This window comes from Rhipicephalus microplus, chromosome 1 (assembly GCF_043290135.1).
Source record: "Rhipicephalus microplus isolate Deutch F79 chromosome 1, USDA_Rmic, whole genome shotgun sequence".
In the NCBI taxonomy this organism is placed as follows: domain Eukaryota; kingdom Metazoa; phylum Arthropoda; class Arachnida; order Ixodida; family Ixodidae; genus Rhipicephalus; species Rhipicephalus microplus.
Window position 1 is genome coordinate 157,491,886 of NC_134700.1, and position 144,179 is coordinate 157,636,064.

The window sequence follows — 144,179 nt, forward strand, 5'->3', positions numbered from 1 at the left end:
ACGTGTTGTGCCTGGATTTTCTTGTCCAGAATCTCGAGCTTTCTATCTACATTTATCATTACTTGCTCTATAACTGTCGGTATAACTTCCTTTAATGTTTCTTTCAGCATCGACGACGTAATCATTGAGTCACCTCCTGCATTCGGTTGCGTCTGCGATTTCTGGCCACTCTGGGTGGGTATAGAGTTTTGTTGCGGGTGCTGCGTTTGTTGCTTTTTTAGTTCCCTATTTTCGCGTTCTAGGTCACCTATTCTCACCCGCATTATCTCTAACTCACGTTCTAAGCACGTGAGTTGTGGTGTTTGGTGTGAGTGTTGGGAGGCTTTTGCTGCCCAGCTCACCTGGTTCTTCTCTTCCTTTTTCTGCGCCTTCTTGCCCTTGTGCTGTTGTTGCTTTGCTTGGGCCTGCTTGTGGCCACCATTCCTGGAGTTGGAGCAGTCTCGAGAGCCGGACCTGGATCGGGATGCAGATCGAGATCTGGATCGGGAACTGGAACGGGCCCTGCTTGGCGGTGCAGAGTCCTCGCGGTCTGTGCTGAACCAGCGTCTCTTGAGTATGCCAGTGGTTTTTGGTGTGCTGTGTTGGTGCGACAGCAGCGACCGGCCCTTTTGAGGGACGCGTTTGAGTTTCTTGGTGCACTCCGATGCCGCCGTGGGATGGCGTCCGCCGCACAGGGCACATTCCGGATCGCAAGTGTGGTCCTCAGGTGGGTCTCTTAGGCGACAGTTACTGCACGCCTTTGTCATTGGTGTGGGACAAACATCCGTCCTATGTCCCTGGCTCTTGCAGAGTTTACAGTACTGCCGTGTGGGTTGATAAGGCACGCACGGCATTTCGCCACCGTAATAATACACGAAGCGCGGCAGTATTGGTCCATCGAACGTGATCACTGCAGTTTGTGACTGTCCGAGCATGCGGGCTTGAACAATTGTCACTCCTTGAGTGCGCACTCGGAGATGGCTCAGAAGTTCAGCTTCTGGCGTTTCGCGTTCTAATCCATGTACCACTCCTTTCAGGTATCCAGCAGGAGTAGATATGTAGGTGTTCACGGGATAGTTGGTGCCATTGAGCTCCAGTGTCTTTATCTTCAAGATCCTTTCTGCTACATCTTCGTACGGAGTGCTTGCAATAATTATGTTTGATCCGTTGCGAAGGCGAAGCAGAAATTTGTGGCTGTTACAGGCCTCCGGGTCACCGCTCGCAAGTTCTATCGCTCGCGCAACCTGGTATGCTTTCAGTTCCTTCACAACTAACCCTGGTCTGGGCCGCATGATAATCTTCATATCGTTTTTGGGCAGCGGCGCCGCGCGCGTTCGTCGCCGGCCCCTTTCAGATGCTCTTCCGCGTTGCTCTTCTGCAAGCGTTCTAGCGCCGGAGCTGTTGCTCTCAGTTTCGCCTCGAGCAACGCTGTCATCACTCGCGGCGCGTTCTTGTTTTCTGATGCGTTTTCGCTGTCGCAATGACATAGCTACCTGCCACTGACCATTCTTGGCTTCGTCATCGCGTTCCTCCGCAGAGTCTTTTTCCTTGTTCTCGGCGTCGCTAGTAGATTCCCCTTGTAGCACCTCGTCAGGTGAAAGGAAATCTTCGTTGGCGTCCACCGCAGAGCTCACTTGGGTTTCGATGTCTTGGTCATCCATGTCCATAAGTGCCTGGGCTAGTTCCGGGTCGTTGTCCGTTGGGGTTCGGGCAGGTGCAACGCAACGCGTCGGCCGAGAGCTGGCTGCCAGGACTCCGCGTTCCGCTTCGCCGCGAGGCTTAGCGTGGCGGGTTGGCATGCTCTGCCGAAGGTCTTCACTTCCCAGAGGAAACCGGGATCGCTTGTCCAAAAAGGTGGTGTCAGCGTGTACCTGACGTCTTCCTGCACAATTCCCGTAGTTTTACTGGTAGTCACATGATTTTAACCGCTGCTAGGTACGATGATTGACGGAGCCGATGTGAATGCGTGTGCACTCCTCGGCGCCACCTGGCGGTCTCCCACAGTCGCCGAAGTTCACTAAAAAATGCTTCGCCTTTAAAAGTGAAAGAAAAGAAATAATACAATTTTTTAATAACTGAGGTGTAATCATCATATCCAATTTCATGTTATGACTACTCAAATATGTTTTTCATACATTCATGTTATGCCATACCAAGTTTGGTATTGATACCATTATCGAAATGGCCAGGAGAGCTAATAGTCATTGGCGGCTAGATAAGTAGATAGATACGCTCAAATTCGCCGAAGTTCGCTAAAAAATGCTTCGCCTTTAAAAGTGAAAGAAAAGAAATAATACAATTTTTGAATAACTGAGGTGTAATCATTAGATCCAATACTTCTGAAGTAAAAGAAGTGTAGTATGTAAATACTAAATGTAAGATTGTTTAGTAAAAATTGAGAGCTGACAAATGGCTCGGCAAGGTAATCTTCTTGTGTCACATAGAACTTCGCAAGGGGCCCCGCAGACGTCACTGTCACTGAGTCCTAATAAAGAAGCCCCAAAGGGCAAAATATTCGAAGTAGTAAGTGAAATTTACATTGTTTTTATTAAAATTTTGAATCATTTTTGTCCTTGTAAATGCGAAGCATTTCTTGGAGAATTTCGGCGACTTTGAGCGTATCTATGTATCTGTCTAACCGCTTACGTTTGGGTGCTCTCGTGGTCACCCCCTTAGTTTGGCGTGAACCAAAATTGGATAATTGATATGTGGGGTTTAACGTCCCAAAACCTTCATATGAATATGAGAGACGCCGTAGTGGAGGGCTCCGGAAATTTCGAACACCTGGGGTTCTTTGACGTGCCCCCAAATCTGAGCACACGGGCCTACAACATTTCCGCCTCCATCAGAAATGCAGCCGCTGCAGCCGGAATTCGATCCCGCAACCTGCGGGTCTGCAGCCGAGTACCTTAGCCACTAGACTACCGCGGTGGAGCATGAACCAAAACTAGCATGGTAGGGTAAGATGGTTTGACGAATATGACGCGCTGGTCAAGACATAAATATCGTCACAATCCCATCGCGTACCTCGTCAAACACTTCCCGCCAGACAGTGGCACATACTCACGGGGCGGGGGGGGGGTGCCGCTGGTAAGCGTCTAAGTGCCACAGGTGACTGACACTTATGCCCAGTTCACACTGAAACATCCGCTTTCTAGAGCGACCGAAATTCCCCTGCCGCCGAAACGCAGCGTTGTTCGCACTGGACGCGCTCCGCGCCGCCGAATATGCCTCTACTACGGGGCGAATGCGGGATGGATGCGCTGTCACCCGGCTGTTGTCGCGGCTCGCAAACGCTACTACGCTATCCGGTTGTGTATACTTCGACAATTCTCGTACGCAAGAAGCAAGAAAAAACAGTACGGCTTACTTTGCTGGCAAGTGGCTGTCTTGTAATGCACGAAGAGCAGAAAAATCACCGACGCCAGCGGCATTGGTGAGTTTGTTTAGCTCTGCAAGACCGCAACAAGCTCGGTCACGCCAACAGCAAGCTCGGTAACCTCTTTCACGAAATACGGAGGCGAAGTAGGCACAGAGTAGCTTAAACTCCCGTCGGTTTCGACATTCCGTTACGTGCACTGCGGCATAACAAGTGAGTAGGGCTTGGCCGCCATTTTTAAAAATTCCTTGACTAGCGCTGCTATTGGTCCGTGGTGACCGATTCGGCGGCAGACACCGCAAAAATTGGTCCGAGAGCCATCGGCGCGGAGAGGGCCCTTTCGGCAGAACTCATCGCCGCCGAACCGGATTCGGAGCACTTTCGGCAGCCGGAATGCTCAGTGTGAACGCGGCCTTAGTATCTACCAAGGAACGCCGAGAACAGAAGTGGGCAATTTTAACGCGCGAGCGTTAAGCAATACCCGACATCGGTAGCGTCGACCCAACGAAGGCATAGAATAAATGTCAGTGTTAAGAAAAAACCCGACATGGGCAGCGTTGGCCACCCGACGAATGCAAATAATAAATTACAGTGTTCCAGCAGGAATCGAAACCAAGCATTCTGCGTGGCAGTCAAGCATTCTACCACAGAGCTATGCCGGGTCTCGAAACTAGTTTTGAAATAGACGCTAATCTTCGTGAAACGTTAATGGCGGTTGCAGTGCTGCCTACCCAATTTTGTAAACATTACACTTGTACTCCTTTGATACAGCCGTGACGTTGGGTTAACCCCAATTGTGGTGAGGTGCCATGCGCTGAAACTGATTTTCGTAGCAGTGTCAAGGGCCAACATCTTCGCGAGCATCAGCGCTTCATATCAGCTTCTCGTGTTCCTAAAACACATTTTAATCTGACATCCTTGTGCAAGTGAAAAACTGGTCATATAAACATCTGCAACTCTTCAACACACATGTTCTCTTCAACATATTTCTCTGCGTGCAACATTTGTACATATATTTAGCATCATTTCATGGCGTGTCGCTCAATAAAAAAAATGCAACACAGTCACGTTCCCTTCACGTGCTTCGCATAAAGCTGATTATCGGGTACGTGGGATCTGCCTAATTTTTATTTTTAAAACAGTGGCATGTGAGAAGAAAAAGGTCGACATTTTCAGGTTTGTTACAGCTTGAGCACAGAGGCTACGGCACCAGACCAAACCTGTTTAAGTAGAAATTAAAAGGTGGTACACGGCATCGTAATTTTGGTACTCTTCAACCCATAGGTAGAAGAATAAGAAGCTAATAGGCGAACAATAATAAGCAGAATTGATCTCAATATTACACTTTATTAACCAATCTCTTGGAGTTGGTATAAGAAAACAACAAAAATGAAGGCTTGTGGCACACACAGTCTGAAGGATTGGCTGATGACCATCTAGTTTAAAATTTATGAAATATGTTGTCTTCTGGGTTGATGAACAAGAAATTGACGAAGAAAAGGAAAATATGGAACGTCATAATAAAAGATTAAATAAAATATAAATATGAGAAGGAATAGCCACAAAACATAAACGAAAGAATAGAAATTTTAAACGCTGCCTTTTCTCTGAGAGACGCAAAAATAGTTAGAACTAACAGACAAGAAAGGCAACAAAATTATTGCGCAAATAAATCATCCGATGCTCTTTTCGTCAGAGCATTACATTCACGCTCTCTATGAAAACCTCCAAATGAACCTATTTGAAATAGAACACTGGCTTATTCCTAGTTCTCTAAACGCGAACAAGATTGAAATATAAGTATTTCCTGTAAAAGACCTAGTACATATATATCTCCCATACAAAACTGATACCATTCTACAAGTTGAAAGCATTAAAAACTAGGAACGGTATATGACAGCTGTTTAGTGTGGCGAAACCACGTTCAATATATTGCTGCAAAGGGTGTTTGGGCAGTCGGCCTATCATGAAGGATGAGCAACAGGAGATCAGGAATGCACAGATTGATTGATATGTGGGGTTTAACGCCCCAAAACCACAATCTGATTATGAGAGACGCTGTAGTGAAGTGGTCCGGAAAGTTTGACCACCTGGTGTTCTTTTTAACGTGCTCCCAAAGCTGAGCACACGGGGCTTAGAACATTTCCGAATCCAATGGAGATGCAGCCGCCGCCGTCGGGATTCGATTCCGCGACCTGCGGGTCAGCAGCCGAGTACCTTAGCCACTAGACTACCGCGGTGGGGCAGGAATGCACAGAGCCTCGTTAATATTAACATATTGCATCTATGTCAAGCCGGTTTTGAAACTTGGATGCGCCCTATACTCCGGGGTGCCTCCCTATAAGCTGCGTCCTCTCGTTCTTCTGGAGAAGCAGGCACTAAGCATATGCTTAGAACTACCTAAATTTGTAGCAAATAACGTTTCATATAGGGAAGCTACAATTCCCTCACTACTCACCAGATTCAAAAATTGGCTGTGAAAACGTGCTTAAGGGCATTTGAGTCTCCTATAAGGCGTAAGGAAACAGTTTTCGTTGCGCAACCTGGTTGACTTTTTTATTGTCATTGGCCAAAGTTTCACACATCTCAACTAAAGTTCGTATGGTCGCTTCTCAACCCACTGTCCACGCAAATTTGAGAGGTTCTTCCAATTCGTAGCTCTACAAGGTATCTCCAAATATACTTTGATCACATTTTCGCTAATAGTGCTAAACACCTACCGAGTAATATGTTGAGAGCTGCATTACAGGACTACCAGCTAGGAATGCAAGAGCAGGTCACCATTGTGACGGACGCTTCATAGAGAGAAGAAAAGAGTACCATCGGTATATTCTGTCCTGTTCAAGACTGCATGGTCCTTTTCTTTCCAAATTCCAGATTTCACACCTATCTTTACTGCAGAATTTTAGCTGTAGAATTGGCCCTTCGAAAACTGCCATAATCAGTGAATTCCTCCGTAATAATAAGGGATCCTTTGTCGGTCTGCAGAGTGCTCACGGCATCCGGCGATTCGAAAGCACAAGGTGAATTCAACTCTCATGTACCGAATCACTTAACTCAGGTGCGATTAGTATGGGTGCCGGTGCATACAGGCGTAACTCTAAATGAAGCAGCTGATGCACTAGCGAGAGCGGCGTTAGACGGACCAGCTATCAATATTACCCCTACAACAGATTTTATAGTAGCGGTTAATATTCGGAAGGAAATGATGATGCGAGAATGCTCTACTTCATCTCTGAGAAATTCCCCGGAGTTCAACCTTCTATTGACACCTTTGAAACCTTCCTCATGTCAATACCGATGCCTGGAAGCTTTGATCACTCGATTGCGCTGTCGTATTCCTTCATTAAATCATTAGTTGTTTAGAGCAAGCTTTACTCCCTCCCTGCGTTGTTCTTTTTGATGAGAAGAGGAAACTGTGAAAACACTTTTTCATCTCTTGTTAAATAAATAAGAAGGGTATCACCAGAAATACCACTACGAATTCTTGGATTAGCTTTGACAATGACAAATTTACTATCCCTAGGTGCATACCCTTGGGTACAGCAACGGGAAAGTGTGCGAAGCCATGCAAGATTTTATTGAACAGTCGAAGAGATTTACTCAATAACTTCAACACCAAAAGGTTCTCAGTTAACCAATGTAGGCTACAGGAAACGTTTCTTTGATATTAATCATTTATTTTTTGTTCAGCAGAAACTATTTTATCAATGTTTTTCTCAAGAATAGTTTGCAAAAAATTAATATTGTGGTATAATTTTTCGCTGGTATTTTAAAATATATAATCCTTTTTTGTTAAGCTAACCGATTCTTGGCCGATCCCCCAGAATGAATGGTTGGTTAGTTGGTTCCTCAACATCTTGCCTTGCCTTTTCAATTGATTCACTTCTTGAAAGGAAGGGCTGAATTCATTAGGTCATATAGGTAATAATTTAAAGGTGTTGGATTGTTTAAGAAACAAAAAAACCTTGCAAACGATAACAGAATAAACACATGCAAAGAGAAAAGTTTATACATTAAACAACTGAATTTATCTATGTTTAACATTCTGTTCTTTTTGTGTCGCAACGTTAGGATCTACGTCTTTATCTACATCTACCGTCTTTATAAGTGTTTATTCCTATTGACCGAGTGTTGCACACCTTTGTGTGTTGTGTCATGCAGTGTACTTGTTCCGAAGGTCGCTTATATTACAGGCAACCCTGACGCACATTTATAGTGCGGCCACTAAGGCGGCTTCCGGCAGGTAACTGAAGAACAAACAAAAACGTACAAATTTTACTTCTACTTTTGATCGAAACAACAACAAAAGGAGAAACGGAAAAGGTATCAAAGAAGAAGAAGAAGACGTTTCTTTCGCTGCCATGAGCCACTTTTTAGGCGACCAAACGAAACAAAACAATGAGTGGAAAACAACCTCGTCATCACCTGATGGACCAAAGATGCCGGTGAGTGCTCATGGAACTCCTACAGGGCCAATCAGTGCAGCTGAAGATGCTGCAACAGAGGACCTCAAGCCGGTGGGCCGTTCCTTTCTGTCACCAACCAAAACCATAGTGTCCCCGAGCCTCCAGCCTGTTGCTTCCGCTAAAGGCTTAGAGCCATCTGTCGACTCCAACGGGCCACCAAGAATAGTTCAGCCCCGCACATCGGAACCGGTAACCGTAGCTCCACCCCGTGCACTTGTGGAAGCTCCTGGGAAGCTCAACACGTACAAAAACTGGCGTGTAAGTATGCACACTGATTTTTGGCAGCATAACGTACTTTGAATGCAGAACACGACAGGACACGTATGAGGAGGCATTGGTGTACACTTCTATGACAAGCCCTTCTGCGAAATTATAATAAGTAGAGAAAGAAGTAGGTAAGAAAAAGTTGGCAACGCGTTCGCAGCGGAAAGCAACAACTTATGCACTTGTTCGACAGACGCGCAACTGTTGTAGAGACGTGAAGACCTGTGCTACGTGTAGACTTGTGCGGCGGCCTTCATTGATTCAGGTATATATAGAAATAGCAGTTTTAGAATATATTGGCACTGTGCCCTAAATGGTCTGTCCATTTCAGTGCCCCATATTATTTTCAATCCGACAAGCACAAGGGGGGGTGAAAGTCTGCCAGCACGTGGAGACATCCCATGCTGGCGGAATAATATATGCTTTGCATGTTTTGGAGAATGTCCACTACAGACGATCAGTTGCGTTTTCTGACGACTACATTAAAAAGTGACACAGGACCCGTTTAGCATTCATGCTTACAGTTCTGTATGTGCGAGTATCGACAAACTATTTAAAGTACTGAACACGAGGTGGCGGTGACCTACGGCGCTTCATGCCGCAAACATGCGACGTAATCTCATCTACCACTAAATGCAATTTTCTGCCCACCTGAAATCGCTACAGCTGCAGAACTTTATCCCGTGGCTGCTACATGCAATCCTTCTGGACATTAAAAGTGGTACACTCTTTACAAATCCTGGCTGGAATACACGCCTGCAGGGAGGAAATCCAGTCAAATTACGGTTGCTTCTATATATATGTACACACTCAGTTTGTTACGTGGCTCCGTAGCCATGTCTCTGAGGTGGCGGCGCTGTTTAGAGTGGCCTTCAGAATAACCGTAACAGAAATTATCCAGAATTTTAAGTCATATTTTTCCTGGCTAGGCATGACCTGCCATAACGCGTGACAGCCCGTAGGGCAGCCTATTTGTATGCGGCCTTAATCAGGTTGTTGAAGAAAAGCAAACTAATTAGAAAACGGGCACTAGCAGATTCGCACAAAGCTGTGACATTAACCTACAAATTAGACACATCACTGGAATCTAACTCGCAACCGCATGCATTCAAAGCACACACCTTACCCATAGCATCATATCACCGCATGGTTGATTGTAGTTTTGCGGGGGTATACATCAACCAGTGCAGTACGAAACGCCATTCCAAGGAACGGCGTTAGAAAAAACTAGTTCCTTTTGGGAAGACCGAAGGAACGCCGCCGTTTCATTCCGAATACGTGAACTGTAACGGCAGCGCGTTACATATATGACGGAATGTCAGGGAGAATGACGATCTTTTATAAACGTTCTACGGCTTGCAACTGGCGCACGCGCGCACGCAGCACACCACGCAGAGCAGGTAATTTTATTATTTTCATTTATTTGATACTGTCAACCCCGTGCTTGGGGTCATTACAGGGAGGGTGTCACATAATACATAGTATTCACACAATAAAGCAGTATTGAATAACACATAGGACTAACAGATGAATAATTATCATCAGGAAAAGAAGGAACAAACAGCAGTGACTATGCCAAATAAAAATCGAGAAACAAATGCTTGCACCAGAAGTTAGCAACTATCACTGCATAGGAAGCTGTCTAAAGCGTCTTTAAAGTTGAATGGCGTCGTTTGTTGCACAACCAAATCAGGTAATCTATTCCACATTTCCATTACCTCTGAAAAAAAAGGAGTAGCGGAGAGCATTCGTGCGTGTGAAATTGCGTTGAATAGCTCTGAGCTCTGCTATCATTACGACAATCACATTGCCTTCCAGGTGGCTGAAGATATTTACACAGTCTCTTGACCCCTCTTTCTTTCCTACGCATGAGCACCAAAATCTTTAAATCGAGAACAATAACGTAAACGAGGTGACGTAGATTTACAAGGGTATTGCATATAGTTAGTTGGCACCTAAGTATATCTTATTCGTGGAGAGAAACTCAACAGGAGGTACAAAAGGAGGGCAGACAAGAGAGGACGGCCTTGTGAACCATTTCGTTCCTCGTTCCCAGTTTCATTGTTCGAACCACTGCAATCTTGCACTTCATAGAACACGATTTCCACTTGACATTTCAGGTACCTGCATCATCTGGTCTTTCACCATTGCCCCTTCCCGGAGATGAGCCGACCACCAAAGTCACGCAAGGTGGCCAGCCAGTTCCCGATGGCGGTCGCAAAGTTGGTGGTTTTAAGATGACAAACTCCAGGGACGTCGCTATCGAACGTGCCATGGAAGCAACGCCTGCCACCCACAAAGACTGGGTGCCGTTTATACACCTCTACTTCTGCGTGCTTTTTATAATCGTCATGATCCTCGTTCTTTATTTAGCTATCGCCATTAAGCAGGGTTCCGAGGTGACGACGTCGGCTCCCACCAATCTGCCGAGCTACTACTCCGCGAGGCCATTGCCGAACGTCACCGGCGACGAGTATCAGCACACAGGAGAAGAAGGCTTAACGTTGAAATCCGAAGTGGCGCCTGTAAGTGTTGTGGTCGTTGTGGAAGAAGGAGACGAAGCTAGCGTCAGGTTTGTCAGTGACGATAAGGACAATCATGATGTAATGACGCAACTGAGACAAAAGAACCAGGAGGCCACAGCCACAGTATCTGAGAAAAATGTGACAGACGTTCATGACACCGAGCCAGAGTTGAAAAGCTTCGAAACTCTGATGCCACGTCTCTGTCCCGAGTTTGAAAGTACAGCCACCAAAACCCATTCGAACGTAGAGTTGATTCATGTGGCCGATGGCAACACGAGTCTCTCTTAGGGGATGCTAAGTCAGCCATTTCAACCAGACGTCGTGCTTTTTTTTACCAAAAGTACCCCGCTATCTCATTTACTGATTCGACCATTTCAAAAAAAACGTTCTGCTTCGGGTGATTCTGAAAGTTACCGGTTGCTAAAGGACCGTTACTTTGCAAAATACAGCACCGACAGTGTTTAGAGACGAGAACCGGAGAATCGCTTGTATTGTTTATTTGTACACGTCCTATACTTCAACAGCTCTCTCAAATCAGCGCTGAGATCACATGTTGTCGTGATGAACACCTATATGTGTTACCTAATCAGCACCTTCATGGTTTCAAGAACTTATAGGAATTTTCTGGTGTCGAATCGCACCTCTCTTTATTCTATCATACTGAAATTTCGAAAGCTGGCGATTTCATTTATTAGCTTCGCAACTGCACCTCGAAGATTTCCGCAGTTTGTTGATTTCGAAGTTGAATGCATACCGAATGTTGGCGGGCAGAACCATCTCGTTACGTTAATTTCAGATTTATATTTCATTGTTGAGGGACCTGGGTAAGCAAAAAAAAACAAGAATAAAAGATGGATGAAGAAAGCCGCCTCACGCGCGTCCAGTTTTTTCCATGCACTGGTGTTTGCTACGCTGGGGCAAGCTATATGGATAAAAAGAGCGAACTGTTAAGGAGCGTCATCTAAGAATACGTATTGACGCCTCTTTTTGTCATTGAAAGACGCATAGGCGAGTTGCTGCAGCCCTTATCACCATGGAATCGCTGAGCATGGCATCTGTGCTCCTAGCATGACGCTGATAAGTCCGTTGAGAAAGCCTACGAAGTCCTGTAGAAGACATTAGGGGACACTTTGTGGCAAGGACCACACGTTGAATAGTTGGCTAAGCAGGGTACATTGGAGTCATTGTTGGCAAACGTTGTGTTATAGATCTGATATGTAAAGATAGTATCCGATTTAGAATTAAATTCGCGTTTAATGGTAGAACAGAGATCACAAACATTGAGATCCCGCAGCCACACGGATCACATTTTATGGCCGCGGCATCCAATGATTCCAATCCGCAAGCCTGATTTGCCGTGCTAATATGAATAGTATCGCTTGTCTGAAGAAGTCGTAGCCCTGACATTTTCTGTGTATTCATTCATTCATTATCAGCCTGACTACGTCCACTGCAGGACAAAGGCCTCTCCCATGTTCCGCCAGTTAACCCGGTCCTGTGCTTGCTGCTGCCAATTTATACCAGCAAACTTCTTAATCTCATCTGCCCACCTAACCTTCTGTCTCCCCCTAACCCGCTTCCCTTCTCTGGGAATCCAGTCAGTTACCCTTAATGACCAGCGGTTATCCTGTCTACGCGCTACATGCCCTGCCCATGTCCATTTCTTCTTCTTGATTTCAGCTATGATATCCTTAACCCCCGTTTGTTCCCTAATCCACTCTGCTCTCTTCTTGTCTCTTAAGGTTACACCTACCATTTTTCTTTCCATTGCTCGCTGCGTCGTCCTCAATTTAAGCTGAACCCTCTTTCTAAGTCTCCAGGTTTCTGCTCCGTAGCTAAGTACCAGCAAGATACAGCTGTTATATACCTTCCTCTTGAGGGATAGTGGCAATCTACCTGTCATAATTTGAGAGTGCTTGCCGAATGTGCTCCACCCCATTCTTATTCTTCTAGTTACTTCAATCTCGTGGTTCGGCTCTGCGGTTATTACCTGCCCTAAGTAGACATAGTCTTTTACAACTTCAAGTGCACTATTACCTATCTCGAAGCGCTGCTCCTTGCCGAGGTTGTTGTACATTACTTTCGTTTTCTGCAGATCAATTTTAAGACCCACCTTTTTGTGTATTACTTAACGGAAATGGTGCAGCTTCATTATTAATATTTTGCTTTGTGGCCATACGTGCTTTGCATGCGCATGCTTACATATACCGAGCATTGATTGATTGATATGTGGCGTTTAACGTCCCAAAACCACCATATGATTATGAGAGACGCCGCAGTGGAGGGCTCCGGAAATTTCGACCACCTGGGGTTCTTTAACGTGCACCCAAATCTGAGCACACAAGCCTAAAACATTTCCGCCTCCATCGGCATATACCGAGCAGCTTACCTCAAATTATTAGGGCACAAGCTACCGCGCGGTGTTACAGTGCCCCGTAAATCTGAAAAATGTACTTTGATATTTGACACCATAACTCGGGCTAACACCCCAGGCTGTCGAAATTTCCGGTGGCGTGGTTTTGAGACGTTGAACCCTAACAAATATTCATGCTATAGAATTGAAGAGCTCGTTTCGCAGAAATTCTTCGGTCGGCATCAGTGTCTGCATGGGCGCCGTTGTTTGTGAGCAAAAAATCATCTTAAGCGCGGCCTAAAAATTCAAAGACGCAAATAAAATAAATTGTGGGTAGAAGTCAGGATCGTACATATGCCGCTTTCGTGGCAAGCAGGCGTTCTACCACACAGTCATGCGCCTGCTCAGATACACAGTTAAAGTAACTTCCTCTGCTTGGAAATGCAAGAAAAACAGCCTTCATGTTTTATGGACACGCGTCATACAGGCTTCAAACTGAAACTGGTAATATCGCAGTAATATTGCTTGGTAGAAGCGTACATTGCCATCGGCCGTCAGAACATGTCATCATAACCACTTAATGGTTTAGAGCCAGCCACCGATAACAAAACACACACACGCTACTGCGCAGATTCTCTTAGGACCATGTGGTGGCTCCATAGCAAGTTCGAAGAAATTTCACGTGCATAAGTGCTCGCGATCTAAAGCATGCCACCCGTTATACATAATGCAGCCATCTGTGAATGCTTCCTAGACACAAGCAGCTTTCACCTTTATGAATTACATTGCAGTAATCTACAATTTGAACTGTTTGTGTAACATCAAACAATTGAAGTACGCACTAAGTCGTTGAGGCACGCACTAGGGACAAGATATTGCTATCGCATCCAACACTTGAAGATGTAGATTAGGATCCCCCAACTTTCTCTCTCACGCGTATACCTTTTTCTTAATTTAAAAAAAAACACAGGTGATCCTTCCGTCAAAAGAATTGGTTTAGCCAGAAAATAAAATGTATCTTTTTAGAAGTAGTTGAATGTAGAGTTTCATCTTCAGTGACACCTATTTAGCATGACACTGCGTAAAAAGGAAAGAATTGGCAGATCCCACATACAGTGGAAATTGCTGATTTGCGAAGCACGAATGAGGAAGGTTGATATGTCACTTTAAAATCAGCACAGCATTACAAAGCGGGGGTAAATTATGCCGTATATGACTTTCATGTCATGATTATCACGTTTTTACGGGCCATTTATTTTCGTCATCAATCACGTCCTTTGATACGAAATTTGGTATATGTAGTGCTAGCGAAATGGCCGTGAGCGGGCTATGAGCATAGCTTATAGTCAAGTTTTACATGGCACGAATATCATTATTATCATTTTTGGACGTGTCACATACCTTCGTCGTCCATTAAAGTACCGTAATACTAAACTGTACCGTAATACTAATGTGAAGCTAGTGAAACGGCGGCGCGCACACGTAACATTGACGCGTGCGCACGCTGCGCGCCGGGACGCTACTCTAGCAAAATGCGAGAACTCCATAGTCCAACCACGGACGCCTGGAACGACGTTACCCGGACAGCACCGCGTCTGTTTAGCTTCGTAACGGAAGGACGCAAAGCGTGCTCAAACGCGCATGCGTCAAAGCAACGCAGCGTGCCGTGCGCCTGCGAGTATATGCCAGGCTAATCGGCGCCTGGCGTGGAGTCGCCGGCGTGACGCGACGAAACTAACGCCGACGTGCACGCGCGCCGGGTCACGTAGAAGTCTTTTGGCACCTTGAGTGTGGCACGAATCATGTTTTTACATGACACACATCTCATTATTATCATGTTTGTACCAGTCACATACCTTCGCCACACATTCAAGTGATGTAATACCAAATTTGGCATATACGAACCCAGCGAAACGGCCGCGAGCACATCATAAGTGTGGCATGTAGTCATGTTGTTACATGACACGCATGTCATGATTATCATGCTTGGACGTGTTAGTTACATGTCATCCGTTGACGTAACCTAATACCAAATTTGGTACATGTAAAGCTAGCGTAATGGCCGCGAGCGCATCATGGGCGTAGCATGTAGTCATGTTCTTACATAACACGCATCTCATGATTATCATGTTTGCATCAGTCACATACCTTCGTCATCCATTCCCGTCCCGTAATACCCAATTCGGTGCATGTGAACCTAGCGAAACGACCACGAGCGCATCATGAGTGTGGCATGTAGTCATGTTGTTACATGACATGCGTCTCATGATTATCATGTTTGCATCAGTCATATACCTTCGTCATCCATTCACGTCATGTAATACCAAATGTGGTGTATGTGAATAGGGAAAGGACAGCAAGTGTACCATGATCATGGAGCTAAGTCATGAATCATGACTTACATGGTTTAGATGACAAGCATGTCATGATTTCTACGTTAGGGTTTGTCACTTGTGTTCGCAGTGCAGTCATTTCATATCATGCCGATTTTGCAACATCTCATGTGAACGAAACCACCGCAAGAGCAACAAGACCATGAAATGTAAATCATGACATTCATGACATGACATGACAGTCATGTTATGACTAGACAGTTATACTCGCCATACAATCATGTTATGCCATGCCGAATTCTGTATTTATAGCACAAACGGAACGGCCAGGAGAGCTAAAAGCCGTAGGCGGATAGATAGATAGATAGATAGATAGATAGATAGATAGATAGATAGATAGATAGATAGATAGATAGATAGATAGATAGATAGATAGATAGATAGATAGATAGATAGATTTTTACATTGAACAAAGTATTGAACAGAGTCGAGCGTTGCGGTTGGTGGAGAAAGTGCAGCGACAGAGAAGTGTGTTGGGAGTGGGCGAAGGAGCCGACAGGTGCGTGTGCTGGGGCGAGCGTGCTGCGTGTGACGGTGAGAGTGACCTCAGGGTGCATCTGCGACAGAAGCGTGTGAGGGGAGCGTGATGTGAATGTGCAGCTGCGGCTTCACCCCCTTGGCAGAGCTCCAACAACTGTGACGAGGAGAACACGTCGCGGCACGTTCGTACAGACGCACGTACGTACGGCATGGCACGCGTGGGCCAAAAGCTGCTGCGCATTTAAAATTGAACACAAAAGGCACTAAAAACGGTGATGTTGTGTTTCTGACTTGCCTTCGTTCTTTTGAGCTGCCACTGTAAGACATCCATATATCATGAAACATAAACACAGAAGGCACTAAAAACGGTGATGTGTTTCTGACTTGCCTTCGTTCTTTTGAGCTGCCACTGTAAGACATCCATATATCATGAAACCCAGAGCACTTTGAATCAGATGAGATTGATAATAACACCGTAGTATAGCAGTGCTACTACATATGTCGGAAGTTTCATTGTTGAATACAAAAGGGGTGGGTGGAATTCCCCAGATGAGCTCTAGAATATCTGTCGAACATTATGTAAAACTGCTATGATGCTTCTGGCCATTTGCTTTCGACAGAGGCGCCAGCGTGGCAGCGCGTTTCTTTCTTCAACTAAACCCGTTACCACACCATCGACCATTTTTGGTTCCGTAGTTGTCCACCGCCACTCCCACCAGTGTCCTCAATATCACTAGAATTGAAAAAATCGCAGCATATGCATAGCGTGAATGATAATGAGTGGGGTGAAGCGTTCATTCGTCCGTGTGTCCGAACGTGCGAGTGGGCTGATGGACGCATGGATGGACGGACGAACGGAAGCATGGATGGACAAACGCATTAGCGGACGTTCTTCCAGCACCCGCGTCGACGCCTGTTTCAACCGGGTGAACGCCTTGAGCACCACTGCTGCTTCGCATCCCATCACGGTTTCCTTCAGGGAGATGGTGAAAATTTTTCCACTTTCTCGCTATAATGTTACGTGCACCGACCCGCCCAACTGTCGATTCAAACGCATGTACGGGGGTATCGTTTCATTGTTCTTTTTGCTGCCTAAACGATATTGACTTATAACGAAAATGTGAATTTAATGCTTGTCAAAAGAGATATACCAGATAAGAATGAAAGAATAACGACGTACATTTAAAACACATTGACTCATCTTTACATATTAGTGTTAGCACGACTACTTCCACTTTCAATCACTCGAGCCCACTGTGTCGTGTCGCAATTGTGTACGTAACTTTGCGTTTAAATACAGATCATCGCCACCTCACTAACTAATACTTTTATGAACTTTATATGGCGAAGCAGACAGCCTACTAGTGAGCACATGCGAGAAACCGGGTTTGTTCTACATCAGTGCTACAATGTTTATGTGCAGATATCACGCGTACTGTTAAGGGGAACACTAGCGTAGCCGCCATACTTGGATTTAAATCTTGCAAAATCACAGTGGCTCAAGTTTACGTAAAACCACCGGTGATCGAGAGTTTCACTCCTTTTGCCAGACTTGGGCCATGCATGAACATTTTTTTTATCGACGCGCTGTTCGAGGGTCAGGAAATGAACGGTGCCCCTTGTAGTGTTTCATCTAATAGTGGACCGCTCTTGCTGTAAATTTGGGTGCTTTGTTATTGCAATATATGCCATTGAATTATTCACTACAATATCAATAAGAACCAACACACAGTGATACCAGTATTCTACATATATACATCACAAGTAGAAGGAGGGAGGGGGGGGGAAGCCACTGTTCTGGCTCAGTTTGTAGAGCATCGGACGCGTTATTTCAAGGTTGTAGGTTCGGTCTCTTCCAACGACAAGTCATTTTTGTCCACTTCTCTTTCTCCCCATTCGCATTGATGTGACAACTTATAAGATACCCTCTACATTCATTGACCTGTCGTATTTCTCAATAATACTGCGTCTATCAAAAACAAAAACAAGCTTGTAAGTTGGCACTTCTAAACCACGATATCAAAAACACGTTTATCAATTATTTATCAATTAACTCATTTGATACGATGCAAAGACACTTTACCGGGTGACGACTGAATCTAAACTTTGCTGTAAGCTTTGAAGATCAGTGTACATGTCTACGCTCAGAAAATATCGCTTGTTTTTTGTAGTTGTCCGGTCCCGCCCAATGCGCTGAAACAACACGTCAAAAGTACACATTAAAAACTGCCGCATCTACGTTTTTATTGCTGTTGTTGGCAGGATATTACGTATGTACAAGTATGCTCCTCGCCGTTGGGTCTGGCTATAAATGAAAGACGTGGATCTATCTCTTCAGCTTTAGCCTGGTTATATACCCAGAGAGGTCGCAGATGGGTTGTTCGTCCGTCGTAGTGCTGCAGCGGCTGCCTCGCTCACTTGCTTGCGCGTCACACTGAGGAAGATTTGCTCTAGTGAAGTGTCGGTGATATAGAAGTCCTGCAGCTTGAAGTGCTTCTTTATCCTTGCCATGCGGGTGAACATCTCGCTCCAGAGCATCTGAATCCGGGATACCCGGAACTCAAGCAGTCCCTGCACTCCAGAAAAGAAGCGATGCGGCTCTTTGAGGTTCGATACTATTGGCACAAAAGTGCTCCCGTTTCTGATTTTGTGTCAATGACCCATTCGTTACACGCCTAACAATTGCCTAGCACAGGTTGTGCCGAGATATCTCGGAAAGTTCTCGAATGATTTAGAATCCTGCGATAAGATTACGCGCACATTGCTAATGATAGAGTTTATCCTAGGATTAATGCAGCAACCAACAAGGCTCCGGGCATATTTCAGGTCACAAGCATAAATGCCGACCTGCTTTACAGGCATTTATGCTTGTGAATTCAAAATACATTATGGTTGTGCACCGTGTCGAAGGCATAACGCCGCCGATATTTCCTCGCGAGCATACGTCGATCCCAAACCCGACATTGATGTCGACCAGTGACATTGATGTCGACCAGAAACCTCGGTTTTCATGACACATAGTGCACAGCAGTGTAAACGCTACTCATTTCTATGGGTCGCGTGCCCCCTTCTGGCATTTGTGTACATGAAATGTCGCTACCATCGATTGCATACCAGGCGTCTGCCACTAGCTCCTTCGCTTCCTCCGTTGCCGCCGCAACAAAGTGATCCTGCTACCCTTCCCCTAGTTCTCTTTTACTTCACTGTACGCCTTACAGCTAATTAGATCACTAGACGATCGATGAGTTTGCGCGCCGTTACGCATTCAGTATCAATATTTTTCTTGGCACAAGTTCACCAATTATTGTTTTTTCCAACGTCACAATCACGTGGCATTATCTGATTCATACAATCTTTAAAAGCGCTCCTTCATGACAAAATGGTTTTTAAAGAATATGAAATATAAAACAACGCATTTTCGTTAGAAGCATTTTGTATTGCGCGGCAGAATCTTAAAATTGCATTAGGGGTCAAAACGTGCAATTTTACAATGTACGCAGCTGCGCCAGTACCCGTGCAACCTTACAGACTTATTATCAGGTATTTCGGAAAATTTAAAATAAAATAAATATGTCGTAGAAGGCACTTCGAAGCAGAGTTTGCTGTAGGCATTCTAGGATACTTTGGAACAGTCAGTCATACACCTTCAAGTATTTATTTCCTGGAAGTGTGGTTGAAGCGAAGCTATACGGCGTTCTCCAGCTTTTCTGCATGAACGCATGTACAGCTGTCAGCACCTTTAACTTGAACGCTCCGGCACATGTCCTCAGCTTGCTTGGACTGAGATCAACGCCACCAAGCGTTGAAAATGATATGTTTGCTGCAGCTAAGGACAGGTGTAGCGCGCGAATGTTTCACTGAGCTTCATCGATTTACCAAGTCCCGGATCACTCGCCAGCGGCCCGCAGACGCCTCGGCTCATAGGCGGCTACGTCACATGCACGTGATCTTAAAGTCCCGAACGAGCCCGATCGGCCTCGGGCCATCTGCGCGCTTCATGCTGGCTGCATCCGCTGTGGCATCTGCTATGCCAGGCTATGCCGTCTGCTGCCTCCATAGCTGTGACAGAGGCCACAACGCCGACCCCATTCCCACCTAAGCAGCAGTTAGGTAGTGAATAATACCTATTTATGCTGTGATGCAACTTACTGTAAGTGAACTACTCGAGCACGTGTGCATCATTGACCAGTCCAGTAGTTCTACCGCTGTTTCTATTAGCGAGTATAACGCATGTTTGCCCGACTTTCGAGAATACGCACATCCTCGACGTGGCTCAGAACACCGATGACAAGAACTGTGTGCGCACACAATGCGAAATCCAGAAACATGCAGGAAGCGGACAGGAAAGCAAAGAGAGAGCAAGAGCACGTCAAACATTTCTGTGTCTAGCTTAAGGTGGCCGCACTGGCATGCGCCCCGCGCAGTCGGCTGCCAGCTGCCTGAAAGAAAACGTTTGGACGGTTCGGGGCCGCCCGCAGGCCGCCAGGCATGCGAAAAAGTGAACATGCGCCCGAGCGATCCCGGACCAGTGGGCGGAGATTCCAGTTCGTCCTCAAGAAAAACGAATGCGGCGCTGGCGTCCGGGGCCGTACGCAGCCGTCCGGGATGTGTAAATCGATTAAGCTCACTATTACCTTGCTGTTTTCAGTCTGCCTGACCAGCGGGTCGAATGCATTCACTTCACATTCTGTTTTCGCCACGTTTCGCTCGTGTCTCTGTTATCTAGTGCACCCATGGCGTTCGTTGTCTTATATTTTTCTCGACAATGAACCATTGCGTGCGACAGGTCACGCACTTTTCGTGCTGGAAAGAATGCCATGGGCATGTGATAACGTGGCCACGAGCGATACGTGGCGAAAATGGCATGCTGAGTGCATTCGACCCGCTGGTCAGGCAGACTGGAAACAGAAATTTACTAGTGAAACAGACGCGCGCTGCATCTATCCTTAACTGCAGGAAGCATATCACTTTCAACGCTTGGTGACGTTGACTTCTAAGCGAGTCGAGGCCACGCGTCGGAGCGTTCAGATTAAAGGTGCTGAGGGCTGTACAAGCGTGATAGGGTAGTTTGTGGTCCTTAAGTTTCATCCTTGACTACCTTGCTACGAAGTTCCGCAAGAGTTCCACGCACATATTTTTTGTACTCATAGAGAATGTCAAGCGGAACCTTATTCTGACGGTGGCATAGCCACAACAAATTAGGTTTACCAATTTTATGCTCTCATCCTCGTCACCACGATCACAATGAAATGGCGGCAAGTTCTCCTTGTACAGTTCACTTGAGCCCGCATGAAATTAGAAGTGGGGCTCCTTAGTGTCTAGCAATCCCAACATAAATGACTAGGAGCTTGAAAGGGTAACTCTAGACATTGTTTTAACGAAACTTGCCTCGTAGCTGTGCATAAGCTCCACGTCTTGGAAATTCTTCCTGACTTCCCGGGACACATCTCGCTGATACAAGATGTCTTGTTTGCGGTCCGGGTATGTTTTCACGGTGATAGTGTAGCCCAGGCCGAACTTTTGTTTCAGGTGTGCCAGCGAACCCAGTCACTGCAGCCTTCCGTCTCCAAGAATGGCAATGCGATTGCATAGAAACTCCACATCTGCGAGGCTACAGATGACAGAGTTCAGAGCCCATTATTCATTACAGCGAAACAAGAATATTGCTTCGTAAATATACAGAAAAGTCACAGTTTCGCCGCAAGAGGGAATCAGTGAATGAAATATCAGCAAATTAGACTGTCATAGGAAAACAGCCTAACCACTCGCTTAGTTACTAAGCATGGGTGCTACAGTAAACGAGGTGACCTTCGTGTGGTCTGTGGCTTCAATGCCCTGCGCGTCTATGTAGGGCGTGTTACCACCACCTTGCGGGTGGTAGCGAATAAGCCTCTGCCACGGCTTAATCCTCTTCGCAGTGTATTGTGAGGGCAGCTCAGAACTGGCAATTGCTCCATGTGTGCAGTTCTATTTGTGCCCTACGTTATATCTACTTAGCGAGTTTTGAACAGATCGTCTTTTTAGTCCGCCAACACAAAATGCTTCCCTGAAGCTTCGACAGCAACTGTGGTGTCTCGTAATTGTTTTTCGCATTGTAGGTAAAACGAATATTTGGGCTTCATTTCAGTTTACATTAAATAAGTTTGTGCACGGCCTTAAAAAGAAAAGAAGAGAAAGGGCTAGTGGCCCATTGTTAAAAACACTCGCTATATTGAACCACAGAAACCCGCAGGCAGAGCTTAGCCGCAGAAAAAAAAATATTTTTATTTATTACTAAAGCAAAAGGCATATACGTCATCAAACATGAAACTTCAACAGCGTCCCGCGTTGGCAGTGTCAAGACGATTCCTACAAAAATATAACCACGCGATGACGTCACACGTGATGGGTCCAATCCCCCATAGGGTTAAGTTTAGGAAACTCTATGCATTCCCACCTAAGTTCCTTGGCGAGCATAATGTCCGAGATCACCCACATTTTGTCATTATGACTTAACTAGGTCATCGAATGGTGCCGTCATTGCATGACATCATCGTTTGGGCAAAGGTGGGTCAATCATGGAGGCAGTGTTAAACCAGGTGGGTGGCTCCCATCTTTGAGGCAGTGCATAACTGCGTTTAGTGCGCTAATCACTTGGCGGGCGGTGGGACTGGTTTAATTAATTGACTGAGAAGAAAAAGATTGCTTCTGCCTTTCTGTAGGGCCAGCTGTATACATAAAGGACGCCGTGAACGATTTCCTTTCTGTGCGCAAGCTGTGGATGAAGCCGGATTTCGCAACATCGCCAGCTGCACAAGTTAATTCTATTCACCTTAAGTTCGTCGGCAAGAATACTTAAAATAATTTCGGTGACATTTTCGCCGGCGTTTTGCTGACATCATTTCTGTGAGAAAAAAAACGACTTCGAAAAAAATCGCTGAACGCTGGCGCAAAGCGCTTCCGTTTTCAAAGATGTTGACTTTCGTTGGTTAGTCTACTCGATTTCGCCATGTATGGGTTAGCTCGAGTCTCTTACCTGTGAGATGAGAGCACAATGAAAATCTTTGTGCGCCTCTGCAGGGAGCTGATGTAGTTGACGATTCGCTTCCGTGAAAGGATTCCTATTCCGGAGTAAGGCTCGTCCAGCAGGAGCATCCTCGGCATGCCGATGAGCGACACGCACAGGCACAGCTTGCGCCGGTTCCCTGCGCTGCACATGCACGGGGCAGTAACGCATGTAGGCACCTGCACACTTTCATAAGCAGGCTTAGTGCTATGTTAAAGACATATTCTTCACCAGTCGGGAAGTTGCGAGTCGAGCCGCTCTGTCTATATTGTTTCTTAAGGAAACAATAAATTAATGAGGTGCTTTTGGCCAAACTATTGGGCACGAAAAACAATAGATTTCAGTCTGCAGTCGGACGAAAATTTCACGAGGTCGGCTGCATTTAAAAAGAAACAGCTTGGAGAACGCTTGAGCCTCGCTCTCAAAAGAACAACGCGATAGGCAAACTGGATTCCCCTGACCACTGCCTTCTCAAACGCTGTGCTAGCAGTGTGGCAGTTTGGGCTAGCTGGTATGACATGACGATAGCTTTAGCGTGAGAACAGAACGACAAAAAAGAGACAAGAAGGGCACGAAGGACACGAGCGCTCGTGTCCTTCTTGTCGCTTTGTCGTCGTTGTGTTCTCGCGCTATAACTATCGTCGTGCTGTGCTAGCATCGGTTCTCGGCTCATGCCAGAACCATGCTATAAGAAAATGAATGACTATGCGTGTAACGTTGGCTGATTCAAAGTATCCTTTAAGGTATACAGCCAGTTCAGTTGTTGGACCTCCATTACGCCATAAATTATGCCTCTTGCAAACATAGAAGGGCCCACTATGCTTCCGTAAAGCGACACGCGAACCTACGCAGCTGTATATTCGCTTCGTATTCACGCACTCGGCTGTTCGCGTTTCACTTTATGCCACTAGTAAATATATTGGCCACATACTGCGCCATATTTAGGGGCTGTAAATATTGGAATAATTCAATTTTCAGAGATCAATGCAGCTTACACAAAGGAATTACGAATTTCCCCTGAATAGTTGGCAAGCTGTATCATTCATTACAGAACAGGATCACCCAAATTTGTTCCAACACCTCATGTCTTGCTACCAGCTGCAAAAAGGCACTTTGATCACAGCCCTAATTTAGCCGGCATACTGACCTACATTTTCCCAATTATAGGTTATGCACATTAACTTGGCTGAAAGTAAGCTTCGCTTCTCTCTAATTCACGAAACAGAGTGGCAGAAGTGTAAATACAACTGAATATGTATGCGCAGTAACAATGAAGTTCAGGTAAAGGGCCAGTGGCAGAAAAATTAACTAGATATTTAGTGTTGTGACGGGCAGATAGAAAAAAGCGTCGCAGAAGAAACCTGCAGGAAGGAAACAGGCAGTGTCATGATTGGCTGAACAGTATGATCTTATGTTTACGCCAATTATTGCTTGTTTCACCGAAATCCATGTGTCCGCATCGGAGTCGGTGGTGCCTTCGTGTATTGTGAGGTGAAAATTGGCATTTTACGACCGTAAGAATTCAAGATACAGGCAAATAACTAATATACGATCTTCGGTATGAGTGAACATAGAAACCCGGCCTGCTGCATAGCAGGCAGATGTTCTACCATTGCAGTGCTAATGTCATTTTCGTAAGAAAAAGCTATAAGTATTTAGAGAGAGGAGTCTTCTTAACGCATGTAATATATTGCATCTGAATTGTAGAATAACTTCGAGATGCGAATCCCGGCTGCGGCGGCTGCATTTCCGATAGAGGCGGAAATGTTGTAGGCCCGTGTACTCAGATTTGGGTGAACGTTAAAGAACCCCAGGTGGTCTAAATTTCCGGAGCCCTCCACTACGGCGTCTTTCATAATTATATAGTGGTTTTGGGACGTTAAACCCCACATATCAATCAATCAATAACTTCGAGGTGTCTAAATATTTGACTTGCGCAGCGAGCGAGTGGTTTACACCAGTGAACCCAGCACAGAGTGTGCAGCTCGGCAGGTACACTCGCCACCTCATACAAACGCATACCGGCACATTAATTTAAAAAAGAATGAAGGATTAGATTTAGTGGAAATTTCACAGCGGCACTTGCAGTTCCATTTACCTTCAAACAGAATATGTTACGACCACAAATGTTCCTTTTCTTGCGGTGCAACTGAATGCGATCAGCGCAGAGCCCAGTTAAGCTGTCGCATTCTGCTCTTGATGTTGAAGCTCAAGCAACGCCCAAGTTTTTATTTCTTTCTAAGAGCGTGAGTACTCGACCACGTGACGTAAGTATAACACAATCGAGTGCCGTATTTTGCGAAAATTGTGCCTACCTATACGTGCCGACTAGATGATCTCCGATGTCATTCAGATTGAAAATCTCCAGCAACGCCTCCACGTATTCTCCGGTGATCGGAATCCCACGCAACCGGATGTACAGCATCAATGTCTCGATGCCCGTCAGAGCATCCAGCAGGGCGTTGATTTGCGGGCAGTAGCCGAGGTGGCTCTGAAACTGTTGGCACGAGAAATAGCGTGAGTGACTTTGACGCACAAACCCACATTCTTGAACGTACATCTGCATAGCGCTGTTCAACGATAGTTGCGAAGCAAACGGATGAAGTTATGTGCCCTGAATACTAAATTACTGCAAGTGTGCTATGCCTTAGTGCAAATAAAACGAAAAAAACGCATCAACTGCCGTAGGCCAGTTGATGCGTTTCAAGTAATATTTTTACTAGAATAAAGGTGCATATGAAAAACTTCATAAAAGTGAAGGAAGGAAGTTTGGAGAGCTTGTTTTTGTTAACACGAAAATATGTAATCCCTAGGTCCCTCCACTGGCGTGTTTCTGTCATGAAGGTGATGTTATGAAAATAATGTACTGACACATTTCAAAAAAGAAATGACAGCATATGACCGGGATGAATGATAGAGAATGGGGCGAAGCTGGATCTGCACACCACTGCCGCTTCGCTTGGGCCTCCCGTTGTCGTACGCTGGGATCTTGTCGGCACTGCCTCACAGCTTCACGGCACGCTTCTGCCTCACGCACTCGCACATCGGGGTTCTGTCTCCGAGCGCGAGCCGCCGCCGCCTTGCGCGCACGCCGCTCTGCAACCTTGCCCATCCGCCGACCTTCTCAAAACGCACGTGTGCCAAAACGGCTTTTGCTTTGCTACACCACGCCCCCTAGCGTACGGCACCGCCGACAAACACGCGATCGCTAGCGTCTTCGTGTAACGTCATTCCTATTTTCTCGCGCGCTCGCACATCGCGCCTTGCGCGTATGATACTTTTTTCGGCAAACCATGAATCATCCACTGGCCGCGTCCATCCGTCGTCTGGCTGTCTGTGTTTCTGACGCATACAAGGAAGAATGAACGGACGCATGTACGAATCTATGAACGGACGGACGCATGGATGTACGCGCGAGAGGATGGATGGGCGCATGAACAGACGGATGGACGCACGGACGAACACAGAGCTTGAGGCTTGGACGGATGGATGGACGGACGCACAGATGAACGCATGGATGAACGCATGGGAGGATGAACGGTCCCACGGACGGACGGACGTAAGGACGCACAGACGCATGGACAGATGCACGAATAAACGGACGTACGGATGAACGGATGGATGCATGGCCGGACGGAAGCGCGTACGAAAGCGCGAAAGGAAGTGCGGACGGACTCATGGACGCTTCGCCCCACTCATCATCACTCACTCCATGGATATGCTGCGATTTTTATTATTTATCATATTACAAGTAACGTCCTTTAGTATCGTACCATTTTCATTTTTCAGCGTATATGCATTTCGTTCAGTGTACAAGTACCGCCCACTACGGCCTATTCAAGTACTTACGAGAGGTGGCTACATAGGATTACGATGGGACGCTTACCCCACGCTTTAAGGAGCTTCTCTCCTAAAATAAAAATGAGAGCACAAGGCACTGTTGCGGAGCATCAAACCAGCGACCGTATACGATTTGCAGCGTACGACGCTAACCACTCGGCCACAGTGCGTACGTTGTCAAGCTTGCAAATGGGAAGCCCTTTAGTAGACCTTGGAGCTCTGACTTCGGCCAGTTTTTGTCGTCAGTAGCGCGACGCGCTCGCGTTGGGCGCGCTAAGCTTGTCACCTCTTGTGTTTTGTTGAGCGCCGCCTGCACAGAGCGTGGTCTGTCCAGCACATGCGATTATGAGACTCGTGATACGGGAGGACACAAAGGTCATTTCTTTTGGTGCCGCGGCCGGGTTTACGAAAAGAGCACGCTGTTCCCACACGAAGAATCACAAATTGAGGCAGCTATTCACGGTTGCTCCGTGTAAAATTGTGTGTTCGTTTCGTGCGTGTTTCTCTCTGTTTGAACAACGCGTTTCAAGTGTCCATCTGCGAAAGCTGGTCGTCCACATTTGCCCTGTGCATGCTCATTTCATGAGTGCTTTTTGTGGAGGAGGGCGCTGCGAATTTCAAGCTTCTTGCCATTCTACGCGGGACTTTGCGATTCGTTGCTGTAGCATTCATTCATTCACACCTTAGCGAAATAATGCACATTAAACACTCAACTACCTCTGTGATGACATGTCTCACTTTTGTGTTATACCGATTCCTAGAAAGATGGATCAGCCATGCTTTTTGACGAAATTCTGATGAAAACCACCGAATAATGGAACCAATGATTTTACAATGGCGTTAACGGTGCTGTTTGAGGTGAACTTTATAGGTTGTGACAAAGATGCGGGAAAACATGTGGACGAAGAGACAACTTGCTACCGGCTGGGTGGAAAGTTGTCACTTGGCCGTTAGTGCTCTGTCCTCTTGTGTCGGTCAGCTCAGCTTCTTTTTTTTGTATTCCGTAATGCGCTACACCTGTTCAAGTACAAACAACTGACTTGCTCAAACTTTAGCACTTGTGGACCGAGCTGGAACCTATGGATTACGCACCCAATGCTCTAATTCATTGTGTTACAGTGGCACTTAGTGTGTTCGGGGGAAGAGGGGTATAAATTTGCATGCACACCCTGGGAGTGTTGCCGCTTGCAGCCATGATGGTGAGGTTGAGGCCCTAGTTTTCCAGCGTGCATCACTTAGAAAGTGGACATTTTATTGAATGGGCAGCCGACCTATCAATAAGGCTTCGCATTCTGCATCACATCTGCTGAAACGCGACCCGCGCTATGACCCTCCTTGGCATCTTTATCTCCTATAGTTTCAATTTTATAAAGGTTGTGCCAAACGAAGAAACGAACTGAAGGCAAGCAGATTGGGCAAGTCGATGAGGTTTCATAATAAAAATTTCAAACCGTACCTCAACACAACAGACAGGAAAGAAGAAACATACACGGCGCAGAAATTGCAACTCCAAGTTCACGTTGCATGTTCAGCGCCGTTTGTGTATCTTCTTTTCTGTCGCCTGGGTTAAATAGCTGCTATATATTTTTATCGCGAAATAAACGAGCCATCCAAGTTATGCTCATTTATTCATCGCAAGAATCCCACTCCGGCAGAATTTAGGCCCTCAGGTAGAATGGTAAATTTTAATGAAAGCTCGGCTACCCATTCGTAAAAATTATCACGGGATTCGATCCCTCAACCTACTCGAGCACTCGAGCACCGTGGAGGGTTTACAGACTGGATAGATGCGCACATTCTTTGCAAATAATTATATTCATTGCCCTGATTCTGCCACCTTGCTTCTCACATTGTTTGGCAACATTGTGTGTGTCAAGTCATTCAGAACCAAGCGACGGAAGTGATGGAACCGACGTACCACTAAAGCGTCCGCATTCTGCAAGACAACAAGCACACGTGTTTGGTCAGCGCTTAGTTGGTTGGCCGTGCGAATTTCCGCGCAATCTCAGTGTGCTTGCGATGAGCGCCAAGTGTCGCACTGTGGGCGACGAATGAATACCTTTGGCAGTACAATCGCAAAACATTCGCAACAAACTATTACCGTGGCTTGTACTTTATTGACCCTACCAATGCAGAGTTAAACCCCATTATCTGCAAGTTTATGCATTCTTCCCATAGCGATCATAAACAGCTTTTTCCCATGCCCAAAGTTTTAGATCTGGCTTTTGTCCGACCGCTGCGGCTACACAATTGGGCCTTTAGGATTGCTTGGGCAGCAATGTCATCTAGCGACGAAATACACAACCTGGAGAGCCCATAACTGAGCAGGTTGTAAAGGGGGTTTATTGAAGGACTGAGCAAGCGGGTGGTAGCTCTAAAGGAACGCAGGCGAACCCAGGTGACGGTGCTTGATCGCCAATCTCGTGCCTTTTTCTTGTGTTGATATAGCTGAGCTGATGGTATCAACGTATTTATTATTCACTACAATTACCCCCGGCGAAAAAGTTGAAGCCATCCTGGCAATCTAACACGTGGAGACAAGCGGGTCAAAGTAGGGCTTCAGATGGTTTACGTGAACGATATCACGTCCACGCCGACGACGGTCGCTCGGTGGCATGAGGGGTTCAATGGCGTAGTTCACAGGTGAAGTACGCTCGACCACGCGGTAGGGACCTTGATAATTAGAGAGTAGCTTGGGTGATACACCAGGGGCGCAGGGCGGTACATGAAGCCATACAAGTGCTCCAGGAACGAACGTTGGTGCAGAACGATGGTCGTCGTCACGGGTCTCCTTCTGGCGCTGTTGGTCGGATGTAATAAACCGCTTGGCTAGCTTGCGGCACTCTTCTGCGTAACGAGCGGCTTACGAGACAGGCTTGCATTCGGAGGGATCTGGCGAGTATGGCAGTAAAGTGTCGATGGTGTGCGATGGTTGGCGACCGTACAGGAGAAAAACTGGGGGAAAACCCGGTAGTCACTTGCGTAGCGGTGTTATACGCGTATGTCACAAATGGGAGAACGAGGTCCCAGTTTGTTTGATCAGAAGCGACATGCGCAGCGAGCATGTCCCCCAGAGTACGATTAAACCGCTTAGTCAAGCCGTTCGTCTGTGGCTGGTAGGCTGTACTCTTCTGGTGAACAATACGGCACTGTTGAAGAAGTGCTTGTATTACATCGGAGAGGAAAACACGCCCTCGGTTACTGAGGAGTTCTCGAGGAGGACCATGACGAAGCAAAAAACGATTGAGTATGAAAGTTGCGACGTCTTGTGCTGCAGCTGTGGGGAGAGCAGCAGTTTCAGCCTACCGTGTTAGATGATCCACTGCCACGATAGCCCATCGGTTGCCTGCCGTTGTTAATGGTAGTGGTCTGTAGAAGTCAATTCCTACACGGTCGAATGGGCGGTCTGGGCATGGAATTGGCTGCAATGAACCTGTTGTAGGATGTGGCGGGTTTTTCCGCCGCTGACATTCGTGGCAGCCGCGAATGGACTGGCGGACGAAGGCAAACATTCCGCGCCAGTAATACCTTTTCGTAGGCGCTCGTAGGTCTTGAAAACACCAGCGTGAGCACATTGCGGGTCGGAATGAAACGACGCGCAGATGGTAGAGCGCAGCATTCGGGGAATGATTAGTAGCCATTTCCTACCATCTGCTGAATAGTTGCACTGGTACAAAAGGCCATCCCGAATACTGAAGTGCGGAGTCTGGCGGCGAAGGGTTCGAGTGGTTGGAAGTGTCGGTGCCTCGGATAACGCGTCAAGAAGCGAAGCGATCCATGGGTCATTGCGTTGTGCAGAAGAGATGGTGTCCTCGTCAAGAGCTGACAACGTGTTGTCCGAGGAAACAGATGCAATGTCTGGGGATAGGGGAAATTGTGACAATGCATCAGCATCGGTATGCTTGTGGCCGGAACAATATACAACGCGAATGTAATATTCTTGAAGCCGAAGAGCCCAACGGGCAAGACGACCTGATGGGTCCTTAAGCGAAGATAACCAGCATAACGCGTGGTGGTCCGTTACTACATCAAAAGCTCGGCCATAAAGGTATGGGCGGAACTTGACAAGCGCCTAAACGATCGCCAAGCATTCCTTCTTGGTGGCGCTGTAGTTTGCTTCAGCCTTGGTGAGAGTTCTGCTGGCGTAGGCGACGACATACTCGGCGAATCCAGGCTTGCGTTGCGCGAGAGTCGCACCGAGGCCGACACCACTGGCGTCGGTGTGGACCTCAGTTGCTGCCGTAGGATCGAAGTGACGCAGTATTGGTGGCGAACTGAGGAAACGACGAAAAATACAGAAGGCTTGGTCACACTCAGAAGACCATGACGAAATATCAGTGGTGTTCCCTATAAGTTCGGTCAAAGGCGCAGTGAGAGAGGCGAAGTTGCGCGCGAACCGGCGAAAGTAGGAGCATAACCCCACGAAGCTCCGTAACTGCTTCATAGTCGTTGGTTTGGGGAAGTCGGCGACAGCACGCAACTTAGCCGGGTCTGGAAGTATACCGTCCTTTGATACGACGTGCCCGAGAATCGTAAGTTGCCGAGCAGCGAAGTGACACTTCTTGAGGTTGAGTTGGAGCTGATCATTCTTCAGGCACGTTAGGGCGTGTTTGAGGCGCTCGAGATGTGTTCCAAAGTCTGGCGCAAAGACGACAATATCGTCGAGATAGCAGAGACAGATTCGCCATTTCAAACCCTGAAGAACCGAGTCCATCATGCGCTCGAAGGTGGCAGGCACATTGCAGAGGCCGAAGGGCATGACATTAACCTCATACAGACCGTCCGGTGTCACGAAGGCTGTTTTTGGTCGATCGGCATCTGCAAAAGGGACCTGCCAGTACGCTGTGCGCAAATCTAATGATGAAAAAAACCCGGCCCCTTGTAAAGTATCAAGGGCATCGTCAAAATGGGCAAATGATACACGTCTCTTCGAGTGATCTTATTTAGGCGCCGGTAATCTACGTAGAAGCGAACGGAACCATCCGTTTTTTTAACGAGCACTACAGGTGAGGCCCATGGACTTTGTGAAGGTTGAATGACGCCGTGTTGCAGCATATCGTTCACCTGTTCGGTAATAACTAGGCGTTCCGCCGCAGACACACCGTATGGTCACTGTCGTAGTGGCGCATGGGAACCGGTATCGATGTAATGTAGAGTGGTAGAAGTGCGGCCAAGAGAAGGTTGAACAACATCGAAAGATTGACGGTACTGGTACAGCAGTTGGAGGAGTTCAGAGAGTTCAGATGGTGACAGTCCGTCTGCGATCGCCGAATCAAACACTTTCGAAGCCTGTAGATCAGAGTGGTTAAGAGCACTGACGGCGGCTAGGTCATTTTGGGATGATTCTTGCGGCACGGTAAAAATTTGTCCGTTATCAATGGGCTGTACGCATTCAAGAATTTCCGCCTTTAAACAGTTTGATGGTATGCGGGAAGGGATTGGTAAGGCAGAGAGCTCTGGCTCCATTAGAAATTGAGAGGGCTGAATAAGGGAGCAGAAGTGGTTTCCGACTTAGAAAGAGGTTTGATGGCTCAAAAATTGCTACTTCATCACGCATGCCGTCGGAGACCACAGGGAGCAAAACAGCTGTTGTCGGTGGAATGTCAGTGTCCTCTTTGACAACTACCTTGTGCGCGGCTTGATTAGTGCGGTCGTAGAGCTGGTCGAACAACGGAAGCAGTTCAAGTTCGGAACGGGCACAATCTACAACGGCACGATTACGCGATAGCAAATCCCAGCCTAGTATGATGTCATGAGAGCACGAGGAAAGGACGATAAACTCAACAATGTAGTGGTCCTCCGCAATTGTGAGTCGGGCAGTGCAGGCGGCTATAGGTTGAACAGGTTCTCCATTTGCTGCACGTAAGGACATCATATCAAGTGGCGTGGTCACCTTTCGGAGCTTGCGGCAACGTTTGGCGTCTATAACAGACACAGCGGCACCGGTATCCACAAGAGCGTATGCATGGGCGCCGTCTACAAAAACTTCGACGATATTTGACGGCAAGGTGCAAGGACTTGAACATTTCGATAGCGCAGTTCTTGCCCCTTGAAGTGCGACGGCTAGTTTCCCTCATTTTGAGGGGCTGGTGTGGACGCATGGGTGACAAGGAGCATCGATTGGGTGAAGGTGAGCGACGAGACGAAGTTGCCGGATAGTCACGGGAAGACGTGTTTGATTGACGATACGAACTTTCATAACCAAAAGAGGGTCAGTCCATGTAGTTTCTTCGTGGTTGGACGTCTGTGTAGGCGGGCACGCGACGACGGCAGTACCGGAAGATATGGCCAGGGCCGCCGCACGCAAAACAGATCGGCCGGTTATCGCGCGTTCGCCAGGCATTTGCAGCGAGGGGTGCCGCCCACGCGGCATACGGCTGAGTCGAGGCTGTGGTAGTGAGGGGAGGAGCCCATGCGACGCAAGACTGAGTAGGAGCGGTGACATGCGGCAGTCCATTGAACGGCGAGGGCTGGTGTGGCTGCTGCCTCTTTACTGCATCAGCATAAGTAAGAGGCACGGCGACAACTCGCTGCTGAAAGGGCACTGGCGTAGCCTCGGCAATCTGGTCCTGAAGTGTATGTCGGAGCATGGGAGCTAACGGTGTCGGTGGTTGCTCTTGCTGCTGCTGCGGGAGCTCTTGGCGCTGACAAAACGGCAGGAGGGAAAGCTGACGTGCGACCTCCTCACGCACAAAGTCTTTCATTAGTGCTAGAAGGCGGGAATGGTCAGGTACGACGTCCAGTGCAGCGAGTGATTGGTTAGGTTGAAATGGACGACGGGTGAGAGCTCGTTGCCGTCGCAATTCGTCGTAGTTCTGGCACGGAGTTACCACTTCAGACACCGTGCCAGGAGACTTCGCAAGGAGCATTTGAAAGACGTCGTCATCAACACCTTTCATAATGTGCTGGATCTGGGCACTTTCGCTTATTGAATCATCGTCGCGCCTGCAGAGATCGAGTATATCTTCGATATAGGCGGTAAACGTTTCGCCAGGCTTTGTACCCGTGAGCGCAGGCGTTGTTTGGCGCGCAACTTCCGCACGGCAGGGCGACCGAAAACCGAGGATATTGCCTGCTTGAAAGTGGCCCAGTTTTCGAATTCGGATTCATGGTTTGTGTACCACATTTTCGCCACATTAGCCAAGTAAAAGTTGACGGTGCTCAACTTAGAAGCGTCGTCCCACCTGTTTGGTCCACTGACTTTTTCGTAGGAGGACAGCCAGTCCTCGACGTCCTGGTCTTCGGCGCCCGAAAAGATCGGGGGGTCTCGCTGGTGAACCGGGCCGGGGCAAGTAGCGGCCGCGAGAGGTGCTATCTGTTGGGCAGCGTTAACTTGCATGGTCGACGGCAGGGGGCGGGATCGGAGTTACAGGTTGTAGGTGATGCAGTTACCCAGCACGATCCACCAATTGTAAAGGGGGTTTATTGAAGGACTCAGCAAGCGGGTGGTAGCTCTAAAGGAACGCAGGCGAACCCAGGTGACGCTGCTTGATCGCCTATCTCGTGCCTTTTTCTTGTGTTGATGATAGCTGAGCTGATGGTATGAACGCCTTTCTTATTCACTATAAGGTATACTTTATCTAAGAGGATTGGCGATTCCAGTTGGTCACCAACTGTGTCCGAATCTCAGTTGACCTTGTCCGACGTCTAATTGGCACGTCTAATTCAATAAGGTTGAGAGCTGAGCAAGTTGGTAACTGATAGTTATACCATATGGTTTAGAAGCCCACTTTTTTATGGGACAAAATTGACAAGAAAGACACCACACTTGTGGCGAATGTCGTGTCTTTTCTCTTTTGTCTCTAAAAAATGGCAGCATATCTACGGAGTGAATGATGGAGCGTGGGGCGAAGCATCCGTCCGTCCCTTCGTTCTTGCTTCCGTCCGTTCATGCGTGTGTTTGTGTTGCCGCCCGTGCGTCCATCCGCCCGTCCGTGCGTGCGTCTATTAGTGCATCCACACGTCCATCTGTGCGTCCGTGAATGCGTTCGTTCATGCTTCCCCTCCTGCGTCCGTCCATGCGTCTATCCGTCCATGCAGCCATCTGTGCGTCCGTCCGTGCACCTGTCTGTGTGTCGGTTCGTCCACCTATTCAACACTCCTAGTACCACCATCTCGCATCTTCTCGTCATATATTCGTCATATAGAAGCACCGCCATCCAGCAGACATTCCAAGGACTGAACGAGAGGAGGCACACACACACTTTCTTACTGCTTGCGCTTCATGTCTACTTCCCACTTTTAACCACCTCGAGTTCATGGTATATACTAGTTCACTGTATTCATTGCACTACGGCCCAACGCTCACTAAACCTTTCTAAAACCAAGGAGGTTACGCCCAACGAGTATAACGTAGCAACCCTTTTTTGTCAGATAGTGTTCAATGTACATGCCAATGGCTGCTAAGGGGAAATGAGAGAGAGGAGAATTCGGCTTTTAGTTAACGCGCACACTGCGCATTTTTTTTGTTCAAGAACGCACAAAAGAAATCTCCCACCGGCACCACCTTGGAGGTTGAAATGTAAGACTGGTTACACACTACTACTACTACGGCTACGAGGGACGAACGGGCGCCGCTATAAGGAGCTTCGCCCCTAAAAACGCGCTACTTAACCATACGGTATAGTGGTACGTGTGTTGCGGCGTGGTCACCTTTCAATTGAGCGTTTGCTCTACGCTTCTTTCAAAGGTTTCATACTCCGCGCTGCGGGATGTTGCGATAGTTCCGCTTTTTACCATATTTTACGGGACAAATAGAAAGTACTGCTTGGTTAAGTTTCTTTTGGTGGGGCATTTCCATGCCTACTAGAAGCTATTGTTAAACTTACCGAGTATTTCTACTATCAGGCCTGTGACAGGAGCGTCTCAGGAACGCAGAATAACTGCGACTACGACTTGGTCAAAAATTGCCTGAGTTCACCTTTGACGCGACTGAACGCTACATTGTGCAGCTATGTGCAGCCAGATGCCCAGCGTCATCAACCTACCTAGTACACAATACGCACGACGGACACGCCACCAATGTATGCATCACCCTCCTGCGGCAGGATTTCGCCCGTAAGTATCTTGAAGGTGGTGGTCTTTCCAGCACCATTGACTCCGAGAAGGGCGAAGCACTCGCCCGAGCGCACGCTGAAGCTCAGGCCCTGCATCAGCGCAGATGACGTTCGAAATTGGTTTCATGCAGCAGTCCTTGTGAACATTCAATGCATATTCATACTATTTGTTCCCTTATTCAATGCGTAGCACCCTGACCTTGCAATTGCAGCGAGTAAGAGTGTCCTAATAAAAAAAAATTCTCACCTCAAGTGCACGTTGCCTGACACAAGTATGAGGCTGTGAATGCAACGAAATTTTTTATTACAGTTGACTTGTTCCTTGTTCAAGGAACCTTGCTCAAGGTAAAGCCTTGTTTTTTTTACGTCCACCCATTCTAAGCTAGTCAAGTGAAGCATCGCTTTTTCCTGTCTAAAGGCAATTCTAACTGGCTCTTGTCACCACCAGATAGAGTGCAGTTTCTCGCTCTAAGTTTACCGCCTTCAACAAGCAGGCTTTTAATCCCCTGCTAACTTCTATTGTCGAGGCTCTCCTAACGTCACTAAGATTTCCTGATAAGACACAAAGCAACAGCTAACTCAACAAGCCTCATTCTAGCAAGGCTGTTATTCTCCACGTACACGAAGTTTCCCATAGGCTAAAGAAGGTCGCTGGAAAAGGTGCTGGTTCCGGTGCGTGACACCACTGATCGTCTGCGCAGCGCATCGAATTGCGCGCGGCGGCGGCGCAGTATTATTGCGCATGCGCAGACCAGCCTCACGCAAATTTGGCTCAGCGACGCCATTGTACCTAACGCTACAAAATAGTGTAAGTGTTGCGTTCTGCGCACGCGACAAGCTCGCTGGCCTATGTCGTAGGGTCAACAGTGAAGGACCTAAGAAAGAAGCAGGCACTAAGAAACATGCTATGTGCCATGTTGAATGTGTTTTAGCAATTTTCTACAAGATATTATTTACTTGTGGACCAAGATGGAAAACTGGGCTAGTCCGGGTGTTTCGCGCTGTTAACCACGATGAATACTTGTGGACATTGGCCAAACAGGGCGATGCATGAATGATTCGTTCAGGGAGCACGCTAACTTTCTAAAAGGTTTCCTTCCCAGCCACTTGGCAGATCATTGTAATAGGTCTTGTTGTCAGCCAATTCTTGACAAGTGTTTGATCACGCGGGATATAAAAATCGGCGCGAGCACAAGATTAGTGATGCCTTCTATATTCAACAACTTGGTGCTTCCTGTGTTAGCGTACCCTCAATTTTTCTTAACTGCTATGAAATTAGTTATCTGGGGTCCACTTATATGACTGGTTGTTGATAACGTAGGCCGTATGGTGCATGTATTCTGCTTATGGTGCGTGGTTATGTACAGATTCTGTTTTCTATATATTGTAGATAGCTTGCAGTAAACTTTGGTTGTTTGTTCAGGGCTCTGTTCTTGTCTCTTCTTTCCCTTCTTGTCGTTTGCGCTGTTAAACACTTTCTACGTCTACCACACCTTCAAGAACTTAGCCAAGATGTATTATATTTGCTTTTTTTCTATTGTAATACTGCACTTTCTATGAATGTCTGAGTAATGAATACTAACTACACAAAAGGTATGTTTTGAGGAAATAATATTATGAGACCTCTTAAGCTGCTAAACATTACAAGAAAAATTAGAAATTTCGCAGAATCGTCATTTTCGTCTATATTGAGACGTGATTTTCACTGTCGAGTGTTTCAAATAAATATGACCTTCAAACCTAAAAAAAAGAAAAAAGAGGTATTTTCATATCCCAATTGTTATCATTACATATTTTTGTTTTAAGGAAGAAAATAAGTTTTGAACTTTCCCATTGGTGAAAATAGGGAGTTTCAAGGCGGCAGCTGTCGTATGACCAAATGGGAAGATAGGCGCCAATAAGATTGCTAAAAAAATATTTTCTTCCTTAAAACAAAAAACGTAATGATGGTATAGGAGAACTGTTTTTTTTTCTTACAATTTATGTATAAAGGTAATTTTTAGTTGAGCCACCACATGGTGTAAATTGCATCCTAATATGGACAAAAAAAAATTACGATTTGCCCCGCCGCGGTGGTCTAGTGGCTAAGGTACTCGGCTGCTGACCCGCAGGTCGCGGGTTCGATTCCCGGCTGCGGCGGCTGCATTTCCGATGGAGGCGGAAATGTTGTAGGCCCGTGTACTCAGATTTGGGTGCACGTTAAAGAACCCCAGGTGGTCAAAATTTCCGGAGCCCTCCACTACGGCGTCTCTCATAATCAGAAGTGGTTTTGGGACGTTAAACCCCACAAATCAAAAATTACGATTTTGTAGAATTTATGATTTTTTCTCATAAAGTTTACCAACTTGAGAGGACTCAAATATTTTTTCCTCAAAATATACTTTGCGTGGAGTAAGTATTTACTACTCAGACATTCATACAAACTGCAGTACTCCAATGAAAAAAATGCAAACATAACACGTTTTGGATAAATTTTTAGAAGCATATGTGCCAGTATAATTGCAATATTATTACTGAGCTTCAAACACTTTCCACAAGAATCTTTACTCATCATCATCATCATCATGATCATCATCATCAGCCTGTTTACGTCCACTGCAGGACAAAGGCCTCTCCCATGTTCCGCCAGTTAACCCGGTCCTGTGCTTGCTGTTGCCAATTTATACCCGCAAACTTCTTAATCTCATCTGCCCACCTAACCTTCTGTCTCCCCCTACCCCGCTTCCCTTCTCTGGGAATCCAGTTGGTGACCCTTAATGACCAGCGGTTATCCTGTCTACGTGCTACATGCCCGGCCTATGTCCATTTCCTCTTCCTTATTGCAGCTATGATATCCTTAACTCCCGTTTGTCCCCTAATCCACTCTGCTCTCTTCTTGTCTCTTAAGGTTACACCTACCATTTTTCTTTCCACTGCTCGCTGCGTCGTCTTCAATTTAAGTTGAACCCTCTTTGTGAGTCTCCAGGTTTCTGCTCCGTAGCTAAGTACCGGCAAGATACAGCTGTTATATACCTTCCTCTTGAGGGACAGTGGCAATCTACTTGTCATAATTTGAGAGTGCCTGCCGAATGTGCTCCACCCCATTCTTATTCTTCTAGTTACTTCAATCTCGTGGTTAGGCTCTGTGGTTATTACGTGCCCTAAGTAGACATAGTCTTTTACAACTTCAAGTGCACTATTACCTATCGCAAAGCGCTGTTCCTTTCCGAGGTTGTTGTACATTACTTTCGTTTTCTGCAGATTAATTTTAAGACCCACCTTTCTGCTCTCCTTGTCTAACTCCATAATGATGAGTTGCAATTCGTCCCCTGAGTTACTCAGCAATGCAATGTCATCGGCGAAGCGCAGGTTACTGAGGTACTCTCCATTAACTCTTATCCTTAACTGTTCCCATTCTAGGCTTCTGAAAACGTCCTGTAAGCACGCAGTGAATAGCATTGGGGAGATTGTGTCCCCCTGCCTTACACCCTTCTTTATTGGTATTCTGTTGCTTTCTTTATGAAGCACTATGGTAGCAGTTGATCCCCTGTAGATTTCTTCCAGAATGTTTGTATATATTTCATCTACGCCCTGATTTCGCAGTGTCTGCATGACGGCTGATAATTCTACTGAATCAAACGCCTTCTCGTAATCTATGAAGGCTATGTATAGTGGTTGGTTATACTATGAGCATTTCTCTATTACCTGATTGATAGTATGAATGTGGTCAATTGTTGAGTAGCCTGTTCTAAATCCTGCTTGTTTCTTTGGTTGATTGAATTCTAATGTTTTCTTCACTCTGCTAGCAATTACCTTTGTAAATAGCTTGTATACTACAGAGAGCAAGCTGATCGGCCTGTAATTCTTCAAGTCCTTGTCATCTCCTTTCTTATGTATTAAGATGATGTTAGCGTTCTTCCAAGACTCTGGTACTTTTCCTGTCAGGAGACACCTCGTAAATAGAGTGGCTAGTTTTTCTAACACAATCTGTCCTCCATCTTTCAGCAGATCTGATGTTACCCGATCCTCACCAGCAGCTTTGCCTCTGTGCATACTCTCCAAAGCTTTTCTGACTTCTTCTATCATTACCGGTGGGGTGTCGTCTGGGTTTCTGCTAGTTCTTATAGTATTAAGGTCGTGGTTGTCTCGGCTACTGTACAGATCTCTGTAAAACTCCTCCGCTATTTTAACTATCCTATCCATATTGGTAGTTATTTTGCCTTCTTTGTCCCTTAGTGCATACATCCGCCTTTTGCATATCCCAAGTTTCCTCTTCACTGCTTTGACGCTTCTTCCGTTTTTCAGAGCGTGCTCTATTCTCTCCATGTTATACCTTCTTACATCGCATATTTACGTCTAATAATCAACTTCGAAAGCTCTGCCAGTTCTATTTTGTCTGTTGAACTTGACACTTTCATGATTTGACGCTTCTTAGTTAGGTTCTTCGTTTCCTGGGAAAGCTTGCCGGTGTCCGGTCTAGCTACCCTGCCTCCAACTTCCACTGCACACTCCGTGATGATACTCGTCAGATTATCATTCATTGTATCTAGGCTAAGGTTGGTTTCCTCGCTAAGAGCAGAGTACCTGTTCTGCAGTGACACTCTGAATTCTTGTACTTTCTCTCTCAGTGCTAGCTCATTGATTGACTTCTTGCGTATCAGTTTCTGTCGTTCCTTCTTCAAGTCTAGGCGGATTCGAGCCCGTACCATTCTATGGTCACTGCATCTTACCTTGCCAACCACTTCCACATCCTGCACGACTCCTGCGTGTGCAGTCATTAGAAAGTCTATTTCGTTCTTATTTACGCCATTAGGGCTCCTCCATGTCCACTTGCGGTTTTCTCGTTTTCGGTAGAAGGTATTCAAAATACGCAGATTATTGCGTTCTGCGAATTCTACTGGTATCTCTCCTCTTGCGTTTCTAGTGCCGATGCCGTAATCTCCTACTGCCTGGTCTCCAGCCTGCTTCTTCCCTACCTTTGCATTAAAGTCGCCCATTACTATAGTATACTGTGTTTTCACCTTACTCATTGCCGATTTCACGTATTCATAGAAGCTTTCAACTGAAGCGTCATCATTGCTGGATGTAGGCGCGTAAGCCGGTACTACCTTCATTTTGTATCTTTTATTCAGTTTAATTACAATGCCTACCACCCTTTCATTAATGCTATAGTAATCCTCTATGTTGCCAGCTATGTTTCTGTGAATTAGGAACCCTACTCCCAGTTCTCTTCTGTCTGCCAAGCCCCGATAGCAAATGACGTGCCCATTCTGTAGCACAGTATAGGCCTCATCTGTCCTCCTAACCTCACTCAGCCCTATTATATCCCATTTAATGCCTTCCAGCTCCTCGAATAATACAGCTAGACTTCCCTCACTAGATAACGTTCTAACGTTAAACGTTGCTAAGTTCAAGTTCCAATGGTGGCCTGTCCGTATCCAGAGATTCCTAGCACCCTCTGCTGCTTTGCAGATCTGACCGCCGCCGTGGTCAGTTGCTCCGCAGCTGGTGGGGCCTGAGGGCCGTGAGTTAATTGACGAATGTCTACGCGAGGGGGTGGCCAGATACTGCACCAGGGTGGCCAATCCTTCTCTGGTGAGATCATCGGTGCGTGCCGGCTTTAAGCCAGACAAAATTTGGTATAGAACGTACATTTAAAATCAATTTTTTCATAAACAACACCCAAACGACATTCCGGAAAGTTCCGAAGGCAACCACGTGACCAAACATTTTTTCTGTCCGAAATATCCTACCGATTCACTGCTTTCAATACAGTTAATTAGCACAATAATTTTCGTATGCATTTGAGATGGTCGCCAAAATGGCTGGGCTTTTGGCATAAAATCACCCTAACAGCTTGTCGTGAACACAGAAAAAGGTCCTATGCTTATTCAGCACTTTATTTACCAAGAAATATAATGAAAGTGCCTCCTTTCAGGCACTGTATAACGCTGCTTTTTTCACAGTTCTAAGGCGGCTGCACGTGCTATTGTTTACATGTGCAGCAGCGGCATTCATATCTAATAGAACTCGCTGTTGGGATAGTTGGTGCATGTTTACATTAAATATTAGTTAATTTTGCGCCAAAATGATGACCACACAAACAAAGAAAACACATAAACAGGATGGGCACTCATTTGTAATTGTTTATTTCTTGAGGAAACAGGCTGATATAAACCCACTTTTTGCCAACGCATGTGCAACCTACTTGGGCCGTCCCTTACCTAATGGCGCTATAGGACACATGAACGCTAGATACCGTGCTTCCAGCTCATACACGATGAGGAAAGTTTTGCTAACGCAATTGATACCCCGTTTCTTTTGTGAAAGCCCTTCCACATTGCTCTGGGTGTGAATCCACATGAAGTGACATGCGCTCTTGAACGGGCACCGTCGTTATTCTTTGCCGTAAGGGCGTGTTCCCTCGCTCGATCATTGACGCAGTGCCTTGTCGTCTGGCTAACATGTCTCTTTCTGCACGATAGGGGTATTTTGTAAACCACTTCAGTGGCAGACTACTTGAATAACCACGCATTCTTCTTTTTACAGCCTTTCAGCTGCTCAGCATGATTTCCAGCGATGCACCGGCACAACTATGCTAGTTTGTTTGGGACACGAACTCCATCAGTACTTCATGCCGCCTCGCCACCTTGTTAAGGTTGTGTGTAAGAATATATGCTATATTAGGAATATATGGTACAAACAGCTGCTAGTGAGCACCCGTCCTGTCCATGTGTTTTCTTTGTGCGGTCGTTGTTTCGTCGCGAAATTGACTATTCAATTCAGGCATTCTTGTCTATTTACAGCACATGTTTAATGTCTGTAGCACAATATTACATGCTATTTTCGTATTCATATTTGCATGTTCAAGAGAACAGCAGCCGCGCCAATTGTGTCAATTGATACAATTTCCTAATTTTGCACAAAACCATTATGAAATGCCCAACCAGCCTCAATTCTTTCTCAGTATTGTTAATTTTATCAAGAAACATAAAATCCATTATTCAACGTAAGTTGTGCATCACCATCCAATTTTTATTGTGTGCAGTTTAATGTCCTAAAGCCACCACTTGATTACGAGACGCTTTAGGGGAGGGCTCCAGAAATTTCGGCCGCCTGGGGCTCTTGAGCACCCAAATCTAGGCAAATGGGCCTTCAGCAATTTCGCCTGCATAAAAAGTGCAGCTGAGTACCTTGGTAACTAAACCATCGAGGCGGGTCATCATCATCCAATCTAATACAGATGCTCCAACCGTAATTATAACTTTTATTTGACTATAATCTAACCTTGCAGCAAAAGAAGAGTAGAACTGTTTAAAAGAAAGTTCTCCCCCCCCCCCTTTTTATGACCTCCATAACGCTTTTTAAGTCGCTTTTGCCAGAGTGCGCTTTCGCTCTGCGGAAAAGTGCTTTATGATTTGGAAGTGGCTACTAATACTCGCTGTCACAGGACACAAAATATTTTCCCCTCTATTACTCTGCCATGCAGATGCCATTCAATAACGAGTACTAGTATGAGTGCTGGCCGTCTTTCAGAGTGATTTATGAGGTTTTTGCAGCCTTAAGCAACGATAAAAAAAATGTATGACACTTTTTTTTTCTTTTCGCCACCTACTTGAGCGCCACCACCTTTACAAATATCAGGAATTTCTGGGTCGCCTGTCAAACAGTTTGACAAGCTCGGCAAATACTACTGTGAGTTTTACCCCCGTATTTTAGAACGTCCCTTCACTAAATGCTTCACCTTGACTTGAGAAAATTAATTCCAGCGCAGTCTCTAGGCAGAGCAAGTCACCCAATATCAGGGATAATCTGCAGCGATTCTCGAGAAACGTAGCGTCATTTTTTTGATAAGCGGTGGGGCTGTGCTCGGATAGTTCAAGTGAAGGACAAGATTCGAGTCGAGGAGTGTTCGTAAATCGGGAGGTAGCATTGTTTGCACTGTGGGACAGTTCAAGAGTGCTTTTATTAAAATAGCTGCGCTCTCGTATATTTTGAATGTATTAGCGGATATAAAATAATTTGTACATATAATTTTCTTTTTGTGTGATTCAGTCTAATTTGTTGTACTACTGTAAATTAGGAGCCCCACCGCGCTGGTCTAGGGGCTATGGTACTCGGCTGCTGACCCCCAGGTCGCGGGATCGAATCACGGCTGCGGTGGCTGCACTTCCGATGGAGGCAGAAACGCTGTAGGTCTGTGTGCTCAGATTTGGGTGCATGTTAAAGAACCCCAGGTGGTCAAAATTTCCGGAGCCCTCCACTACGACGTTTCTCACAACCATATGGTAATTTTGGGACGCTAAACTGCACATATCAATCAATGCTGTAAATTTGGAGTTTAAGGCTAAAAAATTCTGCGTTTGTTTTTCCTGAAACCGGCTCCAAATTTAAATTTTTTCCCTGGAAAAGCAAAATATGATGCTCCAAAATATTGCTTCATATGATAGCTTGGCTGCTCTACCTCTGCTAGCTGTAAGTAGTTAATTTTTCACCCCGCTTTTGTGTGTCCATTTTATGTTCCTTGATGTTTCATTGTTTCAGGGGGACATAATATGTGATGCGCTTGAAATTTTACATATTTAAATCAATTATTCTGCATGGTTAGTATCTAGTGACACTGTTAAGCTATTGTAATTTTGCCTATTGTTTTCACTCCTGATTATTGTTTTTCCAGTATTTTGAATGTCTGAACACACAAGAGTTATTGTGAAATGGAAATGCCATTTTAAGACTGATTTGTCATTACATTCATTAGAATACCACTAGCCTTGCATAATATGCATAACGCATGCCACAACTCATGCAAACTGTGGCGTATCGATGAGCCAATTGTAGTGTGCATTGATATCACGAGTGTTGAAGATTGGGCGAGTTGGTTCGTCGTACTTGAACTGGCTTAGCGCATTACGGGGAAGAAGAAACGGCCGAGCAGACCGACACAAGAGGACAGAAGGCCCGTTTACATTGACCCGACAAGGGCGCGTTGAGTCGAAATAAACAGGTTTTCTAGACTCGCCCTCCCCATGTATAAGCGGACGCGTCGGGGCGGAGAGTCGTCGTGGCGAGTCCCGTCAACCCGGAGACAGGGGGTAGGTTCACCGAACTCGCTGCGCTCAGAAAGGCATGTATAACCGGTCGCGCTGAGTTGACGGCTCGTGACCTCTCCCGCCAGTCGCCGTCTCCGCTTCCCCTGTCCCCATCACTCCGACGTTGCTCTTTCTCTGTCGGCCGGCACGCGCGGTACGCGCGGAGGACATCGTTTTGTTATGCGGTAAATGCAGATCACTTTGACGTTTAAATCTTGCTTGGCACGTCCTACGAGAGCTTGTTGGTTATCGTTCTCGCGACCGGCTATTTTGCTCTGCCCGTAGCAGGAAATCGGCTTGTGCGCCAGATATCTCAAATACGTGCACATGAACGCTTTAATAAAGTTTCTCGTCACCTCGCCATCAGAATGAATTAGCGTAAATTCACAGAATTGTCTACTAATGCACAGCATTCCAAATCCGCTTGCATTTATTTTGCGTTCTTCACAGCCAGGTTCGACTATTAAAAGGCAAATACTTTCGGGTATTTTATTCTTTGTAAGTTTTGTTTTGGGTTTTTTTGCAAGTCGTGTAAATTGACTTTATCACGAAAATTAAGTGCCTTCACCAATACATGTAATTTTCCCGAGAGGAAAAGCATAGTCCAGGGTTGGTTTCGTTCTTTTTAATTCGTGTTTCATGAATCCCTGAATGGACTTAGGCATTTCGAAAGTTTTTTCGGGTTTAGTGTTCGGGTTTTGGAGGAGATGAGGCTCGTTCCACGCCAAATATCCCAGACAGTACGCTAGACCATCTACGATTACACTCTAAAAAGTAATGGTTGGTCACTTTACTACACTATTCATTTTTGGAACCAATTTTCTAAAGAAAATTTCAATTTCTTAAACATGGCGGCAGTTAGGTTGCGACGAAACTTCGAAAAAGTGAAATATTATACGCAGCACGGTAAAACAATTCTAGTCGGTAGCAAAAGAACCGCATTTCCTTGTTAAAACGCATTCACCACTAGTGTATGTTAATGTGCTTTGCGGGGAAGCAATGCAGTGTTCTTGACCAAAATCAGAAATTTTCACAGCTTTTCAACTTTTCCAGAGACAACGCAGCTGCATAGCTTGCTTGCATTGTTGACGATGAATGGGGGAAAAACACGAGTCGCGAAGACAGTAGTTTGGAAGCGCTGGCACATGAACTTTGAAAAATTTGCAATATTGTTCATGTTCAGGCACTTATCGGTCTGTGTGGTGCTCCATATAAAAATTATACACTTTGGATCATTTCAAAGGGTGCAGAAGAAACGATATTTATTTTTGTAAGTTTAATACGAATCTTTGTTTTACGCGAGAAAATATTATTTATATTCGTTCATCGCGGTGGCGGCGCGACAACTGCGTAAACAACCGCAGCCCACAGCGGCGAGAGCACAGGCTTGGAGGAGCGGAAACCGGTACCGGAAGACGGGCTTTCGGCTCGCCTCGACGCAAAGCGTCGCTGCGATCACCACTCACCTCACCTCGTCCGTGCGAGTTCATGTAAACTCGGGCGCGTCGAGGTAAGCTGAACCCGCCACTCAACTCAGCCCGCCCCCGTCGCGTCTATGTACACGGGGCTAGAGTGCTATGTCCTCTTGTGTCGGTCTGCTCGGCCGTTTCTTCTTCCCCGTAATGCGCTGTACCAGTTCAAGTGGGTTGATATATTATTTCAGTATATAGGAGAAATAAAGCATGCAGCATTGCACTACTCTTCCTGCTGTTGGTGTGCTTCACTGCATTGTGCTTTTGTGCTGCATTGAAGCGTGTTCAAATTAGTTCTTCATATTTAAGTGCAAATAAAGGCTCTTCTGTTGCACTTTGATATGCATGCATCGGTCGTTAGAGCTCCATGCCGTACCATTGACGTGGGATTTTCGGTCTTCTTTTGTAGCAAATGGCATTCTGCTCTGCACAGCTGAAAAGGGCTTTTGATTAAGGTACAATTTATCTCTGAAGCCTGTATGTGCTGTGTCTAATAAAATAAAGCTTGATTTCATTTTGCACTATGGCATGACTTTGTGAACGTTCTGTTATGTGTGACAGCTCATTTTGTATGATGCCTTAGCATTCAGCTAGGATTACATGTTATATGTGAGAGCCTTATATGCAGTGCTTCATATATGCACCATAAAAACAGTGCTAGGGCCAGGATTACCACCCGGCGGCAGGAGCCACTACAATAGGACATCTGCACATGAAAGGTCTAGCTAAAGGGTAAGCTTTCACGTGTTTCTAGAAGGGCCTACCGGAAAGGGGTAACTTTGGAATTATGGTATTTTTCGCAGGGGTGTTGGGGCATTATTCAGCATGAACACCCCCGCAACCTTTTTGCTGTTTGAGCGAATTACACCCTACACTACTTTTGTTTTTCAAGAGTGTTAGGGTGTCATAGCAATATTACACCCTTACGCTCTTAAGATTACTTGGGTGTACAACGCTTTTACACCCTCACTCCCTTAAGGCCATTTGGGTGTACATTTGCTTTTACACCCCAAAAAATGTTTGTGCCATAGGGTGTAAATTTGAAAATCCACCCACGGTATAGGTGTAGTCCTGTTTGATACACCCATTTCGTGGAGTGTAGGGGTGTCAATAATAGACACTATAAAACACCTATATGGGTGTAATTTCGTTTACAGTCTTTTCTACGAATTTACCTCACCCATAAACCACGAGGTTGCTAAGGATGAGACGAGTAAGCACTCAAGATATTGTGCAATCACATAAAATATTGTCTCAGCGACGAGATGATATAAAAAAAGTAGCATAACTTTCATATCCACTGAAGTACGTAATACGCGAATCCCACTAGTCGAACCGCCGTTAGCGGGGCTTTTATGAAGGCCAGAGGCAATCGTTCGGTTCGATTACCGTACTGCAACGCTTTATTTTTGGTCGCAACAGGTCGATTCAGACCCAACAGGTCGAACAGACCCTAACCCTTAGTAGAGTACTTGTTAAAAAGGTAACAACTTTTTCTTAACACGTCACGTCTGCTGATCAGAGTGCAGTTTGGCATCACTGGCAAGCAGAATAATAAGGCCCAAATCGTCGTTTAACAAATAATTTTAATGCAGCTAACCTCATTATTACTTCATTTGGGCCATGAGTGCAACTCCATTTCGTTGTCACGTGAAATGGCAAAATATTGTTCACGAACTTCTTGCTTAATAAACACTTATAAAAATTTTATTCAACCTGCAGTTCCAATTGTAACGTTGCAAGTCTCAATGACGATGCGGCAAGATAAGCCCCAAAGCTAAACTCGTTGACTCATAAGTTGAGCTCTGAGTTGGTTCAAGTCGTAAGACAATTACGAAAGCTCCTTGACCGAAACGTGACAAATACTGCTTATATTTGTACGTTCTACAGTCTTTTACACGCAATTGTTTGGGCGGTACTTAGCAATTACAATAGCTTTTGTGTAAGCGTTGAAACCTAACGTTGTTGCATCCGATACATTACTTGTGTTAACAGCTGAGCGCTCAGTGCAGGCTGAAGTTCGTGGCACCAAGTTTCCACTATAGAACGATGTTCACCTGTAACACAATGTGGCCTTCCAGGTAACTGTTAACCTTGTGGAGGCGGTACACCACCATGGCCGGCTGCGTGCTGTCTGGAACCTGGGACGGCATGTTTGGTTGCTGCTTAGCCTGCAACTGGGTCTGTGATTTGGAAGGCTGGTTTGTCAACGTCTGTGGAATTAGCGAAGGTGTCACCGGATTCTGGACAAGATTCGCTACAAGTTTGTCTTCATCCACAACATCCGTGTCCTCGTGGTGCTTGACGGCCGGCTGCAAGTACGATTGAAATCGTAAAGAAAGAAAGAAAAAAGCCAAATTATCTGAAGAAAAAAACAACCTTCAGCTGCATTCGAGTTCAAGTGAAAAACATTTAGCTGCCTAAAATAAAGATGTATTGTGTGCAATAGGATATCAAAAAGCAAAATTTTAAATAAATTTGTCATTGGGTTGCCATGGTTAGCAGCTACTGATTCGTGCAATGACGTTTCCGTTTGGTTGCTATTACCTTTGTTTCTGCAAAACAATTGTTTCTTACAAGAATGGTATGTTCACTGTGAGATTGTTCTTAGTGTACCGATTGATTTAAAGCGTAATCAACCATCCTATGTCTATTGTTGCTATAGCTGCTTTGTTTTTCACAGCTGTTGTCATCACTAATGTCGTTTACTCTTAATTTCATCTGTGTGCACCCTGGCGTGCTCATACAATGGCCACAGGAGAGCTCATAAATATCAGCAAATGGACATTCTTACGTTGTGTGAGATGCGAAAAGGCTTAATTAAACCGAAAAGAACGACTGATTTGCCGGTTCAAAATTTTGCTCGTGTTATTGATTTATTCATTACTGGTTCCCGGCATAATGTTTCTAGACCCGTCAGTGTAGCTTATATGAAACCTGAAATCACGTAAGCGATGAAATGCTAATTTGGTACAATAAGGAAGCATCTCGGCTCCTTTACATGCGGGCAGTTTCTGCACAAGTGAGATGTGTCGAAGTTTCATATTCCACGCTGCATGTGTGCTCACAAGCTCAGTTCGGAATAGCAGAGATCTATAATTATGAGAGTACAACTTGCGTCAAGGGTATATGAATCATTCGGAAAGTCTTGCCATTTGAATCTTTGTCTCTGCAGAACATAACACAAAATGGCCTGTATTGCCGCCATATGCGCGCTTCCAGGTCAGATTGTAGTAATATTTTAGTAAGCTCCCCAGGTTTCTAATATTACTGCGTCATAATACATACTGCCTACGATTTAAGTGGGGTAGCACAGCGCTGCCAAGATGGGTTCTTGCATGTACATGAGTCCCTGCAGCGTGACATACATTCTATATCTCTGTGGACAAAAAATTCTGCAGATTCAACGCACCCAGTCAGCACTCGCTTGCAGCCAACCTCCTAACCATCAGCTCTTTTCTAGCAACGCTGCAATCCGCATGATAAGAAGTGTCTTCTTGGACCACTTCCACATACTTTCTTGCTCCAGTGCATCGGGCCCGTGATGTCGACAATTTTTGACCGAGGTTCTCTCAGATGCTTACCTTAGCACAGTTGTAACCGGAAGTGAAGTATAGACCAAAAGGGCAGGCACGAAGTGATAGACGCGAAGCACGTACACGAAGTGGAAGAACTACTGAACCAAAAGGCTGAAAATGGACATATGCTGTTGACAATGGAAGTTGTTAAAAGTGGCGTAGCGGAATTTCGGTGTCATGAACCAACCACCTAGTTGGCATCGGTAGACCGGCGGCAGTGTGACCATGATTTGGCATGCGGCCCCCATGCGATAATTATGACCAGCGTGCTTCATGTCTGCTTAGTCACAGTTTGTTACCAGCGTTGGCAAGCTTCCACTCCCAAAAACGGAGACAGCGCCATTTCCACGAAATGAATAATGGCCAGTCAGTGAAGCTCTGGGCATCGTATGTGTGAGTAACCATACGTTACCCGAGCATCTATTCATGTAATGTAAGTCAAGATACATCAGTGAATTATTATATAAATGTAAATTTATTTCGCCTTCTTGTTGTATTAGGTCATTCAAGGAGGATTCGGTTAATTGCTAGAGTGTACAGTGCATGAAAGCGAATACGAGAACGCGCCATCTTATTGGTGCCAAGATGTGTGTATGGCGAAAGTGTTTCATTATTCAGAGTGTTTAGTACCCTTCTATGGGAGAGCAAAGGCCGTCCCACTGCTGCTGGCAGAGGTCCGCAAAACATGTGTGTTTAGAACACGTGGTTAACGATTTAGACTACTCGGTACTCTATACTATTTAAATATCGAAACTTATATACGGAATGACGGAAAATATGAGAAATTAATGAGGGATGTATAGTTCTCGACGTGTGCTTTTGTGTGGCAGGTTTGTTTGAGAAGCCTCGACATTTAGGCAATATTTACAAGAGATCAACTCTTCTTGATAGGTTATTTTCACTGGTAACAGCGATCTTTTACCTTGCCATCCATCGTGAACGTTTTTTCTTTAGTTTCACATATGTTTTGACTATAGCAGCGATTGCATGCTACGACCACAACAGAAGACAAGCCCAGGTCTAAGGAGCTTCATCCCTGAAAAATGCAGGCGCCTCTAATCATGGGCGCTGCTGACCGGCAGTTAAACTTCTCGTGGTGTTCAAGGGCCTTGCTGTGTTTTCGTGGTCGACCTTCCGTTTGATCGTGGTGCGGAAGTGGATCTCGGAACTCGCGTCACAAAAATCTCGCGATTCAGATCTGCCTTGTCCGGTGTTTCGAAAATCCCAGCTGCTCATAACAAAAAACCGTCCGCTTCATTAATGAAGTCCTTAAATACATTGACGTTATTTAAGGGCGAGCGGTACTTGGCCAACATATTAAGCAAACTTATACTGTGATACAACGTGTATTATAGTTAATCCTTACTTCTAGCCAGCATCATAACCTTCGTTCCAGTTTTGTGTTCTACGAGATTTCTGATTATTCTCAAAACCGCAAGCCCACGCCCAACCTGAAGTGCTTGGAGTGAGAACACGAGCTTTGCTCGGTACTCATGCCACTAATGAACAGTTTTGAGAACTTCTAGCGTAACGCACCCGACAGAAAGCCATCCATATGTACCTTGGAGAGCGATAATCCTCCGATGGCCCCTTGCTCTGCAGGCGGGACTAGGAGGCGCAGATTGTTTTCGTCCTCGGGCGCAGTCAAGTGTCGGTCGAGTTGGCGCAGCAAGTAGTAGTCGGCGTACACTAGCAGAATGAAAAGCAGCGGCCCTTCCAGAAACAGGGTGAGCACCTCGTAAAAAGCAGAGTACGAGTGCACGTCCAAAGGGCTGATTGCGTAACGATAAGAATCAGGGTCAGCGATGTCTGCACGCATAGCAAAAGACATTCAGTATGTTAAAAGATTTGTTTAGCTATCCTTAGCCAGCACCTCCTCGAAAAAATTGAGGAGGCGCTGCCTTAGCTTATTTTTCTGACGGTGGCTCAAGGCCAAAAGCAAAGCGTGTTTAGAAATAAATATGTATCAATTTAGAGCACTTGGTACTTTACCATGAGAGAGCATAAAACCGTCTCCATTGTAATGAACTTGTACCTATCCAAAGCGTGTTTAAAAGTAGAGGTTACCCTTCAGAGTACTATGTACTTTACTATGGAAGAGCATAAATCCATCCGCTCACATCCGTTCGTTCAAGATTTAGGTGGTGGCATCGTCGTACTAGGAAGCAGCTAGTGCCAGCAGCCCTACAGAAGCGACCCTCAGAAGGGTGCCTGTCGTACGTGAATATGCATGCATTATTTTTAATTGCCTCATGCTCTCTCAATTGTGGGCTTATAAATTATAAGCGTTTGTATATGCAGATTATGCAAATTGCTAACTGATTTGAACGCATGTCAACCAATCGTGGCCAAAAACTCACATTCAAGGCCAGCACCGAAACGTGAGTCTTGGGTCACGATTAGGTGCAGTTGCCGTCGTGTTTAATGTGAATAAAGAAGAAAATCACAGCATATTCATGGAGAGAATATTGATGTGTGTGGTGAAGTGAAGCGTCCACCGGTACACCCGCGCTTCGATCCATCCATTTGTTCTTGCTTACGTCCGTCTGTGCGTCTGTTCGTCCATCTATGCATCCGTCCATCCGTATATGCATCCGTCCATTCGTCTGTGCGTCCGTGCTTGCGTCTGTGCGTTCCTTCGTGCGCCTGTCCATCCATACGTCTCTCCGTCCATGCGTCCATTTGAGTGTCCATTGGTCCGTTTGTCCTCCGTGCGTCCGTCCATGCGTCCTTCCATGCGTTCGTCTGTGCGTCTGTCCATCCTTGCGTCCGTTCGTCCACCCATGCGTTCATCCCTGCGACCGTTTGTACGTCCATCCGTACGTACGTCCATCCGTACGTACGTGCACCCGTAACCTGCGTTCGTCCATGCGTCCATCCGTGCGTAAAGCAGACAGACAGACAGACAGACAGACAGACAGACAGACAGACAGACAGACAGACAGACAGACAGACAGACAGACAGACAGACAGACAGACAGACAGACAGACAGACAGACAGACAGACAGACAGACAGACAGGCAGACAGACAGACAGAACGACAGATGACGCATGGACGCGGCCAGTAGAGGGTTCATGGTTTCGCGATGAAACCCTCCGAAGATTCGCTCCACTCATCATCATTCACTCTGTGGATATGCTGTGAGGTGGTTACTACATACATGCATACATACAGGAGACCGACCTACGCCTTAAGGAACTTGACCCCTAAAAAGACAGGAAGAAATAGAAAATCACAGCCCGAGCACTCCATACAAACGGTTAACCAGCGAAAGCTGAAACTCGCAGCCCCTGTGTTTAGCAATGGGTTCAACCCGACGTGACGTTAAAGAGCTTCACAATTACTGGTCATGTGTTCGTGCTCCTTAATGAGATTCGGTACACTTTTCACTCGGATTCATCACAGTGTCTATCGCACGTGCGGCATATAGTGTCTCGCACGATTATGGTCATGGTGGCATGTAATTAATTGTTAAATGCGTTACGCTATGAGTTAACCACAGTGGTTGTTCTTGAACAACAGCTGGTCACAGACGTCACAGCCGAAGCCAATGTGCCGCAGTAGAAACTCCCGCCGAAAGCGGCGCTTGGAGCAGTGAACGTGTTCCTGCTATCATCACATTGACACCGAAACATCACGTTGTTGCAAGCATCTGACATCGCGAGCCAAGTCGACCGGATGTTTCAAGAGAAACGGTTGGACGTGGGCTTGGCACCACGGCTGCAACGATGTCACTCGGAACCTAGCCAATGGCGCACGTGATTGCAAACAGCATAACTGATACTACAGCCAACGGAGGACGCTTGTGACCCCACTTCCAGATGACTTCTCATTTCTCCTAGCCATATATACAGCTTTCGATGCAAAAAAGTTGTATTTGAGGCACGCACTTGACAAGCTTAGCTTCTTAAATTTTCCGCTAGTAAAGGGTTCTTCAAACGTTTGTTTTCTTTACAAAAACTTTTTTGCACAGTGTACGTTCCAAAATGCGCAAACAAAAGGCAAGACATATACTTTATTTATGCGTGACGTGCGAAATCTCTTACGCTTGCAGCACTGCAGCAGTGACATCTTGAAGGCGACAGACTTTTCTTGGCAGGCAGTCTCGAGGTCCTCTCCACCACGTTGGCACACCGCGTTCTCGGTGGCCAACTGCAGCACTTTCGTCATGCCACGTGAGTACGAGTAGGAAGGCAGAAGCCGCGCCATTTGGAGTATCGTCTCGATGAAGACCACGAGTGGGATGTTGTTCAGCGTTTCCGCGTAGTGCTCCATAAACACGGCACCCGTGCAGCAAAGTGACGCTGGACATGAACGATAGACAGATATGAGCATTCTTGATTAACCGGTTCGACGTGAACAATTTGTTTTCACACAATATGTGTGTAATTACGAGGGTGAGAAAATTTACCCTGTCAGAGAACACCATGATTAAAAAGCTGTGGTTATTTACAAAGTCAGTATGCCAAACAACAACAAAAGAAAACAGAAATATAAAAAAGCTTGAAAAGTAAGTCTGGAATCCACACGTTTTCCGTGATCATGCACAGTATGCACATTTGCTGGCCTTCGATCATACGCGAACAATTATGTGCCGGCTTAACCCTGTCATAGAGGCACTTTTGTTTGGTGGTGAGGCGAGATCGACAGTATTCACTGTTACGGTGACGATACAAATACCACTGATACCCAAACAGCCCATCACTTTAACTCAGGCTGGTGAGGCCGACGGAGACGCACGCCAGCTGCACGATATCACTGCGTCTGTTTTGTGCCGCAAATGTTGGCGCGGCGCACTCATCGAAAATGTGAACCCTTTTGGCACCAAAAGATCGGTTCGTGTCTTCGCAGGCGACCAAAAAAATACTTTTCAGAAGCGGAAAATTCTGTTTTCTGAAACCACGCAGACACATAAATCACCTCGGTCACTTCGCAGTCGTGTCTGTGGCATAGACCACACCTTGATACCCACACCAAATCACCATCGTCTTCCACTGGTCGTATTGTTAGTGTGTATTTTAGGATAAAAAGGCCTAACAGCTGATAAGAACGTCTCAAAAATTGCGGCCATTGGTAATCATGAGAAAAAATCAAATCACACACTTTCTTCGCAGTCGGCTAGCTTAACCGGATTTCCTGGCAAAATATGGCCGCTGGTTGGTGGATTCATTTTTTATTAATTAATACTGTCAACCCTCGATTGAGGGTCATAACAGGAAGGAAGTACAATATGAGTACAAACAGAACACCTAAAAAACCACTAAGCAATAAACACAGGAAAACAGAATGGGCAGTACTTCAACCATTACCAAAATAAGCATCAATTTCTCTGTCAAAAGTGCGCACATCAGTACTATTAATAACATGTTGGGGTAAAGAATTCCGATGTTCTATAGCATCCGGGAAAAATGACCACCGAAAGATGTCAGTGTGAGCGCTGAAAGGTTCAATGGGGTTCATAAATTTCTTTTCATAAAAAAAGGTTCATAAATTCTTGTCTATATATAGAGAAGCCTAAATGAAAGAGAACTGGTTTCACGTTATTTGTGCATGGGCACGGGGCACACCATGTTCTTCTCAAAGTATAGTAAAGCTCGCATCTTCAATCATATGCAAGTTTTTTTAGCATGAAGAGAATAATCAGAAGCAGCATGAACGTTCTCGTGAACCCATGGCACACTTCAAATCAAAAGAGTGTTGATGGATTAGTTGAAGCTTAACTGTGCCTGATTTGTGAAATAAAATTAAACTGAGGCTAGCTTTGCCCCATACATTGCGGCAGTGCAAAGCGAATTGCCTACTCACATATTATAAACGTAGAGATGGCAAGTGCTGAGAACCCGAATCCAGGGTTGTCGAAACAGAAGGAACATATGTAGATGAACGGTAGCGCAGCGTAGCCATGCAGTATATTCAATATAAAGATGAGTTCTGCAAGCCGAGGAAAGAGAAATCAAGGGGACACCACTGATTGGTACTTGTTGGAGGATGCGCCGCAATACCCCGGGAAGTTATTTAAACCGAGAGACGAGAGCAATTTGATATGTGTGCTTACAGTAAAGGCCGCAGAAGGTGAAAGCCCTGTAGCCTCTTCAGGTGCGAATTATTAACTGTACGAAAAGGAATCAAATTCACTGGATTCTACAGCACTACATATTAGAGCCGAAGAAAAAAATAAATATGTCTTTGTGTCTGTTTCAGCAATTATTGCTCATTGGCCTAAAATAAATATTTATTTTCTCTACAATCAGAAAAAAGCTTGGAATCAGTCATATTCCATTATTACACGAATAGAAACATACCTTAGGTTTTGAAAGCGTGCGTGAATTTTTGTGGATATGTTCATTTGGAGCTTAACTTTTGACTATGGTCTTGGAACGTGTCACGGCGAAATAGCTGTCGAACATCCTAAGTGGTCAGTGTAAGCTTACGAAGCACATAAAAAATGGCTACGCAATAAGTGACTTTTATCTTTTTGCAATATCTTTTGGCCACTAGTGTGAGTAATTGGCAAAAGGAACTTATGACCACGTATGTGGACATGGCACCTCAATGGGTAGCCTGAATGAAGGACTCTCTTTGAGTGTTTATTTATAGAAATGTCATCTATATTTCAATATTAAATATAATGCTATTTGGCCTTATAATCTATTTGCCACTGTGCACAAATACATTAATTAAATACACGAATCTTCTGAAAGTCAAATGTACGTTAACTTTCCTCCACCCGGAAATATGGGCACAAGACATCATAGCCTGTGTGGTACAACAACTGCCCTTAACTCGCGAAGCCGCATTTAACTAATAGACACAACAACCACTCACGATTGACGAAACTTTCTTGCATGTGAAGGTTGTGCTGATCTATGCTACATTTTTAATTATTGCCAAAGACATGAAGAGGAGCGAAGGCGCCATATGGGCGTGTGGGCGAAGGTGTACCCGCACCTACGTAACTCGAGCACTTACGAATGTAGTTGAAATCCAGCGAATCGGCGTGGAAGTAAGCAATGGGCGGCAAGATGAAAATGGCGGTGCCCATGTAAAACATAAAATCCCAAAGGAAATTGGTGATCCAGTAGAGGAACGGCCCGATTCCCGCAATGATATGGAGTTGCTTTACCTGCGAGTAAAAAATAATGAAGCAAGCTTTCAACGCTCTCGCAGCGAGGAGAAACGCATGAAGCTTCACGCACTGAGCTATACAGTGTAATCTAAGCCGAGCAATACACCCTTTTAGCAGAATTAGATGTGAGTAGGAAGCAGTGGGCACGTATTCAAGTTCACCGTTCCTGTGAACATCAAATGTATGGCTGGGCAGACCACTCTCTAAACATGACTGCTCTCTAAAATTGAAAGTGCGTGTTGTGTTTTTCGTAAAGCAAAACGTTGAAGTATATCAGGAAAATATGGCCAACATACAGTGTAGAGCTTTTTTGTGTCCGCACTACCCAAGCGAAGCTGTGATTTTTTTCTGAATTTTCAAACTTTTTAAACTGGTTAGGGTAGTCATACATGAGAGCCAGCCTACGCGCTTAACACTAAATGATTCCCACAATAATTTCTTTGCAGGCTTTTTATCCCAGATTTTTGGCAGTGCTGCTCATCTGAACTTCTAAATATATTTCGACGCAGAGACATGGCTTGAACTCCCAAACAAGTAGCCTAATTTGCCCTTGCAGTAATCTGGACAACTTATGGATTGAAAGTCCGCATTAACGAGGCTCGTAATTTAATGCAGCTGGCCAATTGGTGTTTCACCAGCAAAGCACACTGAATACAAATGGTATATCCAACTTCAGCCCTTCGGCCACGTCCCACGAGCATTCAGCATCCCGAATGCACGTGTTTTGCGCGCGGAAATCCCACAAAATTGAGAGAATCCATCTTATTGCAAAGTATTCTTTCAGAACCTCGTGGGGTTTCACGTACGTAATCTTGTCATGTCGAGGCAAGTCACAATCCACTAAACCCTGTCGATTTTCTTTAATACAGCCATTTAGTCAAACACTATAAAATCGGCGTATATAGGGTCGGACCTCAAGTACTTTTTTTTTTATTTAGGTGTATTTGCTTCTCACTCTTTACTAGTGCCCATAGAGTAAAACGTCGAGCCACACCTGGGCATCAATACGGCATATAAACAAAACAATGAGCACTCTTTTGCTAGTTAATGTTTACAGCCCCCATCCCAAGGCTTGTAATTTAATGCAGCTCACCGATCGGTGTGTCACCAGCAAAGCATACTGAATACAAGTGGTATGTCCAAAATCAGCCTTTCGGTCACGTCCCATCAGCATTCAGCATACCGAATAAACTACGTTCATGCAGGTGAAGAAAACGTGAGGGTTGAATTCCAGCTACTGTAGTTGTATTTCATTAGAATCCAAATGCCGTAGGCCCGAGCACTTAGCTTTGGGAATTCCAAACATTCTGGGCAAAAGAGCCTTCCTCTACAGTATTCGTCTTTATGATACCGTGGTTTTGGGACGTAAAACTATTCGAACTTCAGAAACGTGGTGGCTGTGGCTGTGGTTTGCCCTTCGAAATAAATACTTTAGACATTTATAAGACGCTTCTTCGTCACCTGTGCATAACGATCACATGGTGTTCTTCATTTTCAACGTTTGTGAGGACTTCTAATGAGTTAGCTTTGTGCCGTAGAAAACTGGTTCTGGTCACGTCTTCCAGGCCTACTAAAGGCGTGTAAAGCACTACATGCTAATACTCAGTATCTCAAATGAAATTGAAATGCGTTACTGGGAAGGCGCTCCTGGAAAAATATTGGGTCCACTTTATACTTAGAACAAGCAATATATGAAAACGTCATGTGTTCAGCGTCTCACACGCATTGTCATATAAGATGGTAGAAATTAGGACCAAGCTGCAATGAAGATGTTTATCATTTATGAAAACATTGTGATGAAATTTTTACATAAGAATATTCACAAGGGCTTGTGCTGTGTCATAATGCTATTCTTTTTTATATTCAAAGAGACATAATTTTTTAAAATCTTCTACATATTGTTTGCTCGGACTTCTCACAACAAGCAAATTATAAAAATCTGCACGATGTGCACCTATGTGTGGGAAGCTTTATGGTGCTCACAAATGTCTTAGGATATAGGTGAAGAAAACATAATGGCTATATCTTCATATCACGTGGAATGGCCCAGAGTTCATTGACAGCAACTGCTCAAAATTGGAAGCTGTGAAAATGCAGGTCTCAAATCGGAGCTAGATGCTAAGAAAACTAATATAGGGAAAAAGTAGGCTCTGTTTTTTAATGGACAAACGCAGCGTTGATGCTATCTGGAGCTCGAATATCTCCTCTATACAATTATGTTAAGTATGTTAGTATGATGACTGTGTGCTAAAGGAAAGCTGCAGATATTCATTTTCCAAAGCTCCACTTTGTCATAGCTTTTGATGACCGCACACTAATAAAATGCTTTTTTCTCGACTTATCTTACTTACGTTGGTCTAATAAATACCCATGCAATGAACAAACATGGCCTCAGGATTGTAGAAAAAGTATAAATAAAAAATTGTACATTTTGACCGAAATAATTATTCTTATTGCCAGGTTCCTCCTAAAAAATTCAAAGTTTGGCAAGTTATACCTGCAGCGCCCGCTCGGTGATTGGAAAAAGCACGAAATTGCTGCACATCAGGCTGGACACCATGGGCAGAAATATGGAGCGCAGGATCTGAGGCAGCAGCTCCCGATAGGCGCCATGGCTCTCTCCGTGCTCCCCCTCACCACCCACATTGGGGCTGTCGAGCACAGTCACCTCGAAGCTGAACAGCACGTCAGTTTTACCGGTGACTAAGTGCAGGCGCCCATTGTTGAACAGCGTCAGTACCAATAGCGCCATGTGCTGGATCTCGCCGTTGTACCAGAGAACCGTTCTGAGAGGATCGTGAAATGACGAAGGGTTTGGGTGATCAGAATCCTCAATAATTAGTGTCTTAAATGAAAATACGAATGGAGGTATGGCGTGCTGATGGGCTCAATGGAAACACTTACTAAGCGGCTGCTTTCAAGATACGGCGCTAGCGAAAAACTTGCCGGTTTCAGAGTGTAATCACCTAATAGTAACGCCGAACACAACACGATACGCTTATATTGAAATGTTGTGCTTCTCCATTCGTCGCACTGCCGAAGCGGATCGCAGAAGCCACATAGAAAAAAGATCAGGATTGCCATATTCTCAGCCTGCAGGAGGCGAAACGGCGCTAGCTGCTGTCATGAAAACCACCTGCTGTTTCAATGAGTTTTAATAAGTATCCTCACAATTAACTGGCCCTTATCCTACTTAGACATATGCTTCGAAATCATATTTATGTAAAATACCTTAACATAATGTATAGGTATCAATATCATAGCAATTTTATTTCCCTTAAGCACATTTTTTCAATAGCCGCAAAACCTGAAGTAAGCTATCAATTAGATGTGTTTGAAGAAGCACAAAAAATTGTAACTCGCTGCCGCTACTGCTAATAACACTTATTGAAGTGCAACGTCCTTCGCTTTGCCGATTCGTGCCTATCACTTATTATGAACAATTTTTCGAAGTGGTAGCTTAGTGACCTGACGGTGGTACCTTCCTTGTTCCAGCAGCTGCACGCCAAAGTGCGTCATGAAGACGTAATGACGCAAATCGTCCTTGGCCAACTGAAGCAGCCACTCGTCCACGTTTTCGTCAGGAAGGATGACCTCTACGGTGGTTACGCCTGGCCTAATAAGGGCAGTATGTAGTCGACGTAAAACACTCCATCTTCTCTAACTTGTGCGAACCCCTGAAAAGCGAGAATATGTTTTCCACACAGGTACATCAATAAACGCAATAGCAACAAATTGGAATGTTCTACGAAGGAAGGCTATTCGTTTGCTTCTAAGTCATAATAATTAATTGAGTTTAACGTCCCAAAAACTTTATTTTGTTGTAGAATACACTCTCATAGAGAGCGAGGTACTGTTTATAATTTCCGGCAGATTGCTGGGTGGAGTTCCCACCTATATAGGAGCTCACGAAGAGGCCGTGTCTCCCGGCTGCTGCCTTGGCCCCAACTTAGCAGCGCATTCCGCCAACGCACCCGAATGTCTTCATTGGAGGTCGCCATTTAAGCACCGCTGATTATTTCTGGACATTTTCATAGGACATGGACAAGAGTGGCTCTGCAGGTACAGTACTGGTATAGATTAGTGCTATAGACTTTGGGATATACGTGGTGCATGACTACGGAGTTCGTGTGTGTGCGTGTTTGTAGCTGCCGCCACTGAACGGACTGGACCCGATTTAGGTTGGCGTGAGGTGGAGGGTACTTCCGCATTTGCATTCGGTAGTATTGAGATATGTCACAAAATTTAGTGAACCGATCGTCCCATTCCCATACCAGCGCAGAAAAGTTCGTTTGCGTCGCCACTTCGTCTAACGCGATTGGGAAAGTATAGATGTCAAGCCACGTTGTAAGCCACGTCATTCGGAGTGACGACCGGGTTACTTAGGGGTGTGTGGGCTGGGAATTGTCCGCCTCGTGAATTTTGCCTGTACTAAAAATCCGCAACGCCTCGGGGGAGATTCTGCCAATGGCATAGTTTCGAACGGCCATCAGGGAGTCGTTTTATCACATATGAGGCTTCATGTGGTCTATGACCATCGAGATGGTCACTTCCTCTGCCGTTTCTACGTATCGTGAGATGATTGATGCGCTGCTTTTGCATTGTCGTTAGTGATCTACGACAGCAGCCGCGAAGCGGTGACGTTCTTGGTAGCGCGCTGCGTCGACAAAGACCACCTCATGGTTGAGCCCAAAAATCTTGAACATGGCTCTGGCTCTACTGACACGTCTGCTTTTTTCGTGTTCAGGGTGCATGTTTTTTAGTATGTGTGGTACCATGAGCTCAGCACGGATAGTGGGTGGTATCTTATGTTTGTGTCTGTGTAAAATGTGGTAAGAAATTCTGAGATTGGGTAGAATCTTGCACCATGGCTTACTCTTGGCTAATCACTTGAATCGGAAGATTTGTTGTGCCTCGATAAATTCCTCAACGGTAAAATGTAAACCCAGTTGAAGGGGGAAGTTAAGTGCTGATGTTTTAAGGCAAACCTAGCGCTTGTTTTTGACTTCTCTTAATTAGAATTTGGAGTTTTGACATTTCTGCAGTGAGCCATTCGTGTTAAGTCACAGGACAGCTCCAGAAATTTTGTTCTTTGGGGTTTAAATTTGAGCACATCTAAGTCTACAACTACATGGGCCCGAATCATTTTCACCTTCATAGAAAATGCAGCTGCGGGGCCATGATTCAACCGTACGACCTGCAATTAAGTCAGCTGTGGAGCGTCGTGACCCCTAGATCACCGCTGGTAAACACAGCCGCTGCATTGAATTGCGCAGCGTTCGTGCTTCTTTTGAATTCAAAACGATCTTGGCGACAAGAACTCAACACGCACAAAAGTATGAACCGTTGTTTAGAACCTGTAAAGACAGGGCGTGCGCTACCGCGGGTGACTGCACCAAGATGGTAAATCGATATCCTTTGTTCCGGAGTGACAAGCAAATCCGTGGCTAGAAAATTTTTTGTACAGGGGGAAAGAAGCTAGAAACCTCGGCTTTCAGAAAAAATGCAGATTTTCAGTATTTTTAGTATTTATTTTGCCTCGAGCACCACCCTTATCAATATTGCGGGGGAGGCTAGAGCAGCCTTTTTGGCTGTGGTCCTCACCAAAGGCGTCTCTACCCACACCTTTTTTCGGCAACCATCATGCTCCTTTCGCACGGCGGAGACACCCGGCTCATTTCATCACTGCTCGAGCCATGTTCGTCGGCACAGCGTCACTGCTTTTATAAAGCACATCACGCCGGAAGATTATAATCACTTGGACTTGTTTGGAACAAGACAGCGGCAGAAGAACTGCGTCTAACAGTGTCGCTTGCAGATATATCTCTCTCTTTGCTGCACACATGAACTACACGAGAACTTTCATCATGCAGACTCGCGCGTTACCTATTTTGTTCACTGAGTACATTGAAAAAGTGGAATTGTGTTACCGCCTCAAGGGCTGAAGTTAATGAGTGTAGTTTTGATGCGTACTTTACCAGTGACCTCACAACTCTTTTTCGCTGCGTTTGGTGAACAAATCGTAACTGCTATGTTTCATATTCTTCCATGTATGGCGCTATTTCCCTTTTTAGTGCTTCACGATGTAACTTCTAATTTTTTTTCTTTTTTTCTCTTTTTAAATGTCCTGATATAAATTTATTGGCTTACATAGTGTGTTATATTGTATATTATCAATGTATTACATAATGTAGGTATTATTCTATTTAAGAAAATTACTATTTTTATTCTTGTGATAGTATGTAATGCCCTATTCTATGTTATACCTGTGGGCCTTGTGGATAATTGAATAGATAAATAAACCTGAAAGTTTAGGGAACGGCGACTATAGAATTACATCTGTACTTTTGTATTACGCATGCTGTGCTGCGAAGCAAGGGTTGGTGCATCTACCACCAATTTGAGCCCTACGCCAGTACCTGGGTCGTCTTTGAAATGATCTTTGAAATGCCTCCTTCATTGCATTTTACACCAACCCATTCCAATGTTTCACAGTGTGTGGCACGAAGCCACTAGAACCACCAATTAAAGCTATGGCGTCATCATTTCAATTTACCACCATTGTCATAATGCTCTTCAACATCGACATATTAACTCATATTACGCATCTCTCACGCATTCCATGCTAGAGCTCGAGACGCGTTCGAGCGAAAAGAACGAGCACGCTCCTGGCGAACTGACCACCGGCAGCCTCAGCTGCTCTGCTTTTGCTGTGTTCGAATAACAGTGGCGAAATTGACACCGACACGACGGCTGCATTCGCGTATCTCACGTTCCTCGCTAGACAACGCAAGGGAACACCGAAAAACCTGCGTCAAAATGGAACACGAGGAAGAAACTACGAACCCACTGATTAGAAGCTGTGTGTTTATGACTTAGCCCTTGATACACTGATATGAGGCCGCCGCACTGTGATGCTAAATGAAAACAAAGAGGGACACAGTTACGTTGATTACTGTCTTATTAACTGCGTGCAAAAGGCTTATGAACACATCAAACGCGCAGTTGTCAGTTATCAAAGCAGGGAAAAATTGTAGAGGGTAGAGGTAGACGATTCGGGTGAGTTTTTCAAGGTGAAATAATCACTAGACTACTTGCTCATCCGCGCAGTTTGTGTGCGTTCACATCTTTCCGTGAGACACAGGGAGAGAGCGGAGAGAAGATCCGTTTCTTTCAGTCATGCTGCATCTACTACCCAGGCAGTAAATCCTAACCCACGTAAGGCACCCTGAACGCAGATTGTAAAAAATGTAAAGTTATTTGGAAAAATGTTGGCACTATATTTTTCGCAAAGAAATTCGTTTTGCATTCTTTTTGTGTGAAATATGACCTGTACTTTTTCAGTATGCTTCAGTAAAACAGCGTTGTTATTTGTAAAGATGTCTTAGAAAGAAACTCAAAATCGCTGGGACCAGCCACTCGAAAAAGAGAAAGATGAGAAGTAAATAGTACCGAAGAAATACATTCGCGTTTCTCCGTTGAGCATGCAGAACTCACCCAACTAAATACAATATGGGATGTTTTTTTCATTTAACACGAGGAAAAACATCGATCGGTTCGTAATATCACAATTTTCAACTATTGACGCAAAAACCTGCGTTTCAGCCTCGCATCTAAAAGTCGAGACCTGGGAATCTCACGCCCTGTGTTGATTTAGTCAGTTCGAGATTGATTGACACGACGTTACCGCGTCTGTATGTCCTGAACGAAAACAACTTAAACAGCAAAAATACTTCTCACTTGATTGCCTTGCATGCGATGTGCATTTCTTTTTCGTAATAGGAAGGTATATAATTCTCGCAAGACGAGGTCCTTGGACGTCGGCATCGCTAAACTATCTCCATCATTGTGCATATACCATACCTAAGTACACGCATGGTCGTGCGGAGTATACTAAGTACGCCGGCGCAGCATAGCGCTTTCTCCATTCGTACTCAGTCACACTAGAGGGTGTAAGGGCAAAACTGCGAAACTTCGCTGCGGCGGCTCCTCTATTCTCGAGAGATGGAACACTAAATACAAAGCGAATAATAGTTATTAACAAGAAATTGACCACGATACTGGTTATACGCCATGTTAGGGCTGGTCAGCGTGTCTTCATTTGTGGATATAATATAGAAGCAGAGAATTAGACACACATTTAGCAGAGTGCTTCAAAATTTTTGTTTTTGTTTTTCAGAATCTTGATGGGAGGCGACAGATGGAAACGCGTAGTGGGATAATCAGGGTGAGCAGTGGATTTTCCTCAAACAGGCTGGCCGACGTTTCGATAGGAGGACCTATCTTTGTCAAAGGCACCTCGTCATCCTTGGCGTGTTAGTTAAAACTAACAAAAGACCTCGCTAATAAATAGCCTTACGTTGGCCTTGCCGACAAGCTCGACGAAGCTGTAGGAGAGCGTGTTGCCCACGTGTTCGGCAACGATGGCGTTCCGGTACAGTGCCACGTCCTCGAAAGTGAAGAGCAGCCAGAGCAGCATCATGGGCAGCAGCCAACTGAACAGCGGGATCTTGAGCTGCCGCGAGACGCAGGTGGCTCGCTTGCAGAACACCGCCCACATGCGGCGTGCGCATCCCGGATTCGAGGAGACCGTGCTCGCCATTACGTTTACTAAGGTGTCTGCACGAAGGCGGAATAGAATTTCTGGATTGATTCCTGTATAGCCAGACCTTTTGAAGCAATGATGAATCGACTGTAATTGCTGGGTATATCTGCCCCAAAATCACCATACCACGGTTAGAGACACTATGTGCCCGAATGAAAGAAACAGAATCATTTTAGAACATTGGGACGTTGGGCAAGTTAGTGCACAGTTTAATAAAATATTTGTCGCGCAACTCAGCTAAGCAGGGAAAAAAAGGCATCGACGAAGTTCAGCGCCGGGCTTTCAACTCGTTTATTCTTTACTCACATCACCCCAGTATATATGCTTCCAGAAGGCGCGCGAAGAGGAGGTGCAGCACAAGCAACTCTCACATTGCATTAAAAAATGAAGCAAAGCTATAGCACAGTGCTATCTAGAAATAGGAATTCTTTCTTGTACAAAATGATCGATGGGCCACTGACGCATTCGTTCCCCATCATCTGTATCTGATATGCATCAAGTACTTCGCTTGCTAACGTCTGCCTGGTTCATTCTATAGAGAAGTTCGTCCAAACAGTGGTGCGCAGCCGCACGAAGCACAACGAAATGGCAAGACCACGCATGGTCGTGCGCATCTATACTAAGCACGTCGGCGCAGCATAAAGCTTTCGCAATTCGTACTCAGTCGCACTTGAGCGTGCAAGGGCAAAACTGCGAAATTTCGCTGCAGCGGCTGCTCTATTCTCGAGAGATGGAACACCAAATACAGGGGATGGGGGCACAGAGCTCCAAGAGCTAGCTGGGGGCCGAGAATACCACTGAAGCATCCCACCTGTTGGAACATTCTTTTTTCAAATTATAGGTGGAACCCGTGGTTTCTTTTCCTGCACAGCCTCGTGCTTCCTGCTGCATCATTTAAGCTTCCGAACCAGAGATTCGGACACCGTGGTAATGGCCCCCAAAGGAAAACCTGCTGGAACCAGCCTTGAAATCAGCTCCCGACAACTGTCCTTCACTGTGGGCTTGCACGACTTCAACAACGCAGACCGCCGACACAATGTCGCAGTGGCTCTGTGGCAAACACTGTGCAGAAACCTGCGCAGCCACGTTTCGTCTGTGGTTAGGGCGGCGTGACACGGCCACTTGCTGCAACACGCTTACGATAAGGGACAGTTCCACCGCCGCTTAATCACTGGCTTACGTCAACACTAGTGGTTATAAAACCTAAGCTGCCAAGCTCGGTTCATTCATTTCTTGGTTACTTCTGACAATACTTCTGAATAGCGTGGCGTTGGTGTGTTCCATCTGATGCTTTTCCTATAGATCGAATAAACAATTGTGTTTTCCTGTTGATTTGATTTGATTGATATGTGGGCTTTAAGGTTGCAAAAGCATACATGGTTATGAGAGACGCCGTAGTGGAGGACGCCGCAAATTTTCACCACCTGGGGTTTTTTAACGGGCACCCAAATCTGAACACACGGACCTACTGCATCGAAAATGGATGTTTGTCAAGTTGATATCCGTCTTTCGTGAACAGAGAATCCCACAGCTGTTTTCGTGGTTTTCGAGGGTGCAGAATGATAAGGTAGGAGGTACTCCGTGCACGAGCTGTATAGACAGGACGAATGTGTAGCGCTTAATGACAGGTTAATGAAAAAAAAACTTCGAATTATTGTCATGAGGTAGCTCATCCGTAAACGTCAAGCCTATACCGTGCTGTATAAAAGCAGATAAAACATTCTTTACATCGTCACAAGAACTTGATTGATATGCGGGGTGTAACGTCCCGAAACCACCATATGATTATCAGAAGAGGCCGTGGTGGAGGGCTCCGAAAATTTCGACCACCTGGGGTTCTTTAATGGGCACTCAAATCTGAGCACACGGGCCAACAACATTTCCGCCTCCATCGGAAACGCAGTCGCCGCAGCCGGGATTTGATTCCGCGACCTGCGGGTCAGCAGCCGAGTACTTCAGCCACTACACCACCATGGTGGGGCATCGTCACAAGGAGTCACAGTGTTAAAGGTGCTTAAAAATACAAGAAACTCGTCATCTTTTCTTTAGTGCAATGTGATAGTCACTTGTGCAGCGCTCCATCCTTGTGCGCAATCTGGAATCATGTATATTTGGGTGATGTAAAGAAATAACAGAGTCTCGCACCCTAACCTGTCTCCTCCTTTATTCCATGCTAGTCTCAGTAGCGCAGCAAATATTTCATTGAAAAAATTGAATCGCTTTTGCAGATGCGTGTACATGAGCTAAGAACGCTCAGAATTTCGTTTTACTACACCAGATCAGTTTTCTAGGTTATATTTTTAAAAGATGTTGAAAGGCAGCTCACAGCACAGAACCATGTCTTTATGTCTGCACGTTTCCGTTGCCAGTTTAACCAGTTTTCATTATATTGGCCCTTGTGCCATAACACTCCATTTATCATCAGTTTTCATCTCATGGAGGAGCACTAATTCCAGGCATGGTGATTTCAAACTATGCTCCCTTATGAGTACCGCCCCTCATGGTTCTTAAAGCATTCATGACCGTTGGAAATTACACAGTCTTTGTATTTTGTCCCCTGAGTCACAACCGGTGACACTTGATAGATGGAGGAGCACACTTGATGATCAAATTAAAATTTCTGTCTTAAATATTGTTTTGTTTGACCAGATCGATTGGGCAAGCGTTGAAGCGTCACTACAGACTCAATAAGTATTTTCACTCCAAAAAAGTTATAGAATAAATATCTTATCCCAAAAGTTGCCACGGTACTGCGCCATACAGAGGAATGATCGCAGGAGAAGAAAGCGACACTTCGAGCACGCAGAAGTGGTGAATCTCCCCCACAAATAAGCCCTGATTTAGAGGTTGGAGTGATTTGATAACAACAAATATCATTCACTACATAGCTGTTAATATTTATTGCTTAGTCTACTTGTATTTTATAATCTAAAAATTGTTTGAAAATTTTAAATCAGTTACGTGTCATTGCGGCATTCGCAGAAAAAGCATCGCCAAAAATGGATTAATTGTTCAAATCTAGCAGTTTTGTGGCGTTCACCTAAGGTGAACGTGGACGCACTAATACTGTACAGGAACTGTATACTGTAGTCCGCGAGTAATTCGGGCCCATTTTTTAGCTGAAATTAACTACAAAACTTAAGTCATTCGTTTGACCGTTTTCTTATAGTTATTTTTTTTCATTCGGTTGCCACGTTTTTAAAAACTGTATTTTTTCACACAAATTCAAAGCAATATAAACTTTCGTCCAGCTCGTAGGTAAGCAACAGCAGGCTGAAATTTTGCAATTACTTAAGAAAAAAGCTGCGCATTGTGTAAGACCAACCCTTGGTTTCGATCATGGACGCATCATGCTGCTTGATGGTCTCGGTGAGCTTATGGTGGTGCACGTGGTGTTCTTCGGCGACACCTATGAGGACGTCTTCGAGTGAGGTCACCGTCAAGCCCAGCGACTCGATGCCCAAGTGTCTGCTCTGCTTTTCGATGTCCTGTAACGTCGAAAGATTATATTTTTTCCCTGATTCACTGCACTCCACTTGATGCTTGGTCGCATCTAGAAAATGATGGGGGAGATAAGGAAGCAATTTAAACGAATTTCCGCTATTGCGTTCAACGTCTACTTCTGCAACTTGGAAGGGGGCAGAATATATTCTAAGTGTAGTGATAGAACGCGCATATTAAAAATGATTGCCTACAAAAACACTGGGGTGGCAGGCAGTTCTTTTAGTCAAATGGGGCGTGCGCATGAAGTCATTCACTTCGCTCCTTTAAAGATAAACAAATTATGTGTTACTCTTTTCGTGGAGCTACGACTTGTCACGGATATCATTATCATCATCATCAGCCTGACTACGTCCACTGCAGGACAAACGCCTCTCCTATGTTCCGCCAGTCAACTTGGTCCAATGCTTGCTGCTGTGAATTTCTACTCGCAAACCTCTTTTAATCTCATCTGCCCACCTAACCTTCTGTCTACCCTAAACCCGCTTGCCTTCTCTGGGAAACCAGTTTGTTAATCTCAATGACCAGTGATTATCCTGTCTATGCGCTACATGACCAGCCCATGTCCATTTCCTTTTCTTGATTGCAACTAAGATATCTTTAACCCCGGTTTGCTCCCTAATCTCCTCTGCTCTCTTCTTGTCGCTCAAGGTGACACCTACCATTTTCTTTCCGTTGCTCACTGCGCCGTCCTCAATTTAAGCTTGACCCTTTTTGTAAGTGTCCAGATTTCTGCTCCGTAGCTAGGTACCAGCAATATGCAGCTGTTATATACCTTCCTCTTGAGAGATATAGTGGCAATCTACCAGTCATGAGTTGAGAGTGCTTGCCAAATGTGCTCCACCCCATTCTGATAGTTCTAGTTACTTGAATCTCGTGGTGCGGCTCTGCAGTTATTACCTGTCCTAAGTAGATGTAGTCTTTTACAACTTCCTGTCTCTGAGTCCTTCCTGTCTCTGTGCTATAACTATCGTCATGTCATACCAACTAGCCCAAGCTGCCACACTTCTCAGGGCGAGCCCCACCGCGGTGGTCTAGTGGCTGAGGCTCTCGGCTGCTGAGCCGCAGGTCGCGGGATCGAATCCAGGCTGCGGCGGCTGCAATACCGATGGAGGCGAAAATGCTGTAGGCCCGTGTGCTCAGACTTGGGTGCACGTTAAAGATCCCCAGGTGGTCGAAATTTCCGGAGCCCTCCCCTACGACGTCTCTCATAATCTAATGGTGGTTTAGGGAAGTGAAACCCTACATATCATCATCATTAGCTTTCTGAGCGAGTTGGTTTGTAGTAACAGGAAAAAATATGTGGTGAAAATTGCTGTTGAATATTAATTGTCATGCGTACATTTATTAATTTTGTGTGCCTTGACTGCTGATTGCTTGTGATTTTTTTTTTTTTTTACAAGTGCTCATTTCCACTCCTGCATGGGCTCTGAAGTGAGCCTGCAGTATTCTGTAAATAATAATAATAATAATAACCAGCGCAAAAACCACACGAAGAGAGCGAAAAAGAACCAGCGCTTGTCCTGTGTGGTGTTGTTCTTCGCTGTCTCCATGTGGTTTTTCACTGGTTCTTTTTTTCCTATGTTCGAAGATAATCATAGCTAATGCAAACGACCCCAACCGAACGATTCTTAATTGCTAAACTTTCATTCGTAGTTGTCCTCCAGGGACACTTGTCACGTAACAACGTTGTGTTCATTGTTAGTACAACTATTATGCAATGTGATAATGGGGTAGGTGTGCATTATGCTGTATTATTGACTGAAAGAAAAGAGCCGCAAAAGATAAACTCCAGGGGGCAGCCCACACCAAGCACGTAGCGTGCCTATACTGTACGCATCCTTACCCCTTTCACCAATAAACGATCAGTGCAACCAACCTTAAGAACTTTAGTTCGTGTATGCGAATTGTGCCATAAAATCAGTCTGTAGCGTTCTCTTCACTAGCATGGTATAGTGGGTAACTTAAATATCTCATTACGCGTGCTCTGCTTGTATGTTTCTCAGCGATTTCGTTCTCGACTAAATGAAAACAAATCCCTTATTCACACACTCTACGTACACTTATGTGGGCCAATAACAGATAATAAGGCATCTGTACGGTACCGACTGCTGCCATAATCACACAATTCATGTAGCCACCAAGGGTACATGATGTGTAGCTGTGCAGTCTAATACTCGGCGAGGCAGCATCCAGGATCCATAAGGTGGTACAAAGAAGTACTGTAAGCTCAACTCCGAAAGCAATGTTGTAGTGCTCACATATTCTCTTTAAGACCAAGAAGGAACTATACGAATGGGCATGCACGTGAGCATGCATGATGAAGCTTCGAGCTCTGGCACGAAGATCGTCACAGTATAACCATTTTTTATGGCAGCCCGAAGTAAAAGAAGTCAAAATGGTGAAATTACCATTTCTAAAACCATGCGCGCAATACATTACAGGCATCCCTGTGCTCTGTTGTCAGGATGTTTGTAACATGCGTGAGAACGGTATAGCTACTCATAGATTCCCAACATTCAATGAAAACTGCGGCGCCTACCGAATTCTGCCATTGACTATGATGAGTATGCGGTCAGCCAGGACATCTGCTTCATCAAGATGCTGGGTCGTGAGGAATAGCGCGCAGCTCCTACGAATCTTAAGGAGAAGCTCCCACATCTCACGGCGGCCCTCCGGGTCCATGTTGGCCGTGGGCTCATCCAAGATGATCACCTTGGCAGTTGTTTACTGTGATTTAGTCAGTGACACGCTATAGCTATGATAACATTAAGCCCGCAAGGAAAGAAATTGGCAACAAATGAAATCTGGTAAAGTTGCGGTAGTCCACGAATTCACATCTCCCCTCTGTCAACCATTCTGTAGACTTGAAGGTGAAAATCCAGCCTTACAGCGAAACGAAGCCTATAGTTGCGAAGAAAACCTTATTAGAAAAATATATTTAATTACTGTTAAAGAAAGTCATAAAATGATTGGAGGATCATCAACCACTCCTTCTCATTAACGTTCTGGAGCCACTACACTAACCGAAAAGCAGTGGCAGGCCCAGTTAAATCAGAGAAGCATGTTTCAACGAGTGCGAGAGATGGCGAAGGCCCGCGGCTACCTTGAATAAGGATGTCACCCACCTTGGGCGCATAATGCGTTTCCTACAATAAAAGTCTATTTTAACTCTCTCTATAGCGTGCGTGTTTTTCCTGGACTAATTAGCCTAGTTTCGTATATCTGACGTTTGTGCTGTCAATTGCTTCAGTTGGAATCTGGCAGCCTCTTTGTCAGCTAACATGGCAGAGCGACTACGGAACAAAGAATCTAATATCTACTATGACAATGGGCCAGTAAGAATTTTCGATAGGCGGCAAAGATTTATCTAATAGTGCTGGATGGGTGTAGTTTTTAACAGTCTTATGCAATAGCACTTCGATGACGCTTTTTTCCTTTGTGAGCATCAGTCATCTTCGCTGGCTTTTAAACAGCAAAGCCCATGAGAACGCATGTGATTTGCGACAGTGGTGGACGAAAGCAGCTATTGTTACCCGCTTGTCCGATGCTTCCTCAAACTTTCGTCCACCACCTTCACGTATGAACGAAAGTGGTGTGCGCCAAAGTGAGTTTCATAGCCTTGAATTATAGTCACTTGTGTATTAAAGCTGCCATAGAGTTCACTATGACAACAGCGGCCACTTTCATTGTATTTTCAGCTTTACCAAGCAATTATCAGTGCTTTAATAAATACGCCTGTGGATAGACAACTGTTTCTGTGCTAGTATGTTCTCGAGAATAAAACATAACTTCGGCGTGCTATCGTTTAGAATAAGAATAAATTGAAGAAGTGCAGCCCCAGCCCAATATCAGGGTAGGTCAGGAAAAGATCGAGCGAATCTACAAACGGGGTTTTCGCACTGTTACACACTTCTGCAATGTATTATGTGCGCCCTAAGTACCGTTGTATTGCTCATGCTTACAGCAGTGTGAAGGGAAGTGTTAAAGACGAACCTATTTCAACAATAACAACGCCACAGGGTACAATCATTGCTACCGGACAGGACGCATTGTCAATGCACTAATACGGCATAAAATGAATGGCTTGTATGCATCGTACTATGTCTGGCAGCACAATTTCCTTGAATAGAGGGTGTACAACACTCCCAACGTTTGCATATTTTCTCCCTACCTTCGGTTTGGACACGATGGCCAGAGCAGCGCAGAGGCGTCGCTGTTGGCCCAAGGACAACGTGTCCACCAGCTCAGAACGGTACTGTATCAGACCAGTTTCGTTCAACAGGGTGACCACTTCCAGCCTAACGCTGTCGTATGGGGTGCCCTTAACCTGGAAATGACAGTGAACAGTCAAGCAGACAAGGTGGTAGTGAAGATTACGCAGAGGCCATGTGATGCATGCAACCATACAAGTAATGGGAAGCTTACGACAGCGAAGAAAACTAGATGCTCTTCAACGGTGAGGTCATCAAACAGGATGTTGTCCTGAGCACAGTAGGCGATGCTTTCGCGGGCATCCTTGGTGCACGTCATGACGTCATATCCGCCTACCAGCACATTGCCCGAGGTGGAGTTAGTGAACCCTGAAATGTTAGTTTAAGAAAGCTTGTTGTCGTTGCCGACAGCGTGTCAGAACATTATCGAAATATCACTACTACTCTTTGGTTTGAGATTTCTCCAGTGCAGATATAAAAGTATGAGGTCAGGAAGAAAATGCATTTCTGTTTTTTTTTTGTTTTTGGTCGTAATGTTGCTCAAATTATTCTGCAGTTTTTTTCAGCAGATAAAAGAAAAAAGTTTTAGACCCCCTCTTACGAACGAAAGTGAAACTGAAAGAGATTATTTTTAACCTTAAAAGTCATAGACTTTCCTTTGATAAACTCGCAATGTCGTACATGTGTTCTTGCACTCAACCAGGTGCGCGTGACTCTAACGATCCTCAAATTTACTTTGCGTGACGCTGTCAGTCAATTGAATGTGTCTGTAGAGACTCATATTTGATGCCGGGTAGCAAGTTCTCATTGAACTTGCCTCCACACTGCATGAGCTTGCCTCACAAGCAAACGACACTGCATCGGAGAAAGCATGTTGTCGTGCCACTGACACTGAAAACCAAGTTACAAATAAAAAATTTGACTGCTGCTATACCTTCAAGAAATATAACCCTGTATGAAAGTATATTATGGGGGCTTGTTCTGCAATGGTGTCAATGGTGTCCCTGTTGCCAAAGCAATATTTTTCGTAATACGCCCTCATGTTTTATTTATTATCTTGTCTGATTCGTTTTAGTTGATTGCGATGGTAAAAGCTTCTTTCATGTGTCTAGAGCAAATTAGTTATTCGTTAGAATTTAAGTGAGGAGTGTTTGGGCAGTCCCTCTTTTAATGAAACATTTTACTTTTGAAAATAACATAAAGAAGAACTTGCTTTCAAATTCCTCCATATGCACTAGAAGGTGTGCTTTAAAATGCATACTTCTGTATAAGACTTGGCCTTATTTAACATTTTGCGTGCACTTATTCTTATATTTTACACTTTTTATGATTTTACGTAACCTAACTGAAATTGAGCTCATCGCAAGGCATTCTCGCTGCCATCGATGTGGATATTAGCATAAGTAGAAAGCCGCCGTTGCATAATGGCATTAGACGTTGCACGGTTTTAATGTAATGGTATCTGAGCTTCAACACCACGTCAATGCATATGAAAACTACGCTTCGTCGTACGGGGGTTTTCATTTGGAATAGGTTTTCGCAGCGCTTATTCCCAAACTGAGTCTCTGCTTGATGATCAATGTGCTGGTGGAATAATTTACGGAGGTATGGAGTCTTATAAAAGCAGAAATTCAAGTCACTATTTTGTTAACTCGAAATCTCTGATCTGTGAATCATCGGAAGCGCATTACATCAAGATGTACAAAAAAGAAAACGAAGGCTCTGTTCAATGACGATAAAATTCCACTGTGGCAGGTGATGTCTAAACAACTTTCTACACGAACTCGAAAACAGCAGCAATGCTGCTTTTTGAAGTCGCACTCATAGATGTTTAGTTTGTGTGGAAGAAGCCCAAGTCTTCTCTCTCAGGCATCGCCAGTACTACACATATAGCCCCACTGAGTTCACTTGCTTCATTGGAGAACTTGCTTTAACATTTATGCAGTTCCAATTCATTAATGTCTTTGTACTAAGTTCTCGGTATCGCATGTCAACATAAAAATCTACTGAGAGTGTGTCACAAAGGAAGTCTTAAAATGCCGGCAAATCAATAGTGATTCAATGCAATTTGCGCCGAAACATACTGCACTATGCAACCGCAATACGAAGTGTGAATATTAAGAATTGAGAGCTCCACACATATATTGTAGCCAAAGTTGGTCGCTTCCTTGCAGATACCCAGCCTCGGCAACCAAATTTGGGCGTCCAAGTAAGCCCGCGAACTGGTGGTGAGGCATATAGCCTCGACGCCTCCACATGGGAAATCAAAGGCATGGTTAGAGAAAGCTCTGCAGGACTGCTAGTGAGCATGGTACCAACCAAAAGAAATGAACGCTGTAGTAGCTGATCCTCTGCAGAGACTTCTATTGGGTCTGTCCCTGCGGCGTACTGCTTGTGGACGCCACTCGCTCGCAGGCACCGTGGATTGAGCCTCTGAAAAACCTTGTCAAACTTACCGGTGATCATGTTCAGCAACGTTGTCTTGCCGGCGCCGTTGTGACCAAGACGCACGGTAATCTGGTTGTTAAAGATGCGCAAACTGACGTCATGAACGGCTTCCACGCCATCGTAATCCTGCGACACGTACGCATGAGAAGCGACGTGTCAAACTCCCTTTCAGTGCAGTTTAACTACTTGTGAGTTAATCAATCAAAAACAACTTTTATTAGGTCCATCAGGATGTCAACTGGTATTCACTTTTCATGGTCATATGACTGCATGAGATCACATATATCGGAAGTGCCTAATTGTATGTACGCGGCCCTTTTTTGCTTCACCAATTGATTGAAAACTGTTTATGCTTATCTAGCTGCTAGAAGCAGACCATCTCGTTGTGAAAGCTCTTCTCGGTCCGGAAAGCTTATCCGACGCAAGCCCTGTGTTTAATGTAATCGGACGGAAGGTGATTAGACAATTCGTTTTTGTTTTGGCACACTCTCAGTACATGGAACTATTCAAAATGTTTCCCGAGACGCCAAGACAACCAAGTGCAAAATTTAAACTATTAAGAACTAGTATACAAGTATATTTATTAGGAGAAAGTAACAGCGATATCATAGTTGCTTCGGGTCGCGGTGTTGATGGCGATTGGTGCTTGCCTTGCTGACGTGAAAGAGGTCTATAGCGACACATTGATCTCTTGGTTCCGGCTCGAAGTTTGCAACCTCTTTAGCCGACCTCAAAGGCTCCTCGAGGTACGTCATACTGGGCAGCCAATACTCCATCTGCGCAGTATATTGGGAGGAAAACCATATGATTGCTGGATCAGCACTATTTTCATGAATATTTATGAAGACTGCACGCATATTTCTTACTTTCAAACTTTACATACAAGAACAAGATGAGGATACCTCTCAAGTTCAACCCATTAATTACAGTGCCATCTTTTAAAGGTCCTCTCTCGTGTTCACGTAGAGGTTTGAATCACGGGGCAAATATAAAACTGGGTCTGTACGATATTGTGGAAAAACATTTTTTATCGATAGTTTCACCATTAAATATATTCAGCGGCACGATTTGCTTGTACCTTGCAAAGTGACCCCAAAGCGGCAGCTATCAACGTTTGTGTGAATGCGATGAGGTATGTAAGGTCGTCCTGCTGATCATTTCATACATGGCGGCCTCCACCCTAACACTTCCTTTTCAGATTGGCTACAAAGAGCCTACCTTATTCAGGCTCCCGAGTACGCCACATTCATTTCAGGCTAATTACATGACCTGAAATGGACGAGCAGTCATTACTAGTGTCTTCCGCCATTTTTACGCGACAAGTGCACAGTGCATTGTCCTTTTCTTGGTAACTGGTGCAATTTACAACAGTGCACCCCTTTCCCCTTTTTCCACGCATACGCTGATCATTGTGGCCTCTGTATCATATTCGAGAAAACGCTGTAAGACTCTAAATCTGTTTCTGCTGTGGGAGTAGACCATTAGTTGGTGCTTCGCAATGAACTAAGACGTGAATCACCTTGAATGGGTACAGCAGGGGCTTGGCGATTCCGGGCCCAATAGGCATTACGTTGTCCAAGTACCAGACCAGGACTCCGATTACGCAGTCGCACATCAGGCCCACGAACACGATCTCGGCAAGAGTCACGTTGTCAGGTGTGGCGGCGTGGCTAGCGAAGTTGGACCAGTTTGCCCCAAAGGGCACTGGAAAGCCCCCAGAGCATAAAGCAACCACAGAGAACTCAGAAAATAAAGCAATGATAACAACACTAATTGTAGAAACATAACTTGAGCTTTATATCTAAATTAGAGTAAGTCACGCAGGTAACTAAGTTTCCAACAGTACCTGTTAGTCTGAGAGATTCTGCAATCAAGCGTTGCTTTCAAAAAGCCGCCTGCATCTTCCCACGGTGAAACTCGAGTAAATGCGTCGCCGAGTGAGATGGGGGGGGAGGGGGTATCGCGTGAAAATTGCGTAACTGGGTATGGTTTGGGAATGCTTAATTGTTATTTCGTCTTTATTGTTCCTAATTATCAAATGAAAGAAAAGCGTTGTTTCTACGAGTGGTGGGACGCTGATGTTGAGTTGTGCCCTACTACTGGTTGAAGATACTGTTACTTCCATCGCATCTACTGGAGTCAATCAAAGCTACAAGTCAAGCGAAAGCCAGCTATGGATGCCCTTGAGAGAATTCCTAACGAGCGCTCTACCGCTTATGTACACATCGCCAGTGTTCTAGGGAGAGAAGTACGGGGACACGCATACACACCGGAGGAGGCGTCTCGTCGCTAGATCGCGCGTCGATGCCTTTGGCCACGCGATCCGGTGGTCTGCACACTTATGATCACGCTTGCGTGTGTTATTGAGCTGTATATTGCGCTGAGTCACATTGAAAATTCGAATTCTAACGGTGAATTAACCAAATGCTTACTTCCAGCTAACTTCAGTCTAGAACAAGAACATAGCCTTCTGACCTCCATTGTGGTCTGTCCAGACAAATTATTCCCTATTTGATACGATTCCCTGCACAATGCTATTCGCAAAAGGTCACACAACCTGACCTTACATTGTACTTCTAAAGAACTGTAGAATTAGGATCGTCGTCAAAGATTTGATATGCAGTTGGCGGCCCTCTCTCACGTATAATTATTTTGAAAAAAATGCCAACTCCGTGAAGCTAAAAACAGGCAAAAGAAATGCAAATTGGCTGGTGTGAAAGGCTGCATATATGTTCGGTGAGCTTCATGCTGTCGTGTCATCCGCTATATACTACCCTGGTAATTTTCTTCTCAAAGCGAATATTACAACGAATATCTGCTCAAACAGCTTCCCACGCGCGCGCGCGCACGCACACATACACACACACACACTCACACACACATACACGCACTCACACACGCACATGCACACACACACAAACACACACACGCACGCACACACACGCACACGCACACACGCACACGCACACGCACACACACACAACGCACACACACACAACGCACACACACACACGCACACGCACAAGCACACGCACACACATACGCTCAAGCACACGCACTCGCACACACACACACGCACGTGCACACTCATGCACACGCACACGCACACATGCACACACGCACACATGCACACACGCACACACGCACACGCACACACGCACACACACACACACACGCGCACACACACACGCACGCACACGCACTCGCACACACACGCACGCACACGCAAACACACGCACGCACACGCACGCACGCACACGCACACGCACACACACACGAATCACTCAAGAAAACTCTCACGAATCACGATCACGAATCACTCAAGAAAAGAATCAAGAAACGCAAAGAAGCAGTAAATTGTAACAGATTCACAATGAAGTGGGACGTGAAGCAATTTTCTTCTTGAGTTAAAACGGCAGTAAAGGAAATTCAATATTTCCTTTCCGAACTCCAAAAAAACGTGTATGCCACCTTCTGATAAAGGCTTCTTCACCCAGAGTTTCAATCTGTTTGGTAAGGTACCGAACCATGATCATGCTAATATTCAGTAACGCTCGGTATGCAGCTCGTTGGGGTGGTCGCCGTGCTTCGGCTATACAGATGGCGTTACTTTGTCGATTTCTTAGTTTTTTTGGAGGAAAACGGCGTAAGTGGCCTTTATTAATCGCGTGGCCATATTACTAGAACTTATTTCTGGATTCATTAGTTTTGTATGCAAATTGAAACTTCAGCCGGAGCAAGCGAAAGTAAAATGCCTGAAAAGTGAGTGTTTCCCCATCGTGGCCAATATATATATATATATATATATATATATATATATATATATATATATATATATATATATATATATATATATATATATGTATATATATATGTGTGTGTTGATAAGACAGCATGCAATGTGAGACGTGGGCACAATTTCCCTCTCAGTACTTTGCGCACTGCGAAAGGCACGCAGTAAGTTGCAGTGTCTCACCGAACTTCTCGAAGTGCTCGAGAACGCGGAAGCTCCAGTGCAAACTCATGCCGGGGAAGACGGACGTCACCAATTTGTGGCTTCGCTTGATGAAGTGATAGCCCTGGCCACCGGCATTCTCGAGCGCGAGCAACGGCATCAGGCAGCTGAAGGTCCAGTACAACATGGCAGCGGCTACCGCAGTGTGTGCTGCGCCGGAAAAAAGGTAGTGCAAAGGGCGAGGTGTGCAGAACCACAAATCTGGGAGTTTTAAGCCATATTTCTACTCTGTCCACTCAATACTAGGTGACATTAGGTGCAATTGAGGCCCTTCCGGCTCTACGTCGTGGTTAGTTCATCACGTGTCTTCGATATGCTTTTCAGCTCTGTTCGAGGCTCTGTAAACATTGCGCTTGCAACGTTCTGTTCCCAGACACTCATTGGCTAAAACGTCGCTTCATATTGCTCTCGGGAGTTAGGGACAACAGCTATAGAAGCCCCACTGCTTTAGCAAGTGCATGCGTTCAACACTGCGAACTCGAAAGAACAAAGGGCTGAGGACCTCAGTAGTTAACGGGATGATATTGCCATCGGTATCAATGTCGTATACCTTTCATTGAATTGACACAATGTCAGGAGTTACGTGAGGGGCTGCGGAATACTTTCATTGGGCATGAAATGGTACCTCTGCACTGCGTATTTCAATAATGTGAATCTGTAAATAGGTTCGTAAGTAATATATAGGCACATAATTTACAGTGATTGGTTACGGACGACATAAAAATAATAGACTGATTATGAACATAATGATAAAGGGGACGAAAGCTCAAGCAAGAACTCCGGCTGAGCAGTTGCCACCTTGCGCGGATAATAATTTAGAGCTGCTTGTTAGATATATAATATTTAATATAATATAATATTATATAATATAATAAAATATAATAAGATATATAAAGAAGCTGCACGTAAACGAATATGCACCTAAGTATTACGGGCAGATTGAAGTGTAATTTGTATTTACACCATGGCGGCAATGTAGACGAATTCACAAAGTCGGCGTCCAATACAAAAGCGTGCAGGCTAATAACTGGAAAAAACAACATGGCGGCTGAACAGAATGCGTGTGCTGGCACGCTGGTCTGCTCACAGAAAGGCCTGGGGCCGGTTTCTCATTTTCTAATGTGCTTAAAGTAAGCTGCAATGAATTCTCTACAGATTCGAACATAAAATAAATTGAAGAAGTAAGGATTTCATAGGCTTTGCTTAGCCTACTATAGGCATCATGAATTGGTTCATGCGGCACATCAGGTGCTATCTATTACTACTTGCACTCGTGGCTTTCTCTTCAGCATTCAGCCTAACTGTTGGCAAGACTGGCGCGATTTGAAACTCCCACCTAACGGCAGTTATATCAAGGTTTCCTAGAGCTAATTCTGCCGACTTGTAAGTAAGTAGCACAGCTTTCTTGAAAAGTAGGGATAGTCAGATACTGACATAATGAAGTGCTGACTCTGAAATTGCATTTTTGTTCAACTAAGCACAAAAATTATGAACCATGATGGGATGCGAAGCAGCAGTGGTGCGCATGGCGTCGACTTAGTGGGAACGAACGTCAACGCGGGTGCTGGAAGAACGGTTTGAAGCGAAACTTAGTGGTACGTCTACTCGAGTAAACGTTTGTTTGAAACGCAAAGACACCGGAGCCAAGTTGGGTTATATCTAAGTTTCACCGCAGTTAAACGAGCCGCAAAAGTTTTTCCACTCGACGTGTGGTTGAGGGCTGCAGGTGGCGAAGAGAGTGACGCGAGAGAGAATCGAGTTGCGAGTGGGCGCTGCGGCGAGCGTGCTGCGGGTGACGGAGAAAGTGACGTCAACGCACATCTATGGCCTGACCTACTCGGAACCACTCCAATAGCTATAGCGTGGGTAACGCGTTGCGGCGCATTTGTGCAGACACACGCTGGTACGGCATTATATACGTGAATCAAAAGCTGCTTCACATCTAAAATTGCGGGAAACGTTTCATAAATAGATGCTGGATCACTGTAGCTGCATAGACAAATCCATGCGTGAGAAAGCAATACTAGCGTCGCAGTTTGCTCAGCTGCCCAAATTTTGGCATATTTAGTGCATTACATTATCATATACAGCATGAAGCTTGGGCAGTTTTTGCTACACCAATCTTTAAAGCCACGAAACTGGGTGCATTTCGTGGTAGGAAAACCACCAGGTGCAGGCAAAAATTTCAGAAAATTGCTGTGGTCCTCGACTAAAACCAAAGTCTAGCGTACACATTTGAAAATAATGGAACGGTTGCTTAAGCAAGCTAGAGCTCTATAAGTACGGATAGCCAAGTGCTGTTTGGTTTGTGTGTAGGGTTTGTTCACATCTTGGTCGGGCTAACAAGAGATTTGCCTTAGAGCAGATATTTGAAGAGCTTTTCTTCTCTTCACAAACAATTGACACGTTTTACTGGTACCTAGTCTTAACTACGCCCCATATACCTTACAAGGAAATTGTGAGACAGCAAATAATGTAGCAGAACTGCCCAATATCATGCAAGCTAGCAACTACTTGTACCCTTTGCGTTTGAAAGAGTCCAGTATAGATCATATGTCGGCTGTGCTACCATGATTGCAAAAAACAAGAACTACACAAAAGTCATTGAACTCCTGTCCTGTTAAAAGACGTTCCCATAACGTTAAATACGCAAATATTTTTTGACGTAGAGAGCGCATGTAAAAAAACTGGCAGAATCATCATACAGTGGGAATCAATGACATGCGAAGCACGAAAGAAAAAGGTTGCTAGGTCACTTTAAAATCAGCACAACGTTTTGAGGCGGAGGTAAATGGTGCCGTACATGAGAACCATGTCATGATTATCATGTTTGGACGTGTCATTTACCTTCGTCATCTATTCACATGACGTGAAACCAAATTAGGTATATGTGGAGCTAGCGAAATGGCGGCGAGCGCATCATGAGTGTGTCATGTAGTCATGTGGTTAAATGACACGCATGCCATGATTATCATATTTGCACCAGTCGCATACCTTCGTCATTCTTTCACGTACCGTAACACCAAATCTGGTATATGTGAGTCAAGCGAGACGACCGCGAGCGCATCATGAACGTGGAATGTAGTCATGTTTTTACATGACACGGATCTCATGATTATCATGTTTGCATCAGTCACATACCTCCGTCATCCATTCACGTCCCGTAATACTAAATTTGGCATATGCGAAGCTAGCGGAACAGCCGCGAGCGCATCACGAGCGCGGCATGTAGTCATGTTGTTACATGACACCCATGTCATGAGTTTCATGTTACAGTCTGTCGCTTGTGTTCGCCATGCCGTCATGTCATACCATACCAGTTTTACAACCTGTCATGTGAACGAAACGACCGCAAGAGCAGCAAGACCATGACTGTAAGTCATGACATTCATGACGTACATGTCTTGATTTTCATGTTATGACTAGTCACTTATGCTCATCATACTGTCATGTTATGCCATACCAATTTTGGTATCAATACCATTACCGATACGGCCAGGAGAGCTACAAGTCCTAGGCGGCTAGATAGATAGATAGATAGATAGATAGATAGATAGATAGATAGATAGATAGATAGATAGATAGATAGATAGATAGATAGATAGATAGATAGATAGATAGATAGATAGATAGATAGATAGATAGATAGATAGATAGATAGATAGATAGATAGATAGATAGATAGATAGATAGATAGATAGATAGATAGATAGATAGATAGATAGATAGATAGATAGATAGATAGATAGATAGATAGATAGATAGATAGATAGATAGATAGATAGATAGATAGATACGCTGAGTCGCCGAAGTTCGCTAAGAAATGCTTCGCATTTAAAAATACTCACGACTGGCGAAAATCATGGAGAGCAACGTGGTGTGCATGAGACACGAGCTGCAGAAGCACATAAGGATGCAGAACAAAAGGAACGGATCACTGAACTGGATGAACGCGCGTCCATCTTCGTTCCTTTTGACGCACAGAATGAGCATCATGAGGGTCACGATGATCAGGTGCATAAAGAAGCCACTGATGTAGTGGCTCACCCAGTAGACGCAATCGTTGAGGCCCACCACGCGCAACATCTCTTTCATACCTGAGCGAAAGGCAACCACTCGTTAAAATATAGGATAATAGGTGAACCCGTGTGGTCGGAAGCTCGTGGCAAAATTAATCAAGCGCTGACCAATTGTACACAAACACACACGAAAACAAAGAGCCGTTTTGGTGCAGCTACGAGAACCTAGATGGTGCCCCGCCAAGGTAGTCCAGCGGCTAAGGTACTAGGCTGCTGACCTAGAGGTCGCGGGATCGAATCCCGATTGCAGTGGTTGCATTTTCTATGGAGACCAGAATGCTGTTGGCCCATGTGTTCACATATGCCTGGACATTAAAGAACCCCAAGTAGTCGAAATTTCCAGAGCCTTCCACTACGGCGTCTCTCATCATCATGCTGGTTTGGGACGTTAAACCCCTCATATCAATCAAGAACCTATATCAACGTCCCCATATTGTCAACGAAACGTCTTTGCCTTTATGCGTTTTGAACGATTGGTCGGCTCTTGGTTTTTGTTACCAAGCATGTTTTAAGGAAGAAGCCTTAAATGCTTCATCTAGTCATGAAATCGGGAAATTCGGTGCATCCTTCCGTATCATCGCGAGACAGTGATGTCAGCACGAATGATGCGAAAAAGACCAACCAAGTGATAGTAAACTGTCAAAACTAACGTGGTACTCATGTGCCCATACGTGGGCCGATGGGGTACCGATGGTTCTAAAGTTTCATTGTGACATGATATGCCGTCATTTAAGCAGAAAGGTGTAACGTCAGAGAGTTCCTGTAACACCACAACGTCGTCACCATGGCCTCATATAAGGAGATCATCACGCGACATCGGCGTTAGGTGCCGAAAACAGGCCGATCACCAAGACCATGCAAAGCCATCTAAGCTGCAGAAAACGTATGGAGATAGGGTCTGTGCAGTACATACAGAAGACGAAGAGTAATTATAAAAAGGGGATGGCTTTTGACTTCCAGTAGTCTTAGGCGTGTGAGTTTCGACAGTTCAACTGCTTAAGCCTCTTATTGTACCGCGTAGTGAGAAGAAAGAGAAGTTGAGGAAAGGAAAAGACGTGACTTCTGCAGCCCAAACAGGGAGCACGGCTCAGGGCTATGTAGGGGGAAGAGCATATATCGTGAAACCATCAGTGACATGCGCTCGCTTCGTACTCCACTTCCGTCTTTCACGTGCTCCGATTCGCTAATATGGAGAATTCGGAAACTAGGGTGGACAAATATTTAACGTGCAACGCCACTTAACTACTCAGTGAGGAGACCAAAATCCCGCAACTTCCCGTACCTGCTAATCTCGTGACCAATCTCGTAACTATTGTTACATCACACAATATTATGTAACAATAGATTGATTTGATTGATTTGTGGGGTTTAGCGTCCCAAAACCACCATCTGATTATGAGAGACGCCGTAGTGGAGCGCTCCGGAAATTTCGACCACCTGGGGTTCTTTAACGTGCGCCCAAATCTGAGCACACGGGTCTACAACATTTCCGCCACCATCGGAAATGTGTTAGGTAACAATAGTCAAATGCTAAAAATCACATAACATTACGTAGCTAGTGACGTGACTAAAATCAAGTAAAATCGAGTCAAGAGACAAAAATCACGCATCTTCACGTAGCAACTCCTCACGTCCCTAATATATATACACGCAATATCACGAATCATCTGGTCATTTCACTAAAAGCGAGAAATATCATGCGAAAACTAGTAACATGACAGAAATAAATATGATGTCAGATAAACCTTAGTCGCATGGCTAAAAATCACGTGTCATAACGTGACTAAAATTATGTACCATCACGTAACCAAGTGACATCAAGGACACGGGCACTGATGTCACTTGGTTACGTGTCAATAGTAACGTAACTAAATATCACGTAACCCTCAGTCTCATGACTTGTTGTCACAAAAAAACTGCGTATAACTAATCATGTAACCACTATTGTGTAACATCACAAGACATACACACGCGACTAAAATGACATGGTGTCGGTGTCGGGTAAAAGCGTGTCACTTGACAAAAAGTTATGTCATATCAAGGAAAAACTGTAGTTTGGCTCAAATCACATAACGCCCGTAATAATAAGTCACGTCGCTGTGTTCGCGCAACATCATATTACATGTCAAGTACCACGTTCCCGACAAAAACCACGTAACAGCAATGGTCCCCGCCAATATCACGCAAGAATTACGTAGTGTGGTGAATCAATCCAAATGAGTGAATTACCATGTGGAACCCTACTTAGTACTACTGTGACCATACCTTCAGCATTACAAGCAAAAACCTTGAAGGTCAGTTGGCCACCAGCGCAGCTATTTCCTTCAAACTTGCGCCACTTGTGCTAGCTGTAATTTTTTCTATAAAATGAGGGACATTGTACGTACGTTCTAAGTTTACTTGGAAACGCGGTATTTCGAGAAAAAAATAAATAGTACTACAAGCGAAAAATTCTAAAAAAAGGCAGGCTGAGTGCCAACGCTAACGAAGCATGAATTAGCAACGTTTTACATTGAAGTGTTAAGTCGTGTTACTCAGAAAACCTACCGCAGCAATTCCTTCTAAGCATTTCCCATATGTACTGACACTCTTCAATTTATTTCTTTGAAGTAAGGTTCCTAACTAGTCGCTAACGCACAATGCCCCGCTAAAAAATGTAGTGATGGTACATAGCTGGATATGTTGCCAGAAAGGGAATTTGGATGGTTCAGATACAATGACAAAATATATAAAGCAAACTAATTTTCTGCATGCAAACTAATTACTCCATGCATTTAGCAACGAATTAAACTGCTTTAGAGCAATTCTACTGTAGCCAATGTAAGTGATAGCCGCTTTTCGTTGAAACTTGATAATCATTTACTTTTAAAAATATGCTCAAATTACCAGCCAAAAACTACCTATGTCATACTGCAGTCATATTTCGGAGCCTGAAAGTTATGGCATAGCACTTAGTAGTGACGGCTTTCACAACGTGTTATTCGAACAACGTGCATAGTAAGCTCTTGATTATACAAAAATTCCACCTTATGGTGCCTTCGATTGAACTGCTCTTTTCATTTAATGGAAGGAAAGTGGGCTCCTGTGGGGATGTGGTTCAAGCTGATGCCACACGCGCGAACACGCTCAGCCCCAGTGACCACGTTTTCACGTATCACGCACTCATGCAGATTACCTGGTAGCATTGAGCTCAGTGTATCTAAACATAAACCAGGAACTCATTATTCAAACTCGCATTATATCTATGTCATTATTTCAGATGTGCCGAATATAGCACCCTTAAATTTATTGATGAGCATGTGATTATTTGGTATGCCATATAGGTTACGTACAATTTACGCGATGAACACCAAGTACTGGCAATAGATTTGTTCTTGATGGACAATGTCGCTTGACATGAAGGGAGGGATCTCAATTCCGTATATTAAACGGTAGCGTTGTAGCGGCGAGAGGAGGGAGACGTGAGACGCCGTCGAAGGCGACCGATGGGGCCGAGCCGATCTCGCCACTTTATTGCAGGCCTGAAGCGGAGCCGCGGTGGCTGTCCACGTCCAAACCGCCAGGCCAGAAGCTCGTTCTAATTCTCGCGCAGCGCGAGCTATCATACGCTGCGCGAGAGGCGCGGCGCGGTGATTGAGAAATGATGATGATGATGATGATGGCGCTACAGCGTTAAAGAACTCATATAGCAGAAATTCTAGCGCCGGGGTCGGTTGTGAGAAAAATACCTTGCCCGTCATCAAATATAGCGAGAAAAGTCAAACAAAACAAAAAATATAAATTTGCCGGCCCTAAGTGAGGATTGAACCCACCTGGGTCGTTTGTGGGACAGGTAAATGTTCTACCACACCGCCACGTATCTGCTTTAAAAAAACTGGAGGTACCTCCTGCTAGTTGGAAATTCTGTGAAAGTATTTTACAAGATGTATAAACGCTTTCTGTACACAGGATTCATAATGCAACATGCAATGTCGCATTAATGTTGCATGGTTCAAGCGTATAACTTTCCATCGGGTGTCGGAACATGTGATTATTATAATGACTTCGTGCTGTAAAGTCGGCGAGCCATTAGAAAGGCCCACAGGCTACTGGACGTTTTCCCTTAAGACTACGTATCGGGTGCATAGCCAGTTCAAAGACATTTCTCCTGCACAATTGTTTGTAGTTTAAGGTATTCTACCCATTAAACACAATACGGCCATATGCGAAAGCTGCACTAGCGCAAGTAAATTATAGCATTATCGATTACCTAGTAGCGATCTCCAATTTAAACTTCCTATTATTACCATGCAATAAAAAAGCATAGCCGAAGTCCTCCTTACAAATCGTGAACCAGCGAAAGCTAAAACCTGTGGCCATGGTGTTTAGCAGTGGGATCAAACCGACGTAGCCCTGAAGCCTTTCACAATTATTGATAGACTGTCATGTACTGTTTGACGTCCCAAAACCGCCATATGCTTATTAGAGATGCCGTATTGGTGGGCTCCGAAAATTTCCACTACTCGGGGTTCTTTAACGTGCAGCCAAATCCGAGCACATGGGCCTACAGCGTTTCCAGCTCCATCGAAAATGCGGCCGCTGCAACAGGGATTCGATCTCGCGACCTGAGGGTCAGCAGCCGAGTACCTTGGCCACTAAACCACCATGGCGGGGCTTTCACAAATATTCGTTGCATGATCGTTCTTCTAATGAAGTTGCACACCCGTCTCCTTGCGTTTACCACAATGCTCATTTCACATGCAGCACGTATACCTTACATGATCCCGGTCATTCAGAACTGTAATGAGCGGTTAAGTTCGTTCTACAAAGCGTCAATCACAGCGGTTGTTTTCGAACCACAGGCGGTCACAGACTTCGCCTGTGACTGCAGTGGTCACAGACGACAGCTGCAGAAACTACCAGCGAACGCGTGCCCGCAATCACCACATTGACGCCGCTACTTCGCGTTGCTGCAAGCGTTTGACATGGCAAGGTAACTCGGTTGTGGGGTTCTGCAGCATCCGCCGGCCACCAGCGCTTGCATTCCCGTTCGTGATTTAGAGCGGCTTGAAAAGTTGCCGAATCATGGGTACACGCAGTTTCTGCCAGCACTCGGACTCCCTGGCCTGTTCTTGTGCCCGGAATGCACCATCGGCCCGTCGGCACCATCGGCCAATCGTGCCGCCATCTACGTGCTTAGAAGCCACGTTGCAAGATACAAAGAAATTGTATCTTACACCATGTTAGAGGCCGTACTCTCCGATTCTGCAGGCAATAATAATAGTCATGTGTTCTTAATTAGGAATCAAATATGGCGATGTAATGTAACAAGCGACCTTGATAAAATATCAGATCATCACTTAAAAAACGGCAAATCGTCTACAAACCCACGATAGAGGGTATCATAGGAAATTAAAAGCGGCGCACATAGGGGGACCTCTTCTATACACTCGATGGTGTCGTGTCCTTCGCGCATGATGCCGGAATCTGCTTCCTACAAAGCAATATAATGCGGTTTAGGCCATATTCAAAATCGTTAACACCTTCTTATAAACACAATTTCCGCTGCAGGACGGCTTCATGCTCTCCCATAGTAGTGTACCAAGTGTTCTAAATCATTAACCACTCTTTTTAAACACTCAAGTTTCTCCCATCACTTACTCAGACATTAAGAACCACGCGACGGCTTTGAACTCTCTCATAGTAGAGTATACCTTGTGCTCTAAATCGTTACCCACTTTTCCTAAGCACAATTCTTGGCCGCCGTGACGGCTTTAGGCTATTCCATAGTAGAGTACCAGGTACTCTGAATTGTTAGCCACTTTCTTCTAAACGCGCGCACTACCTCGAGTAAAAACATCCCTTCAACTCGGAGGCTCTCGTTATCCCAATACCCGTTCTCCAGGCCCCTATAAAAGCCCTTCCAAAATGGCAGAAAGTAGCACAAGAAAATATAAAAGATATATTCGCGAGTCAAAAAGTCCGCATGAAAAGAAAAAAAAAGCTTTGTTCGCACCGGACGTTTTCTCCTCACTGAGTCTAGCAACGAAGACGGCGAACGGAACCAGCATTCCGACGCAGAACCGCGTCAGTACGAGCGCGTAGTTCTTGGTGTCCTTGTGCTCTATGTGGGTCGGGTACGGGAATCGCTGTAGGTGCACGGGCCGCATCCGGCTCGTGGTGCGATTGTGCCTAATTGACTGGTACTCGAGGTGCCGCTGCTGCAGGGCGCCCATGATGGGCAGCAGCGTGTTCACCTCGGGGAAGCGCTCCTCTTTCGAGGGCCCCTCGGCTTGCGACACAAGGCGTTGCGGATAGTTGACCTGCGGACAAAGTGCAGAAACCGTTTAAAACCCGCTTGTAGACAGGTACGCAGAACAAAAAATGTAACAATATTTGCAGAAGGTCTAACGCTCTCCGATAAAAATATGCATACAGCGCAAGTCTCTCGGGACTTTATCTTAAGGGGACCAAGACTAAATGTTTCTTGATGTATTTTTTACGGTGTGATAGAAATATCACTCTTAGCAGTTTTTATAGCTGCGGCAGGTATCATCAAAAGAACGTAGTTGCTTGAGAGGCTCTAAACGCAGATGTACCTTTGCTCCAGCAACGTTGAGAATTTATAGAGACGCCACCAGCCCTTCTCGCAATTTGTGAAAACTGTCGTTCTGCTTTCGCTGGAGTTCCTGTAACTAGGCTTGACCATCATGATTTCGAATTTCCGACTGTTTTCAAAAACAACAAGCTATTACGTGGAGACGACATGACATCATACACCTCTGTATAGCTACATGCTTCGTGCAGCTGTGTCATGTCTGGCATGTCCCGGGGTTGCTGCTCTCTCAGTACACGAACCAAGCTAAACCATCGAAAACATCTGGTCATGCCGAGTAGCAGTGCACGTCGTTTCTGAGACGAACTGTAGGTGGCCAAACTACGTCACTCCAAAATCTTGCTTGATATGTGGGGTTTAACGTGCCAAAACCATCATATGATAATGAGAGACGCCGTAGTGGTGAGCTACGAATATTTCGACCACCTAGGGTTTTTTGACGTGCACCCACATCTGAGCACACGGGCCTACAACATTTCCGCCTCCATCGGAAATGCAGCCGCCGCAGCCGGTATTCGATCCCACGACCTGCGGGTCAGCAGCCGAGTACCTTAGCCACTAGACCACTGCAGTTGGGCCACTCCGAAATCTTAGCGACCTGGAAATTGCGTGCATGGTTGCATGAGCATGCTGAAATGTAGCTCAAGACGCGCTGACGATTATAGGGTCGTTACATCACACGAAGGAAGTGCTACTTTAATGCATAATGGTAACGCACGTTTATATTGACATTTTTGTGGAGTAACATGTTTTGATATAACAAAACAATCAATATTTGAATGAATACTATTGACAAAAATTGGCAGATCCCACGTACAGTGGAAATCGACGATATGCGCAGCACGAATAGGAAATGTTAATATGTCACTTTAAAATCAGCACAACGTTACGAGGTGGAGGTAATGAGGCGTACATGACTTCCGTGTCGTGATTATCATGTTTGGATGTGTCGTATACATTCGTCATCTAATCACGTCACGTGATACCAAAGTTAGTATATGTGGAGATAGCGAAACGGCCGCGAGCACGCAATGAGCGTGGCATGTTGTCATGTTCTTACATCACACGCGTGTCAGTATTATTTTGTTTGCACCAGTCATATATATCGTCATGCATTGACGTCACGTAACACCAAATTTGGTATATCTGGAGCTAGGAAAACGGCCGCGAGCGCATCATGAAGAGCCCAATATAAGTGTTGCCGCGCACGCACGCTGGGCATAGCGACGCTACGTTAGTGAAACGCGAGCATTCTATACAGTCTGACGCCAGGTGCAACCAGCGTCTATTGGCGCGGTCTGACGGCAACCGGCGCGAAACGCGACATGCTGCATTTGGCGCCGATGCGCTACCCAGACTAAGGTCCCTAGATGAAACAAGGTAGCGTCACTCATTGTTCTCGAGCCGTCCTCCTCACTCTCTCGATTACTCCTCTTTTTCTCTGCCATCCGCGTCTATAATTGGTGCATTACTTGCCCGTGATCTTGCAAATGGCTGGTGGTGTTATTTATTATTATGCAAAAGGCTCAAAACGAGTACGCATGCGCATATGGCTCCCGCCGGATTCTCGCCGTGACCAAAGACAAAATCGTAGCCAGAACATAAACTGAAGAGGAGGAGCGTTTCGGTGTGCGCTAAGTCGACCAAGATTGTTTCACCATGCTCGTTCAATGCAAAATCTGCGTTTTTCAGCAATGCTGCGTTGCCGTAAACAACACAAAATGGTTTCGCTCTCTTCAACTCACCTCGTGCTTTCCGAGATGAAGCGCACCATGAAGTGCAACTACGAACCATTTCACGCGAATGCTTTCGTGCAACTCCGTCAACGTATGTCGACGCGGATCTGCGAAGCAAGTTCACTTGTCGGTTTTTATTGAAACGCCAGGCGTGCGTCTAATGCGTGTCTAGTGCATGCCAGTTGGTACAAATACATGTGGGGATGCACGTATACAGAGCAGCTGTAGGTTGTAATCAACGCACATTCAGAATTATTTCACTCTTGACCAGTTCCCGTTTGAGCCAAAACGCGCTGCTTCGAGACACCTCACCAGTAGAACTCTCACTTTTCAGGAAGTTCCCAGCACCACATCAGAATTACTTGGCATCACGATTGTCCAAATGGGCACATTTTAAAAAAAACGTCATCGCAGTGCTGCTGGACAAGTGTTCGTACCAGTCTGGTCGTAGTTTTTTTTCTTGCGTGTGCACAAGCCGGTTGTAATCAATCGTCACAACGTCACGCCCTGTGGCCACTTACAGGATCCAGAAAGAAGCACGTTCACTGTGTCACAGCACGAACAAAACACAATCGGAGAAGTGAACTAGTTAGAACTGGACGAAATACCGCGGCCGTGGAACTAAAATGTACTACGCGAGACGCCATGGCTAGTGGTGTAAAGTATAGAGCTGCACAACGTTGCCGGTTGAGTAACGCACATCCCGCTTGCTCTTGTGTTGTGCCGTTTATGTTCATAAAGGTAACTGTTTATTCTACGTCTTATACCCGTGACACACGGACAAAAGTAAAGTACTTTGAAGTAAACCCCTTTTGTCGCCTAAGGGGACCATTTGCAGAAAGGAGTGGCGCTGATGACACACGGCACCGGACTACTGCTTTAGGCGGTTGCTCAGAAGAACGCTGCAGAAAAAATGGCGCTGTTTGTCGAAGCAGCAAGATTGGGAATATTAAAAAGAGTCTGCGCATGCACATCACATTCAGTGACGCAGGAGCAAAATATTGTTTTTTTTTATGTCTGGTGGCTTATAATGCGCATACCTGTAACTTTCTTTCGCTTTTTTGCGTTTTTAGCAGCAACTTAAGGTCGTCTGGCAACTACGAACAGTTGGTGTTTTGCTGTTTTTGTTTTTTGTCGTGCTTTTTACATGGCTGCGTCCAGCTGGGTCAGTGCTGGCGTGCCGCGTTTCATCGTGGTCCTGCGATGTCTCAGCGCAGAGACAGAGATAAAGCAACAGTTGAGGTGGGCCTGACTCTTGTCGCCCTCGGCTCCATCGTAGATGAGCTAAACGCTGCTACGTCGATACTACGTCGCCGACACAGCAACTGCCAACCCTAACATGATCGCGCTAGTGACGTCATGCAGGCGTTTGAGAGTATGGACAGACTATAGGCCTTCACTTTTCAACAAATCGCACTGCTGCTGGAAATGAAAACATTTTCTCAGCGCGAAAAAATACTGACAGGGCACCGCAGTGTTGCTACACGTTTTCTTCTATTGATAAATTATGCACACTGTATGCGAGAGTACTCCCTTCCTGCCAGAAAAGTAGATGCAGGATCTGCTTTTGCGAAAAGGATCTTTGCCGGAAAGGACTTACTCTTTTGTCGTGTGTCACTGCGCCCGAACGCCTTTCCGAAAGATGTCCCCTTGTCTAAAAGACTTTAGGGTGCCCGTGTGTCAGGGGCATTATTTCGTTCCATTTTGTTTCATTTACATCTATTCACCGTAGCAACAGAACCCAAACATTCGCTTTTGGATGAAAGTTTTAAGGCCAAACTCCATAAGCGTGAAAATGCACGCGACAGCGACGAGCGACGCTATGAGCGACGAAACAGGGCGGTCGCGCGACGTGTCGCGTACTCATTTTCGCGCGATCGCTCGGTTCTCCAGATTTGGAAACCGTCGCTCATCGCCCGGAAGTGCTGGGCTCAAGCAGCCAATAGAAAAAAACCGGAAAAGGATATACATCAGTGACGTACTGCCGGTTGTTTTCACGGCCAACGGCGATGAGCGCAACGCGTACAATGAGCGCCTCATTGATGTAATCGAACGTGGGCGCAACAAAAAATAACGCAATGTTTATTACGCATGCGCATATAAAAAAGTGCTGCAAGGCAATAATAAACACTTTCCGTTTCATTACACAACAATATATCTTATTTTTAAATTGGAAACCGCTCGCTACGCGGTTTTCTTGGTGCGAGTTGACGGCCTCATGCCAGCAACAGTGGAATTCGCTCGCCGAAGCCGTCGCGTGAATGAGGTTTGCCTGCGCCAGCGACTGATCGCGCGACGCCGATCTACGTCGCGTCGCTCGTCGCTGTCGCGTGCATTTTCGCGCTTATGGAGTTTGGGCCTTAAACCTTCTAGGGGGCGCTTCAGGAACCTAGGCGAAAAGGAAAGGGGAAGGTGTCGCTACCTTGGAAACTTGTTTCATCTAGGGACCTTAACCCAGACAATAGTACGTCTCCCTCTTTTCGTGACAGAGTGACGCCGGATGCGCTGAAACGCGCACGCGTCAAAGCAACGCAGAGCGGAGCACGCCTGCGAGTTTATGGCAGGACCGGTGCCTGGCGAGGCACCGTCGGCGTGACGCGAAGAAACGAATGCCATTAAGCACGCGCACCGCGTCAAGTTGCCATGTACTGGCGCCTTGACTGTAGCATGTTGTCAAGTTCTCACATGACACACATGTAATGATTATCATGTTTGCATCAGTCACACACCTTCGTCATCCATTCACGTACTGTTATACCATATTGTCACAGGTAATGGGTATGAGCCATCAACTGTAGGTGGAATCCTTTAGAAGTGAAGAAAGAAGAGGGCTTTTGCGTCCTGGTCTGAGGGCAAGCAAGACGTCGTTTCGTCGCTCTCTGTGATTACGTTCGTGGCACTGGTGGAGGTGCTGGATAAATGCGCCTCGGCTGCAGATTTTCAGCCGACACACCGAGCTACTTGGAGACAGCTACAGCTCCCACGGCAAGAACCAGTCGCCGCCTGCGAGGACTATCTCCCGAGTACGGTCCCCTCTCTCAAGACGAGATGGCAACTTCAACTAACAACCAGGCAAGTCAAACCAACGACGCCTATTCTTTTCTCCCGCATGTTTTTCATGCGCCACAAACACCTCGCTCATTCCATGGAGACATTTATGAAGATGTTGACGACTGGCTTGACTACTTCAATCGAGTTGCCAACATCAACGAATGGGATGAAGCTCGCCAGCTGCGGAGAGTTTACTTTGCGTTAGAAGACTCAGCCAAAACGTGGTACGAGAATCACGAGGGTTCTTTTGCAACGTGGCATGAGTTCAGCCGACAGTTTCGTGATGCGTACCGCAGCACTGAAAGGAAAAAGAGAGCGGAGCAGGCAATCTCATCTCGGAACCAACGACCCAACGAGAGAGTTTCCATGTTTGTCGAGGATATGCTTCGACTCTTCAAGCGTGCCGACCCTGCAATGTCCGAGGAAAAGAAGGTGCGGCATTTAATGCGTGGGGTAAAAGAGCAGCTCTTCGCCGGACTCGTGCGCAATCCACCGACGACTGTGGCAGAGTTCATAAATGAGGCAACCACAATGGAACGTACTCTCCAGTATAGGTCGTCACAGTATGAACGCCACGACGTGACCCCTGCTGCATGCTTTATCGGGGCCGGCAGCGAGAGGCATGCCCTCGCTGAGTTCATAAGAAGCGTCGTGCGGGACGAGTTGCGCCAACTCCAAGCATTGGGACCCCAACCACCCGTAAGTGATCTCACAGACTTAATCCGAAATGAGATCCGACAGGTGGTCACCCCACTCGCACCAACAAGGCCTGAGGACCCTGTGCTGACTTATGCGGCGGCTCTGCGATCTCCTGCACCACATGGCCCTGATCCCACCATGGGGAGAATGGATCAGGCTAGCCATCGATTCCAGGGCACCTCTTCGACTCCGCCACCCGCCTCAAAGTTTCCGAGTGCGCCAACTTATCGTCCGTCTGGATCGCGGCAGAACACCACAAAGGCCAGCGTGTGGCGTACGTCCGATAACCGTCCACTCTGCTACCACTGTGGCGAAGCGGGTCACGTATACCGTAACTGCCAGTACCGCCAACTTGGTCTCCGTGGCTTTCACCCTGATGCTCGGTGCCCGCGTTACGGTGAGCGTCCTCGCGACATCGAAGCGTACCTTACAGGCCAGCAAGCTCCTCGCCTTGGTCAACGCCCCCAATCACGATCACCATCACCTCACCGCCCCACGTCACCTAGCATTCCCTCGTCATCTTATGCTCCTTTCAGAGGCCGGTCACCGAGTCCCCACAGGGGAAACTAGAAACCGCGGCTCCTGGGGGTGAAGCCGCGTCCCAATGAACTGTCAAAGAGCCTCCTTCGACGCAAAGACCCGACGACGACCGTTCTGACTTTCCAGTCGTTTCCGAAAGTCATAAGGCTGTTTCCGCCGACATCACCGTACACGTCGATAATCACGTCGTCACTGCCCTCGTCGACACCGGCGCCGTTTATTCGGTTATGAGCAGCGCCCTAGCATCCCAACTGAGGAAGGTAACTACCCCTTGGCAAGGACCGCCGTTGCGCACGGCAGGGGGCCACCTCGTCACGCCGACTGGACTGTGCACAGCCCGTGTTCGAGTCCGTGCTTCGACGTTCATAGGGTCTTTCCTCGTGTTACCTGTGTGCTCCCGTCCACTCATTCTGGGGCTGGACTTTCTTCGCGAACATGGCGCAATTATTGACCTACGAGACTTGCAGGTGTCGTTCGCGGACCCGTTTCATCCTGAACCGGAAAACGCTCGCTCATCGAAGGCTGCCCTACGTGTATCCTCCGAATCTGTTACTCTGCCTCCCCGCAGCAGCCTTTTTATCAACGTTGAATGTGACCAAGACGTTCCCGATGCTGTAATTGCAGAAGGAAATTTGTCTCTACTTTTTGCGCAACAAATCTGCGTTGCCCGAGGTATTATTCAGCCCAGTAGAAAGCAGGCTTGCCTATTGGTCACGAATTTCAGCGAGGAGTATCGCCATCTTACCAAACACACTGCGATCGCATACCTTGAGGATATTGCCGACGTCCCTGGTCCCTCAACATTATCTGCTCTTTCGTCGTGCGACGATTCCGTCATGACATTTGCAAGCACTCTCGACATAAACCAGGGTCTACCGTCTGCACAACGGGAACGTCTTTTGGAGCTACTCGGTTCATTTCGGGACTGCTTCGCTACGACTTCGAAAGTTAACCAAACACCGCTTGCCAAGCATCGTATCATCACCGAGCCTACCGAGAGACCCATTCGACGGCATGCCTACAGAGTATCGCAAAAAGAACAAGACGTTATACGCCAACAGGTCCAGCAGATGCTCAAGGACGATGTCATCCAGCCATCGACCAGTCCCTGGGCGTCCCCTGTTGTGTTAGTAAAGAAAAATATGGTACTCTGCGATTTTGCGTCGACTACCGAAAGTTGCATAAGATCACGAAGAAAGACGTGTATCCTTTACCACGAATAGACGACTCGCTGGACCGCATTCGCAATGCTCGTTACTTTTCTTCCATGGATCTACGCAGCGGCTATTGGCAAATATCTGTTGATGAGCGCGACCGCGAAAAGACTGCCTTAATTACTCCTGACGGACTCTACGAGTTCAAGGTCCTTCCGTTCGGCTTATGCTCGGCACCAGCTACTTTTCAAAGAATGATGGACACGGTTCTTTCTGGGCTAAAATGGCAATCGTGTCTTGTCTACCTTGACGATGTGGTCGTCTTCTCGGACACGTTTGAGCAGCACGTTTAGCGCTTACAGACAGTTCTTCAGACGATTCGAACAGCTGGACTTTCTCTCAAACCTGAGAAAAGCCACTTTGCATTCGAGGAACTGAAATTTCTCGGTCACGTCGTCAGCCACGCCGGTATACATCCAGGCCCTGAAAAAACGAAAGCTGTTGCCGCATTTCCTGTCCCAACAAACAAGCGTGACCTCCGCCGATTTCTGGGACTCTGCGCATATTACAGACGCTTCGTCAAAGGCTTTTCTAAAATCGCAGAACCGCTAAATGAACTTACGAAAGACGGCATACCGTTTGTTTGGGGTCATGATCAGCATCACGCCTTTGACACGCTACGAAACCATCTCCAAGCCCCACCTGTACTCGGTCACTTTGACGATAACGCTGCCACAGAGCTACACACGGATGCCAGCAACGTCGGACTTGGAGCTGTACTGGTTCAATGGCAAAATGGCGTAGAGCGCGTGATTGCCTATGCAAGTCGAACACTATCATCTGCAGAGAAAAACTACTCTGCAACAGAAAATGAATGCTTAGCCGTTGTTTGGGCTATAACAAAGTTTCGCCCTTATTTATATGGTCGACCATTCAGGGTAGTTAGCGACCACCATTATTTATGCTGGCTCGCCAACCTCAAAGACCCTTCCGGTCGTCTAGCACGCTGGAGCCTTCGGCTGCAAGAATTTGACGTTACAGTCATTCACAAGTCAGGACTCAAACACACTGATGCTGACTGTCTCTCACGTGCACCAATTGGAAGTACGAACGCGGACGTTGAAGAGGACGATACATTCCTTTCCTCTGTGTCAGCAACCGACTTGGCTCAACAACAACGCGACGACATGGAGCTAAGGCCGCTGATTGACTACCTCGAAGGCCGGAAACGCAGCCTTCCTCGAAACTTCGCACGTTCGCTGGCCTCGTTCTGCATCAGGGATGGAGTCCTCTATAAGAAAAATTTCGACCCGACCCAGGCTACTTACCTACTGGTTGCGCCGACCTCGCTTCGTGAGGATATTTTACATGCTTGTCACGATGAACCATCATCCGGACACCTTGGCTACACGCGCACATTGGAAAAAACTCGCCGCTCATACTACTGGCCCCGCCTCGCGAAGACAGTCAAGCAGTACGTACGCACATGCCGTGACTGTCAACGCCGTAAGACTCCACCTGTCCGACCAGCAGGACTACTACAGCCTATCGCCACGCCGAAGACACCATTTTATCAAATTGGCATTGACTTGCTCGGCTCATTTCCCACCTCTTCGTCTGGAAACCGGTGGATTGTGGTTGCCACCGATTATTTAACGCGTTACAGTGAAACAAAGGCCCTGCCCAAAGCTACCGCAGCCGAAATTGCACAGTTTTTTGTCACCAGCATCGTACTTCGTCACGGAGCGCCAGCTGTAATAATTACTGATCGTGGTACAGCTTTCACAGCAGAGATTCTTCAAGAAGTGCTGAGGCTAAGTGGTACAGAACATCGGAAAACCACGGCTTATCACCCCCAAACAAATGGACTCACTGAACGGTTGAACAAGACCATTGCAGATATGCTATCTATGTATGTGGCCGTTGATCACAAGAACTGGGATGATATACTCCCTTACGTAACTTTTGCTTACAATACAGCAGTCCAAGAGAGTACAGGTTTCACCCCATTTCGCTTAGTTCATGGTCGAGAGGTCACTACAATGCTCGACGCAATGCTCCTTCCCAACAACTTGAGCATGTTCAACACGGACGCTGCATTGTTCGCTCAACGCGCTGAGGAGGCCCGTCAACTCGCCCGATGCCGTATTCAGGCGCGCCAAACTGCCGACGCACACCGCTACAACCTTACACACCGAGAGGTTACCTTCAAACCAGGCGATGAAGTTTGGGTGTGGACTCCCATCCGACAGCGTGGTCACTCTGAGAAGTTGCTTCGGCGCTACTTCGGTCCTTACAAAATTTTGCGCCGACTCAGTGACGTTACGTATGAAGTTCTCCCTGAGGGCGCCTCAAGACGTTCCCGTCCGTTTCCACAAAGTGATGTGGTGCACGTGTCAAGACTCAAACCATATTTCTCGCGCCATACATCGAACGTGGACTAACTTACCATGCAATGACCATTTTTTTGTCACTTTGGTTTTTTTATTGTCTTGTGTACTTACTCCTTTCTTTATTGAGTACTTCTATGACACCCGCCCATTTTTTTTCCCTTACGACGCAGTTGTTGGCTTCCATGGCAGCATCTTTTCTTTCTATTTTTTTCTCAACGCTCAGTACCAGCATCGAGCCGATGCTTTTCGAAGAGAGGGAGTAATGTCACAGGTAATGGGTATGAGCCATCAACTGTAGGTGGAATCCTTTAGAAGTGAAGAAAGAAGAGGGCTTTTGCGTCCTGGTCTGAGGGCAAGCAAGACGTCGTTTCGTCGCTGTCTGTGATTACGTTCGTGGCCATATGGAGTACATGTGACGCCAGCGAATCAGCCGCGAGTGCATCATGAGCGTGGCATGCAGTCACGTTGTTACATGACACGCATGCCATGATTTTCATGTTAGGGTCTGTCTCTTGTGTTCACCAGACTGTCATGTCATACCATACCAGCTTTTGCAATATGCCTGGTGAACGAAACTACCACTACTGCAGGATCATGACATGTTATTAATGACATTAATGACGTACATGTCATGATTTTATTGTTCTGACTACTCAAATATGATCGTCATTGTCATGTTATGCCATACCAAGTTTCGTATTGATATCAATATCAAAACGGCCAGGAGAACTAAATGTCGTAGATAGATAGATAGATAGATAGATAGATAGATAGATAGATAGATAGATAGATAGATAGATAGATAGATAGATAGATAGATAGATAGATAGATAGATAGATAGATAGATAGATAGATAGATAGATAGATAGATAGATAGATAGATAGATAGATAGATAGATAGATAGATAGATAGATAGATAGATAGATAGATAGATAGATAGATGCTCAAAAAGTCCGAAGTTCGCCAAGAAACTCTTCGCATTTAAAGTTGTTGTTCACGTACGGCAGTCCATGGCCACGTGGTCCGGAGACATCAGATCGTTCATGATTTGCCGCAAGAAGCACTACAGGTCGTTTTTCGTGGCTTTCAAAGAAGAGATAAACATACAAAGCACCCACTCATGAAAAAGAAAAAAACAGGGTTCATTTGAGTCAATGCGGCGGAAAATCTTCACATCCGTGAGGTCACCTCATTCGAGGTTCTGGGATGTTGTCAGTCCCTTTAAATCCAACGTGCTCCGGTGAATATGAATTTACATCTCCTGCTCGCACTCTCCGCCCAGAAAATGTGGTGGGACATGACGGTGATCATATTCCCCATCACTTACGACTGATGTTTCCTCGGAGCTCAAGCTTTGATATAGGAGTTGCTTGTCTTGTCACAGAGGTAAGCTATGGCGCGAAGTGAAAAGGAAACTGACAAAAAGTGAAGTACGAACTGGAACTAGATTGAAATAGGAGACCGGGAGGAAAAACCAAAACTGAGCGCAGGAAGTCAATTTATCACTAGAAAGTAATTTTTTAGGCAGCAGCAGCAAAAGTCACCTGAACTAGCTGCGGTTCACGATGAAAGATTATTCCACATTATATTACAGCGCCGAATTCCGTCATTTTACTTGCTGCTTAACTCTTTGACGACATCGCTTTGTATCGGTTTGTTCTGATACGACCAAACGAAAGATCGCGAAACAAATCCGTACATTTTCTGGTTTTCAACACTCATCACCAGTCTGTGTCGTTTTGTTGTCTATTCCCTCGGTGTGTTCCAGGCCACCCTGATTATTTTATTTATGATTTTATAACTTGGAAACAAGAATAAGGTAAGCTCTGAGTCCATTTTACTATCGCCACGACAGGTCCGCGCCAGGTGTTTCTAAGCGACTGTGGCGCACAATCTGTGCCATCAAAAGATGTGCAGTTGCTGAGTGAAAGTAATAAAACAGATGTGACTTGACATCAAACAGATTTCACATTGCAACGTTTGCATCGTTATCGCGAAATATAGTGTGCTGGATGTGAACCTTCTGAAGTTGCTTTTTTTAGGGCACGCAAACTGACCTTACTGCACCAATTCAAATGGTCTCAAAAATTGCCGCTTCCTCTTTCGATCATAAGACGTTGCCATTCAGAAGTTCTAGGTGTAGCTAGCTGAATTTCAATCTGAAATTACCGTTCCTGCGGAAGTTCAAGCGCACCTATAAACCCATCTAATATTAAAATGACCCTCACGCGGTACACGCCAGTTCCTGCTAGACACCTTGATAAAGACTTATTTTACTCGAGGTAACTACAAATCAGTGAGCAATAATCGCCAACATTGTATACAACGTCATATCGGAGTACGAAAGTGGGGCGGCAGCATCACACAAAAAGACCGCCTTCAAAATACACTCAGTGCTGATTTGGCGATCGAAGCCCGAGGGGACCCAACAAGTGGAAAGCTCTGAGGGTGCAGCGTAATTAGCCTTTAGGCTTTCTGGTGATTATCAAAAATAAATCACTACGTGCGCACTCTTTCTTTTCGTTTTTTTCTGCGCCTTGGTCGAGGTGATTGTATCATGCAGCAGATTTACAGCACTCAAAATATTTCGGAGAACGCCACTGTAAGAAACTCCAGAATGATTTTATCCGCCCAGTGGTCATAGACATTCACGCATATTTAATACGTCGGTGTTCTTTCACTTTGGCGCCATCGACTGCGAAATGGCGAGGCAACATGACGCCCTTCATACTTAGCAACCACTAGAGCTTCATGGCAAACACATACCTCCCAGTTTTCACTAGTGACTCCCTACTGGTATTCTTCCCAGCTTTAACTGGATACTAACATCGTAAATCATGCAGTGGGGGACTAGAGCTGGTTACACCAGTACATTCTACGGAACATTGCATAGACAACGACGGCGGAAGACCGGTTGGAGGTTATCTGAGACAGCTATCGCAGTAATGATGTTTTTTTATGATCTCGCTGTTGAAATCTTCGTCCCACTTCCTTACTATTACTTCGTTACTGTTATGCGCGTGCTTGAATCTGTCGTGGCATCTCGTGTACTTACGCGCACGTCTAATGGTAGCCGACCTCCGAAAAAGTTGACGTGCAGGCTGACTGGCACGCTGTCTCGGTCCCCTGGAGCCACGTCCGTATACAGCAGCGCCACCGTGAGCACAGGCGTGCCGTTTTGGAGGCGCATGGCTGCCACGAGCTCCTTCTCGGTCGCGAAGCCAGTCAAGTGGACCACCCGCAGATCCGCCATGGCATCATGCGTCAATCTCGCAAGGTACCTGTTCTCTACGGGCGCAAAGTACACCTGAAGGCCCGTGAGCAAAGTGTAAATGAGTACGGAACATGCAAGCAATTATGATTTAAGTGAACAATATTGGGTATTTATGCCTCAACAATTAATGACGTGCCTTTCTATATACATAGCAAAGTGCAGGGCCTGTACGGGCCGCACCACACAGTCAAGTCAACCAGGACAGGACGATGCTTGATTGTCTAAAAATTTTTGTAAACGCTCGTTCTTACTTTCGCGTTAAATATAGCGTCATTCTCAATTATTTAATTATCAGTGATTTCAAGTTAATGTATTAGCTTCAACTCACATCACCTCCAATGGCACCTTAACGGACAGCAACGTCATGGTTGTAAGCAGGGTTGTGTGGTGCAACGCCAAGGAGCAAGAATGCTTACGTCGTTCCCGAAGGTGACGTGTAGCCAATGAATGTCTTGCTGGTGTTGTGTTAGTTTTGACAGCTGAGTTTCTGTGGTGGGCTGTAAAGTGGTTCTAATGCTGACCAAAGGGCTAAAATAACGTCTGCGTGCAACTTCACCAACAGGCAATGATGGAGCCAACATATTTATATCTCCACAATATGGCGCAGAGTCTTATGTTTAGGTATTGCAGAGTTGTCAGGGAGCATAATGAGAAAAAAAGAGGCAGAGAAAGTAATGCACTCTCATATTTTGTGGATATCGTCTCATCATGGGCGAGACCATTCCACATTACCATGCCGCTGTGGAAAAGGCAAGGTCTGCTTGAAAGATAAAAAAAATAGAGGTTCGAACACCGTCCTCATCACAAAAAAACGGCGGTTTCTGCTCGTTCCCCACACTTCGATATCCTCTGTCGTTGGGTCGGTTTTTGATCATGACAGTATCAATTACTAGGAAGCTCGGGCAATTTCCGCAGTGGCCATGATGTTCTGCCTGGAGGCTTTTAAAAACGGGGTTTAACAAAGTGCAAGCATCTTTCCAAGCATAGTAAAACTTGTTTTAGTGTCATCACCAAGTTCATCATCGTCCAATTGTGCGGAAAATTATACCATAAGGCGGCCATTACGTGTTTCTTAAACGTATCAGAAAAAGTTAACAGTCTTGGTTTCTTCCAGCATTTCATATGCGAGTTGCTGTCTTATCAACTCGGATGGGCACTATATGGTAATTAGGACGAGTTGGTTGTTAATTTTGTTTGATAAAACAGTGCGTTATGAAACGAAGGACATCTCAGGAGCTGGGTTTATATGCTTCAAGTCATGTGAGTGCCTCTCCTGTATATTCATTTTCTCGTTGTTTGTTTCATAACGTGCTGTCTTATCAAAGCTCGATTACGTGATCTTGGTACATAATCACACTATTAAATGAAAGTAAGACTCAGAGAAAAAAAATTCTGTATCATGTCGTCGCTCGGACTAACTAGGCCTCTTCCGAATACTGCGCAATAGTGGATACCGATACTTCATTGGTTCTGATGTAAACCTGGTGACCTGATCTCTCCTTTTCGAATTTTCTTTGTAACCTCCATCTGTTGCATTGTGCCGTGTTTCGAGTTTACTATATCACTGCTACAGAGCAGTCAGTGTGGTGACTACAGTGTGGTGACTTGAGCCTTCAACAACAAATTTTTCTAGTATATACTGTCGGAAGAAGTCATGGTGATTTTTTTAGGGGCGAAGCTCCTTATGGCGTGGCTTGGGCGTCCCTCGTATGTAACCACCAGTGGCACATACCCGAAATAGGTATAACACTTGACCTCCTAGGTGGTGCCAGTGAGAGATTTCTTCTGTGCATTGTTTAACAATAAAAAATAGTGTTCAATGTACATGCCAATGGCTGCTAATATGAAATGAGGGACAAGAGCATTCGGCTTTTAGTCAACGCGCACGCTGCGATCCCCATTAGCAGCCATTGGCATGTACATTGAGCACTATCGGACAACAAAGGGATGCCACATTATACTCGCTGGGTGTAACCTCCTTAGCTTTAGAAAGGTTTAGCGAGCGTTGAGCCGCAGTGCCATGAATACAATGAACTTGTATATACCATGAATGAACTCAAGGTGGTTAAAAATGAGAAGTAGATACGAAGCGCAAGCCGTAAGAAAGTAAAAGCCGAATTCTCCTGTCTCTCATTTCTCATTAGCAGCCATTGGCATGTAAATTGAGCCCTATCTGACAGAGAAAGGTTGCTACGTTATACTCGCTGGGCGTAACCTCCTTGGTTTTCGAAAGGTTTAGCGAGCGTTTGGTCGCAGTGCCATGAATACAGTGAACTAGAATATACCATGAACTCGAGGTGGTTAAAGGTGGGAAGTCGACCCAAAGCGCAGGCCGTAAGAAATTGTGCGTGTGCCACCTCTCGTTTAGTCCTTGGAATGTCCGCTGGATGGCGGTGCTTCTATATGGGGAATATATGATAAAAAGATGCGAGATGGTGGGACTTGTAGTGTTGAATAGATGAACGAACGGACACACAAACAGATGCATGGATGGACGCATGAACGGACGCAGGGGCGGATGCATGAAAGAACGCAGGGACGGGCGCACAAACAGACGCATGGACGGTCACACAGACGGACGCATGGACGGACGAATGCTTCGCCCCACTCTCCATCATTCACTCCGTGGATATTCTGCCATTTTTTTAGCTAAGCAATGTTGCGATACACTGTACGCGTTGGCAGAGCTTCCCTTCTTTATATCAAAGAATATTGAAGTAACAGCGATGGGTGCTTTTATGGACGCTGTAGAGAGAGATAAAGATGCAAGGAAAGGCAGGGAGGTTATGGACGCTGTAACGTTCTGCAGTGCTGCCGGCTTCTGTGGTGGAGGTGCTTGGAGGGAGTAAGGCCCGAAGCAGTTCTACGTGAGAGTCAATTTAAGACACGATAGCACGTTCAGTACGGAGGGCTTAGGTACTCTTCACAATACTGTACTAGGAATGAACTATATCGGGAAAGGTGCTGCTATCTACGCCATGATATGTAATGGGTTGGTGCGATTCCTGCCCTTATCGATTCACACCGCAATATACAAAAAGGAGGAAACGCTTGTTTTGTGAGAACTGGCTAACCTCCCTGTCCTTCCTCTTTCAATCCTCCTCCTCCTCGTTTAACAAACCAAAATGGTGGTGTCCATGTATTTTACGTAAAAATAATCTGTAGCACCTCGTCAATCTTACACCTGCTCAACCACTGTGCTCGAATATATTCTATGAAATCGAGATACACCATAGAAGTGTACTGGAGACTAACGTATACGTTCCCACCTGGGTGATCTTTGCCATGTCGGGCTGCGTGTTCCAGTAGGTATAGGTGCTGATGGGCCAAAAGTAGGTATCGCCTCTGCGCACTAATGTTTCGACAACCACGGCGTCGTCCTGGATGCCCAGCAGCAGCACCACCATTAGCACAATCTCGAGCAGCGTGGTGGTGTAGTGGCGCTGCATGCGCTTTATGTAGATATTCTTCCACAGCACCATCAGAAGCTGGCGCCAGGGAGATGCGCCAGGATGGAGAGCCTCTGAGGTCGCACACTCGGGGCTACCCGCTTCAACGTCGCCAGCTGCATTGGCACCTGCAATAATAGCGGGCCACTACTGTGAGGGATACGTGACAATGAGTCCTAAATTAGCGCCCTTTGAAGCGCTTTATAAGACTGCTTTCGTCGTAATGGTGCTGAACAACGAACAACCTTTATTGGAAAGGCGTTGTGTTGCGTCGGAATATTCGCTTTTGGTTTTGTTCATGGCACACCCACAGGACATTACGTATTAGAGCTCGGTGTAGCGTGTATTATGTGGCTGCACCAAAAATACCAGCCGCCTTGCCTGAAAAAAAGATATTTGCCTCAATTTCTTCCAAGCTGTGCCTACCGATATCCTTCATGACCGCGCTGCTTCTGTGTTCGAACATCCAATGTCCTTTATGCGACAACAGCAGTGGCATTTCAATAGAGTAAACAATATTCCACTGAAGCTTTCGACATAAAAATAAAGCCTTCATTGTCGCACGCGGCAATTCGCCCAAACGCTTCATTCCCCACACAACACTGGCATTGAATGCAGTGCACATGTTGTTTTTCTTTAGCCATAGCGCACGCCTTTATGCCTGTAAATATCTAAGAAACATATTGTATAGCCTATTTCTGCAATGCTGGCTCTGTACTGTCACCTCATAATTATGAAACGCCTGGTGAGTAGGATATGAAAAGTCCGGAGTGGCACCGTCTCGGTGACCGAAGCACGCTAGCTGATCGCTTCTGTGACTAATGTAATAGGCCGGCTTTTTTTAGATTTGTAACACTTTTGCAGTTTTTCTCGACGACACATGACCTGTATTTTTTTTGTGTGTGTGCACCGGGTAGACAGTAGGTACTTATACCCCTGTCACACATAGCAACTTAAGTGCACTTTGAGCGAGTACACTTAGCTGCGAGTGTCATTTGCGCGCTGTCACACGAGCAAGTTTAGTGTCACTCGCTGCAAAGTACACTTGCCGGCAAGTGCGGTCCCTAACCTCACTTCACTGCGACGGCTGCTATGAAGTGTGTAGCCTCGGTATACAATTGGCTTATAGAGAAAGACGCTGTTGCTTAAAGCAGCGCTCATAATATATTTAAACCATTGTTTTTTGTTATGATGGATATTCGTGTGTATAAAAAAGTCATAAAATACAACAATAAGCTTGCTACTTTCTCCGTTGGGCTCTTTCCAGCCACACCCGTTAGGGGGATGCGGAAGCACATGCACAGCAATGGCTGCGTCCGTCGCGTTGTTTACTTCCAGATGCACTTGCACATGTGTAGGTGAGGTCTTCTCTAGTAATTTAAGATGGCATGTACCACGGGTGCTACTTCCACGAAGACAACGTGGTCTGAAGATGAGACACAGGTGCAAAAACAACAAATATACGTTGTGCTACTAATCAGTCAATCGCCACTGCCATCATTTCCTAAGTGCTCTTCGCTTTCTCATGTAGCAGTGAACCGCCAAAATGACACTTCGTGAGTGTAAGTACACTCGCACAAAGTACACTTAAGGTGCCACGTGTGACTGGGGTATTTGTCTGAGTTCTTGCGGAGGAACTCACTTTTTACCATGTGGTCGCTGACTGACCTACAAAAATTACCATCCGTTTCCGAATCACCGAGCCTTCAAAGGTTAATTGTCTTGAAAGTAAACTGGCCTTCATTTTGTCAATTTTGTGCCCCCATATCATAAATATCAAGCATGACTGCCAGTTTTAGTTTTCAAACATTTTCGGAAGTGCTTCATTGAAAAAGGTCTGTTTCACCGCGAAGGCGAAGCAATAAATGCGATAGTGACAAATCGGAATGTCACGCTAATCACGGCAAGCAACTCGGAACTAGCAGCGCGCTGCTCAAGCACAACGAGTGCGCGAAAAGAAAACACATGGGCTGACCGCCAACTGCAAACTGTCCCAGTTGAGTACTTAAAGCACACTCCCAAACACAAAAGAGAACGCACAGGTATACAAAAGACAGCTGAGAAATAAGCCCTGTTACAGTTTGTGCATCGTGTTTCAGCAGAAAGCTCTTTTGGCAGAAGCGGTCACTACTGCGAGAGAAGTAACCATTGTTTTGCTCCGTGACGTCAATGCAAACTTTCTAGAGAAAACAGAAACCGTGCAAACCACCCGAACACGAGGTAAGCGCGTGCGCAAGGGTGACCACACCCTGTAGGGCAATTAACAGGTGGTAGAGTTAGCGACATGCAACGATCGGAGTGACGATTTTTAAAGAACGTGTTTCGCGCCTTCTTATTGGTGATCAAAATAACACGATAAAACTCTTCCAAGATCTGCCTACCGCACTCAGTTAATGGTGTATATAGTTAATACGCTGTTGATATTCTGAAATACATATCCTCTGTGGCCGTGTCCTCTAAGGCCACGCGCTGTGAACCGAGGAATCGTAAGCAGATATCTTTGCCGCGAAAAATATGTTCCTTTGTTGCGCCCTACAGCAAAATCGTGTGGCATGACGTAGTACATTGAAAGAAAGAGCCATGACTACGCTTTGTGGATGCGTCTGGCCCACCACAATAGTGCCAGCTGCTATAGCGCACAACTCCCACCTATTAGCGCTGTAGCTCAAAACAAACTATAATGGCAGCCCGCTATGGTTTTGCAACGGCTGGAAGCTTACGCGTCAGGTGCATCATCCAAGACAGTTTACCTCTCGCATGTAATGTAAGCAATCATTACTCGATGTAATTGCGCTGCAATATCTGTCCGCACTATAAGAAGTCATGTAGGAATCATTAAGGGAATACTTAACTGGCACTGACTCACCTTGGGGCGCTTGCAGAGCAGGTTCCCCAGGCTCTTCGAAAGCAACATGCATCTTCTATATCAGGCCTAGTGTTAGTGTTCGTGAAAGAACGCTTGAAGCAGCGCGTGCTAGATCATGGACAGATTCTTCTTCCTCTATTGCGATGGCACGTTGTCTCGAGCATCGTCGCCTCTACTAAGCTTTTTTTCGAATGAAAGTTAAAGTAGGACAGACACCAAAATGGGACGGTAACCTGACATGAAACTGGCTGCAGCGTGTATTTTGGCTGCTCACACGAAGAGCTGCATGTTTATTATGAACACTGTACCGAATACTAGCCTTCCCATGCTGTCGGTCGAATTACACGTGTAAGCATTATTATAAGAAGAAAAGAAAATAAAGCACTTCACGTGAAAAAAATATTCCTGATTCATTCATGCATTTTCTAATTAGGAAATACCTTGCAGTATTGGCCTATTCGCTTCAAATAACGCACACGAACTGTGGCCTTAGCTCTCTTAAATTACGAAACGTAGGTTCACTAAATAAGCTACGATATAGCAGTTGATAAGTAATTTTATGAGTCAAAACCTATTTACTGTTTTACTTTATAAAAATTTTTATAGGGCAATTACGGCGAAGGCCGGAACGTAGTGGCCTGGTCTGTATTAGATGTCAGCCGGAAAACAGGCCATTGGCACAGCCTCTATATCATTCCCGATGAGGTCACGTTGCCACGGTGACAGTGAAGATGAACACTGTCATGTGCTCGAAGATGACTGTAAAACCCCGCTTTCCTTCATGTGCTCGCGTCGTGTTCAATCGATCCAGGAGAGTTGCACAACAGTCCAAAAATCACTCATAGAAAGCCATCTATTAGCCACTGGCTGATTTGAACGTGGGTCGCTGGTTCATTACAGAAATCGCCACGGCAGGCCCCGACTGGTCCACGCGTGCACGCCCGATCACACTGAAAAAGCCACGTATTCCAAAAAAAGTGCTTGAAATCGCGAGGCGCGCGTGACGCATTTTCTTTGCCCCTGCCATCCCTTCCTGCTTAGCTTCCAACTCTTAGCTTCCAGCTCTTCCAGAAAGAAAACAATTGCAGCAGGCGTCAAATCTTTGTAACTTCACTCGCACTGGACGGATTCTTAAAATTTTCGTGGCGTTATAAAAATGAGAGAACGCATGTTCTGGGAGTGTAAAAACACCCCTTTCGGCTCCACCTCAAACAAGTGGGAGATCCCACAGTAGTTCACTTCTCATTTGATAAGAGCTTTCAGTGAACTCATTCTATCGCTACTTGAATAAGTGTGTGAGGGCCTCTTTAACGTATGACAGAACGAAGGTTACTTTGACCTATCATAAAAGGTAATGTCGTGTACTTCAGAAATGCATTTCGCGTTAAGTCAGGTGTAACTCTCGTTCTTCACAACGTGGAAGTTATTGAACTCTTCTGCTTTGGGTAAGTTTGCTTTTCGAAGTGCCTGTCCTGCTGGGAGATTTTTTTCAAGCTTTGCACATTGCGGTGCTGCAAATGCCCTGCACGTGCACGGGAGCGAGCGGCGGCACGGCGTAGAGAAGGGAAAACGCGCGACGTACATTCCCAGTTTCAATTTTTCTGCCAGGGATGGCGCTGACTATCCAGAGTAGCAGTGCCACCAAGCGTTGCGTTGGGAACCTATTACGGCACCATTTAAAAAACTTCTCACGAGTCCATTGTCGTTGTACACTCGTGCGAAACTTCACCATAGCAACTGAAAGTCGACCTTCGGATGGTTTAGAGGCCATTTAAGGTCTCGAATTGGCTGGCCGCCTATTTTTTTGCTCCTGGTTCGCGCCTCTTCAGAGAGGTTTTAAACCACTCCCTTAAGATTGGCTACAAAACATCACTGGAGTGCATTAACAATCGTACACATTTTTTTCGTAATATCTGGGCTTTCGCATGCCAAAGCCTTGACATGATTATAGGACGCACTGTAGTGAACGGCTCCGCAAATTGCGACCCTCTGGTGTTCTTTACCTTGCACTGACATCGAACAGTACATGAGCCTCTCGCACCTTCACCTCCATTGAAATGCTATCACCTCGGCTCGGGTCTAACCTTTAACCAACCACGACCATAACAATCTTAACCATAACCATCACAACCAATGTACCGCTGAAGCTGACTCCGCGATGTCTATCAAAGAATCGATAGGAACCATAACACGACCATATCAATCTTAACCATAACCAGACATTACGCAGTCCGCTTCAGGGGTACAGTGGTTGTGGTAGTTATGGTTAAGGTTGTTATGGTCGTGCTTGGTCGCGCTCCTGAAACGCAAATATAATAATTAATTCGCATTTCAGGAGATGGAGTTCATGAACATTTTTACTGAAGAACATGCTCGCAACTCGAAATCGGTATTGCATTGAAGTTTCGTAACGCTTGAAGCCACTTGTATTATTCATTGCCTAATTGGAAACCAACGAATCATAAGGTGCACGTTTTGGTTCCCGGCCGCATTTTGATAGGACCGAAAAGCAAAGAATCCCCTTGTCCTAAAGTGAAGGTGCACGTTCATTACCCCAAGTGGTCGAAATTTCCCAAGCCATTCTCCATAACGGCATCTCTCAATCATATCGAAGATTGAAAGCATTAAACTCCAACCATTATTATTAATAACAAACGAAGCACAAATGTTCTCGTGTAGAAAATGCAGCGTGAGGAAAGAATCGTACGAACATGCGCGCTGAGCTCAACAGATGACGAGTATTAAATCCGTGCCCTCGAGCTTAGCAGTGCGACTCCTCACCATCCAGTGGGTCACTGCTGAGACATGGATTTGCATTTTCACAGTCCCTTTTACATCATTCAATACCAGTCCAAACGCGCGCTCTTCAATGGGAGCCGCCGGTGCGCCTTAGTTCAGAGAGTGGTCAAGGCTCGACGCTACATGAGGGGCACGGCTGCGTGCATCACACGTGCTTCCGAGCAGTTTTCCCCGGAACCCGATGTAAGTGCGTGTTTCGCACTCCAATATCATGCGCACGGCCACTCGCCATGCGTCTGTCAGCTTCCTTCCTTTGCATTCCTTCTTTGTGGCTGGAAGCAATGCCACCGCCTCCTCACACTGCTACAGTCGGTGAGAAGCAGAGCATAAAAACTTAAGTGTACCGCAGTTCATTTGTATGCGGTAAAATTATTGCCCTTTTTTTGGAACTACTACTTTTGTAGCGCGGATGCATGGCAAAATAGAAGCAATGCGGCGTCATGGGGGGGGGGGGAGTTTAAGTTTATTCTCAAGTTGTCACCGACTATAGTTTTGCAGCAGTGTCCCCGTGACGTGTTCCCATTCGTTGCCCACATAGCACCGCGAACGGCGGCACGCTAGCTCAAAACATCGTATCACTTACACAGCCAGTGGGACCGCCAACATTGTGATGAGAAAGATTGCAAGACGCCCCCCCCCCCACGAATATGTACACAGCTGAACAAAAATTACTTTATATTATTTCCGTCATGAGGCACTGCATGAGGGGCTCGCTTCCCTGTGGCCGCAAAGCCCACGCAAAAGCTCGGTAATGAGGAGAACAGGAAAGGGCTAAAAGACATGGCAATGAATGGCTGGATCGAATGCACTGGCTAGCACTCATAAAATAGAGGAGGCGCTTGCTTAGCTGTATATATGTTCATTTTTAAGTTGGCTTATCTTGTTTGAATGGCCCGTGCACGTTAAAGAACCCCAGGGGGCCAAATTTCCGGAGCCCTCTACTATGGCGGGTCTCATAATCATATGATTGTTTCGGGGCGTTAAACCCCACATATCTATCTATCTTGTTTGAATGACCCGTGCACGCAAGGCTATGAAAAGACACACACACAAACACACACGAGCGCGCTTCTTCATGAACCCTTCCCTTTTCCAATCATCATAACCGCGAGCATTAAACGATTATGGGCACATTTTAATTGTCCTAAAGAAACCAGACAAATGCAGGTGACAAGAATCTCGCCACTTTTTTTTCCTTTTTCCTCTCTCTTTCTTTCTTTTGTTTTGATGAGTAAGAATGCCAGCCAAGCTCACACAGCCTTCTTCTCTCTTACCCATACGGGCCGCAAGCATTTCCCTAATCCTGTTCAAAGTGGATGATCTCCGACCTTGCGTCTAGGCGTAACCAGCGTGAGCCGTCGACTTTCGAAGCAATTTGTCGCTGCGGCAACGGAATGAAGTCTTATGGCGGCTTGTGACCACGCCAGAACTCACAGCCATAGTGTTCTGTTCGCGCCCTTATGCGCATGCGCTTCGGTTCCACCTCATCACCAAGCACCGGACAGCATGATATGCTCGGCAATACGCGGCGCTTCTGGCGATGCTTGGGCGACGTATCAGTCGTCGCTGATAAGAGCGCGGCCACTACCACAGGCTAGTACCGCCACCACTGCTCAGCAGTCAAATAAGTGTCTCGAACTCGACCGCCACGGACGAAGTAAAGCTTGTCTGGTACTAATGGGCGCGTTTTTACAGTGAGCTGTTTGCCGACCCAATTGTACTAATTTTATGCTTCTCTTCTTTCTTCTTTGTGTTATGGGATTTACTAACACGGATACGACGAGTGGTAACTTGGACTAGCGCTCTTTGCACTAGCTTCAACACTGACATTGACTTCGGGATGTTGGCAGCGGTTACTTTGTTGTTGCGCATCACGACAGCCACGCATTATAAAAAAACTTGCGAGGGATTCACTGACAAATGATTTTTTGCGAGCCGTCATAACTGGTGACGTGTCATGCGTTGGCTCGAGTCTGGAAAAGAACGTCCTGAAGAGGAAAATAGCCTTTGCTTGTGCTGTGGAATAACTATATATGCCGAGTCTAGCTGTCGGGACGAAAAGACTCACCGCATTACTGTTTCGATAGATGTGAAAGTTGTCGCATCCACAGTGACAGTGGTCATGAGGGCGTCAGCGTATACTTGTTATCACCATTGACTCAGGGGTCTGGAAAATGATACACGTTCACCGGATCAGTGATTAAGATGTCGAAGTTCCAGCCCTGGCCATCAAGCTGACGGCTTCAGTCGTCACCCTCGGAAGCTTTTCAGGCCTGCGCGTCACGTGACGTGACGTCGACGACGTCACATCGCGCCGGCCGGCCGGCCGCCCTTCGCTGGGTGGCTGCGCCAGCCGCGAGCGCTTGCCGCGAGCGCCCTTCACGCCTACCGACTCGGGCGAGGCGCCTTGACACCATGTCCGCACGATTTATCAAGGTATCGATTGATTGTATGGTTTAACGCGCCGACGCAACGCAGGCGATGAAGCGCGCCGTAGGGGAGGGCTCAGGATCAAGTTTGACTACCTGGGAATCTTTATTGTGTGCCGAAATCTCGTACACACGGGCGTTTTTGCTTTTCGCCTCCATCAGAAATGCGGCCGCCGCAGCCGGGTATCGAAACCGCGCCCTAGTGCTCAGCAGCGCTACGCCTTAGCCACTGAGCCACCGCGGTTGGGGAACTTATCAAGGTATTAAGAAATAATGAATATCGTGAATGGAATAATGCATATTTATTTATCACAGCCAGACGCCGTCTGTACAAATATCACAGTGCGCATTGTTCTCGGTCCAGGCAGACGACAGGCAACACAAGATGTTGCCCTTAATGCTGAAAATATGCCAAAAGTACAAAACACAATATCTTGCCACATAAAACTCAAAACAAAACAGATTGTAACAGCAAAAACATCCCCGAGCTTTGGAACAGAAAAAGCACACTTTCATTTAAATTGTAGGTTAGAGGAAAACATACCATTCGTTTATCATAGTAGCAGTAGCAACACAAGGTATCAGGTTCAAACACTTGCCAAAAAATACAATACATAAGAACACTGGTGACTAAATTGTGGTCCACAGCATGATAAATGACAGAAAGAAAAGTAATTGTACTGCCACAGGTAGGTGCATGTCCTAGGGAAAAAATCAAACAAAAATCTAAGAAAAAACAAATCACAGTGCACAACATGTCTGTACACAGAGTGCACAAGGAAAGTGTACACAGCTTAGGTACCAAAACGGACTGTACAACTGCTACAGTAGGCACCGAGGCAGTTCGAGTTAAAAAAAAGAAAAAAGTACAGCGCTTTTAAAAGCTAACAACTTGTAAAGAGATACAAAACTGGAAACAAGGCTCATTTTACATAAGGCAGAAGTATACCAAGGAAATCAAGTCATGACATGCAATCAAATACAGTCAGTGCAGTTTCACAAGAATAAATGTGAAGAGAAAGACGCGACGCTTGGAAAATTACTTTCCAAGAAAAATTCGGGCCTTTCTATTTTTTGCCTTCTGATCTTTTTCAATGCGTAAAAGATCGTTCCTTTGCTTGCACAAGTTGTTGAGCATTATATTTGCTGCACAGTTTGCAACCAATGTGATGAGGAGCTCGTAGGTGTGCCCGTTTTCACACGTATCTATGTCCTCAAGCCTTGGCAGAGAGTCCAGTGTAAGTTGCCGAACGACACTCTTTTGGTTCGGCCCATGGAGAAACTGGGTAGAGGTACTTTCCATCATGAGCTTTCTAACTACAACCTCCGTGTACATAACTACTGTGATTACAAGAGCAGAAGGAAATTTGAGGCCACCCCGATCCAGTTGTGCGATTAAAGAATGGGTGTCCTCTCCTGTTTCGGCCGTATTTCGGGTAACGACCAACTGCCTCTGGCAGCTTTCACACTTGAGAACTTTCATTGCAGCGTGTGCACAATACCCACCAAGATAACCAATCACCGGCATTTGTGCTCTGAGCTCATCAAGGTCAGCATCGCTAACATGAACACTAAAAGAAGTGCCCGCATCCCTGACACTGTCCGTCTCTTCGATGCCTCTGAGATCATCGTTGCTCATCCTTGGAAGGGCATTTTGAAGGCGAATCCTTCCCTTGGTTTCGCAAAGCTGGCGAACAGATATGTGATACTGCCCACCAGCCATCTGCCTGTACTGTCCAAAGCGACTCTCGAGGGTATCCGTCTGGACTTTCCCTAGCAGAATATACTTAAAGTGAAGCTCACTAACGCAGTACTTCACCAATGCCAAAAGGGATTGAGCAGAGAGCCTCAAGGCACTCAATGTCTCCTGGGTAAGTACTCCGGTGTCGTGCCTATAAAATTCCCACACATCGAGCCATGTGATAAAAGCGGTTAGAAAGCTTGCCTTTGGGTCATCTGTGTGGTTTGACATGGGCTCTTCGTAAACATTACGGTGATGGAAGCCCTTACTAGGTGTCTTTACATTGACAATGCTCCACCAACGAAGAATTATTTTGATGAACTCGGCGGTTGCTGTAGCATGTTGAAAATCAGTATGACTCTTGCGAGCGGCCAGGGCTTCGGCTACGTGCGGATTAAAAACCTGCAGTACGAGTTTGACGTCCTGTCGTTCAAAGCTGCTTGGATTTAGAGCTTTTGACGTCAAGCCATACCCAGACTTCAGAAGCAGGGGTGACTCCTCTTTATGCAAATCTCTCAAATGCTTAAATGAAGCAGTCATCTTGCATTCCGGATGAACTTCATTGTTCGAAAGCTCGAAGCGTGGGTAGAAAAAGCAAGTTCCAGCATTTTTCTGGTTGAGCCAGTTATTTCTTATGCATTTAAATAGATGCACAGCATCCACCACGTAAAATAACGGCCGATCTGGGTCTGCCGGATGCGGGTAAACAGGGCTAAGCTTTGGTTCTGGCAGAAACATCTTCATTGCCTTCCTGTTCAACGAGTTATTGTCACAGACAACGGCTATGACCCTGTATCCAATATCCAAAGCCCAAGATCACCTTCTTCAGCATGCAATGAAGATCTTCACCCTGTAAGGCTTTTACCGGAAGAATGTGCGCCACCTCCTTGAATGCGCTCAGCAAACTTTGTATCATAAACACGTGCACCGATGTGGCCGCTTCGTTGGAGTTAACTGCTGCACCACATATGTTCCCACCTTTGTAATCTAAACAAGGTTTGATATAAATCTCGTCAAGCATCAGCATCACAGTGTGTTCATGTGCCTGCAGATGTTTGAATCTCTGAGACACATACTGAAGGAAAGTGTCGTCAGAAGAATCAACTTGTGGGCACATTTGAATAGGCGAGCACACATTTCTAATAGTGCTTGGGTGGGGCAAAGTTAGTGCACCTGTGCTTCTCAGGAACTTGTAGGCATGTGGTGATATTGTACGCAAGATGCATGCAAAGACCATCACCTGTGCGCTATACTGAATGCGCTTTGCAGAAAGGAGTAGTAGCTGCTCCTTCATAAAGTTCACCGTCTCTTTCTTGCCTTCATCAATGCTGGCTTCCAATTTGTCCAGAAGGGAATGTATTGCTTGAGCCAGGTGGCGATAAGTGCAGCGCTCCTCAGACAGCATCAACAGGTTGTTCAAAATTTCCAACAAGGAACTTACTTTTTGAACTGAGTCTGGTACAACAGCGCTACCAAGGTTCTTGATTGGTGAACCTTGATAGCAGGCAAAGACTTCAAGGTTTGCAAACACGGTCAATGACGCATTCAAACAAGGTTCACGATAGTCGATAATGTTCAAAAACATGGAGCACTCTTCTTTATGAATCACAGTCCACTTTGGAGACACTGACACCCCTTGCAGGCGAGCCCTTAGTTCTTCGAGGGACGAAAACCGGTCTCGTTTTTGCTCCGCTTCATATGACGCCAGCGACTCTTCTACAGCACGGGCGAGTTGGGAGGCTTCTTGTCGGCTCCTCTTGGCGTCAGGGGTTTCTCTCGTGCTCTGGTCTCGTACTGATAGGTAGGACGGACAGCCGGAAAATACCGTTGGGACAGATCCAGGACGCAACCGTGGTACTGGGAGTGCAACTTCAATAACTCTCCCTGTCCTTGGATCCGTGTACGATGTCATCTTCTCGATGCATGAAGCGTCGAAATGATCCGCGCACACCTGCACAAACGTTTCAAGAACGTCTGAGACGCCACTTCTCAAAAGAAAAAAATGCGCTCCCGTTTGCATGACCGTGTTTACAGTCCGTGTAGCTAAAACAAAGTCTACCTACGTTTCGCAAGCATCTAAATAAAGGTGGTGGTGGTGAAAAACATTTATTTACAAAAGAGAGGTGTAGGACCTCTGTAGAGGCCCCTACAGACTAGGTGGAGTCTCTATTCCGGGACCCCATTGGTTAAAGCCGCCGTCTTGGCTCTCTGGACCAAGGCCTGCTGGGCCTGAAGGTCTGAGCAGCCGAGCAGGGCCGCCTCCCAGTCCTCTCGCCTAGGGTTTGGGTTAGGAGTAATGGCTGCGTTAGCTTGGCAGGCCCACACCATGTGGTAGGTGTCTGCCACCTCCCCACAGTGCTGGCACTGTCCTGTGACCGTAGGGTCGAAATGTTTGACTATGGCAGGACATAGCAATGTATTCGTCTGGAGGCGAAGCAAAATGCGCTCCTCTGCTTTCTTCAACCCCCGTGCGGGGGGAGGGTAGCGGCGATGACTTTCCCGATAATAATAAAGAATTTCCTTATATCGGAGGAGAGGGTAACCCTCCTCATCGGTCTCCATCGGCATTGACGAAGGTAGCCCGGAAATGAGCGCTCGGGCAGCCGCATCTGCAGCCTCATTTCCCCGCAATCCCTGATGGCCCGGTGTCCATATAATGCGTTTCGGATGAGGGTCCGTGTCTCTTATGCAGTTGCGCAGTATTGTCTCGGCTAACGGTGATATGTACCCGGCTGTATAATTACGACACGCTCGGCGCGAATCCGTGATAATATATCGGGAATTACTGTGAGAGGCCGCAAGGGCAATGGCGACCTCCTCAGCCTGTGTTACAGAATACGCCCTAAAGGTTAGCCCATCCACCTGTGTGCCCTCGTGAATAGCAGCCGCCGTGTACCACCCCTTGGAGGTGGGGCCAGCAACGTCCACGTAGTACACACCTGGCTTCTGTCCAAATTGTCGTTCCAGCGCCCGAGCGCGTGCGTCACGTCGCGCTGTGTGTTCATCTCTGTCCATTTTAGTGGGTAGAGGTCGGACCAGAAGGGCTGTGCGCCACAGTTCTGGCACTTTGACCCGTTCCTGTTGTTCGAAATCATGTCTTATGTGCAGACGTGCAAGCAGGCGTTGGCCAGAGTTGGTTTGGGCTAGCCGTGTGTACTGGTTTAAAAGATGGGCTTCCTTCAGCTCTTGGTATGAATTAATCACACCCAATGCCTTGAGACGGCTGTTGGATGTAGAGATCGGAAGATCAAGAGCCCGCTTTATTGTCTTTTTAATGATTGCCTCGATTCGTTCTTCCTCATGTTTGCGGAGGGAGAGGTAAGGGACGGAGTACATGACCCTGCTGGTGACAAAAGCGTGCGCTAGCCGCAACGCATCTGTGCACCGAAGTCCCCCCCTCTTGTTGGAGACCCTGCGGATCATGCGACCCACCTGGTCTCCTATCTTCCTTAATTTCGTCAATGTTGTGTCAGTCCGGAGCTGCTGGTGAATGTATAGGCCCAGGACCCTGATCTCCTCCGCTCGTCTGATTGGGCCCGCAGGAAGAGTGATGGAGATATCTGTGTTGTCTTTAGGCATGCCTCTAATGTGAAGGAATTCGGATTTGTTGGGTGCGCATTCGAGTCCGCAACGCGCCGCGTAGGTGTGTACAATTTCGGCAGCCTGTTGCAGACTGGTCTCAATGGCACCTAAGTTCCCTTGAGTTGCCCATACCGTAATGTCATCGGCATAGAGGGCATGATGAATGCCCTCTATGGCCGCCAGCTGACGTGGCAGGTGCATCATTGCGACGTTAAATAGAATGGGGGAGAGAACAGCCCCTTGCGGTGTCCCTCTGGTACCCATTTGATACGGCCCGAATTCGGAGTCTTCAATGCGGAGCAGGGCGGCTCTGTCCGATAAAAAGTCCTTGACGTAATTAAATGTGTTCTGACCACAGTTAGTGAGGCTTAGGTGTTCGAGTATGACGCTGTGTTTAACATTGTCAAAGGCCCCCTTCAGATCTAAGGCGAGGATGACCCTGTCGTTATGTTTCATCGCCACCGGTTGGATGACCTCTCGGTGTAGTTGCAGGAGTACATCCTGTGCCGATTTGTGAGGACGGAATCCGAACATGGTAGGGGCGAAAGCCCCTTTCTGTTCAAGATATTCCGAAAGTCTGTCCCGCACCATCGTCTCCATCAACTTGCCAACGCAAGACGTTAGAGAGATGGGGCGAAGGTTGTCTATGTTTACTGGCTTCCCCGGTTTGGGAATGAATGTGACCAGTGATGTCTTCCACTCTGAAGGGACCGATATCCGACCACTCCAGATGGCGTTGATGTATTCCAAGAGGTGTGCCAGCGCAGGATCGGCCAAATTTGCCAGCGTCTTGACCGTGATTTTATCCTTACCAGGGGCTGTTCCTCTACGCATTTTAGCCATTGCCGCCTTCATATCATGTAGAAGAAAAGGGGCATCTAGGGTCTCGTTTTCTTTTCCCGAATATATATACTCCGAACCTCTCGGATCGTGCACCTGGCAGAGATACCTGTCGCGAAGAGTTTCCGCGAGTTGCGTTGAAGTACCCTGAAATCCGTGAAGGGCTCTTCGCAGGTGTCGTTGTGTTTCTCCTCGCGTTTGCGTGGGGTCAATGAGGCTGCGAAACAGCCCCCATGTGCTTTTGCTTGACATCTGATGAGCGATATCATTACATTTGTCTGTCCAGTTTGCATCTGCTAAGTGCGTAGCGTATTCAGCTGCCTGTGTAGTTAGCTCCTGAATACGTTTTCGAAGGGGTCTATTATGCTTCTGACGTTTCCAGCGTCGCGTGAGGCTCCGACGGGCCTCCCACAAATGCAGAAGGTGGTTGTCAACGGCTGGGTGTTCATCCGATGTTCGCACTACGGTTTCGTATTTCTTCTGAGTAAGCATGATGTGTGCAGCCCAGTCTGCGTAATTGCCGGAACGGAGGATAGGCGGTATAGTTTCCGTGCGCATTTTGTCCCAGTTAACTAGTCGCGCTTGTGTGTCCTTCCGTTTGAAAGGATGTGTGGAGAGTGTGACGTTTAGGAGGCAGTGGTCACTGCCCAGGGTCTCCTCTAGGTTAGTCCATGTAACGTGTCGTGTGTTCTTAACCAAAGTGAGGTCAGGACAGGTGTCCCTGGTCACCGAGTTGCCAAGGCGCGTGGGGGTGGCCGGGTCGGTGAGAAGGGTGAGGCTTAAGGTGGAGATAAGCTCCGCAAGCCGCCTTCCCCTGGCCTCCTCGCGTGTGTACCCCCAGAGTCGGCAAGGGGCATTGAAGTCCCCAAGAATTATCAGAGGTGCTCTGTCGGCACATTTCAGTGCACGGCAGAAGATCTCTGCATAGGTGACGTGGAGTGTTTTAGGCGGAGTGTAAATGTTCAGTATATAAACCGCGTGATTTATCCTACGGAGAGGCAGTATCTGCACCATTGTGTAGGAATGCTCCGATTTAAGCTCGAGATCAATCTCCTGCGCAGTGTAAGATTTATGCACCAGAACACAGGTGGATGGGTCCCTTTGAAACGTGTTATAGCCTGAAAGTTTAGCCTGCAAACCTGGCTCTTGAAGGGCCAGCACTGCGGGCATCACGTCCAAATTTTGAATATAGAGGTGTAAATGAGACCTTTTGCGCCGGTCTCGGAAACCTCTGCAATTCCACTGTATTATCGAGAGCGATTCTCCTTTTATCCGTGCTCTGGAAGGAGTACCTGCCATATTTATTGTATTTGTTGAGGTGGGCTAGTGAGCGGTTCAGCGACGAGAGCTGCACCGCCACTTTGCGCATTCTCTATGGAGTCGGTAGATTCCTGCTGTTTTTCGCCCTCCGCTGCACGGAGGATTTTACTGGGGCGCCCTACCTCACGGATAGGCCCTGCACGCCGTGCAGATCTCGGGTTACTGCTGAGCCATGTCTGAATGGATTGCGTTACTTGCTGCGTTACGGTGGCTATAATGAGCTGCGTCTGCATCTGGATAGCCGTCTGCACAGCTTGACTAATCATATTCGGGAGCTGGGCCATCTGTTCAGGGAAATGTACTAGCTGTTCTTCGATATTAGAGACCCGGGACTCCAGATTTTCAATCAAGGCCGAGTGAGACGTTACTGTATTGCCCGAGCACACAGAGGCCGAGTCACACTCGTCATCCATGTGCGGTAGAGGTTTCTCCGCCCTAGCTTTTTCAAGTGCCTGAATTTTGGATGCGAGCTGCGCATTTTGCTTCTTTAAGGACTCCAACTGATTACTCATCTCGAGCGTGAGAGGGTCTGAGGAAGGAGATGACTGTGAGGCGGCCACTGCCCAGCCACTCACCTGTTGGTTTGGAGCACTGCTGAGTGGAGGGAAAACCCCGGCCGGGAGTGTCGGGGCCTGTTTCCCTATTCCTGGCTTGACTTCTTGAGACACGTGCTTGTTTCCGGCTTTCTGTTGCGGTGGTTGCCGCTGTTGCTGGCCTTGCTTCCCCTTCTTCGAAGGTCGGGGCGACCGCTTGTGCCGTGTTGTGGCGGGTCCTGCCTTGTTCGTTGCCTCCGGACGTTGCAGCTTACGGAACTTTCCAGTGCAGTCCGCGGACCCTGTGAGGTGGGCCCCATCGCAGATTATGCAGGAAGGCTGACACTCGTGTTCTCTTAGGCCGTCTGTAGTGGCCCCAACTTGTTTGCCGCAGTATCCGCAGCGCCCGTCTTCGGGGTGAGGGCAGTTGTCCACCCGGTGGCCAACCGTACCACATCTGTAGCATGCCGGGATTGTTTTCTTATAGGTGTGTACTGGGACACATTCATAGTTGTACTGAATGTAACGGGGAAGTCTTCGGCCCACGAAAGTCACCACCGCTATATTTGAGGAGCCAAGTTTTCGGATGAAAGCGATGTCGCCCTCCCTCCAGCGAAGTTTCGGCTTGAGTGAAGCAGAGGTTTCGTCCTCGCGGACACGGATGACCCCTTTGCAACAGTCGCCATTGAGTTTGAGATGGCCACGGAAGGGATATGTCTGTTCCCCAACCTTGAGGTCGAATTCCTTGATAAGCTTGTCCACCACGGATGGGGTCTGAGTGCCACAGACAATGACGTTCTGTTCCCAGACGGGCCAGACGCTGAGGTCGTCGGCTGCCAGGTCACCAACGTAGCGAGCTACTGCAGAACCCACTTCTCCGTGCTTGAAAACCATCTTCAAATCGAGGGTTCCTCGAGGTTTCAGGACCACGATGAGGTCTTCCGAGCGTAAGCGTGGCGTCTGTTTCGGGCGCCACTGCTGTGCTGTCTTCTTACTTCCTTTTGGCGAAGCAGCGCGAGCACCGCCGGGAGTCACTGAGCGGGGAATCCCCGCCTGGGTCAGCGACGCTGTGCTGGCGTCTCCCTTGGTTGTCGGATTTGCCTGTGTCCTGCGTTGCCGTAGACGCATCAGGGCTTGCAAACACTCATCTTCGGTGGGTGGAACATCTTCCTCTTCATCTCGTTTTGTGGCGTCGATTTCAGTCCATTGCATGGTTACCGGGTCATACCCGGTGATCTTAGTTGCCGCCATACCCGGGAATCCGAGACGCCAGCTGCGTCGAGCCTAGCCCTTGAAAGGGCCAGCTCAACCGCGGCGTTGCAGGACGCGGTCGGCGTGAAAGTCTCGAAAATTGGCCCACCTGTGGAGAATCGGTGTCCACAGACTCCTTGTGGTGTTAGGCGTCCAATGGCATCAGTTTCGTTGAGGTTCAGCTTAGAAACCGACGGTTCCAGCCGAAAAACGACGGAGCCGATGCGCTGCACGTCCGATCACTTCGCGCGCTTGCAGCGCCCCCCCTCTAAATAAAAGCGCTGCGCTAAGCGGTACAAGCAACATGAAAGGAAACACGGGAGCGTGATGTCACCGCACTCCACGAAGCGCTTCCACCGAGAGCTTGCAAGAATGGACGACACCACGGCACTGTTAGTGAACAAAGCGCAGCTGACCATCCTTGCTGCGAACGTGCCTTTCTGGGCGATTCTCATCAACTGCTGGCGTCAGCGCTTCGCGAGGCCCGGCGGCCACACGCTCAAGTATTTCCCATCATAGGTAATTTCTACCCGAACAAGCAACGACAAGCTAAGAACAGGAGCATCTCAAATTCTTACCTTAGTGCACGAAGTCGGCACGAAGTCCTTCCTAGGAATGGCGCGTAGCCATTGTTTGAGAGCGTCGGCGTCTTTAGGGAAGGAAAACACTTGTATGTTCTTTCCTGTTTTGTAGTTGCCGGTGCATCCGGGTACACAACACTTATTCGGCATTGTCGCATCACTCCAGCATCACGCACGGAAACGAAATTGCCGCAAAACAACAACGGAAAGCAACAAACGCGAAACACCGTCAACACCACGCCGCCGAACCGTCACCACCGCCGCCATTGTTTGAGAGCGTCGGCGTCTTTAGGGAAGGAAAACACTTGTATCTTCTTTCCTGTTTTGTAGTTGCCGGTGCATCCGGGTACACAACACTTATTCGGCATTGTCGCATCACTCCAGCATCACGCACGGAAACGAAATTGCCGCAAAACAACAACGGAAAGCAACAAACGCGAAACACCGTCAACACCACGCCGCCGAACCGTCACCACCGCCGCCCGCGCTCGCTGCCGCTGCGGCTTCCCCGAGAGTCGGCCGGCCGGAAATGACGTCAGATTGCTGGGCGCAGGCCTGAAAAGATTTTCCGGGGGTGACGCTTCAGTTCATCAACGGTAAAGAAGATTGTTTGCCAAGCTACCTTGTCATTCCAGCATCGCCGAAACATTTGCGAGCGTTGCCATTTGCGAGCGTTGCCAACAAGACTACATGCTACACTCATGATGCGCTCGCAGCCGTTTCGCTTGCTTCACATGTACCAAATTTGATAGTGTGCGGCGTCACTGGATGACGAAGTTATGTGACTGGTCGAAACATGATAATCATGAGATGCGTGTCATGTAAGAACATGACTGCATGCCACACTCAAGGCAATACATTTCGACGTGACGCGGTGCACGTGCTCACCGGCGTTCATTTCGTCGTGTCACGCCAGCGTTGTCACGCCAGGCGCCATTCATGCCATATACTTGCAGGCGCGTGCCGCGATGCGTTTCTTTGACGCATGCGTGTTTTAAAGCGTCCGGCTTCTCTCCGTCACGAAAAAAGGGAGACGCAGTATCGTCTGAATAACGCATCGGCGCGAAATGCAGCATGTCGCATTTCTCGCCGGTTGCCGTCGGGCCGTGTCGATAGACTCTGGTCGCGCCGGTCACGCATGGCGTCGACTATACAGTGCTCGCGTTTTGCTAACGTAGCGTCGCTGTGCCCAGCGTGCGCGCGCGTCAACGCTACATTAGAGTATATTGGGACCTTCGTGATGCGCTTGCGGCTGTTTTGATAGCTTCATATGTAACATATTTGGTTATACGTGACGTCAATGGATGGCGAAATATGAGTGGTGCAAACATGATAATCCTGACACGCGTGTCATGTAAGAACATGGCAACATACCACGCTCATAGCGTACTCGTGGGCGTTTCGCTAGCTCCACATATATAAATTAGGTATCATGTGACGTGAATACATGACGAAGGTAAACGACACATCTAAACATGATAACCATGACACGTAAGTCATGTACGACATCATTTACCTCCACCCCGTAACGTTGTGCTGATTTTAAAGTAACATATATCAACCTTTCATATTCGTGCTTCGCATATGATCGATTCCCACTGTACGTGAGATCACCAATTTTTTTTGTGCTTTTTGGCTGCTATGTCGAAGCGTCCACGGTCCCTTTGGAGAAACTATTTTAGCATTTTTTTTCTGCGTATGGTGCCACAATGTCTACGGCTCCACGCAGGAGCCTTTCTTTTCGTATTTTTTGGCTGCTATGTCACACCCTCTGCGGTTCTTTTACAGAAATTCTTTTGATGCTTTTTTCTGCGTACCGCGCCGCAGCGTCCACGGCCTTGCGGCAGGAGCCTTCTTTTTTGTATTTTTGGCTGCGATGTCACAGCGCCCATGGTTTTTTCGCAGCAACTCTTCTGGCGTTTTTTTTCTGCATACTGTGCCGCCGCGCCTATGGCTTCTCGGCAGGAGCTTTTCATTTTGTATTTTTTGGCTCCTATGTCGCAGTGTCCACGGTTCCCTCACAGAAACTATTTTAGCGCTTTTTTTCTGCGTACCGTGTCCCAGCGTCCACGACTTCTCGGCAGGAGCCTTTTTTTATTATTTTTTCGCCATATCACAGCGTCCGCGGTTCTTTCGCAGAAAGTCTTCTGGCGCTTTCTTTTGGACAGGCCTACGAAAGGGGAGCTTATTGCCTCACGGCGGTCACGATTCGCCAGACAGCCTGCCGTACCCTTGATGGAGCAGAATGCAAGTGCAACACCCGGTCCAAGCACTGCCAGAACGCGCTAGCGTGTTCCAGCCCGTGTAAGTAGGGTACCAACAGAGAGACAGTTCACAACATTGAAGCCAGAGTGTCCAACACGATGCGCCTCATCAGGCGCATTACCAATAAACACAAAGGCATGAAAGGGGCTAGCATGGTCCGTTTGATCCAATGTAAGTCACATCACTTATACGCCGGTATACCACTGATGATTCACTGCGAAAAAGTGAAAACTCAACAGCCTAATTAGGAAAATGTAAAACACACGCTAGGTTTGACTCAAAATACCAGCACTGAGCTCCTCCTTCAACTTGGTTTACACACTACCCTTGAGCAACTTATTGAAGCGCAATAAATCTCCCAATTCGAGCGATTAGCCAAGACTAAGCCAGGCCGCCAGATTGTATGTAATCTCGGTATTTTTTACCACACTCAACGTGGAAACAAACACGGCATACCATGCACTATCGGTGCTAAGCTCACAGTACCACCCATTCCAAGAAACATGCACCGTGAACACAACAAGGGCAGACGTGTCAATAGAGCCAGAGCCATGTCAAAGATGTTTGGGCGCAACCATGAGGCAGTCTTTGTCAACGCAGCACGCTACCAGGAACGTCACCGCTTCGTGGCTGCTGTCGTAGACCACACACAACAATGCAAAAGCAGCGCGTCAATTATCACATGGAACGTAGAAACAGCAGAGGAAGTGGCTATCGCGATGGCCATAGCCCACACTAATGCCTCATGCGTAATCAGCGACTCGCAGACAGCCGTTCGAAACTACACCAGCGGCAGAATCTCCCCCGAGGCATTGCGGATTCTTAGTACAGGCAAAATTCACGAGGCGGACGAATACGTGCACATCTTGTGGTTCTCTGCCCACACACCACCAGGTAACACGGAGGACAGTCCGAATGAAGTGGCGCATAACGTGGCTCGAGGTCTTGCGTTCTGAGTCACTTCAGACGAAGCGGCCACCCAAACGGACCTTTCTGCGCCGGTGTGGGAATGGGACGATCGGCTCACTAAATTTAATGACATAATTCAACAATATCGATTGCAAAGGCGGGAGTACCCTCCGCCTCGACCGAAACTAAATCAGGCCCAGTCCGTTCAGTGGCGACAGCTACAAACACGCACATACACGAACCCTGTCATCATGCACCATATATATCCCGACGTCTATAGTTCTAATCTATGCCAGTATTGTACCACCAGAGCCACTCTTGACCATACCCTATGGGAATGTCCAGCATTAGTCAGAAATTCTGGGGTCGCGGCCTCCAATGAAGACCTTCGGGCGTGTTGGCGGACTGCGCTGATCAGTTTGGGCCTGGACAAACAACTTTGGGCGATCCAGCAGGCCAAGGAAGCTGCCGGAATACATGGTCTCTCCGTTGACCCCTAGGTGGGAGCCCATCCCAGCAATCTGCCGTAAATTAATAAAGTCTGCATCTCTATCTCTTTCTTTTTGCGTACCGTGTTGCAGAGTCTACGGCTTTTCAGCTGGAGCCTTTTTTCGTATTTTTTGGCTGCTATGTCGCAGTGTCCACGGTTCATTCGTGAAAACTTTTTTAGCCATTTTTTCTTGCATACCGTGCCGCAGAGTGTACGGCTTCTCGGCACGAGCCTTTTCCCGTGTTTTTGGCTGCTATGTCGCAGTGTCCGTGGTTTTTTCACAGGAACTCTTTTGACGCTTTTTTCTGCATACTGTGCCGCAGCGCCTACGGCTTCTCGGCAGGACCTTTTCATTTCGTATTTTTTGGCTGCTATGTCGCAGCGTCCACGGATTCTTCACAAAAACTATTTTAGCGCTTTTTTTCTGAGTACCGTGCCCCAGCGTCTACGGCTTCTCGGCAGGAGCCTTTTTTTCGTATTTTTTCGCCATGTCGCAGCGTCCGCGGTTCTTTCACAGAAACTCTTTTGACGCTTTTTTTCTGCGTACCGTGCCGCAGCATCTACGGCTTCTCGGCAGGAGCCTTTTTTCATATTTTTTGGATGCTATGTGGCAGCGTCCATGGTTCCTTCACAGACACTATTTTGGCGCTTTTTTGTGCCTACCGTGCCGCAGTGGCTACGGCTTCTCGGCAGGCACCTCTTTCTCGTATTTTTGACCATGTCGCAGCGTCCACAGTTTCTTCGCAGAACCTCAATTAGCGCTTTTTTCCGCTTACCATGCCGCAGCGTCGACGGCTTCTCTAAAAGAGATTCTTCCGATTTTTTCGGGATCTATGTCGCAGTGTCATCGGTTCCTTCGCCGGGCTTTTTACCAGTTTTATTTTCGGATACTATTCCTAATCGAAATTCCATGTGGACCTATATAAAAATTCATATATGGGTATAATAAAAATTAGGCAGATATGCATATATAACGCATCTATTTCCATATCTGCCAAATTTTTATTACCCATATATGGGCTCTCATATAAGGCCGTATATGTCCATATGCCAGCTTTTATATACCCACACATGGATCAATATTGTCACGGGGTCGTGACGTGTCCTAAGACAGGAGACATTGCGTTGGAATTTAACTGTTTATTTGGGCGAACCTGTGCCCGGTAAACGGAAAGTCTGATTACAGTAGCAGCCTTGGACTGATAGCGGCGAACGGAGCATCGGCTGTCGATCAACTACTGACAAGCGGCGAATGATTGATTGATTGATTGATTGATTGATAAGTGGGGTTTAACGTCCCAAAGCCACTATATGATTATGAGAGACGCCGTAGTGGAGGGCTCCGGAAATTTAGACCACATGGGGTTCTTTAACGTGCACCCAAATCTGAGCACACGGGCCTACAACATTTCCGCCTCCTTCGGAAATGCAGCCGCCGCAGCCGGGATCCGAACCGACAAGCGGCGAAGTGCGTCGGCATTTATACTCTTGCCATCGAATGTTCTAGCGTTATCGCTGGCGGTGGCATAGGTTCCAGAATAATCTGTACAGTTCGCAGAGTGGGCGTGGTCGAAATGATCTCGAAGCTTCTCGAAAACTGCACGTGCGTTTTGCGCTGTTTGCGCTGAGAATCGTGTAATGTTTTAGGGCAATAACAAAACTTGAGAAATGGAACGTGGCATTGCCCCCCTCTGAAAAAGGCATCGTCCCAATGCTTTAACTAAAGATGAAGGTACAACAATAATGCAAGAAAGTAAAATGAATAAATTACGATACAATAATAATACAAAAAAACACTGTACAGTTAGTTAACGCGCATGAAAAGGCTTGAGGCGCGCGACATGAACGACTTCAAGTCGCGATCGGCGTCGTTGAGGGTTCGTGATACCGTCGGGGAACACCTCGTAACCAAGTGGGGCGAGATGTCGAACCGCCCTATACGGTCCGAAGTACCGTCGCAGAAACTTTTCACTTAGTCCACGTCGGCGTATCGGCGTCCACACCCAAACACGTTCACCGGGCTGGTATTCCACGAAGCGTCGTAGAAGATTGTAACGGCGTCTGTCGGTCGTCTGTTGATTCTTGAAACGGAGACGCGCGAGTTGTCTGGCTTCTTCGGCGCGTTCAAGGTACTCACTCACATCGATGTTTTCTTCATCGGTGACATTGGGTAACATGGCATCAAGCGTCGTTGCCGGGCTCCTTCCGTAGAATAATTTGTATGGAGATATCTGCGTCGTCTCCTGCACCGCCGTGTTGTATGCGAACGTCACGTACGGAAGCATGGCGTCCCACGTCTTGTGTTCGACATCGACGTACATTGCCAGCATGTCGGCGATCGTCTTGTTTAGCAGCTCGGTGAGACCGTTGGTCTGAGGGTGGTACGCTGTCGTCCAGCGGTGGTTTGTCTGGCTGTATGCGAAGATCGCTTGAGTTAAGTCGGCAGTAAATGCCGTTCCTCTGTCGGTGATAAGGACCTCCGCAGCGACGTGACGTAGGACGATATTTTTGACGAAGAACTTAGCTACCTCGGATGCACTGCCTTTGGGAAGGGCTTTTGTCTCGGTGTAGCGAGTGAGGCAGTCGATAACTACCACGATCCATTTGTTTTAGAAAGCCGACGTCGGGAACGGCCCTAGTAGGTGCATACCAATCTGCTGGAAAGGTCGGCAAGGTGGTTCAATTGGCTGCAGAAGTCCCGCTGGGCTTGTCGGCGGTGCCTTGCGTCGCTGACAGTCCCGGCATGTCCTCACATAACGAGTGACGTCGGTGGTAAGAAGTGGCCAGTAGTACCTGTCTTGTATCCTTGCGAGCGTGCGAGAAACACCGAGGTGCCCTGCCGTCGGATCATCGTGCAGGGCCTGCAGGAGTTCTGGTCACAGAGATGAAGGCATCACAAGGAGGTACTTAGCTCGAAGCGGTGAAAAGTTTTTGTTTTGTAGAAGACCGTTTCGCAGGAAGAACGACGCAAGTGCGCGCTTGAATACCTTCGGGACTTCGGCAGTCCTGCCTTCGAGGTATTCTATTAGGGCTTTAAGTTCCGGGTCGGCCCGCTGTCGTTCAGCGAAGTCGTAGGTAGTTATTGTTCCTAAGAAGTAGTCGTCATCCGAGTCGTCGGGTGGTGGTTGGTCGACAGGCGCACGAGAGAGACAGTCAGCGTCGGAGTGTTTCTTGCCGGACTTGTAAATGACAGTAATGTCATATTCTTGAAGTCTCAGGCTTCATCGTGCGAGGCGACCTGAAGGGTCCTTCAAAGTGGCTAGCCAACACAAGGCGTGGTGGTTGCTCACAACTTTGGAGGGCCTGCCGTAGAGGTAGGGGCGAAATTTCGACGTAGCCCCGATGATGGCGAGGCACTCCTTTTCTGTTGTGGAATAATTGGCTTCTGATTTGGATAGCGATCGGCTGGCGTAACTAATAACCCTTTCAAGACCGTCAGCCCTCTGCACAAGAATGGCGCCAAGACCTACGCTGCTTGCGTCAGTGTCTATTTCTGTCTCGGCGAATTCGGCGAAATGGGCAAGCAACAGAGGCGCCTGGAGGCGATGTTTAGGCTCCTGGAAAGCGTGTTCCTGCGGCGTTTCCCCCTTGAACTCCACGTCGGCCTTAGTAAGGTTAGTGAGAGGATCCGCGATGCGGCCGAAGTTTTTCACGAACCGCCTATAATAGGCGCATAGGCCCAGGAATCGGCACACCGCCTTCTTGTCAGTGGGCGGCGGGAAGTCGGCGATGGCGGCTGTTTTTCGTGGATCGGGACGAACTCAAGACTTGCTAATAGAGGTTTTAGTTCGACGTTTTTGTGGTCCGCCCCGCTCCGAGAGCACCCGGGAAGCCGCAGCGGAGCGGCGGCTGATTTTTTTCTTTTAGTTATTTGTTGCTGGCAGCGAAGCGGACCTTTCGCAGTTGCAGCGCCCTCTGGTCGTTTTCTTCGTTGGTAAACAAAACAAAAAACATTTTTTTTCACGTATACAAAGCAAAACAATAACGTATAAATTATCTTTTCAAGAAGTATTTAGAAATTCACTTTCAATGTATTAACCGTCTACTTTTTTTGACAAGGAAGCAAGCTCTGACTTGATAGTAGCCGCTCAAAAGCCAGCAAGGTTCTGTTCCAGATCCATTGCAAGCATTCACTGTGTGTTGTTTGCGCTTTTGACGCGTGTGGTGGCGGCGTTTTTATTTTTCATCGTTGAAACTGTCTTTTCGCGGCTTGCGCTGGTTAGGTGACGGCGAAGCTGCAGCAATCGCGGAAAGCGTGCGATCTCCGGAGGAAGCCATCTTGAAATGAGCAAAGTTGCTGCACTCACGAGAGAGGGCACGCGCGTTGTCCCCCTTTCACTTGCAAAAACGGCAGCGACGCACTGCGCTCCGCTTAGGCTGCGCGTAAGCGGACCGTATTCCCCGCTCCGTTAACCCGCTTAAAGCCTTAGCGGAGGGCGCATGCACACTCGCGTTCCCGCTTCGCTTAGCTGCTAAGCGGAGCGTAAAAACGTCAAACTAAAAACCTCTAATAACGTGCCCTAAAAACAAGAGCTCCTCGTATGCAAATATGCACTTTTCTGGCTTCAGTGTGAGTCCGGACGTCTTGATGGCTTGAAGTACAGCTTCAAGGCGCCGAAGATGCTCGTCGAAACTCGAGGAAAACACGACGACGTCGTCCAAGTACACAAGGCAAGTCTGCCACTTCAATCCTGCCAGTACTGTTTTCATAACGTGCTGAAAAGTTGCAGGCGCTGAGCAAAGACCGAAGGGCATCGTTAAACTCGAAGAGGCCATCCGGTGTTATAAACGCCGTCTTCTCTCGGTCTCTTTCGTCAACTTCGATTTGCCAATAGCCACTCGTGAGGTTCATTGACGAAAAGTACTTGGCGTTATGGAGCCGATCAAGTGCGTCTTCTATTCGTGGGAGGGGATACACGTCCTGTCTTGTGATTTTGTTCAGGCGGCGGTAATCGACGCAGAAACGTAGGGTCCCATCCTTTTTCTTCACTAACACCACAAGGGATGCCCATGGACTCTTGGACGGCTGGATAATGTCATCCCGCAGCATTTCATCAACTTGTCTCTTCATGGCCTCACGTTCTCGCGTCGAAACCCTGTACGGACTCTGACGGAGTGGTATGGCATTATGATGCGATGTTTCGGATTGAGGTCAGCCGAATTTTTGATGACGACGAAAAGAAATCTTCGTATTGCAGGAGCAGGGCATTGAGCTGTTCTTGCTTATGGTTCGGAAGTCTGGGATTGACATTGAAAGCTATGGGAGGGGCTTGGGTTCCTCTGAGCAGGTTCCGAAGAATCAGCGAGGGCGAAAGCACTGGTGGCTTCGACAATTTCTTCGATGTATGCGAGCGTTGTTCCTTTGTTCACATGCTTGTACTCATTGCTGAAATTCGTGATCATAACCGTTGCTTTGCCTCCCCGCCGCTCTGCAATTCCTCTTTCGACGCAAATATTTCGGGTGACCAACAGATGCTGACTGCCTTCAACGACGCCTTCCAAGTCAGGGGATTTAGGAGCGCCGACTGAAATAATGATGCTTGAGCGAGGCGGAATGGTGACTTGTTCTTCCAGCACATGCAAGGCATGGTTTCCTGATGGCGTGCACGGCGGTAGTGCTTCTTCTGTGGATAAGTTATCGACTTTGTTTTTAGGTTAATGACAGCACCATGGAGGCATAAGAAGTCCATGCCAAGGATTACATCTCTCGAGCAACGCTGTAGGACTACGAAGTCTGTATGATAAATACGGCCATTAATGGTGACTCTGGCTGTGCAGATACCTGCAGGCGTTACGCGATGACCTCCGGCTGTGCGGATTTCAGGGCCTTTCCAAGCTGTCCTCACTTTCATTAACTTCGCGGCGAACGACCCACTGATGACTGAGTAGTCGGCTCCAGTATCGACGAGAGCGGTCACACTGTGGCCGTCGATAAGGACGTCGAGGTCGCTAGTTCGCCGTCTCGCATTGCAGTTATGGCGTGGCGTCGGGTCACGGCTGCGTCGGCCCTTTCCGCTGCTTTATTGTTGCGTCGTCAGGTCACCTTCGGTAAGTGAGGTTTCACCACCAGGGCTTAGGAAGCTCCGTCGTGGCGTCGTCGTCGTCGGAGGATCTTCGGTAGTTCGTCGCACAGCAACCGCACCTCCATCGGTTGCTGCCCTTAGTTTCCCGGATACAGGCTAAGAGACCGGCCCCGCGTTAGGCCAGAGTACTGCCGGTGGTGCGATGACCTGCGGCGGGCGACAGCGAACGGGAAGGCCTTCGTGGTGTCCACCGAGTTCCTGTCAGGTAGTCGGCGATGTCACGTGGCTGTTCTCCTGGCTGCGGACGTGGTGCATCGACGGCGAAGCCACGCAGTCCCATCTGTCGGTACTGGCAACGGCGGTAAGTGTGCCCAGCCTCGCCACAGTGGTAACACAGTGGGCGGTGGTCAGGGGTGTGCCAAACGTCGGTTTTCCTCGGCGCACTGCGCTGGCCCGCTGGCGAACGGTAGGTCGTCGGTGGGGGCGGTGGCGTCTGGCGACGGAAGTTCAATGCGGCGGCGTTTTGGCGTGCGCGTGGAGGAGGGGCGTGACGGCGGGCTGCAGCAGCATGGGTCATGACTTGCAGCTGCGGCTCTTGAGGCTGAGGAACGCCCATTGATTGCTGGATCTCCTGGCGTACGACGTCGGTGATGGATTCCACGTGAGGCTTCGCTAAAGGAACTAATTTTCGCAGCTCCTCTTGCACGATCGCTCGGATCGTCTCAGGCAAGTCAGAGGTTCCAAGCGCTTGAATGCCAGCGTAGCTTGTAGACGAGAAGCTACGGTTATATTGCCGCGTGCGCATCTCGAGCGTCTTCTCTATCGTAGATGCCTCTGAAATGAATTCAGCGACCGTCTTTGTCGGGTTCCTGATCAGCCCGGTGAAGAGTTCCTGCTTTACTCCTCGCATGAGCAGACGGACCTTCTTCTACTCAGACATGTCGGAGTCAGCGTGGAGGAAAAGTTTAATCATAAGTTCCGTGAATAGCGCCACGTTTTTCTTTGGCATCTGCATGCGGGTTTCGAGAAGAGCTGTGGCCTTCTCCTTGCGCCCCACACTTGCGAAAGTAGTGAGGAACCTGGCGCGAAAGACGTCCCACGTTGTAAGGCTTCGCTCTTGATTCTTGAACCAGGTCCGAGCAGCATCTTCTAAGGCGAAATACACATGCCGGAGCTTGTCATCGTCTGTCCAGTCATTGAAGGCGGCGACGCGGTCGAACCTTTCGATCCAGCTTTCCGGGTCTTCCAGTGGCGAATCGCAGAAAGTTGGCGGCTCTTTGGGTTGTCGGAGCAGGAGTGGTGCAGGCTGCACGGGGGCGGTCATGGTTGCAGTAGTTGATGTCGGGATCCGGGTCTGCCTGGCTGCTTCAGGAAAGAGCCCGTACTCTGGTTATAGTCCCATCTGCCGGCGGCTTGTTCGCTGTTCAGGGTTAGCGTTCGTGTCTTCTTTGCCGCTCTGGCTGGGGTCGCGGCTTGAAGGGGGCGTCCAGAACATCAAAAAAGCAGCACCTCCACCAGATGTCACGGCGTCGTGACGTGTCCTGAAACAGGAGACTTTGAGTTGGAATTTAACTGTTCATTTGGGCGAACCTGTGCCCGGTAAACGGAAAGTCCGATCACAGTAGCAGTTGGACTGATAGCGGCGAACGGAGCGTCAGCCGTCGATCAACTACTGACAAGCGGCGAAGTGCGTCGGGGTTTATACTCTTGCTAGCATTATCGCTGGGGGTGGCGTTATCGCTGTCCTGGCGTTATCGCTGGGGGTGGCGTAGGTTCCAGAATAATCTGTACAGCTCGCAGAGTGGGCGTGATCGAAATGATCTACTAAAGTCCGGAAGCTTCTCGAAAACTGCTCGCGCGTTTTGCGCTGAGAATTGTGTAGTGTTTTGGGGTGATAACAAAACCTGAGAAATGGAACGTGGCAATATATACGGTCATATCTGGCCACTTTTGTGTCTATATATGATATATAGACCTTTCAATATAAATGAATATTTCCCTACATTTCACGTACATAAAACAGAAACAATGCCTCTACGCGGTCTTTGAGAGATAAGTTGGCATCCGAAGTTCTGGTGCTCTCTCTCTCTCTCTCTCTCTCTATATATATATATATATATATATATATATATATATATATATAGAGAGAGAGAGAGAGAGAGAGAGAGAAAAAAAGCTGGTGCACGTACGAGAAAGCAAGCAGTTTCTTTATAGATTGACGTTTCGGCTGTGACACGGCCTTCGTCAGAGAATGAAAAGTGAACAAGGCGTATGCCGCTTATATATATATATATATATATATATATATATATATATATATATATATATATATATATATATGTGTGTGTGTGTGTGTGTATGTGTGTGTATTATAGGCATTCATTAAGCACATTTACTATCTTTACACATGTTCATCATCATGAGTGGTCGTCATCTTCATCTGCTGTGGGGACTTGGCTACTTGGCTTACCTGAGTTCTGTACCTTGGGTGTGGTCGCTTCATCGTGTCTTCTGTGCCTAATAAAGGCTCCCTTCCCCGTTACATCACAAGTGGTGGAGTGTGCTCTACGATCTTCCGTCCTCTCCAAGCCCGCTCTGCCTCCTGGAGCTCCGCTCAGGTTGTCGTTTGTGCCAGGTGTCCGGTAACATACATCAGGACGAGCCAACTGCTTCTGCGTCTACCTCCACGGCCCCGGCTACCGTGGTTTATCCATAGTGGATTATCGCCGCGCACCAGCGTGAGCCGCTTATGTTTGCCGGACTTCGAGGTGAAGATGCGGAGGATTGGTTGGGCTAGCTCAATCGAGCGAGTTCCACTAACAACTGGGATGATCCTACCAAGCTTCGTCGTGTTTCTATCTGGCAGGCGTAGCAAAAACGTGGTTTTTCAATCATGAAACGGACATTACGGCTGGACACGTTTCAAGCAACAGCTTCGCCAAATTTTCGGCACCCCGGTGGTTCGTTCAGCTCACGCGAAGAAGACACTGGATGCTTGCAAGCAACAATGCGGTGAGTCCTACACATCGTACATAGAGGATGTGCTTGCTCTCTGTCACCGTTTCAGCACGTCCATGTCTGAATCAGAGAGAGTTCGTGATCTGTTTAAAGGGATCAGCACGGTCGCGTTCAATGCCTTGGTCATACAAAACCCGACCACAGTCGCTAACGTTGATGCCACGTACCAACGCCTAGAGGAACTTGAGTCCCAATGGTTACCGCCGGACAGCGCTGAAAACACCACCACGACTGATGCCTCATTGCGTGCCATGATCCGGGCGATTATACGGGGAAAGCTGCAATCTTTCGGTCTCTCAATGCACCGAGTCCACCTCCCACCTCCACGACCTTATCCCACCTCCGCGACGTTATCAAAGAGGAGTTGGCGTCCATGACCGGGCCAGCGTATGTAGACTCTCCAGTACCTCGACTCCAGCTGACGTACGCACAAGTCCTCGCTGGTTCACCACCCGTCGCACAACCGATGCCCGCACACTCGACGCCTGTCCCACTGGCTTCGTTAACTCCGAGTGCGCCTAGCCAGCCCTTTCACCCACCATGCCGGCCGCCTCGTTCGATCTCTTATTACTGCGGCTATCGGGGCCACATTGCACGCTTCTGTCGGAAGCGTCAGCCGGACGAGCGTCGTGGATTCGACACCTACGGACGGGATGAGGAACAAGCTGGTACGCTTTCCAACGTCGTCCTTATGATCCGCTGCTACGTCGCTCACCATCTCGAACTGCGACATCTGAACCAACCACTTCTTACCGCTTTACTAGACGCCGCTCACCATCAGCCCTCCGCCGCTCCACGTCTCCTTGCGACCTGTCTCGCAATTCACCAACCAACGCCCGGAACACTAACCTCTGCAGCTTTTGGAGGAAAAGCTGCATCGAACGAAAAGACGAAAATTCCCCCAGTGCGTCCATATAATACGATATCTGTTTTAATAGAAGGTGTCTACGTGGACGCTTTAATAGACACTGGTACTTGTTTGTCTGTGATTGATCGTTCCTTGTGCTCACGTCTGCGAAAGTCACCACCCCTGAAGATGGACCTACAATGCTCACTGCTCAAGGAGACGCCATTAGACCTGCTGCTATGTGCACCGCTCGTGTTTTCTTAGCTGGTCTTCTCCATTTTGTGCAATTTGCCGTGCTGAGTTCGTGTACCCACCAGCTTATATTAGGCTAGGATTTTTCGTCTACGGCGAACGCTTCCATCTGCTGTCGAGAAAATGTTGTTCACATGATGGCAAACGAATATGACCTTTATGCGGATGGCAAGCCCGTTCGCTTGCTCGCTGCGGAAGATACCGAGCTACCACCTGGTCATCAGCGAACAGTTACCATCACTTCTAATGTGATCGACTCTGGTGACGTGTTTGTCCAACCATCTGCACGCTGTCTCGCATGAGGTATAGCCCTTGCTTCAGGTCTAGCGCGATTCCACAATGGCTCCGGACTTCTCTACGCTACAAACCAGACGTCTGAGAAAATTCTCATTCCTAAAGGCACCACAATGGCTTGCGTTACCGAATCTTAACATGTCTGTTGTCCCGCTTATGTCAGCGTGTTCTGACCTTCCTTCTATTCGAGGTTCATCGAGCGTTTCTGTTCTTGCTGTGACTATTAGTCCAGAGCGGACCTCTTCACCGACAGATGAGCTGCTTGCCTTGCTACAAAAGCATAGGAGATTGTTTGATGCCCATTCCTCATCTCTGGGACAGACGTCCAATATTAGGCATCGTGTCCAGATCGATGGCACTTCCATCGTACGCCGTCGACCATATCGCGTCTCGTTGTCCGAGCGTGAAGTCATTGAACAAAATATAGCCGATGTGCTACAACGGAACATTATATGCCCCCCTTGGTCATCCCCTGTTGTTTTAGTAAGGAAAAAAGATGGTTCCGTGCGATTTTGCGTGGACTACAGAGCGCCTAATAAGATTACCCACAAGGATGTTTACCCCAAGCCGCGCGTACACGATGATTTGAATTCACTGCAAGGTGTTGAGTACTTCTCAAGCCTAGACCTGCGTTCAGGTTACTGGCAAATACCCATGCATGAGGATGACAAAGAAAAGCCAGCGTGTAAACACAACAGCTGAAGCCTTGCAAACACAAGCCTTCAGCTGAACACCAAGAAGTGCCATTTTGCGAGCAAGACAATTAAAGTGTTAGGCCACATCGTAAGCAAGGACGGTATTCGTCCCGATCCAGACAAGATTTCCGCTCTCCAACACTTCTCACGTGCTGAAAAAGCCAAAGATTTGCGCAGTTTCCTCGGCCTCATTTCTTATTTTCGCCGATTCATTCGAGACTTCGCCTCAATAGCTTCACCATTACACAAGTTGCTCGGATCAGGCGTCGCTTTTGTGTAGTCTCCTAAATGTGAAGCGGCGTTTGCCCAACTGAAGTGTGCACTCACATCCGAACCAGTCCTCTGCCATTTCTACGAAACCGCGCCTACGCTCCTGCATACAGACGCTAGTGGTCAATGCATTGGTGGAATTCTCCTACAGGGAGACAAATCTTCACGTGAGAAAGTCGTCGCATACGCGAGCCGTGCACTGACCCCTGCCGAAATGAATTATACCATCCCCGAACAGGAGTGCCTAGTGGTCGTATGGTCGATACAAAAGTTTCGACCTTATCACGGACCATCACACCTTGTGCAGGCTCTCAATAATCAAGAACTTGTCAGGCCGCCTTTGTCGCTGGATTCTTCGCTTACAAGAATGCGACTTCATGATTACATACAAGTCGGGAAACAAACATCAAGACGCCGACGAACTTTCGCGTTGCCCGCTCTCTTCGGTGCCACTTAACAAAGCCGCCACTGCCACACTCGAGAAGCTTTCGGCCGTCTCTTCCCCACATGTTTTGTCCTTAGCTACTGTGGACCCAACTTCTCCAAGCGAGTGTGGTTTGTTCTTATCTCACCAACGTGCTGACCCTTATTGTCCTCGCATCATGGACCATCTTGACGGGACTTGCCGGCCCCCTAACGCCCGTCTTCGCCGACAGATGACGCAATTCAAGCTCAACAACCATTTCCTGTACCGTCATATATCTACCACCGCGATGGTCAACGCTGGGGGCCTGTTCTACCTCGCTCTCTACGGGCTCAAGTCCTCAAGACATGTCACGACGACATGTCTTCTGGACACATGGGCTTCCAGAAAAAGTATGACCGCATAAGATGTCACTAGTACGGGCCGGGCTTGTCCACCTGTGTCGCGAAGTACGTTGCCTCATGCGCCCTTTGTCAGCGTCGCAAGCTACCTACATCAACTCGAAGTGGACGAATACAACCGCTCCCGTGTCTCCTGCAACTATTTGAGGAAGTTGGCGTTGACCTGTACGGTCCGCTTCCTATGACTGTCACGGGCAATCGATGGATAGTTACAGCTGTCGACCACCTGACCCGCTACGCCGAAACAGCTCCCGTGCCTTCTGAATCAGCTTCGGAAGTGGCTGACTTCCTCCTTCGAGCAATAATCCTTCGTCACGGAGCTCCTCGTGTAATCCTGAGCGACCGTAGAAGAGTATTTCTTTCAGAACTCGTCGAAAAAGTGCTCAAGGCATCCGGCACTACACACAAAACAAGCTCCAGTTACCATCCTAAGAAGAATGGCCTGACTGAGCACTTTCATCGTACACTGTCAGATATGAAAGCGGTGTATAACGAACCGGACCACAGAAACTGAGACACCATTTTGCCATTTGTCACTTTTGCGTAAAGTACCTCTGTACAGCGCACAACCGGTTACTCGCCGTTCTACCTCGTCCACGGTCGCTTCCCCTCTTCTTTCCTCGATGTTTCGTTCTTCTCTGCGCCTGTTAAACCATGTCCATCTTCAAGTGAAGAATACGTGTCTCGTCTACTTCATTGCCGCCAGCTGGCTCGCGTCAACACTGAAGCCAAGCAACAGGATCGCAAGCTTGAATGTGATGCCTTTCATCGTGCCGTGTCCTTCAGCCCTGGCGACGAAGTCCTCCTTCTTACACCCTTTCGCACTCCCGGCCTGTGCGAGAAGTTTCAAGTACGTTTTATTGGCCCCTACACTGTCTTGGAGCAAACGTCTCCTGTGAATTATCGCGTGGCACCCGTTCTTCTTTCAACGGACTGCCGCTGCAGGGTATCAGAAATAGTCCACGTATCCCGCATGAAGCCTTTCAAACGGCGTTCCTCTTCGCTTTAAACTGCGGCCAAGGACTGCGGTCACGATGACCGCTTTCACGGGGGGGGGGGGAGTTAGTGTAGGCATTCATTAAGCACATCTACTATCTTTACACATCTTCATCATCATGAGTGGTGGTCATCTTCATCTGCTGTGGGGACTTGGCTTGCCTGAGTTCTGTACTTTGGGTGTGATCACTTCATCGTGTCTTCTGGGCCTAATAAAGGTTGCCCTTTATATATATATATATATATATATATATATATATATATATATATATGTATATATATATATATATATATATATATATATATTGTAGTGGAGCATACGCACTAACGTGTATGCGCCTTTCAAAGAGAAGGAAAAACCCCGTGCTCTGATTGCACGAGAACCTGGGCCGCCTTTTGCCAGACTTGTCGTACGGCCATTTTTCATTGCGACATCGTTGCGACTTCTCCGGTTCAATAAACGTCATCACATTTGGTGGAGGCTGCTGAGATCCCCAAGCAGACCTGGAGCTCCGCTCTCGCAAGTTGCCCGAGAGACCACTGCAAAACATGACTGACGCAGTCGCCAACCAGCCCATCCCAGCCCAGCCAGCACCACCGGCTGTCCCGTCTACCTGCCCCGGCGCTACTCGCCAACGCGACCCACCAATCTTCAGCGGCAGTGGTGAGCAAGACGTCGAAGACTGGCTCTCCTTGTACGAACGCGTAAGCGCCAGCAACAAGTGGGACAACGACTCTAAGCTCGCCTACGTTATCTTTTACTTGGCAGACGTAGCTAAACTTTGGTTTACGAACCGCGAAACCACCATCGCCAACTGGTCCTCCTTTAAGACACTCGTCACTAAAGCGTTCGGCCGACCAGAGGTCCGCAAGCTCCGCGCTGACCAGCGCCTGCGCCACCGAGCCCAGCAGCCTGGTGAGACATTTAGTTACATAGAGGACGTGCTCGACCTCTGCAGGCGTGTGAATCCATCTATGCCCGAAGAAGAGAAAATTCGGCAGATTCTCAAGGGCATCGAGGATGGCGCATTCCAGATGTTGCTAGCGAAAAGCCCGAACACGGTGGCAATCCTCGTAAGCCTCTGCCAGAGCTTTGATGAATTGCGCCGTCAGCGTTCCATCGCCCGACAGAGTCTCCCACCGCCGGATTCGATCTCGGCCGTCGCACTCACAAATGCCAAGGTTTGCCAAGAAAGTCTGTCCAACCAGATCAAAGACTTCACCAGGGAGGAAGTCGCCCGAGAGTTCTCCCTGCTGCCGCATAGCGACACGCCCACCGCAAGCCTGCCTTCGACACGGCAGCAGGCCATACGCACGGAAATTTGTGACGTCCTCCCTACAGTGCAGGCCCCTTACCCATGCACTTCAGTAGCACATAATCTCTCAGCTGTCGGCTACGCACCACCTGCACCACCTTCACCTCTCAGCTACGCAGCTGTGGTCGCGCGGCCCCCACCGCATCCAGTCGCCTTATCAGCTCCACCTCCTCCGGCCTCGCCTCCAGTTTACTGGCCCTCACCTCGCTTTTTCCGTCGATCTAATGAGTGGCGCACCCAAGACAATCGTCCTATCTGCTTCGCCTGTGGCATCGCTGGCCACATTGCACGCTTCTGCCGCCGTCGCCCCACACCTGCAAACGCATACTTCGGAACTCCTACCTACGCGCCGCAGCAGGCCACCGCATCTGCATATGAACAGAGGCACTCAGACTCGGATCGCCGCCCATCGACTGCTCGTTTCCCATCCCCTCGTCGCCGGTCGCCATCGCCTATGCGTCGTCGACCACCTCCTGAGGAGGGAAACTAATCAGTGCAGTTCCGGAGGCAAGAACTGCAACTTGTGCGCAATTCCCTAGGCCTCCGTTTTCGCCGAAAAATGTTGTTGATGTCGATGTTGAGGGAGTCGCCACATTAGCGTTAATTGATACCGGGGCCGCTGTTTCTGTGATGGACGCCAAATTTTGTCGGAAACTGAAGAAAGTGACCACATCTCTCTGTGGCATGGTGCTGTCCACGGCTAGCGCGCAACGCATTCATCCCTCGGCTCTGTGTACGGCGCGCGTCGTCATCCAAGACGTTTTGTACGTTGTGCAGTTTTTTGTTCTGCCATCTTGCTCTCATGACCTTATCCTCGGTTGGGATTTCTTATCAGGTCATGAAGCTATCATCGATTGTTCCCGTGCCGAAGTGTCCCTTGTGCCAACATATGAATTTCCACCACCCGACCGGTCTCCTCGGCTCTGCAAACTCATCGCTGACGACGACATCACCTTGCCCCCGGAAGCTTCGGTCCCTGTAAGCCTTTCATGTGTGGCGCAACCTGACACCACGGTGGTGTTTACGCCATCTCCTGTTGTTACTGAACGCAAGGGCATCGTTCTCCCATTTGCCGTTCTTACAATTGCATCTGGTTTAACCGTAATGCTAGTTACCAACCACTGCAACTACCCCATTGGCTCACTTCGTGGGGAAACGTTGGGATATGTGCAACCTGTCGACCATATCGATGATATTATTCTTCCCGACGAAACGCCATGTCACATTGCCGCAATAACTCATGCGTCTGAGCC

The 144,179-nt window shown here is 46.8% G+C and overlaps 1 pseudogene; it reads right to left on the bottom strand.

Moving 5' to 3' along the window:
- Positions 1–18,069: 18,069 nt before the first annotated feature.
- On the bottom strand, positions 18,070–109,702 carry LOC142765859 (phospholipid-transporting ATPase ABCA3-like; annotated as a pseudogene).
- Positions 109,703–144,179: the final 34,477 nt, after the last annotated feature.